Here is a 131,854-nt window from a genome sequence, read left to right on the forward strand (position 1 = left end):
TACAACAGTAAATTCCATATTTTTATAATTCATGAGGTTTTCAAAGCTGAAGTTACTTACTTAATGTTTATTGGTACTTTTTAAAATCTTCTAATTAATTTCAGAAAAATGAATTGTTCAAATCCAAAATTAAATTAAGACACATATACTGCTGACCTAATCTTCAGTGAGTGGATCAAATCTCCATATTAAAACTGGCTAGGTGGTTTTTTAGTTTGGAATCAGAAATATGGAACATGCACAAGCTGTTTTTCATCTTTATCATTCATGCCTAATTCATTCAAAACTTTTGATTATTAATTTTTAATAAAGTTTTTTCATTGGAACATTTAGTTGTGCTGTCTAGTTAAAAAGACTTAAATTATATTTTCAGGGTTTTCTGAGCACACTCTGATTTTATTCCTAGGGTTCCATATTAAGATGAGTAAGGTTGATATAACAGAAGTTTATAAACTCATTTAGAGGCCATTCTATTAAAAAATATATTTTTTTTTTTTCATTATTTTCTTATATGTTGCAAACTTCTGATGAAGAATGTTAGGTTGGTGACAAAGAAAATGTTCCATTTTTTTTTCCTCTAATCAATATTGTTCATAAATATGGAATCACCCAATGTTATATTTTTGTCCCATAGTCTCCATGGAGAAATGAACAAATGATGGTGCAAAAAAAAAAAAAAAAAAAAAAAAAAAAAAAAGTGTCTTATTCCTTTCTTTTTTGACGTAGCTATTATCCAACATAAATGGTACATTATTACACTGTCAGAGCTTAATGTAGACATGGTGATCTTCACTGACTTTTTTGTTAGTAACTGCAAAGATTTTGTGATGAAATTTAGTCTCCTGATTTAGGCTCTCAAATCATTACATTTACCCATAGGTGGGATTTCTGCATAGTTAAAATTATAATATAAAGTTTAAATATGTGGGTTGTTTTTGAAAGACAATTCAGAAATGATTATAATTTTCTATGTGTTACAAGATTTTTTCAGAAAATGAGTGTTGCTTTCTGTTTAGGTGTTAAAGTAAGAGGCTCATAATGAAATGCCGTTGGTATTATTTTGATTTGGTGACAGTAAAAACAAGGCATCTTGTTGCATAGTACAGGCAAAAGAGAATGCGTGCATGTTTTGGAGAAAAACTAGTTGGCGAAAAAAAAATATGAAAATGTTTCTATATGGAATCAAGACCCTTTTGTGAAAGCTAATTTTTTACTTCTGTATTTGAAAAACATATATGAAATACAGGAGGCACAGTTATGGGTTCTCCTTCAGCTCCAAGGGAAGTATGGTGTCCTAGTGTGCTGGTCCAGAGGCAACAAGGGCCAGCAACGTCTTCTAGCTTCAGAAAGTCTTCTAGCTGAATATTCCTCCCTTAAATGCAACTGCCAGTCTAAAAAAGGACCTGCTAATTCTGAAAAAACTTTGCTGACCCATCCTGGAAGCAGAGAGGAAGACGATGTTGTAACAAGTGTCTTGTTTTTCTTTCCATAGCATGAGTCCATCTGGGTTGTACTCTGCTCCCATAATTCCTACTCTGCACTGTAAGGAAGACAAAAGCAAATGTTCTGTTTGGGGTGCTTATCTTGTACATACAATGATTTTTATGTTAAGGTTGTCCCTGGGACAACATGATTTAAATTGTCTAACATTCAGACAGTGTTTGGGTTTGACTGAGCTGTTTGACAGATGAATACCACAGTGGATTAGTGCTGGACACAGTGCATGTGTGTTACGTATGTATATAATTTTTGTGAGGTTGGTTGAAACGCATGGCCTTGTGCCTGTAAAGGCATGTTCTCCTTGTGTTGTGTTCCTGTAGCAATATACTAGAGCAGCAATAGTATTACTACTGTACCAATGCTAACAAAGTTACTCCTGTAGAAATAATATGCTAGCAGAATTACTCCAGTAGAAACAGTATATATTCTTGAGCAAGAATACTTCTGGCAATATCTTTGTGAGAAATGGTCTTGCAGCTCTTGGGAAACAGCTTGTTGCTGAATTCAGCACCTATCCCACCCTCTGGCAGCAGCCCCATGCATGAGAAACACGCCAGCTTCTCCAGCTTTTCACAGTGGACACAATTTAGAGTTCAGAAACTTCCTCTGCAGTCCATCGCTTTCTTGATCTTTCCTGCTCTTGTGGATCTTTGCTCTTGTTTGTGGGTTTTTGTTTTGTTTTTTAATTTTTGGCTGTCTTGCTTTTTGCCACCCTTTCCCTCTCTGAGATTCTTCTTATAGACAGCCTTCTCCTCTTTTCTCCTTTTCTCCTTAGCCTTGCGATATCTTGTTATCTCATAACAGGTTTATGGACAGAGGAGATGAAGGCAGCCCTTGCACCTCATCTTGTTCTGCTAATAGGTTGTTGTGACAAGCCCACAGCCATGGTATTTGAGTACTTGCCTAACTGCATGTTAAACAGAATGATAGTGTTTGTCATGTAGGATCCTTCCCTTTTCTTTGTCCATCCCCTAGGGAAAACTTGATGCTGATTATACTGCTATACTTAATGAGTTTATTCGTGAAGCAAAAGTTGAGGAGTAGGAAAACAAACAGGAAAAAATTGGAGGACCAGATTTGTCAAGACTCTCAGGCACTGTAAAACTGTCTGAGGCAGAGCACAGCTCATCTCAGCAGGAGATGAAGCTCTCCCTGGGGATGGTGGAGTATGCTGTCTCTGGGTCTAAGGACCATCACAAACATTGTCACTGGATATGCAAGGGACAATGCATTTCCTAGTGTTTGTGTGTTCAGGCATGCTCTGTGTTTGGCTGAGTGCTCTCTTCTTCCATCATCAAAACTCACATCTTTCAAGACCTCTTTGTGCTTTATGTTCACTCCTGTTCTACATTTTTTTAGCTTTTCTCCTCTTGCACAGAGGTTGAATTTCTTGTGACAGGACAAAGACCTTTTACTGTTCATGAACTACATCAAAAACATTTTTTGCACTCTATGTTTAACTAAGAGTGACCCAGCAATCGGGAGAACACAAGAATTTCAACCAAGATTTTTTTTTCCCAGTGCTAGGAACAGTAAGGGGAAGACATACTCATTGCATCCTTGTCCAAGAAGCATCCTTGGTCCAGGATGAGTGAAAAAGCAAAGTTGTGATTGGATCCATCACTTGTATTCAGTGTTGCCTTCAGCTGTTCTGGATACCACTTTTAGTCCTACTACTCAAGCTGCAGAGTGAGGTTACTTGAGTAATTTTTACTGATATTCCCTTAATCCCCCTCTGAAGTATGTGGAGCATGTGCAGGTACCTAGAGCAGTCAACATATATTGATTGTGGCTGTATGGGGAGGATATTTGGACAGATATTATTCTTCAGAGCTGTTTGTCCAGCATGGCCATATCCAGCCTCCTTGAGCATGTTTGGTGTGTGAGCAAATAAGAGTTACATCTCTCTTTCTGCTCCAGACCTCAGAGAGGTCCAGACAAACTTGACTGACTGTTTAGATCCACTTTGGAAGCCTTTGTTTAGGTATCTGTGTCTTGGAGACACAGACTCTTAATGATGGAGGTGGTGTGTTTCCCTGCCTGCTCAGCACTGTTTGTTACAAGTATAAAAAAACAGGCTCTGTGCAACCGTAGGAGAACAGATTTCTTACCATCTTAAGACCAACGAAGATTTCTTAAGATTCAACGAAGATTTTATCAACGAGTTTGGCAGATTTTCCTACTATTTCTAACAAAAACTAAGGAGTGCCTGTTCCTACATTCCGAGTGCTCTGCCAGTGCTTTGAAAGTACAAGATCAAAATTTATGTTGGTCTAAATCTTAATATTGCAAAATACAGAATAGTGCCTCTAACATCCTTAAAGGGGCAAATGGACAGACATGTATGCCTGAAGGCTTTTCTCAAACAGGGTTTTGAATACCCTGCTACTCTACCTAAAACTATTGACCTGCCCACAGACCACAAAAATCTCTGATCTTCCATTTTGCAACATCCTTTTAGGGGGATGATCAGGTTTGGATTAAAATGTAACATACTTTAAAATAAAAACATTCAATACTTCAGTATTTCATGTTTGTGATGAGAGATTTAGATGTTATTGACTAAAATTTTTACAAAGGACTAAACTTTCTTTCTCATACATATTTTTATAGTACAGAGAAGAAAAAAAAAAAAAGGCACTGCAATTTGTGAATTTATTTCTGTTATAGCAAATATCCACAGAGGACAAAAAAAATGTTTGCTTAGCAGGAAATGCAAATTCTTTTATTAGAAAAAGATGGTAATTAAAAAAAAAAAAGACAAACACTTACTAGATCAATTTACAAATACGTGTAGTAAAGCATCCCTTTTTTCTAACTCTTCCTTGTAATGTTGTTACTATTTCATGACGTAATAAATGGCCAGCCTACTAACTACTTTAGGGAAAAATGTATTTTTACAGAAATTACATTGCACAGCAATCCTGGAGCTTATATTTATTGGATAATTAACATATAGCTCCAGTTGATATAAATCATTGTGTCTGATGTATAAGTATTAGATTAATTCAGTTGTCAACAGAGTATGTGGAAGGATACTCACTGAATGATCTACTGCAGGTTATGTTAAATGTATGATTACAAAAATGAAAGTATTGCAGAAAGCGTACGAAGCATTTTTATAGGGCACTTGGTTTTCAAATGACCTTGTAAAACTAATTGTTTGTGGAAAAGGAGTGGTTTTCTGTCTTTGAAAGACTGCTTAATATTATTTTGTTATTTTATCTCTTTAAAGACAAATTCAAAGGGAATCTGAAAGATTTTATTTATTTCTTCCATCTTAGTGTCTTACTGAGGATAGTATTTTAAAGCCAGGCTTTTGAAGGTAGTCTTTTAAATGCTGTCACTGAAAATATACAGTGAAATGGAAACATAGCACTATTGCAGAGTTGCAAAATTCTCCTGCAAATAATACTATTTGAATATTTGAATATTGAACAGTTTTCGTATAACATAATTCAGATTAAGGCTGTTCTACAAACATAAGCCTTAGTTAAACTCATTTGAAGCACACAGGTGTGTGTATTACCTTTTCTAAGCCAAGAGAAATTACATTTTTGAATCATCACAAAATGTAAAATGGGAGGGGACATCACCTGAAATCTAATTTTAAGGCCAGAATGGACTGCTATAGGCATGTAGCCTAACCTCTGCGTGCGCATGGTCTAGATGTTCATTCCATAATTCCCATATAAAGTCTTATCATTTCTAGCTGAACTAAAATGTGGATTTTAGGAAGACATCACAAGCTTGATTTTTAAAGACTTGAAAAGGCAGAACATCTGTCAGGTCCCCAGGTACATTGCCACAGTGGTTAGTCCTCCTCAGTATGAAATCTGCTCCCCATTGTGGCTTTAAATTCTTTCAAGCTTCTGCTTCCAGAAGCCAAACCTTGTTGTTCTTTTGTTTCCTAAATGAAAGCGGTGTCTACTGTCAGGAGCCACCTTTCTGCTGAGGTATTTGTATACAACATTATCAGCTCAGCTCCTGAGCTTCAAGCTGAGAGAGAGGTCGCTAGAGCTTGATGCCAGAAATTATATCGCCTGTTCCTAAATCACTGATGACCAGGATGTAAGTGGTCTTCAATATCTATGGATGTGTTAGGTTGAAGGTGTTGTCCCAAGCCCCGCTGTTACAGACCACCACACGGCTCTGGGGGATGTGATGACAGACCCTCTCTAACCAGCTACGTTTAGTGAATATGCAAAGCTTTGCCAACCAAGGTTTGAGAAACGTGTGTGGGAACTTTGTCCTTGAATTTCTTAAAGACTACATGCAGAGCAGAGTCCTAGGCCATGTTAGTAGTCCTAGGCACGGGGTGATAGCACTTAATTGCCAGTCTAAGTAATGCATTTGCGAACATCCGAGTCATGCTGTGCTGCTCAGGTTTGGGGGCTGCAGCAGCACCTTCTGGGGAGCAGAGCTGGGGTGGGTGGGCTGGCTCTTGGCTGAGGAGCTGAGGCTGGTCCCAGTGACCTGCGGCCAGGCAGGAGTTGCCAGAGGGAAAACCGACACCACGGCGTGCCCAGGGCACTGGGGAGAGGGCTGGAAGCAGGGTGCTGTGGGTCTCCTCTGCTTCAGCAAATCCTGACAATGACGGAAAGAAGATGCACATGATTCGGGGGAGCTGTGCAGCCATGCGTGTGCCTGGAAAATGTCATCAACATGGCTGAAGAGTCCATGTTAAGCAGAGCTTTGTTGTCTCCTCTCTTTGAAAACCAAGGGCAGTTTCCTCACTTAGAGGTGGCTGTGGCAGAGGAAAGCTGCCCTTTGCAGAAAAAAAAAAAGGTACTCCTCACAAAAGCAGTGGTTGGTGAGGTACAAATAATAATTTTTGTTTGCCTGTTACTAATACAACAAAAAAATAAACCTCAGACAAGTCTGTTTGAGGATAGTGTATATGTATATATGTACTCGGGCTTTTAAAAGGTCCAGTTTCACAAAGCTCATAATACTAATTAAGCTCTCAGGAAAAACTATTTTCACTGAGAGTGCATGATGTATTAAAGTTTAATTTCCAGGCATATTTTACTAAATCTTCGAGGATACTTATCCATCCACAGTCTGGTGCAGGGGGGAGAGAAGCAAAGTTAACAGGTAAATTAAAGTTTCCACATGCACATCAACAGGTCCATTTATATCTTTTTATTTATGTGTGTGTGGATGTAGAATCAGAGTCATGGAATATTTATGCTACAAGCCACCTCCAGAGGTCACCTAGTCCATTGTGTGTGTGTGTGTATATATGTACATGTATGTGTGTATGTATATGTGCACACATATATGATTATGAAATGAAAAATTAGCATGTTAATACAAATTCAATATTAGGAAGAGTAGTGGGTTGAAAAGAAAAGCAAGAGGACACAAATGAGAAGAAATCAATGCCCAGCAGAGGTAGAAACAACACAGAATGTTTTCAAGGCACAACAGGATGAAAAAGAAAACCTCTAACAAAGATATTTTTTCATTACTATGTAGAAAGGGTAGAAATTTGCCAATAGTCATACAGAAAAGTGCTCAACCCGGAGAAATATTCAGTAAATACTTTCTTCTGAACTCAAAACTGCCAGATGATACATGGGTATTATGAAACAACGAGAACTAAATATTTTCCTTTTCAACAGTAATTGGGGAGAATTTTAAGCTGTACCTGATGATAGTTTTATGATAGGGAACCAAGGAGTTGTGTAAGTTGCTATGGCTGAGCTGGAGTAAGCCTGAAAATGGGGATGTTTCAAGGACTCACCAATATTTCAAAGTGTTGGATGGGATCCTTCCCTAGGAAATGTTTGTTAACTGTGGCAGGACAGTTTTCCAAGCAGTGCACAGGCTGGAGGGGTGGTTGACTGGGGACACAGCTATGGCCAGTGCTGCCCAGGAGGGCAGCCTGACAGGTCCCATGTCTAGAAGATCTTCGTGCCTTTTGATCTAGGAGACAATGCAAGATAATCAATAATAACTTGAGCAGGGTTATTACATTGCAGATTTTTGTTTTATTGTCCCATATCTGTTAGTAGACTTCTAACAGGGTTTCCCCTTTGGGGGCAAATGGTAAGAAAGTGTCGGTTCCTGTTAGCTACAGGTTTCAAACTCATTTTGGTGACCTCTAAATCCTTTTCTGAGGCAGTTTTACCATGACAAAGCTCCTTGTTCTATACACACGAACAACATTTTTTTTCTTTTTCTTGCCATTGCCACAACTTGGTAATGTGGTATTAAAAGCCCTCTGGGAGTTCAAGCAAGCCTAAACTGCCAGGCAAAAAAGATCACTCTGCAGGTCAGCCTGTCTCCATCATCATTCACCCTTTCATCTGTTTTATGGCCTGTGAACTTTATTTGGATAAAGGCTATATTTTCTCTCAGACCATTGATAAAAGTGTTGAGTGGTGTCAGGCCGAGAATAGGTGTCTGAGCATCTAATCAAAAATGCCCTCATAGGAATCACAATCCCTGATTTACAATTACTGATGATTTATAAGTCAATAAGTGTCACAGATATCTATGTATGATATTTTTTAATAATTCTAAATGAAGTGTTTTGCAAAAGTCTATTTACCACCAGTTACCCTTCACAAAGAAACAGTAATCTCACCAGAGACTAGAATCAAGTTTGCTGTCTGTCATAAAACTGTTGATTTACACTAATAAAAATAAATTAAGAAACAAAGATGGCAGCATACTCATTTCATTGCCCATCTGCTGTTGTGTGATGTTATCCAGGATCAACATCAGCCTAACTTGAATTGTTAGGGAGGTGTGATGCGGTATTATTTGTATAAGGAGCTGCATCTATTATGCAGTCTCTCCTGAGAGTTTGTCCTGTCCTTAATTTCCATTCTGCCAGGGAGGAAAAGAGATTACTCTCCAGGGCTTTCCTGGCCTCAGCAAGGTGAGCCAGTCCTCCATGCTGAGGGAGGACCAGATCAGAGGCTGATGTGAATTTTCCCAGAATTAGAACAGGTTTTGTGAAACAACAGCAAAACTTGCTCAACCTGCTGGAAAGCAAATGGACCCAGCTTTGCACATCACTCACGTGTCAGTCAGCATCTCTACTGAAGGACCTAGTATGTGATGCAAAATACTCAAGGTGGTGATGGGGAAACCAAAGCCTTGCCATCAAGTGGTTCCAGCAGATGAAAAACAATATTTTCTTGATAATTCCTCTATACCATGACCAAGAAATTGACAATGCAGATATCATCAGTTTAAATGAGAAGGAGCGATAACAGACTGTTGAAGTGCACACAATAAGGCACAGCATGAAGTAACATAACTAACCAGATAAGTCTAGAAAATAGGGTGCAGCATGGATGCCTCCCCAGGCAGCAAGGAGAGAGACAGAAAAAACGTCTAACCTTTCTCTGCAATTGAAGTGACTAAATCTCCCAGCAAGGTCATATATCCCCTAAATTTTATGGGAAATGGTTTTCACCTGCTTCCACCAAACATCAACAACCTATCTGAATTTCTTCATGACCTGGTGTCATGGTCCACTCGGTTGACTCGTCGTGATGGTTTATTTGCTACGATCTTGAAAGTGCAAAATTAAGGTGACCAACACCAAAGGGGATAGAAGTAATCAAACAGTAAAACTTTATTGTGTTGCCCGTGAAGTGGCATGCAATAGTTAGAGATGGGTGAAAGAAAGGAGAATAGTAAAGTTTAGAGAGAGGAGGAAGAGAAGTTCTAGCTACCACTGCTGATCTCAAGATGTGCTAACTGTCCCAGGTCCAGCTGATGCTGTGTCCTCGATCATCATGATCCTTGGTGGGGAAGCTTCCAATTTTTGTTGTCCAGAAGTCATCTTTTATGCTTAGTAACACACCTTGCTCCACCTCTGCTTCAGGGGTCTCCACCCTTCTCAGTATTCAATGATCATATCTCTACCTTTCTCCAGCGAGGCCATCACACATGCACAGGGGGGAGTGTCCGAGGCGTGGTCAGTCTTGGAGGTAGACAGCCTTCCACCACGAGGTACGTTTTGGTATTATAATGAAGCAAAGTTCATCTAAAGTCCACGATTTCTTGATCGATGTTATGGCAACAGTTGCAATCCATCTTTTTTGAGAGTGGCTATGCGGTTATCTCTAACAGCTCTGGCTAGGCACAGGTACCGAAAAATAGCACAGCACTCTTTGTACTGCACAGCTCAGGCACTGCAGAACAGCCCAGCACTGCCTGCACCACACGGGTCAGTGCCCAGGAGAACAGCCCAGCACTCACCGTGCCACACAGTTCTGCATTCAGGAGCCTTTGCACCATATTCCACTCCAGGGATTGGCAGGTGTGTTCCAAACAGGCCGTTGTCGGGTACCTCACTGTCCATGTCCCTGATGACAATGCTGAGACAGTGCTGATCTTCTGACCAACTCTTACACCTGGAGACTTAGTAGTTGGGAACTACATGGACCTTGCACCTTAACTTCCACATTCACATTGAATAAGGTTGCATTTGTAGCTAGTCAGCAACTACCACCTTGTCAAGACTTCCAAAAACCAGCCCTCAGCAAAGGCTGGAAAGTGAAGTATATGGTCCCTATAAATGCAGACTAAACTAGCCAGAGACAGCCTCACCAAGTCCCTTTGAAATAAGCACAACACAGGCATTTTCTCCTCAGATGTTAGACCCATCTCAGTTGCTTCTTTTGCTTAAAAAGGAAACTATAGCTCTGTGATGCTGACATAGTTTGCGATAATGAGATGTTGAAAGTCTCAGCTTTTAAGTAAGTGATCAGACAAGATGGTGAGTAATGGCCAAGAGAAGCTTTGGTAACATAGATATCCAAAACCAAAAGCGGGGAACTTTAATTTATAGCTCCAAACCACATTTTATTAGTTTCACTGTAATGTGGAGAGCCTGCCTCAGTACTTTTTATAAGCTTAAGATTGGCAATAATGGATAATGCTGCTATTTTTCTTTGCCATCATCTTTCTTAATGAAACCTACTTTTCTCACCATTCTCACAGCAGCAGGAAACATGTACTGTTATTTCTGGAAACTGGAGAATGTCTGGAATTGGGGAACTGGGGAAATAGATTTTCCATCAGCTCCTGTCCTGGTAGATAGCAGTGGTATTAAATATCTCCAGGGCTGGAATATCACGTGAACTGTTACATTTGAAATTGGAGGGGAGAAGATTTGATTAAGCCCACTTGTTGGGAGAAATTTTTTACTGCAAATAGCAGCAAAGACAGCAAGTTTAAATAGGAACTTTTTTACTTTTTTTCTCTTTTTTTTTTTTTTGATACCAACTTATCTGGATAAGTCCTTTATCCCTAGTTCTTCTTTTCTAGGCCACATGAGTTGAGCATTGTTTGACAAGGATCTTTGTCCTCCTATCTTGCAAATCTAAGGAACCAGCGTGTTGTCCCTTTAAGAGAAGACTGGCTTTTGCTTCTCTAGCTTTCTTCCTTTAGCTTTGATGGTAAATAAATGAACTCCTTGGGGTCTTTTTAGAGCAATCTGAGACTTGTGATGCCAGAAAGTGTCTCTGAAAGGAATAAGACTGTGGAATGAGTGTTCTCCATTATACAACTGTCTTCCTCTAAGTGGTAATTATGATTCTTCTAAAAAAAAAAAAAAATTACAAAAGCCAGCTGAAAAGATGAACCAGATCAGCTCTTCCCTCTGTTCCACATAACAAAAATGTGACTATTAGCCTTGTTTGAGCCCCACTGTCCTCAGCCTTCTGTATCAATTTACCTTAGTATACCATACAGCACAGAGAAATTAGTCTTAAGTGAATATTTATATATTATGCAAGAATAAATGTCAGGAAAATAAGTTAATTATAAGTGCCTCCCCTGTATACAAGTTATAATTTAGGGGTTTTGTGCGTAAGTGGAATAACAGTAAAAAGAAAGACACTGCTCAAATTAGCATTTTAAATTCTACTTTAAAAATTGAACACTATTGTTTAAAAGGTTTTGTTCTCTCCTATGTTGTAACTATTCACCTTAGGTTTTTAAAAAAAAAAAAAGTTTAGTTGTGTGAGACAGGAGGGTATTTTCTTTAAAATTAACAGCTACTTTTAGGGAACTTTTAGTAAAGATGTTTAAAACTATCCATTCAATAAGCAGGCTATTCTGGGGAATTTTAATGTCAGGAAAAACTACATGAGAGCTTCCCAGGCACCTGGGAAGATGAGAAGAGTCATCTGTGAGTCTGAGGAGGGGAGAACCTGCCAGAATAGGTTCAGTTCCCAGCAGCGCCTCTACCTCACTGTGTGGCTCCCTCTGGCTTGATCTAACCTAGAATAATCCATCAAGATTTCTAATCGATACTTCTCAGCCAGTGCTTCTGCTGCAATTACTAATGTAGAAAATTCAGAGAGGCGTGTTCCAGGTTGCAGATGGCTGTTCCTGGTCATTGTTAGCAGAGTCAAAGACAAGATGTTACGGGTTGCAGCATGCCTCAAAGTCCTAGTCTGCACAGGCCATCTGCTATTTATATTACTTATCTAAAAATAGGCTTAATAATGCAGCTGACATCTTGAGAGGGAAATGTATACTTTTACGGGAACAAAGTTTTCAAGTAGGAGGCACAGCTCTTCCCATGTACGGATTTGATAAGAAATGGTGGGTGCTTATAGTGGTGGGTTTCTGTAGATGCTGCAGTTCTTCCAGCATAGGCAAGCCAATTGCCATGATGTTGGGAAAGATGAGTCCAACACATGGAAATGTATGAGGGGGCAAAATACAACCATGAAGTCCCTGATCAACATCTTCCCTTTTGTCCAGATCAACATGTATCAGGGAGGTTCAGGATGCTAGCATGTTATTTTATTTTCACTTAGTTATTATTTGCAGAATTGAGTGTCTTCTTGGGAAGGTGATGTGTGTGTGGCTCAAACAATGGAGCTACTATGAGAAAAAGGCCAGAGGGGATTGCCAGAGAAATTCAGTGTTCATTTAAGCAATTAACTTTCATTACACAAGAAAAGAGCATTCATAAAACTATTCTGTGAAATTGTAATCTAAAGTTCTTGGTTTTTACCAGTCAGTATTTAAAGACAAGCCTTTGAAGGTTAAATATCAACCTCGAAACAGCACTAAAATTCAAAAACTGTGTGAAGAAAAAGGCAGTTTTTAACGTGCTTTCCATATCTTCCTGAAGCTTCTGCTAACAAGTTTCTTTCTACCCCCATAGTTAGTTTCACTACATCTTAATCAAGTTACAAGTGTTTGAAATCTCTCCTACATGCTATCTGAGCTTTGTAGTGCCCTCCTGATCATGCTGCTGTGTACCCCACCTACACTAACCCTCAGCCAGAGGACCACCTCATACCTGTATCACTCACTGTCTTTATAAATAAAGTAACTAGGAGGTTGTGTGCAGAATCAGAATCTTACCATGGTTCTGGGAAGTTTTATCAATCCATATCCTTTGTAGGAAAAGGGTGCTAAGTGCGTGGGTACTAAATTTCAGGACAAGTGATACGCTTTTCATTGAAGACAATAGAAATGCAGTAAAAACAGACAGCACAACAATAAATGCTGAAAATAATGATAGCTTAAAATCAAGTTACTCGTCCACACCAACACTTAAAGGCATCCAAGGTGCTGTGATACTTTTATCTATTAAGGCAGGCTGTATCTATTCACTTAGCTGTAAACTTGCTTAAATGTTTGGTGTTTGGTTTTTTTTTTTTAAATGCAGCTTTATATTAAATCATGAAAAAACCTAAGGATGTAAAATGTAGACATTTATTTTGGCCTGGGAGAGTAAAACAAAATCATATAAAACCTCAACCTGTCACACATTTTAATGCTTGTGCTATTAAGGATCCTGCCCTTTGACACAGGGTCATGAAATACTGAGCAAATGACACATTTACACCCACCCCTTCCACCCTCTGGGAGGGGGAGGCAGTCGCTCTCCGACCTCCCACCAACCCAATTCCCTCTGTCTGACCACCACCACGCTTCTTTAGAAACCCCTCATCCCCTTCCCACCCGCCCTTCCTCACCTGGCCTTTCTGTGACCTCCCATCCATCAGAATCCCTGACACCGCTCTTCCAGCCCCATCCTTCCCCTCACTGCTCTCCTTAATTCACTTCTCTTTTTTTCTGCCCAGTCTGTCTTTAACCCTGGGCTACCATTTTCCTCTCTCAGCACTGCGTGTTCAAAGCATCCAACTCTGGCTCGTGCCTGGCATATACGTCAGCCACGTGCCTCCGCAGAATAAATGTCAGGACCATGCAGGGACCCATTGCTGAAAATATTTTCTTGCTTTTTCTGCTTTCTTCTGTCACAGCTTGTCTTTGCAAGCTCAGGTCCTGTGTCTGCATGCCTCTCTTCAGAGCAGGCACCAGTTCCTTCTGCCCTCAAAAAACCCCTTTCCCTCCCCACAAATAGTCCTATTCCGAGTCATTTTGGTCTCTTATACCCTGCTGGCTGCCTCACCTTTCCCCTCTTATTTTGTTCAAACATATCATTTTTCTGCATTCCTCTCTGTGAATTTCTCTCACTGAGGTTTCTAATGATCTGGACAAATAACCTGAACTAAGCTTTGGACCTGCCATCAGTTACTTCACTGTGGTAGCTTAGATTTCACTGTAACACACATCTCTGGTTAAAAAAATACATTTTCAGAGCATGGACCTTTCTCCCCTCCTCCCTTCTTTCTCTGCCCCCTCCCTCCCCCCTTTCTCTTCTGCTGTTTCTCTTCATGCAGTATATTTTGGTCAATTGTCCATCTATTCCCTTGCCTCCAGCCAGCTGTATATGAGCATTATATTTTGATGGACTCAGGATCAGACTCTCAGTTGCACACTATGCTTCCTCTCCACTCCATTTGCTTTCTTTCTCACCAAGTATCATTCCTCTTACCTGAATTTTATTTCTCATATAGTGTCTTTTCTCTGCTGTTCCTCAGCGCTTTCTGCTGATGCTCCTTCTTGAAATGACAGCAGCAGAGAGCAGGTGTGTATAGGGGAACAGTAAATGTTTTTGAATGGGCTTCTTGTGCATTCCCTGGGAGCTTTCATGGGCAGCCCGTCATAAGGAGATATCTAAGTCTATTCAGGCTTGCTGTGGGTGTGGGCTTCTCTTTGTTGTTATTATTTCTTAAGCACAATCCCTTCCTCAAACATAATTTCAGGCAGCACAATGAAGCTCCCTTTCTCTCTTCTGCTAGTGTTACATCTGGAGCTCTGCATCGTTACCATCACCTCTGTGGCCTGCACATTTAGGGTCTCTTTAAATCCTGATAATTACTCCTGAAAATCATTTACCCTGGCTGGCTTTTGTCCCTATTGCAACAGAAAAAAACAAGATCTATGTGTTGTCTTCCTGTTTTGCTTATTGTAATCTCTGCTGACACCTCCACCTCCTGCGTCAAGCCCTGTGAAAGGCAGTCATCAAAATCCCCTTTCTTGCCTGTCATGATGACCTTATTACCTCCCTCTGAATCCTTGTGCTGACACCTTTGGCTGCCTCTAGTTTAAATTTCTTGTTCTTTTGTCTGCAGGCCTCCCATAACTCTTCCCCTAGCCAAGCGTGTTCCCTTTCTTTTTATCCTACTTCCATCTCTTTCTGCTCAGACAGTGCTGCCACTCACACTCTTTCTCCTTCTCACCCAGCCGTCTCCCCTTGACGTAGGCTGCAAGGGCCTCAAATTTGTTGATTATATCCATTCCTAAGAAGCCTCATTGCTTTTTCGCACAGACAAAGGAAGAAAGACTTTTTTTTTTTCCCACGCTTGCTCCCATGTCCTGGCTAGAGACACCTCATGGGCTTTCCCTGGCCAGCTTGTCTGTTGTTCATCTGCCACTGCTTGTCAGCTCCTCATGGTCAAGGTGTGCTGGGAGCCTTGGGCAGGGGAGTCTTTTTTCCTCTGCACTTTGAGGCCTCTAAGAGGTGCTCAGGCAATGCAAAAGGAGTTTTAATAATTAATCATGGCAATTCAGGCATACAGATGTCAGGGTTTTTTCTGGCTTGAGAGTATTTGGTCATCTCTAGGACAAGGCTGATTTCCCCACTGTCTCCACAGAGTTCTGGCCCAGGACACCACTGTCAAGTCTGAGCTTTTCATTTCAGTGATGAATGGCTTCCTGTACACTTTGAAGTATGCTAATCATGATGTATGTTTTATAGTTTGTTCTATTTGCACTTACAAATCAGAGCTCAGTTACGGATGATCGTTATATTGAGATTAAGTACGTATTTTTATGTTCTTCTCTTTTATTAGGCTTTTTGGTCACATTCTCTTTCCTTATGCAGGCAGAATTCAGTGTCCTAACACCTTCAAGCAATTTCAAACATATTTGGTCTTTTTTGAATGAGTGAATGGAAGTCAGAGAGAAAGCTTCTGATTTTCCTGAGCTGCCCCATTATGCCTCTTCACTAAGAGTCTGCAGTAGTCATCTGCAATTTCAGTGTTTTGCTGGTAACTACTTGTATCTTTTGCTGCCTGAGAGGCATCATGTAAGGATATACTGAGCTTTTTTCTGCTTTGTATCTGCAAATCCTGCAGCATGTGTGAGGAGAAGGCTTGGCAGAGGTGCTGCAAGGTGGGCAGAGGGTGCCTGTGCCTTGTCACACCTGGCACATCCAGAGAGTCGGCTGCGGCTGTATGCAGGCGGCTTGGACAGTGTCTCCTCTGTCCACTGGATGGAGGAATCCCCTGCATGTTTTAGTTTGGCATAGCGTCTGGCTACCAAGTGGCAGACACAAAACATGGTCAAATCTCGGCTTTCAGATGTGGCATCATGCTTGCAGTCCAGGGGAGAGCATCGTCTGAGTTCACTGGGGCAGCTGAATCTTAAAACTATTAAAGTTTCACATTTCTAATATCATGTTATTGTGTCTGTGCTTTATCAAATGCAAAAATACTCATTTGGTTTAGTTTTGCTCTGTATTGAAAGGCCTGATACAAAGGACTTCAGTGATAGGTTCCACAGGACTCTTGTTAGAAATGGATTGTATTTTATAGTGGTAATGGAGTTTGTCTGAGATGAGATGACTTTCTTTATTACTTACTGGTGAGCTACTGTTTTTCTTGATTTATATGTATTTTTCATCGGTGGTTTTATGCTATGCCAAAGGGTTTAAACAAAACCAATATTCTCACTTCATGGATGCTGTCCAGTTTTGTAGACCTAAAAAAAGCCACTCATTCAGAAAGAGTTCCTTGATGAAATTACACTGTCACTGGCATTTTTTTACTTATGTTTTCTATGCACTTCTTTTTTTCATTTATTGGAAATAATCTACTAATTTCCTAATTGCCTGTACCTCTTGGAAAAATATTTTTCTATTAATGACTTGGGATTTTCAAGATAGCAATCATGCACTCAGCCACTTTATGACAATCTTTTGTATTGTTTCCCTCCTTATTTATTAACAGTCATAATTTCTCATTGGTATTTCTTCCCCCTTCACAGCCGCAGTATATTTATAAGAGCCCTTTTGTTCTCTGTAATCACTTTAGCTAGCATTAAATCATCTTTTCTGCTGCCCTTATCTTTTCTCAGCAAGGCTTAACCGACTGTAATTTTCTTTCATTTTTCCCTCCTTCTCAGCTTCCCTTTGCACTCAGCTCTGTGAGCAGTTCCTACTGAAACTGTATTAGTTACCTCCCACCCTTCTTTTTTGAAACTGTTGGGTTTTGCCCCGTAACTCAGGTTTGCACTGAGAATTTTCCAGCCTTCTTCCCTGGATTTGAGCACTCCTTGCCTCATAGTGATTTACAGCAACATTTACTATTTGAAAACTGATTTTCATCTGCAAAGTCCCTTGTAAAAAATAATTGATGAATAGTAAAGCATTCTCTGAAGGTGCTCTCTTATCAAATCCTGAGCACTCTGTGGGCCTGCTCATTGCTCTGGAGAGGTGAAGTAGCTCATGAATGTTGCCCTCAGTGCTTTCTGCACTGCACAGTCAGTGTGTTCTTAATCCTCAGGGAAGAGCTAGGTCTAACCTGAGTTCAGGGTGAGCAGCTGAACAAAAATTTAAGATAAATTTGGTCTTTTTCAGCAGAGCGTGTGCCTTCAAAGCTCAGTTTCAAAGTTGCTTCTGGAGCCAGAAATAACTGCAAATAACAAAATGAGATGGAGATAAATGTTCAAATAATTTACCTGCTTCTGTAGTTTTTGATTGAGCTTTGAAGTAAATGTCTTACTCATTGATTATTTGCTTTTTAACGATCTTATCAAGAATGTCTTTTAGAGATGAAATGCTTTTGAATGAGGATATGAATGGGCACAAATAGATCCTCTCAGTATGAATACCTGCCATTCAGATGGGATGAATTGCTTTTCAGATTTGTGCAGTTTCTCTGATCAGTTACTACAGTCGGGAGCAACTAAGAATACCAATAATAAAGCAGACTTTCTGGGAGCAAGTCAGCGGTACTCTGCTGTGGTTAACTTCCCAACTCTGCCCTTCAGAGGCACTGAGCAGCAGAAGGGTCTTCTGTGTCTCCTTCTGTGCCAGATTTATTTTGGACATTCTGAAGAGAAGGTCTTAAAATACCACAAAAATTGCCAACAACTTTGGAGAAGCAAAAGTGAGATCACTTGTTCTCACTGCAGAGATTTGGGTTTGTTGTTTTCTTCCTTGCTGTAGATTTGATATTTCTTGACAGCACAGGTTTTGGCTGAAAAATCATTTATTAACTGAATCAAAACTTTTCCACCAACGGTCCACCATTCTAAAGAAAGCTTCCATCTCCCCAGAGAGACAGCTCTCTAAAGACAGTGATGTTTCATCCAACCTTCAGAGAGAGAGAGAAACTCTCAGCCAAGGATGTCCCTCTGAAAGTTGGCATCCGAACTCAGAAGTGGGCTCCTGGTCCAAAGTGAATCCCTGAGTTGTCCCCACTTGCTGTGCTTTGATTTACATCACAGAGTGGTTTTGGTGAATAGGCACTGGATTTGTTTCGGAGAAAGCTGAACTAAAATGTGCAGTTAAAGATTGCACCTACCATGCTTCAGGTGCTAATGCACATCCAGTACCTGCGGCCAGCCCTAAGCTAGGTGCCTCCAGGGAACTTGTGGTGGAGCATCAAGTCCTCAAGACTTTTTTTGCAGATCCTTCTGTTGTGCCATTTAGGAAGACTGAAATTTAGGAGAGTCTTATCTAATAAAAAGGAGCTGGGTACTAGCCATGATTTCTAGACTTCTGAACTTGTAAAAGAGTATTTTGCTTCCAGTGTGCTTCACAGTCTGTCTTTGCCATGTCATGTGTTTGTGTTTTTGGAACAACAGGTTTAATATGAGGAAGGTTGCAGAAAGGTTTGACAGCCTGGACTTGGAAATAGCGCCATGTGTAGATATGACAATATTGTTTAGGGGTATTGGGCCAATCTCTAGGCTGCAGGTTTCTGATATTGTCACATTTCAGTTGAGGGCAGCAGCTCCTTTTCTCTGCAGTTTCTGGCCTGGAATGGATGGTTGGGGTCCTGGCAGGAGAGAGAGTGCATTTTGTATAGCAAATACTCTCTAAGTCATGGGATGACTATCACATCTTCTGTGTGAGATGATAACAAGTTCATTTTTCAGCATGAAGTACTTCCACCGTTACTGAGAGCAATTGTTTTTCACTGTCTCTCACTGTCACTGTGAGGGCTCTAACATATTTCAGGACCTCTTGAGTGTTTTTTTCACAATCCATTGCTAAAGCCTACTTACTGTTAGGTACTGAAAATTATGACAAGTACCTCACACACAGGGTACCTATTTTGGTAGTGGTTGTAACAACACCCCTGCTTGGTACTTAGCAGCAAATTTAGGCATCTTAGTATTACAGTGAATGCCTACTATTTTAACATATATGGTGCCATCTCAGGATGCCTACATGCCTTTACGGTGCTGCACCAAAAAGATGCAGTACTCCTGAGAATCCCATGCCTTGTCTTTCAGCCCCATGCAGGTCTCCCAGATACCTTATAGCATCTAAAATGTTGCTAGAAACCAGTGGTTAGGCAGCTAAACCTCTAGTCTAGCATTCTGTCATGGGAGCTGGTGATGAAAAGCACCTCCAGAAGCCCTCAGCCACGCTGGGAAAAGGGAGGTGTCACAGGGCAACACAGCGATTTACGAGATGAGCGTCAAGGTGACTGTATTACAGGAGAAAAGGAAAGAGTGATCTTTTTTCTTAGGACTGTTCCATATTAGATGAAACATTTGGCAAAGGTGTTGCATGAATCACCAGGGAGATGTTGTTTATCCTTGAATTGCCCAGGCATTACATAGTTTAGTCTCTTTCTAGCTCTGGCCCTTCATTGCACAGTTTGGTAGCAGCAGATCCCCTGTATATACTGTTAGTTTATACAGCATATCAAGACTTTAGGTGAAATTAAGTTTATGGCATCATAATAAGCTACAGTGTTTATTTGCTGAAAAAGCAGATGGTACTTTCTAAAAGGAAACAGAGCAGTAACTTCTGCTTGCAGAGACTCACTGCCTTTGCCTCTCGTAGCTCTGTTCAGATCGACAGGGAGGTTAGAGCTTAGTCTGGGAATGAAAAAAATTTCTTGGTGGGACTGTGAGAGAGGGAAGCAGTGTTAAAGACAGCAGCAGACGGAGCATGTATCTAAGCAAGCTCTTGGCACAGCCCAGTTCAGCTACCTATTTCAAGAGAGTGTCCTTGTATGCTTTGCAGGGTTCATGATGGGGATGATGATGCAGAGTATGCCTGTGCAAAGCTACCTGAGCATGTCCCCACTGGTTCTAGCAGGTGTAGCGAAGATTTTAAATTCATGTGCTCTTCTCCAGTAGGTGCAAATCAAACTCCTTTTGTTTCAATCATAATGGAAGTCTTGAAAAAGAACGTTTTACAGAAATTACTGATTTTGATCATCTTTATTGCTTGATGTGTCTTTTATAGTTTGATTGGGGAAGTGAAAGAAAGCTAGCTTTGCTTTATTGGAATACCACTGGGTTTTGATTATGTTTGCTCGAAATGAGGTGGGGGTCTAGATTTGCACTAGAAATTTCCACAGGTTTTGCTTGCAATTAAATGCACATAAAAGTTAATTTGAATTTTTACAAAGCAAGTTCCCAGACACTGTGTAAAGAGAGGGAGAGGGAGAGAAATAAAGACTTTTGTAATAAAGATCTATCTATCTATCTATCTATCTATCTATCTATCTATCTATCTATCTATCTATCTACCTATCTATCTATCATCTCACTTATTTTGATGGTGTTTTTCAAATTTGTCTTTCTCAGACCCCAAAAATGCATAATTAAGATCCTTGTATTTCTGCACAGCCAAAAAATTAGTCATTTTGCAGGGAACAGAATGCCTTAATGCATACAATTCACATTCAGCATCAGAAGTAACATTTTAAGTATCAGCCTACTGCCTCAAGGTGCTGCTTTTTTTTTTTTTTTTTTTTTTTTTCACTGTGTTTCTCTCCATGTGTACCTGTGAAAGCCAGCTCTGCCCTTTACAAAGTCATTTTATTGTGGCTTCCAGTTCATCAGCTACTGGGAATGTGCAGGCTAGCCAATATCCCTTTTGCTATACAAGTGGAAGAGAGAGCATACCAACTAATAAGGGCACAGTATCAGAGAATAAGGAGGCAAATGAAAAAGTAATGAGAAAAAAATATTCCTATCCCTTACAGAAAAAGCTCATGCAAATGTGATAAAGAAAGGAAAGGAAGAGGAAATAAACCAAAACGAACCTTAAAAAAAAGGAATTATGAAGATATGTATCTTGATTTTCACAAGTGTTATTAATTTTTTTAATTAAATTGGATCTTGTAAAATATGCAAGATTTATAGTTCTCTTATGAACCGCATGATCAAATGACGACAGTTCTTTCTCCACTTTATACTCTCAATAGAGCTCAGCAATAATGTATTTTCTCAATTTAAAAGCTTTCTTATGTCTTATCTCAAAGATCAGCTGTGGTCAGCTGGAAAAAATAATCAAAGAAAGCTTAAAATAAGGATGAAGTGATGTGCATTTACTTAAATTCTCTTGAGAGTGCTGCTTGCAAATACTGTTTCTCATGGTAATGATAATATATTCCTGAAAGAAAACATTTTACTGCTACAATGATATTAGTAATATCATCTGATGCCATATTGAGATAGCTAAAGACCACTAGTAATTTCACCCGGAATGTAAGATATGCTACTGGACTGTGAAAAGGAAGAAAACAAATCAAAACCAACTGAGATATTTCAAAGCTAAAAGCAACTTCTCACAAAGCTTTTTTATTTAATGGAAAGAAAGGGAAAATGTTGTTAAGTATATTTACATCATTAGGGGTAGCCTTGACTAAAATAAATGGTAAAGACTTATTTCTGACAATTCAGCAATCTTGCCCCAGTTCAGAAAATTACCAGAGATGGAATTTAACTTTTAAACACATTAGTATTTTGTACTAAAGTCCATCAACAGATTTATCTGCCTGTGCTGAGCCTGGAACAGCCTAAGGATTGAATCTTAATTCTTGGTATAGAGACATGGGACCTTTGAGTTACCAGAAGCAGAAACTGCGCTTAATCTAGATAAAGAAATTTGATAACTCTGAAAAAAAATACTAAGAAAGATAAAGGGAAAAAAAAGTGTTTAAGCCTTCCAGAAAAGTCATTATATGACTTTTATTGTTATTCCCAGCTGTAAGCAGGTGTTCTTAGTAGGTAGTCAAGCAGACTGAAACTTGTGAGCTGCTTGTTCCCAGATTTGACCAGCTGCTGACTGAGACCTGAATGTTTCAGGTTTGGGGTCTTTCACAGCCTGTCACCTGCAGTTTCACTGCAGCTGTCAAGGACATTGGATGAAAAAGAGTCACATAGCAGCTCCCATCCTCTTCTGTGGAGCTCAGAGGACTTGCTTCTGGCAGCCAAGCAGGGAGGGTGCTTGCTCTCTCTCTTCCATCACCTGTGAGTGGGATAGGCTAAAGCATGTTAGACTACACAGTCTTCTCAATCACAGTGGTTCATCCCCAGAGCAGATCGGGAGGACCATGACTGGAAACACCAGAGAGCTCAGAGCAGTTATTGGACATGTTGGGCACAATCTCAAGGCCACATGATGTACCAAAAACAGGGAGATGTCCCCACAGGCATAAAGACAACCACCAAACATGGTTCTTTCCTGTTTTAAAATATATTATTTATTGGGCATGAATAGAGCTAAGGAGTGATAAATGCACCTTAAAATACAAGATTTGAAAAGCACTGGTGGTATTCCCCTTATTTGAAACCATAAAGCATCATCTGTGGTTTGCTTCACTCCTCATCTTGCATCCCACAGCCTCATGGGATGCAGATAGGGTGGGTGAGGAGGTGGATCCGTTGTGGCAAGAAGGAGACTGAAGGCTTCGGGTAGTTCCCTGTTTTAACATCTGATACACAGCCACAATGCAAATGTGCTCTATTTGACAGAAATGGCCAGCTGGCAGAGTGTGTGTCTGTGTCTCTGATATTTTAAATTTAGGATGTCTACTGCTCCATCCGTATTCATGGACATGATGACAAGTTTTTCAGAGCCCCTGATTGTTTAATATAATCTGTTTACTACGAAACATCTGATAGCTATTATAGAAAATGTCAGATAATTTATGTCCCATTTTTCCATCCCGAGCAAAAAAATCCCACACCATTTTATATCAAGAAACATTTCAGTAGCTTATAGACAAATGGACAAAATGCACAAATGTTGGATGCACAGCCCTGAGCAATGGGGACCTGAGCTGAATAAAATTCTAGTTGCATTTACTAATGCCTGATAATTGACATGATAATAGAAGATTACAGATATGAGTATTGTTTGTATTCTAACCCTGTTTTCTGTGATTTTCAGACTGCAAAGGCTATTCCAGAAATTATATCCTTTTTGGTATTGAGATTAGTTTTATAAATAAGTTGAGATTTGGGAATGACACTTCAAATTAGCACTAAGGTAATGTTCGGGGGGAGCTGGATAAAATGGATACTGGAAAACCTATTGCATTTTCAATCCGATTATAGTAATTTAACCAAGATAAGAAAGAAGCATCTCTTTCACTTTTCTGTAATTATTACAGGGTAAATTTTGTATTGTAAAATAAAAAGATTTGTTTTCCAGTCTTATGATTATGGCAAAAATGTTTACTTGCTTTTAAAATCAAATAGTAAGCTCTAAGAATGCTTTTCTAATTAAGACACACAATATATAATAGCACAATACTTGAATGATAGAATTTTATATAAAAAGACATTACTGTCTATGAGTCTTTTTATTTACAGATAACCATGAACATGCCTGATGAATTTCACTGAGGATTTATAGACAAGTAGTTGTTTCAGTTTAACTCTTCCATTTGTATTTTCAGAGGAACAGAACACTAAAACCAAGCCAAAATATTAGTGCTTTGTATATTTGTGAAAGAAAATAAATTGTTATTTGAAGGCAGTTCTTTCAGAACAGTCAGATAAATGTGAATGGAAATGAAAAGCTACAATTTAAAAGCATTTTGTAAATTATACTTTTTGAAAAAGAAAACAGCCTGTGCCTTTGACAAGACAATTTGTAGGGAGACAGATTTTCCATAGCTTCAGTTATTGTACTCCAGAAGCAACAAAGAGGCAGCCGGTGTCCTCTTTGTCAGTTTAGGGGCTTCCAGTCTCTCTGTGTGTGGCAAAACACTATCAGCAGCACTCACAAATGCTTCATAAGCTAACAAAGATCAGCTGAGGTTCAAGTGAAAGGAATTTCTTCTTTTCAAAACCATTGACATCGTGCACAATCTATGTATGTTCAAGGCGGTGATTTATTTTTAGCAAAAACAATACTTTAACTCCCTTATTTGAGAGTCTTACTGCTTCACCCAGACCTGTATGTTTCTAAGAAAACATTACCTTTGCTATAAGTTTCTTGCTTTATAAACATAGAATGAGAAATTCTGCCCTGTTTTCACAATAGCTTTGTATACATCTTTGCCTCGCAGAGTCAAAAGAAGAGCTTCCCCGTAGCTTGTAGTCCTTTAGCTCTTTCTGGAGCCAATTGGTTACCACAGTTTTCTTCCACTGTCATCACTGAAATACTACACATAGAAACCTGCTTTATTGTTAAACAGTGGATTCAGTTCCCTTTGTCTAGATTTAAAGACAAGGATTCCCCTATTTTCTCTCTTTTCACACCCAACACAACTTATTTTGCATAATTAAGCAAAGGAAAAATGCTGGTTTAGAGAAGTCTTGCACACATCACAGTTGCAGTAAAGGCAACTTAAGTCTTCTCCTTCAAGTGGTGGGGTTTTTATCTTCCTTCATATTTTATTTATGGTGTTTTGGCTGGCCTACTTCTACTCCCATTGGAAATTCCCCAGAACATGCTTTGTAATGCTCTGCTGATGGGAGAACTGGCAAGTTCTCTTTCCATTAAATGTAGCCAACAGAATATTAGCATTCAGAATTTAAGTTTCTTTTGTAACAAGAACATTTTGAAAATTTTTGCTATTGCTCCTTAATCACAGGATTAGGCAGTATGAATGCTGCCTGTGCTTGTCCTGTGTGTTTTCAGAAGAAGCAGGACAGCAAACTGAGGCATCTACTCATTTAGTCCTTGTAGTTCCCTGCCCTGTGACTCTTTTCATGCAAATGGCAATTCTTGCCAGCTGCCTGGCTTTCACGTTTGTATCCTGTACCACCATGTTGCTGTCAGCCTTTTCTTCGGCAAGTCCTCTTCACTCCCCTTTTATGATGGTCTTTCCCCAGGCCTCTCTCCTTGCCCTTCCTCCCTCATGGGAAACACAGGGATACCTTCAACCCTGCCGCTTCTTTGGCTCAGCCTCAAAAGTGCTTTGTCTTTTAGTCTGTATATGACTTACTGCATGTTGAAACAGAGCCTTTGGGTGAAGCATTCCCGAGAGACCTGGCTTCTGTGCAAGCCTACAGACAGCAGTGTTGACTAATTATTGCTGATGATGGGGGCAGCAATGACTGATGATTTGTGTCTGTAGTTTGGGTGTAGGAATGGCTGATAGATTCTCATCTTTAAAGCTGGAAGAAAACTGAATTAATTACAGAGTGTGAGGGTACCTCGTGGCTTTATTTCTAGTGATGCTGCTCAAGCAAAGACAGATACTGATACTGCCATAGTAGCATTCTATTTTTAACATCTGGATACCTCAGAGTTAGCTAGGAGCTACCTTATTTGAATATCCACTTGTCAATTGCTCTGACAAAGCACTTGCCATTAGCACAGGGTCTGACTCCAAGACTAGGATTAGACCCTAATTCTGAGCCAGGAACTTCTGAAGAACATCATCGTTTCCTTTTAAATCTTTAGAGCTTTAGAGAAGCACCCCATTCTTCAGCCAAGTATCTCTGTTATTACTAGTCCTGAGCAAATGCTGCCATTTATACTGAACTGTATGCTATTAGCTTTCCAATTTCAGAAGTATACATTGCAGATACAGCACCTTGTAACAAAGGGCTAGATTTCACTGGAAGACTATAACCAGTCTATAACCAGAATATAACCATATATTTGGTGGGGAGAAAATGCTAAATGAAATTGTATTTTTTCCTGGAGAACAGGTTCAGCATTAATTAGTTTGGATTTAATGCATCTGCAATGGAAGACTGCTCTACATCAGACACAGTGAATACTGAATTATTTAGATGGGGTCAAATTATAAAGCATTGTGATAATTTGTAGTTCTTACTTTTAAATTAGTATACTTCTTAAGCTTTTCAAGTAGTGTGTAATCCACTTCAGCCTTTTAATAATCATGACCTGTGTTTCTTTAAACTCTTGGGCTTTTGAAAAGGACTTAGTTATTTCCCCCCGAATGTTACCGATGTGGTAAGAGAGTTTCTCAGATGAAATATGTTCTTGTTCTTTTTTGCTTTTTCCTCACTGTCTTTTCTCAGCTGTGATGTGGTAGGCATGAAAATGAGTGCAGACGCTTCCTCAGAGGTGGAATACTGGGTTTTTTCCTTTGGAGGGTGAGAGTGAGGGAAGGGGGAAGGGGAAAGGAGAGACATGCTTTCTTTTCACCTCTGTCTGTGAAGGCTTGCTTTTGTTTCCACATCTGGTCAGGTGAAGAAAGAAATGGAGTTCAAGGCCAAACATCTTAGAGCCTTTAAAACGGTGCTATTGATTTGTACTTTACTTGACTTACACGTAACAATACATGCAGGGCAAGCAGGGCACTCATCCTGCCTGAGACGGACCACAGCACTTTTAGGCTCTTTTTCTCGTTACTCTCAGTGGTATCCATCCATATGTTTTCATAAAGAAAATTCAGTCCAGCACCCACGCCAAACTGTTAAATACGGAAATAATTGTTACCAGGATGTCAAATGTATTCCTACTGTAAGTGAATGCAGCTTCCAAATTTGGCTCAATAACCTACTCCTTTAGTCAAGTTTACTTCTAGCATAGGATCTTCAAACATTATCATTGTTCTGTTTTTACTTGAAGTCAATAGGAGTAAATGGACCAAGGAAGGTTCTTGAAAATCCCACTGCAACCCAAAGACAGATTAATATTGAAGTTCTGCACCAACAGAAAAAATGCAAACAAAGGAATTTATTGTTGGGTACTTAAAATGTTCCCCAGCACTTCCTAACAGAAAGTGTGATAAACAATGCACTGTTCAAGGCATGAAAGTATCTACAGTGGGATCTTTTTAACACCAGAGTTACAGAATACAGTTAGACATGCAACTTCAGTTGAGTGACAGCAGTGTGATTGTGAACATTATCATTCGGGAGGGAAATATGTTCGGTTTATTTTGATTTTTTCACTTGTTTCTCCTATCTTGGGAATTACTAACACCACAAAAAAGTGACTTCTCAAGCAATCATTAATATAAAGAAAACAAGCCTGGCAAATTCTTCAATTTAAAAAAAAAAAAAAGAAACAAAGGGAATTTAATAATGAAAGAAAAATGTAAGAGGACACTGCAAGAAATCATGCCAGATGTAGCATTTCTCCAACAATTTGCTCAATCAAAAAGGCAAGCCATTATTTATTCAGTACTTTTCATTGAATCCAGTTGTTTCTAAGTTGACTTTACAGCACAGGTCCTGTAGCACTTTATTTTACCGTTGCTTCAGGATATCCAGGCAACACTTCTGCAGGAGTCTAGTTATTCTAAAAGGACTCTGCCCTCTGAGCAGGGGGAGCTGGGGGGCACTTTGGAGCCCAGGGGTTGTGAACAGCACTGAGCTGTGTTCCATTTGGTGCAAGTTGTCTGTCTGAGGTGGGACACTCTTCCTCACTCTTCCTCCTGTGAGAGTCTTTGCCTTAGGGCGACTAGGTAGTCACATCCCAGGCTTTCCTGGACCTCCCTTTTGTTTTTTCTATCCAGGTCCCATCTGCTTCAGCCTTAATGTGTCATGCAACCTTTTCCCCTTCCCCCAGGTTGCTTTAACAGGCTTCAACATTTGCTTCTGTGGAACCCAGTGAACTACCAGCCTGTTGCTCTCTTTGCTTTGTCCCTGTGCTGTGCCATAGAGTGTTCAGCATCCTATGGTACAGGTAGCAGTGCATCTTCTAGTGGTAGCAAGGAAGGTTAACCACTGCGATGCCCACAGAGGGGAAGCCCCTATTGAAAAAGGAGGTGAAAACATAAAGGAAGCATTTTTTTTTTTTAACTTGACAAACTGTTACATCATTTAATATCTTTCCCAGTATTCTACAGTTATGGTTGAGGGGACATTATTTTATTCCCTTTGTCTTCAGGTGCTTATGACTCTTCAGAATATTTACCTCTGGGCTAAAAAGTGTTTATAGCAAGGATCTCAAATGGCTTCATTTACGGTACCTTTTTATATCAAAAAAGTCTCATAGAACCACCTGTCCTACTGTATAATATTCTTTGACCCTTCTGTCTTAAATTTTAAATCATAGTATAGTAGCAATAGTAACTTAAATAGAAAAATGATGCTGGGAAAGTATTTCCATTGATTATGCAAAGTGGTTTAGTTTTAATCATTTGTAACATAATACTAATGACATTTTCTGATGGATCTTTATATATGGAACCTTTTGTGTGTAGTGCCTCAAATATCGAAATTCAGTATAGGCATTTGTAATCTTAAGGATACTAAACTTCAGACCTCTTGTCTGAATTTCAGGAAAACATGATCTGGGTCATATTTTCCACTCACTGTTACCTTTCATCTTTGTGTAGAATAGCTGCCCTCTTCTCCTATTCTTCCCATCAGTTTTATTCCATAGAAAATCCTTAGACAGCATATTCAGCTTAGAATTTAACATATGGCCCACAGATGGCACGGAGATAAGTCCCTGCCACTGAAGGTGGTGAACACTGAGTGAGCCCAGAAGGCTAAAGGGAAGTCCAGCTGAATTCCTTCTTCCCCATGTCAGAAGGGGAGGCAAGCCTTATTTACTATTGCCTGCATCATTATGATGCTGGAGGAATACTTTGATCATACTGTGTTTATCTATGGGTAAAGGGACGACTTCACTTTATTGTTCTTGTCATTTGGACTCCATTTTAGAGAGGTGAAAAATAGAGGAAACTTAACTTGCATTATATAAATGCACAGATGTTTCCTTTATCAGGAACTGTCAGTGCTAGGTGAACGGTTGGACTAGATGATCTTCAAGGTCCTTTCCAACCTAGATGATTCTGTGTGATTTCTGTGTGAAATACACCATCATCTGCTTCTAAAGAGTGTCCCTTCTTGGAATGGACTAAAGTAAAACTTCAAAGTATTATTCTAAAAGCTATTCAGACACATGTATCATAAAAGTGGTGATTTTGCCTTCTCAGGCAAAAGTTCAACACTTCTGAACCCACAGGAGCAGCGTGTCTCAGTGTTTTTGTGAAGTATAGCCACCGAGGTTGAGAAAATCTGTTGAAAGCTCAGGGCACCTGCAGGTCTGACTCTGGTAAGCCACAGCTGCTGTGAAGCAGAAGGAGCCATGGCTGCAGCTTCTGCTGTCTGGGAATTCTCTCCCTCTTCCCCTTTGAGTCCTCTGGTTTGCATTGCCTCCCTACAGAAGAGGCATGATGGAGGCTCAGTGTCAGCTTCAGAGGTCATGCTGACATACCTCAGTCAGCATAGCAAGGGAAGATTTGTCTGTCTGCTTTTTGTAATGCCCTATCAGTATAAGCAGTGTACTAGAAGGAGACTGCAAGTGTCTGTCCTGTTGCTAGTTATATCATGTAGCTAGGAACTCAGCCTGAGTTGGGGGAAACTGGTGGAGGCGGAAAACCAGGGAGGGTCGTGTCCTGGTGGGGAAGGCGTGGGAAGATAAGGGAGTATAACGTCTGCCTGGCAGGGATGTTGATCATATGTGTCTGATTCAAATGGTCAGTAGCTGAAGTAAAATGCACGTAGATCTGAGCTGCTGGACTGGGGATTTACACAGTAAAAGAAGCAGTGTATCTTGAATGTTGTTCAAGCAAGCAGTAGCTTGAATTTTGTGCTTCTCCAGGACCAAATTAACTACCTGAATTCCTCTTGGGAGGTAACCAAAATGCTGCCAAAATGGTGACAGTTGGAGACCACAAAGTAACAAGGATTATATCCCTAGAAATCAGTCCTTTTCCCCTTTAAATTTCCATGCCAAGAAAATGTTTTTCTCAGAGTTGTGCTGTGTGGTGGGGATGGACATGGCTAGGAGCTAGGACTACATTTAGTAGAACAAGAGTAGAATAGCAGTTTGGGGTTTTCTCTTTATCTCAGGAGGAAGCTAAACAGCCTTTTTAGGGAATGTGAGACTTTGAGCAGACAAACACAAATTGCATAGGATAATTTAGAAGATTGTGCGTTTAAATTTAGTTTGCAGCACAACACTCTAAGCCTTTGCAGTATTTTTCTAAAAAGTTTCTCCTCTTTCTCATTCAAGTATACTGGATAATAATGTTATTATCTACATGGTGATTTTCACCCAAATGTCTGTAATTGCTTTACAGCTGTAAACATCAGGAGTCTCATTGTACAGCAGCTGAAGAAAAACATGCTGAAGTTTGTTACGTATTTAGGAATAGCTTTGAGAAAGAAAAAAAATCTGTGTTTGGACTCCATTTTTGCTGCAGGAGAACCAGATTTGGTATTTTTCATATTCCTTTTGTCATCTCTGAACTTTTTTCCATTCTACTATGTCCTTTTTGTGATAATGGACCAGATGACACACATTATTCAAAAGGCAGGGTACACTCTATTATATGGTGACATAATAATGTTCTCTGGTTTATTCTTTGTTCTATTCCTACTAATTCATAACATTCAATTTGCTTTTTTTTTTTTTATCACTGTTAAGTACAGACTTGACATTTTTGTAAAACTGTCTATTATAATGCCAGCATTTTGTTCTTAAATGGTAATAATAATCCCAGGACCTATCACTGATATATATGTGTATAGATGGACTTTTCTCCATATGGGTTATTTTACATTTAGCTGCATTGAATTACATCAGCCATTTTATAACCCAGTCACTTAGTCTTGTAAGGTTTCTGCCACATTTCAGTTAGCCATATTTTTTAGCACCCTGAGTAACCTGATACTACCAGAAGTCTCTACACCTCACTTTTCATACCCTTTGCCTATTATTTATGAACAGACTGAAGAACAGGGCTGAACACAGACCCCTCCTGGACTCTACTGGGGACATCTCTCTGATCTGAAAAGTGACTGTCTGTGCCCTAATGATTCTTTTGGGCTAGCCAACCCTTTTTCCATGTGATTCATCCTTTGGTGCATTAGCTTATTTAGAGTTTTTGATGAAGGCTTTTATCAAGTGCATATTTAGGCATCTGAGGCTCTCCCTCGTGCACCTGCTTCTTTATTCCTTTAAAGGACTTCAGCAGGTTTCTGAGGCACAGATCCCTTTTGCAAAGTCACACTGGCTCTTCCATGGCATGCCATATTTATTTTGTGGGTCCTTTTCTGCCATAGTTTTGTTCTTCTGACTGCTTTTCTGCTAATTTGCCTGGGAACACTCTACAGGAACCCTTCACGAATTAGGAAACTGAAAGTTTACCGGTCAGCAAGTGCCAGGCTTTTGTGTATGAGGACGGAACCTGAACCTCTCCCCGTCTTCACAGTAAACACTGAGGCAAAGAAGCTGTTTAGTTCTTGTTGCATTTTCATCTTTTCTAAAGGCTCTTTCTTGTACAGACTGTCAGCCACTGTAATTGTGGACAATGCCTTCCACATGCTACTTCAGTTGTAGCTATATTAAATAATGTTTAAAAAAAAAAAATCTTAGTGCTTAGCTTGTGGTTTTCCCATTGCTTCTGTCATATACACTGTCCTGTGTTATGTACGACCTACAGGAGGAATCCTTGCCTAAAGGTTTTGGGATTTAAATAGGTTTGGATCTAAAATAATCCAAAATATAGCAACCAGGCTATTAATTTCCCTTTTCTCTTTCCATACCTTGTAAACATCCCAGGAGACTCTGCACCCAGACTAGGGGGCAGAAGCACTCATGACAACTTCTGCAGCCGTGGACCCCTGGTTATTCAGACTGTGGGGCTGGTTAGAGGGTAGAGAGACACTTTTGCTTCCTGTGCTCATATTTCCTTCTTAAGCAGTTGAGACGTGTCTGGCACACTCACTCAAATGCAGAAGCTGGAAAGTTTATATGAAGTTTAGCTCCTACTGACATATCAGAAAAACACACTATTTCATTGTTATCATAGAAGGTATTGATAGTTAGAAAACTATTGCAAAAAGATACTATTAATAAAGTAGTTTAAGCATAAATAAGAAAATTTTAAAATTGTACCACTGAGTGAGATTCAGTCAAAGAATCCCCCTCAAATGCCATTAAAAAAAAATAAGAGTACAAGACCTGAACTGTTAAGAGAAATTTGAAATGTCAGATACAGGAAGCATAAATACCATAATGATGAGGAAAGGGGTGTAAGAAATATGAAATACAGGCCTGAAAGGCAGAAAATACTCCCATGATGACCGAAGCAATGTTTTCATATCTGTGTTTTGTACTATATTGTACAGGTCTCTGCTTTCAGAGACCATTAAAGAGTTAGATCTCAAATGAAGATACAGGGCAGAGGAAGGGAAATGTTAAATTTATTTTTAATAAGTTATTTTAAATATTGTTTGAACCATATAAAATAGGTGAGGAAAAGGGCTCAAGAGACAGAATCAGAGAATGTCACCCGCTTACTGTTCAGATAAAGTAACTTTTGCTGGACCTGGACAAGAAAAGTTGTTTTCATTTCTATAATACCTATGAATCTTATCAATGCCAGCATAATTTTTACCCACTTATGAAGAAAATATAAGATGCTCTATTTGCAGTCAGTGTTTCCAAAGACAGATCTACTGACCCATCATTGCTTATAACTTTAAGGTTACATGAAGTAGACTCATGTTGTATAACTGTATTTTCATATGATTGCTCTTTTGCTTCAGATTTGCTCCTGTCTCTATTATCTACATTTGTTTACAATGAGAATTGTTCCCCTAGTTGGTTTAAAACTCTAGGGTAGTTATAAGAATAGCCTACAACAACCTATAATCCATTTTATATGGCTTCTTATTTCTTTCCTTTAAAATTGTTGTATTTACTTTTTACACGTTCTGAATGTGGATGGTGCTTTTTGCAATACTCACCCTGATGCAGTTTCTTCTCCAAAACGTAGGCTGCCCATGTGTCCCAAGCTAAATGTAAGTTCCATGTTGAAAGCTTGCTACCTAAGGTACCATGAAAATTAGAAAAGGAGATGGCAAGTCTAAGAAGAAAAAGGTAAGAAGTGGGCAAAGAAAGAATAAAATTGGCATTGCTCACAAATAAAATGGAATAAAATTTCCCTACTCACCATTGTAGGTTCTAAATCATTGATGGGGTCGACACTATGTTTCTCAAAGATGAACTTTTCAGCCCATTTTGTTTATATCTGACATTTTAATACTAGCATTGAATTATAGATCTTTTCAGTCACCTTAATTATGCAAGAGCATGGTTATTGATGAAAATGTGACTTTGTCAAAGGGTTTTTTCTGGTACATATAAAAAAGGGAATATGCACATAGCCTTACAGTAGAGTTGGAAACAGAGAGAGGAGGATGAGTGAAGTCTGAAGCTGATCACTAAGTCTTCCAGCTGCATTATTTTAAAGGTCCTTTCTGACCCCTGAGGGATGCTGTCCAGCTGAGCAATGCAGGATGACTAAGGTTAATATTCTACAGCGAGAAGGAAGAAATGAATAGGATGAGGAAAGAAAACATTGTTTTGGATCTCTCCAGGGCTTCATGCTTTCTGAGCTAGTTAGAAAGTGCTAAAGTTCAGTCCAGTGTTCCCTCTCCCCTGTGTGCTGAAGGAGTGATCCCAGGGCAGTTTCGGTTCATGTGCTCAGCATAGGAGCTGCTTATTGTTCTCAACACAAAACTGTAGCTCAGGCATGTACAGTGAGACAACCCTGGAAATCTGCAGTAGCGTTTTACATAAGCGTATCAATAAGTGTCATATGATGGCATTCGACACAAAGCATTTGGTTTTCATATTAATGTGTTGGTTAATGGTTGTTTCAAAAATCTGCATGAACTGGGAGGAAAGGCATGAAGTTCTAAATGCATGAAAAAGTGTAAAATTGCATAGCACCAGCAAAAGACATTATAAAAGACTCATGCTGTTCTAAACAGCGAGAGCTTCTAGCCCACTCTTTTCCCCCAAACCGTCTAAAAGCACCCAGCTGTGAGCCCTTTTAATGAAAGTCTGAAGTCTACATTTAAAATAAAGATGTTAAATTTATGTTTTGAAATGAATTTTTAAAAGATTACAAGGCCACTAGGCAATGCTGAAAACTCTTATTATGTGGGGCAGCTAAGAGTAGCTACTGAACCCCTCCCCAAAGTGTTTCTTCTTATTTATTGTTAAGGCCTGCCATCCTTTTTCTGACTCTTTGCACTGCTCTTCATTATCTATTCTTTTTTATATTTTGATCTAACTGAATAAATATACCTTGCTTCTGAAATTTCTGTTCATCTGTTTTAAAGATCCACAGACATCTTAGGTGTTACAGAGTACATATTAATAATATTTTTGGAAGTCCTGCAGTGGCACAATAACAGATTTATGTGTTTGATATCTTAATGTTTCAGACAGCCTCACGTAGACAGAATGTTTTTCCAGTCACAAAATCATCAAGAGACCAGCCCCAAATCAGTTTTGTGGGACACTGACAAAAATTTAACAGGAGTAGGAAACTGATAAAGTGACTGCATAATTACCCATCAGTATCAGGTATGGTCTGTTTATAAGAGCCAGGTACTAAAAATAAGACTTGGCCAAGTTTCCTTGGCATTTCTCTGTAGTAATCCTAAAAGGTCACTGATGTGGAAATGTGACTTCTCTGTCCCTCAACAATCTGGTCTGTTTATAACAGTTTTAGTGATTTTTTAAGTATTCTAAAGGCATGTCAGCTATGTCTTCACATTGCAAAGAGTACTTTGGAAAAGAATACTCCACCCAGTGGATGTTGCAACTGTCTGGTCAGTGCAAAAGGGGCCAAGGTAGGGTGCAGACTGGGTGTTTGGGACTTAAACACTTTTAGGGTGTCTGGTACCATTTCAGATTGGAGAAGGGAGTTCTTTCAGCCTGTTCATGAGCCTTTTGAGCCAGTCTGCTTTAAAGATGTGCGTTTAATGGACCCAGAGGCCCCAAATATATTTCATAGAGCCTTGATCAGACAAAAGCAAAGACTTGGAAACAAAGAGGTGGCCCATGGGCCTTGTGAATTTCTTGCAGAAAGTCTTGAGTCTTGAAACCACCTGCAGGTCTTTTATCTGTTGTGAGAAACTGTGAATTTTATTTTAATTTTTTTTTTTAAATTTTTCATATTGATAGTGCAAGTGACCTTTGAAGTAGCTACTGAGTCAATACATGGCTCTAGATATATTCACAGGTTTTCTTCTTTCCCCCACTTAGTATAGCAAAAATGGAAACAAAGTGATCATTTGAATAAAGCATGGTGGATTATAATGATATATACAACTAAAATTTATTAGTAGTATATACACTTAAACAGAATCCTTCTTTTAGTGGTCATCTCCACTACTGATTAAATGAGCTGCTGGCATGCACATCTGAGTGGCAGGACCTGCAATATTCATCTGTGTTCCAGTGCACTGTGTGTTTTCCCATCTATAAATGTATAATGTGATACCTTAGGTCCATTTCTGCCATTCGTGTAAGCTGTAATTTGGAATTATATAAAAGCAATATAGTCAATATTCATGTAAGCATTAATAAAATGTTTCCAGTTATGTATTTACTGAGAATTTTATAACACTCTTATATGAGGGATAAACATCAAAAATACTATTTTCCATTTGAAAAGAGCCCTCCTTCCATTTTTTTTTTCATACATCTTAAAGAAGCTGTTAAACAGTTTACCTTAATGTTTAAAGATATGCTAGCTATAACTGTTGTTTGAAGAGCTAGTTAGGATCAAGGTAATAAAAAATGTTATGTTCTTCTTGTTGAACCTGTTTCAAGTAACAAGTAAGTATACCTAAGCAGATTTTATTATAGGGAGAAACCCAAAATAGCTGGAAGTTTTTGCAAAGTACTACCTCGCTTTGTCACAGGCTGAGTAATAGCAGAGCATAATGCAACTTAACAATTAATTCCTGATTCTCTTCCATATTTAAGACATTCCAGTGCTTATCAGCTGAAAATAAGAAATCATTGGAAAGTGTATGGCATCTGTTGCGCACTGCATCATGCATTTCAGTACCAGGAAAATTACAAAACCAAGGGAGGAGCCTGTGTATGAAAACCATTTTTTCCCCACCTATAGCAGATGGTCAGATTTCCAATTTAAAATTTTCTTGGAGTTTTGGCATGGTGCCATCTGTCTCCACAGCTGCAACAGTGCAATAACTCTGTCACCTCTCTTAGAAAATGTTTCTTGAGAGTAAATTTAATGACTAGTGAAGTGTTGAATTTACAGCTGCTGGGAGCAGAATATAATATGTAAGAGATGGCCACAAGGCCCTTCTAATTTCCCTCACCTGGCTGTAAGTAAGGTTGTGTTTATATGAAACTGTTGTGAACAGCATTAGGCAGTTGGAGGGAAGATGTTTCCGCTTATTTATTTTCTCAGGCCCTTCAGTAATCCTGTGTACAAAGAATTGATCAGCAGTGTCAGTGGAGATCCTGCACGAAGAGTTTGGCTGAGATTATGAAAAATTCATAATCATTATCACTGCAAGAAGACTGTTTTCTGTAAGGTTTTTTTTTTTGGTCTCAGCTCTGTCAGTCTCTATTAACTTTGGAAATACTAGTGTAGACGGGTGGTTGTAATTTTAAATACCTTGCCAAGTGGTCAGCCTATCTATCTGTGTAGGTATGCAGTTGGAGATGGTGGCCCACCTTTGCAGAGCTGCCAAGATAGTTTTCTGAAGTAGCACCGAATGGGCATTTGTGGCATGGGAGATGCTTTTACCAATTTTCTCTGGTGAAGGCAAGTCAGACTCGTCCAGATGGAAGATGGGTATCAGGCACTACTAGATTGAATTTTATTTGAAATTTGGTTCTGGGATGAAGGTCTTTCTATCCCATGGCCACAATCTGAATTGCAAAGTCTGATCTGTAGTCTCCGTGTCTGCAATAGCATGGAGGTTATGCATATGTGAAATTTACTTTCTTTTACAAAGTCATGTGAGGTTTGGCTGGCTCTTCCACTTTTGTAAACTTAGAAATAAGATTAGTGACATACAGTTTCCAGATCTTGGGAGGCTTTCAAAACCTTTGTTACCCTTGTCACCTTCAGATGACAGGTGCTTTGCCAGCATTTTTGGAAAATGTCAGTTGGATACTCTGGATCCAGCAGGTTTCTCCACATGTTCAGTCAGCCTTGAGCTACACTCCCAGATGAGGCTTGCAGGAGTGGTTTCTTTTACGGTTTATCCAAGGAATGGATCAGTTCCTGGAAAACTCAGGTGACCGGAAAGAGAGAGCAGTGGAGATGAGGTGTCTCCATTAGAAAACTGGTGCTGGATGCACAGGGACAACTACTGCTCTGTCAGAGGAAACCGCATGGGCAAGAGCTGCTTGACAATGGAGGAAATCGCAGTGCAGAGATCCTTTTCTTCACACTCTCACAAAGAGTGTCCTTTCTGAAAAATTGCATCTATGTTTGATTCGACCCCAATTATCTCTTCTTTGTCTTCTCTGCCCCTCAGTCTCACTCTCTCTAGGGCAAAACACACCTCAAAAGTGTGTTCGGGCTCCTCCATCTTCCCACATGTTGCTGCTGCAGAGCCAACCCCATGCAAAATTGCATTTCTGAATAAACAAGGGTTCTTCCCAGTGGAGCTATGAGACATGTTTCTGGGTTTGCATGATACTGTCTGCATTAAGCTCTATCACAGTGGCACAGTTTGAATTCTGAACAGCCATTATCAGCTATTTGAATACAGCAAATGAGTCCTACATGCTGCATTAATATATCAATGTATCTCTTTAGGTAGCATTAGGAGCCTTAGTGTGGTAGTATTCATTTTTCTGTCACTTTTTAAATTGACCGACATGTATTCCTTAAATCTTTTGTGTCTGCTCTGGTTTTGGTGATCATAATGATTTTCTAGGTTTGGTATTGAAGGTATTTCTATTAAAGGGAAGGTGATGAAAGTGAAGAAAGATAACCTTGTAGCAAAACAATTGGACAGGAACAAGTTGTGTTGTGGCATCCTGCCTTGGCCTTGTGTTGTCACCCTGGATAAATCATTTTATCTCTCTCTACTGTTCTTCCTCATCCACTGAAATGGCCACGATAATATCTAATTTTTATCACAGTTTGTATGACTTATCTGCTTATGCTGTAAGTAATGGACTGGCTCTCATCTGTGTCTTTCAGAAGGGAGATCTGATCTTCACTGCAGCCTCTAGGTATTACAATATTTCACATAGCTGTTAATGATAATGACTGGAAGTGATGAGTAATGTTTAAAATCTAAGCTATTCAGAGGCCACATTTCAGATTTCTGCTATCAAATCATCTTGAAGACAGCAGCATTTTCCCCTTAGAGAGTGAATAATTAAGAGTAGATTAATACACTATCTGACAACTTTTTGTCAGATATTTTCTGCTGCTTTTAAGGGAAAGTTTCAAATCTGAAACATTTGTCTCCAATAGACAGAAGCCCTAGTCAAATTAATTATTATTTGCATAAAAATCAGGTCCTCAAAAATTGCTTGAGTCCTTGATCCTGCAAGCACTTAAAGGCGTTCTTAATCTTACACATGCTCAGTTCCATTTAGTTTATTTAGATCACACAGATGATCAAGGTTAAGTCTCTGCCCAGGCATTTATAGGATTGGAGCCTCAGATTATGTATGCTAAGTGGCAAAACACCATTTCAGATTCAAAACACCACCTCATCGAAAACCATTTTGTAGAAAATACTATTATTATAGAAAATTCACCAAAAGCCACCTGTTTTTCTTGGGTTTATAGCTGAGAAATGAAAGAACTTTGCATTCCAGATAGTTTTCTTTTTCATTTACTCTATTTTACCCTAATTTTAAAATGCAGGTATATGACAATCTCCTTCCTACAGGCTGGTTTGCAATCTACTCATTCAAATGATGAAGGCCAGAGGTACCTCCAAAAGCTTTTTCTGCCCTAGGTTTCATTTTACAAACAAGCCAAAAGACCAGGACAATCAGGCACTTTGAATAAAAAAGAGAGCCCCTTAACCAACTTCTCACCAGACTTTCTGTGCTTTTCTGCTAGATTGTGATGCTCAGAAATAATTTTTGCCCCTTCCAAAGCATGTTTTCTCAGCTCCTTTTGGGACATTTTTGTCAACACATGCATGCATATAACCTAACACAGAAAGAAAATAAAGCAGGACATACACCTACCTGCTTTCTGTTATTTTTCAGCTGCAATACTATTGAAATGCATCAGCTGGGTGCTACCCTTGTTGACTGTTTCCTAGAACTGACCTTATCTTTCTTTATAGATGGGAAAGGGCATGGAGAGAAATGCAGATTGTTTCCTTGAGCTCTTCCCAAGCAACTTCCATAACTTTTCTTAGAGGAAAGTGCATATCCATGTATGGACCCTGAGTCTTTCTTCACATTAGGACTTCCATAGCATTGTCAAGCATATGTGACATGATTTCAAGAGCAAGGAAAACGTTTGGGCTTTATGGTAGATGTACACACTTCTGATGTGCTCAAGCTTCTGCTGACATCAGGTCTTGTTTCAGCAATGACAGAAAAACCTCATGATCAGGCTTTTATTGCTTTTCTTACTATTGCTCACAGAGATGAAGGCTTCTTTTTCTGACTGCAGCACCAAGCTCTGAAGGCAGTGATCAGGGAAGGGAGATGACTGAAATGGTTATAGAAAGGCTACGCCTTATTTACATCAGAGCGATGTTCACATGAAAGCTCGTTTCTCTTCTGCTGCAGAAGAAATTGAAGTGAGGCGCAGAAAACAGAAGGAGCTGGGCTTTTAGCACCATGGCAAGGTAGATCCATTAGCCATCCATCCCCCACGTGTAAACAAATGCTGTAATTCTGGAGGCTCGATAAAACATGACACCTCTATTCCAGTGCTTAATCTGCCGAGCTGGTCCCTAGACTAAAGCAATGCCTTCAGGTTTTGTGCCAGGACAGAATTTGACCAAAACTATGTTGCGATTTAGAATCAACTTGAGTTAGGTGTGCCACCTTATGGAAGCTAATTGGTTGCTTCAGTGTCAGTTTTTACCACTCTTTTACTTTGTTTCAGCCTTCAGATTCTTCAGGAGTATAAATGAGAGCTCTGTTGCTTTGGAGTGTTTGAACAGCTTGTCATTCCTCTACAGGGTTAGGGCAGTAACTGACAGATTTACTTTATGAACAGGACTAAAGAGTTCACCTTGGTTTGTGATTGGCATAGAAAGATTTCTTCAGGATGAAGATTCATTAGCCAAAGCTGTAGCTTTCATGGGAGCAGCATGCTTGCCTCCTTTGTTCTTACATGGGCGATGATGCTAGGAAGCAAGTGAAACTCCCCAGTTTGGGGGCCAGGGAGAGGAGAGGTATAACACCTGTTGCAAGTCACTTGGAAATGTTTTGGATAGCTGACCATCTACTCTGCAGACTGAGAGACAGAGCAAGTAGGCCTTAAAGGAACAAGGACAAATAACATGCTGCACAACTGTCAGGAATTAACAGTGTAATTTATGCAAATGAAATTTTCACAGGAGTCCCACTAGTTGAAAAGGTCTGGTGAAGTGTTAAGAGCACTATTTTTAAAGTTGTCCTACCGGAATTCATCCATTTGATTAGGCATTAGCATTCAGCAGCACAGGTTATACAGTATCCTAAAAAGTCCATGTGTTTAGAAGTGTTTACATGATCCAAGCCTAAATTTCCAAGTCTCAGTGTGCAAGGACTGTAACAGTGCCATCAGTGGAAAACAGTCACCAACCACTTATTTGCATGTGTTTGTGAAAAGAAACACATTACATGTGTTTGTGATTTTGACAAGTGAGCTTTGTCCTGACATACGCTCCCTTAACCTCTACTATTAGCATGATGTTGGACCCTCTTCTCCAAGCAGCCACAGATTTTTCGTGAACTTGTAGGAAGCTTGTTGTCCCAGGCCTCTACTGCTGTTCTGGAATTGCCCAGTGAGTGCAAAAGTTATTGGAAAAAAACAATGGAGACACATTTGGAGAGTCACTGCTCTTGCACAGCCTTGGTTTCCTTAGGAACTAAAGATTGATAATACGTGTTGTAATCAATCTTGCTGTAAATATGAGCATGTTTCTTCTCTAATATTTTATTTTAATTTTATGTAAAAATATGCAATGACATACTAACTTCTTTATAACAGCCTTGCATAGTCACATTAAATAATTTTTTTGTAGTAAGAGAGATTCTGCTTTCTAAGCAAGTTTTGAAGTCAGTGTCCTGGATATCTGTTAGCAGAAAAGCACACCAGACCTGTGTCCTGGAGGCCATATTGCTCTACTGCCTAACCTTGATACAAAAGCCTTTATGAGAGAGAAAATAATTTCAAGCTCTCACTGCATCTTTCCCTGTCTACAACCAATTGCACAGCTAGTCAATTTGTACCATTTGCTGAAACATTCACCTACAGATTATACATAATTTCTGAAATATTGTCAAAGCTTTCAATATAACGAAAAAGTGCCTCAACTTTCTCTACAAATACTTTTTTTTTTTTTTTCCATGATGGAAACAGAAATGCACCATGGGCTGAATCCAATATTTTGACAGAACTGTCATCCAAACACTCATCACTATGACACTTTCCTTACTTTTTTCACACCGAATAGAGTTAGTCTGAGGCACACTCGTAATGTGAATAATTGCAGTGTGGGAGACTTTCAGGTTCAAAGCCAGTCTTGTTACCTTGCTGTGTGAGTGCTAGTTGTTAAAATTTGCTGTGGTTTCCTATTGTGTGCAAGAATACTAATTAGTTTAGCAGCACATATGCATTTTGTTTTTCTCTGTTTTAAAAGGCAACTACAGTGACTAGAAACGTAAAAGTATAATCATCCTAGGTAAATTGGACGGCACTTAAGCAATCAAATGCTAGTACAGTCTTGTAAAAGTAGTTTTAGGGGAATATTTCAAGCTTTATTCACTCAGATATCATTCTCAAGAGCCAAAGTACTGCTTTTTTTTTTTTTTTTTCTGCACAATTGAGTCTTAAATATTGCATCAAGACACAACAAAACAGGTTTTACTAGTCCTATAATACTTCTTAAGATTGCTTTCAAAACAGCGGATTTTCCAGCAGCCACTCAAGGCATCCATTAACTGACCAATTAAAAAAAAATTCTGGGAGATTCTTAATTCCATTAGACTACAGTTGTCTATGTTTTTTTAGGGTAAATTCATTTTAATGTTTTGTTTTTTTTTTTTTTCATATAACCTCTAGGCTGTTCCAATGAATTGTTTTCTTCTAATGTGCAAAAGAAAATGATACCATATCACAGAAAAGGCACTTAAATTTGAGTTTTAACTGGTTTAGTTATTTAAAACTTGCATTTATTTTAGATTGTCCTGTTACATATTTTCATCTTCCTCTTTTTCTTCTCTGCTTTTTATAAACAGCTCTTTTCCTCTTTCTTCTTTCAACTCTCCACACTCTCTACCTTCTTAATTTCTTATAAATTGTTTCTTGCTAAAATGTCACCTCAAATCAGTGACAACAGCCATCTTCAACAGGGATGTGCAGTGTCTGAATGGCATTCTCCTTATCTTTGAATCATTTCCCAATTGTTTGTCTTATTTTCTGTTGTCTGAAAAACATACTTTTTTCCTATGAACAAGAGAATATGATCCATTCTGTCTTACTTTGACTTGTCTGACATGAGCAAGTCATATTTATTTGGACAGGGGCTTTGTCTACTCTCTTTTTCCTCCCCCGTAACCTCAGACAATTTCTGAACGAAATTCAACAGACATAAACTCCACAATGCAAATTATCATGATTTTCATAATCCACAACCGCTGAAACAGATGGGGACAGCAAAATGATATGGATAACCTAATGTAGAAATTGTTTATTAATTACCAAATAAATGGTATTTTCAGGTTTTGTCAATGATACATTCTTGTTTTGGAAGGTTGTGGTTCTGAAGGGACCGTGTTTTAGTAATACATTGTGCTCTAACCAATGAAGCAAGAAACAACAACTCAGTCCTTTGGTTGAAGCACTAGAGCCAAGGATCCTCCTCGAGCAAAGGACAGGTGGCAGTGGCTGCTCACTCACTTTCTGTTAGGATGAGTTATGTTTCCTTGAAACAGTTTAGGAACATGAGGTGAAGAAAAAGCAGGAGTAAATACTAGGTGTTTTCTTCAAATGGCATTGGTGGCAGGTGTCAGAGAAGTTGGTTCAAAGCCTGGGGCTTTCTTTCCCCTAGAACTGTTTGAGTACATGTACAGTATGAGCAGTATGTGCTGGCTTGTTTTAAAATAAACCATCTTCACCACAGGCATAAAGCAGGTGGAACAACTTTTCACCTTCAGTATTTGGCATACATGAGGTCAGTTTAGCTCCTGGTTTTGCTTGCTTTTTTTTTTTTTTTTTTTTTTTTTTTTTTTTTTTTCTCTACAGAAACAGAGCACAGAGGTTGTGGTAAGAGATGTCAGTTTAGTTCTGGTGGATGTGTCTCACTGAAGCTGGTAGAAGAAAAAAATACCCTTCTGTGTCCACCACGCAAACAACCTTAGCTTCCCATCTCCTGCAAAGAATTGAAATGTGTCTGTGTATGTGTGTTGCCAAGTCCGTGTCCCTGTTTCACATTTCTACTGTGCAAACTAGAAGTCCAACATATGGTTTCACTATCTTAAAAGAAGCCACAGAGTCTCCAGAAAAAAAAAAAAAAATTCCTTAGCTAATCTCACTGTTGGGGTAATGTAATGCTGGTAAAGGGAACACTGCTTTTTTAGCATCATCTAGGGATTGGTCCTTGTTCCTTCAGTGGCTCTGCAAATGGACCCACCCACTTTCAGAGATTTTTTCCCTTACGTTTCTTAATTCAATCTTCAAAGCAGAAGCATATTTCTTGAATGCTGCTCTGATGTTTTGAAGGGGGCAGCAAAAGTGTAGTGGATCAGCTGTAAAGAAAGATTGACAATGGAGCTGGTGTAGTAAGTGTAGTAGGAACTGGTGGGGAATTGAAGACCTGCAATAAAATAAATAGAAACGAGTTCTGTTGTACATGACTGTAACTTGCATTTATCTGTGAGATTTGTACCCAGTGGCTGAAATGGGGAATAACTTATGCTGCCTCACTGCAAACACATATTGCCAGTGTCAGAACAACTAGATCACACACAGGGCCTCCCAAAATTATGCCTCCTGTCCACAGACTGTGTGCAACAGCTCTGTAAGCATTTGCATGATTTATTGCAGGAATGGCTGTACTGGATACACTTTGAAAGAGCAATGGGATGGGGCCAAGCTTGTAGATCAAGACACCTAAATGTAAATGTTTATGTATAGATGTGTACATGTGAGCTAAGTGTCTGAACCAATGTCAGAGCCACTGTAGGTGACAGAAACCTAAAGTGACTTAAGTTAGTACCAGCTGGGATGCTTGTATGTCTGCACGGGACTGATAGGATCTACAGGAGAGCTGTGCTGTTTTGTTCTGAGCTGGCAACTGGAGGTAGGCAGAGGTATCACAGGGGCATCCAAAATATTCCCTGCACAGTCTTTTTTTGCAGTGATTTTCTTTACCTGTGATGCCAGTAAAACTCACCTTCATGGTACAAGTGGACAGGCTGTACTTGGGAACAGCTGGGGCACAAGTCTCTGGGTATCATCTTTGTTGTGGGCAAAGGGTGTGACTGGCAGGTGAAGTTTTATTCGAGAGTTAGATTCAAGTTATTACTGTACTTGTCATGTGAGCACCTCAGCTTTATAATCCTTAAGGGAAGGATTTTCTTTTAAGTTTTTTACCCCATTAAGTTCTCCAGTCATTCCTAAATAATTTGCCCGAACCAGAACGGTTTGCCAAAACCAAAAGAAACCAATGATTTTCCAAAGCCAATACTGAGTTACAGGGCTGACTGCCAAAATCGAGGAGCTTAGAGGTTTTCTGCTTGTCAGATTTTGACTCTCTTTTGTGGTTCTGAGAGCTCATCCAGTCGTAATGCCACTATCTCCAGTATACTTTCTGGGCTCTGACATACCCTCACACAACATAATTTCTCCTCTGGGCCCTTTCCCAAGCCAACAGTGACCACTTCAGCTGTTCTTACAATTTTGAGGTTCTTTTAACCTGTAGAGTAAAATATCCTTCATGAAATTTCCCAGGTCTCTCTGTTTGTGTGTCTCTGTATATGACCTCCACAAGAGCATCCCTCAAGTGCCCCACACTGCATTGCCTTTTCCCTCTAGTGAGATTGGTGCAAGTTGCTCCCCCTCTTGTACCTTCCCTCATTGGGGTCTTACCCATAGGAAATAAAAAACAAAAATCAGGCAGGCATGAAGGCAGAGCGGGTTTTTCCTAGGCACAGCTGACATATTCAAGAAGGCCAAAGCTGGCAGCACTGCAACTAAACCCACCCACTCACTTCCACGTGGGAAAGGTGTTTTTTTGGTTCCTTGTATTCATTCACCATTATTATACACTATTGCAAACTCCAGGAGAAACATGAGTTTTGAAAAAACAAGTAGCTTACAAAGTTGCCAGATCCTCCCATCTTAGATTTTACTTTATTCTCAAGGTATCCAGATGGGAGCAACATGTTTGATGTACTTAAACCTACAAATTTGATTTCACCTTCAGATTCAGCATTTTGACTCACATAATTTAGCTTATAATGAGAAGTTCACACCTCAGAGCAATGCATTTTGAGGTCACAGGCAAAAAGCCAATCTCCAACTAACTACTTGTGTCAAGCTGTATTTCAAATTCTCCGAAAGGAGTCAAAATGGAGAAGGCTTTCCTCATTTTTACTGATGTATCAAATTATCACAAGGTGAATTCATTTCAAAAGAGGCAAAAAAAACCCTAAAAGACATTGATGTGGGTCTTTGCAGCCAAATTTCTGCAGGCTGCTCTGTGCTGGTCAGCCCTCACACCACCAGGAGTGTATTGGCTGAACAGATACTAGCAAATCATTTTTAATACCTCATTTCAGATCTTTGGAGATTAATTTTATCATAAATTTGGAAGCCTGATTTAATTGCGCTAATTATATTTTCTCCTGGGAGTTGATGGATTACTACTTACTATCTCCTTGCTGTATGTAATGAATCACACTGAGGCTTTCTCTTATTTATACCTGCTAAGAGTCTAGGAAATGAGTTGCGATAGGCATTAAAGAAAGGTGTAAGAAATTACCCTAAACCATTTGCTGCATGTTCTTATTCCTTTCATAGGTCTGTTCTCACATATGATGATAATGATTCTGTTCTTCTGGAAATAATTGCAGAAACACCATTTTAATTATTTCTCTATGGGGAATCCACTGAAGAGAGCATATTTCAGGCATGCGAGACGTCTATGGTTCCTCTTCACATCACCCTATCCATCCTTGTCTATTCATTTTTGAACTGAATGCCATAGATGTGGAAGTCATTATGGCCACCACACTCCCTGGTACTTGTGATTCCATCAGATATAATCATGCACACGTTGGAGGCTTGATTTCACTGATGCTAGAATTTGCTACTGAATGGAAGCAGGGAATAGGTGACATCCTGTCATAGAATAAAAGTTCATCTGTCACGTTCAAGTGCCAGTCACCAGGATATCTTGTCTTTTGTACAGCTTTGGAAAATCACATTGGCTTCTGATCTCTGAATGACCTTCTCAGCATTTATCTCATGCAAAAAAGCTTATAATCAGTATTTACAATATCATTTATGTGGAAAGAAAAACAATCCACTCCTAAAATTAAGTAACAATTAAAACAGTGTGCTTTCTGTCATCTTAATTCTCCTTTGGATTAAAAAAAAAAAAAAGAAGAAGTCTTGGTTTCTTGGGGTGAGGGTGTCTCACAATGACTGACTCCCAACCCCCATCTTCATGTTATAGTTCTGCTCTGAAACCTTTCCCTTTCTCACTGCCTTTTGCAGCCAGAGCAATAGCTAAGTTAGGAACAAGTACACCCCTGGTTCAGCCTTGATGCTGAACTGCTAGCTGGGGACTCTTTCTGACCCTGCCATCGGTCCCTCCCCCTTCCATGCAGAAAAGTGAGGTCCCTTGCCTGCCTCGTGATGAAGAGGCTCCTTCCTGGGTGGTCGTGTCCCCTCTTCACACTGGGGAACACAGAAGTCAGGGGAAAGTCTGTGCTACACTGCTTGGGCAGTTGGACATTATGTAGACCCTCGGGATTCCAACCACGAGTTGCAGCTGCCAAAAGGTTTCTTCTGCTGATTGGGGGTACCAGGTAGGATGCTGCAAAGCACTGAGTCCAGTGAGCTCAGCTGAGAGTTGAGAAGGGGGTAACCACATCTCTTTAGTTTCCTGAGCTGATGGAAACAGAATTTTGAAAGTTGTTCATACTGTAATTTGTCTGGTTACTCCCTTTCATAAACTGCATTTTCTCAAATGCGGTATCACCTAAAGGTGGATCCTTCTTTCACATATGGCAATCATTTCCCCTTAATTAATCTTGATAGTTTGTTCATCTCCGTGGAACAGATCTTCACGAGGAGAAAGAAAGGCACATTTCCCTCAGAAGCGAGTTATGAACACACTAAATTGAAAAGCTGTGATGTTCTGTCACATTAACTCGGTCCCTACAACGCAGCGGTTGCACTTGATAAATGGCAACATTAAGAATAACATTAGAGAACACGTGCACAGGGTTGTGATGGCAACCAGGATACCTAATTGCCTGGTGTTACACACATTGCCCTCCTCATTTATGCCTTCAGGAATGATGGACGTAGAGGGAGAAAAAAAAAATCAATATTTTTTTCAATTTTTTCTCACAGTTGACAAAATATGTAGATTATAACTGGACCTTCTGCTGAGCTGTAATCCTGTAGCTTTAGTGCTATGAAAAAATATGTAATTACATGTACATAATTAATATAGAAGCATATGACATAATTTATTTACAGAAATTATTATATCATTATATATTTATTTGTATAAACTATGTTTGTGGGTGTATAATGTTACGTAAACCCCCAGGAACAGTTTTCCAAGGTGTCTGTCACTGTCACACCGAAGTGCTGACACTGCTGTGAGCAGGAGACTGACTGCCTATTTAAGACTGTAAATGGCAGTGGGCATTATTTTCTTCTGGTTTTGACCTACCTTTCCCCATTTCTGAATGGCTGGTATTCAGTGCTTTCTTTAAGCCAGTTAGCCAGATAAGGCTTGCTTATTAAAAGTCACAAACAAAATTTTAAATCACACCACTGTCAATTCATCTCTTTAGCGGGTCATACTGCTATAGAGTCCTGGAGGTTTCTGACTCAAGCTGAAGCACAGACAGCTTTGAATGATATCCCCTGATATCAGTGCGGCCTTAAACAGTGGCAGGGGATTTTTCCAGAGCCCTTGATGTTATTTTCATCTTACATTGCAATCGATAGTAACGGCACCATTCCCACACGGCCTGGCGAGGTCATGTTTAGGCTAACGCTGACCACTTCCATTATCCCACCGGTGCCTTCTTTTGCACTCTCTCCTGTCTATAGTTCAAATCAAATACTTATTTGAAAAGGGTATATTTATTCTTCTTTAAAACTATCCTTGGATGTGATGCCCAAGAAATTTTTAAGCCATTTAAGCAATCTTTTTGCTGGAGCTAGTGCTTGTGCAGTCGATGTGCACAGTTCCTTGGTTTCCTTCTTGCCAGCTATAGCTCTGTTACAGGCTTACTGAGGCAGGAGCTGCATTTGTGCTCCACATTTTTATGCAGCAGCTAAGGCAGAGGGCTCTGGTCCATTCCCTGACTCCTACAGTGCAAGCAAATTATAATAGTTTAAACACACTTCAGTTTATTTTTAGTCTGAAGGATAAGAGTGTGGGCAAGCCAGAGACTGGACAACTGGGCAGAAAAATTGCATTTTAGCTTTTCTTCTTCAGGACCTTTGTGGCAAGTAAGGCGAAAAGAGGTAGCGGGTGAGAAACACGGGCTGGGGCTTGTGTAAAAGTCCTGACTACTGCTAGATGCAACTTCAGCAGAGAAAGCTTTTGTACTGGAGACATCCTTCACAGGGGGGACGTGGAAGGTAATTTGGGCAGTGTAAAAATGTGCCTGCTCTGTATCTGTTTGCATGGTGAAGCGGTGTTTAGCCACAGCCGCTGTGCCAACCAAATAAGACTACCTCTGGGGAGCAGAACCTACTCCTGGGGAGCAGGACAGAGCTGATGCAGGGCAGCCCGGGGAACAGATCTGTCATTTTCCCTTGGTTTCTGTATGAGGGGAAGGCAATGGGGGGGCTCAGTGGGTTTAAGGACAAGGCAGTCCCCAGAATTACTCATCTTACAACTTCTTTTCTGTCTCCTTTTTCTATCTTTTTTTTCAGAGTTAAATGTAAGGGAATCCGATGTAAGAGTGTGTGATGAATCATCATGTAAATACGGAGGAGTGTGCAAGGAAGAGGGTGATGGCTTGAAATGTGCATGTCAGTTCCAGGTAAGGGCTGCTCACCTGTTTTTATTTGCCATTTCTGACCCATCTTTCAGGTGTACTGAAGTATTTATAGAATCGCTGCTTTAAAAATTTCACTCATCGACAGGCTTATATAGTGTAACTATAGGCTCCTTTTGTGATGGCACTGATTGAGATGGTATGTGACAGAAATTCACTAGAGTGTGCTCAGGGACCAAGTGGAGAGTATGGCATCACGTTTGCTCCCTGAACCGTTTTGGTAATTAAGTCATCTGGCAGCTCAGAGCGATGTGAGGAAGAATGGAGGGCCACTGGTGTGCCAGGCACCCCACCCGCGACCGGCACAAGCAGAGTTGGGGAGCGCCGGCTGACACCCGCTTGCTGCTTCCCCACCTTGCCTCATTCTGTCCTGAGACCTGAGAGGGGAGGGGAGGTGACCCAGAGCAGGCTGTCCAAGCGTTGTCACAGATATCAGATGAAGCTTTTTAATTTAAATGCAGTACTTATGTATTGCTTACTCTACTTAGCAGTATTTGGAGGATTCTTCCCTGCTCTGCTGGCAGCCAAATCTGGTACATTAGATACAGGAAGATACTAAGGAATTTTGAAAATCATATAATAACAGGATCACCAATGATCATAAAATTTATGAATGGAAACAGTGAATTAGTCCCACTCAGGGGAAAAAAAAAAAAAAAGAAAAAAAGAAAATGAATTAAAAATATCCTATGAACTTTGAAAAAGTAACAAATAGCAAGTTCAGTTTGCTTCATTAGTTTTTGAGCCTTTAGTTTACATTTTTTTTACAGTAACTATCATGGCAGTCCTTCCTCCCCTTCTACCCCTGACTTTATTTAGAGAAAAGAGAAGAGTGAGGTTCTTTCTTCATAGAATTGATAGCTAGGATAAATGAAACAAATATTATGAGACTCCTGGTAAAACCGGAAGAGGTGGCAGTGTTATCAGCCAACCCTGGAGTGGGCTATCTTTCCATGTTTCAAAAATAATCGTATGTTCTCTTTCCAATAAATAATAAATCAAGGGGAGCCAGAATAGCAACAGTGTGTATGTGATCTTACACTGGTTTTGGATTCCAGTGTTTCAGAACTGGCTTTTGATGTGGTGTCGTTCAGGTGGGTACCTATGCTTGGGGCATCCTGCAGCTTACATCCCCTAAGAACAGTGGGATATGACTGCCTTTTAAAGGGAGAAAAAAAAGTCTTAGGAGAAGAGGGTTATTCATCAGCCTTCACTCTGTCTGTAACTTTTATTTATGAAAAACAATAAGATCAAAACCCAGTAATGATTAAAAATAACGAAAAGAAATTCAACCCTAGGCTAAGCAAAGGTTTCATTTATTTTCTGTAGGTGGTAAATTTTATGTCTTCCTAATATCCAGGTCATGAAGACTAAAATAAGAACTAGCCCATGTGATAAGCTGATACTTTGTCTTGAAGAGCCCATTTTTAAAACCATTATTATTTTTAAGCTACTTATAAGTTTACTTTTACTTCCTGAAAAATTTATCCATTACTCTAAGGAAAGAAGTCTAAGGATGAGAAGAAGGTATTGTATTTTTCAGACATAACAAGTTGAATTCTTCCTGGAACTCTCAACCTTAATTATGTGTCTGCAATGGGCAGCACCAAAATATCCCAGTCAACAAACATCCAGCCCAAACTGTTAGGTTCTCTACGTGCAAGACTATCTGATAGCTAGATAATTTTTTTTCTGACATTACATTGCTTTGAAAAGGAATTAACACACTTTAGTGGTTCAGCTGAAGACATGCTGAAAGAAAGAGCTGAGGATGTCAGACTGTTCTCCTATTCCCCGCAGCTAGGACAGAGCACGTAGATAAATGCACTACTGGTCTCATCCAGCAAGGCATTTCTTATGCTCTTAAAACTGCAGTTTTTAGAAGATGCACTCTAGCGAGAGAGTTGCCCAGTTAAAATGCTCTTGCGTCCGGGTGCTGGTCAGGTGAAGGATTTTTCTGCTGGAGAGGAACAGCTGCTGGGTGCGAAGCTACAGCCCTGGATGCCTGACAGCAGGGTGTTTTGGGGAACAGAGGGGCACAGCTATTTGTAGCCACCCCTGAACTAAGGCCAAGGCTGGCACAAACCATTCCTCAGTTCGCTTCCAGGCATTGCCATTCCTTCCTCCTCCTCCTCCTCATCTGCCACCATCCCCACCCTGGCAGCATTTCTTAACTGTCTGGTCTTCTGAAACTTTAAATATTATGGAGTTGTAGTTTTTCCTCCTAGGATCCCCTTTGGAGATGACTGGCTGCCAAATTTCAGAGTTATCACTGAGACAGCTATAATGTCATGGCAGCAAGAGCTTTGCAGGCTGCGACCTCTCTGAACACCTTGTAGGCGTTCTCTGTCTTGCCAAGTCACCTAACATAAAGTGAGATACTGAAGTTTGATTCCCCAGAGTCAAATATATAAACTGGACCCTAGGAGAGGTGCTGAAGGATTCAGCTGTGCTCTGCTTGCGGTGACCTTAATGATATCCCAACTTTCCACAGGCCTAGTCAGGTAAAAGGACAAGTCTCTTTTTATTATAATGGAGGTAGGGATAACACACGTTCACCAAACCTTTGGAAAGGTCTTTTGCTGTAATTTGGACGATGCTTTACAAATCCTAAATGACATACTGATCAACATCTAGTGAGAGTGTTAGAGGCTGATGGGAGAGGTGAGGTGAGAGAGAGAGAGAGACAGTGTGGGGCTCTTTTTCAATCTCAATAAGAAAGGCTTGATAACAAACTGTGTAATAGAGTAACTGCTTAAATAAGACAGAATAGGAAAAGGAATACAGATAGCAAGTAAACCTTACATCCCTTCAGATGCTGGGCATGCCACAATCATGCAGCATCGTGTGGAGCCCAGATGGATTTTCCCACAGGATGCCATGCAGAGCAGGTCCCATCCATGGTGAGATGCTCTCCATCTTGGTCATTCAAGCTATTAGAGGATTTCCTCACAAAAAAAACCAACTCTACTCCTAAAGGATGTTTGAATGAGAACTTTTAGCTGCACTGTAGCAAATCATTAAAGGCTTACTGAACTATTAAAAAAAAAAGAAATCACTTTGCCTCTCATTTTCTATCCTCAGGACAGAAACCTGCAACTTTAAATCATCACACAGCAACTTAAAGATTGAATAGAGAAGTATCTATTGTAACGTATTGTCCCTCTCAAGAGTCACCTGTTTAATTATACACTAGAAGTGACTATTGAGTATGAGATGTGATAGGACTGATGGCTGTGGCTGAATGTCTGAGACCTGGTCACTAAGGGAAAGTATTACAAAAATGTTAGAAATAATTTTCAGAGCTGGCAGCATGTCTTATTTCTGTCCATGCATGCTTAGTGCATTCTCACTGGTCATCTATGACAGGATGACAGAGGATAATTCCCTTCAAAATTATATTTTAAAAATTGAGTATTTTGAGGTCTGTGTCTTCCAAAGCATAAAGAAACTGTTGTGGCAGGGACTGTCATTTTAGATTTGGAGAAGAAATTCTTGTCCTTTTGAGGCAGCTTAGCTTAACTAATATTGCTATTTCTGTGTGAACTCTCACTGGTTGAACTATACCAGTTTAATCATACACTTCATATGGTTTAAAAATTTGGTGGCTAATCAGTGTATTTGTTCATTGCTTCTTGTTGTTTGTTTGTTTTTTGCCTTGGGGTTTTGAAGATGCAAAAGGTTATCTGAAATTAGAGTTACCATTGCAGTTCCAAACAGGGCAATGTCTCCTTTTCCACACGAAGTGGAGTTTGGATCTCCAGTTCATCAGGGAGCGGTGCAGCACTTGCAGGTATTAGGCAGATTGGTGGTCACAGTGTATTTCCCAGCTTTTTAATGTACATTATACGTACAAGAATGTAGGAAAATAGCAAAATACAGGCTGCTTCTGCAAAAGCCATTCTGAGTGATAAATTTTCCTTTCTTCCTTTAAATTAAATGTACCAATGCTACTGACTTCGAGCTTAAAGCTATTCACTATAGTAATATAAAAGCGTTATGACAGTTGTTGACCAAGTAAAACAGACTCATGATGCTCATGCATTTAATGGAGATGGTGATTGTTTTCCATCTCCCTTGAAAGATTATTCTATGACCAAAAAGATTAAAAAAATCTCCCCTTAAGCACTGTTCACCTTAACTTTTCCTTCACCCATTTTCATTCCCCTGTGCCTAGTCACACATTTTTGTATGATCTTGAAGAAGTTTTCTCCTTCTTCAGTGTTTATCCTTCAAATACTTCTAGATGCTTGTCATATTCCCTCTAGCCATTACTAAGTCCCACCATAGTTATTTTGTTCTTTTAATCTTTCCTACGGAATTTCTGCATTCAGCCCATACAGAGTTCAACTATTATTTCAGTGATCCGAAAGGAATACATACAACAGTGATACTGAGAAACTTAATATATTTAAAATCTTCCTTTAGTGAAGAGGGTTATAAATTACTGCTAGTAATTCATATTTACAACTATCTTACTGTATGTTAGTATGCAGTTGAGATTAATCACATGGTTTTTTTATGACTGAGTTACTTTATAATTTCTTTTTCAGTGTCACACAAACTATATTCCTGTTTGTGGATCAAATGGAGACACTTACCAAAATGAATGCTTCCTCAGGAGAGCTGCTTGCAAGCATCAGAAAGAGATAACAGTGGTATCAAGAGGACCTTGTTATTCTGGTATGTAAAACATAACTTTGTGTCACTAATGAATGATGTTATATGGTTAGCTCTTTAGTCTTGCCCTTAATTCCAGAGATTTCCATTTTCATGCTTTTCATACAATGAAATAATGTGGAAACCCCAAGTCCTCTTTAGCAATTAAATATTTTTATAGAGAAGAAATCTGGTATATCTTCTGATATGCTAACAGATTAATAAATAAACATCAAAAGTAGAAATACTTTTTCTGAGAAAATAGTTTGTGATTGCTTCTATTGTATGTATAGAGGAGCCTTGATATTTTTCAACAGGCTTACAACAATTTTGGAGCAGACTATAAATTAGTCATTTCTTTAGAACTAATCTTTTTGATGTAAGAATTAGTGTGACATCCAGCAAGTGACAGCAAGATCATACTGACTGTCACCCTACCTGTATCCAAGGCATCACTTTTGACTAATTTCACTTTGTGTCATTACAGTGAAGGTATGCATAACTCTTACAAAATCATTGTACCTCACATTTCTAATGAAATGACCTTTTCTGTCTTTCCACATATTTAAAACACAGATTTTCCACACACTCAAAATACATGGGACAAGTTTTCACTGTCTTGAATATTGCAGCATGCTCTTGGATACAGAAGCTTTAGCCACCAGAGGTCTTCTGAACCTCTGGACTTCAAGATTCAAAGTGGTGAGACCAGACACATGGCTGGCTTCCTCAGAACTAAATTAAATGACTCAGTAGCATCAACAACTGCATTCTTTGGTACATGATTAACCCACAAAAGAAGCTGGGGACATCCCTCATCTTTTGATACACAGTAGTTTCTGGGATTAACCTAAGCAAGGTTACATCTGTATGGCAGCCAAAAGCATGACTATGGGTCAGGAGCATACTCCTATGTAGCTTAATGTTGGCTATTCTAGTTATCGATGACAATTTAGAGGTAGCAGCCTGGAACTCACTGATAGCTGCAACATCCCATCTGGAAATTAGGCTGAATATATGAGCAATGTACATAGACCAAGTCCTTGCTGCTGTCCCTCCCAGAGCTACCTCATTTAAATGCAGTGTGGCTGTGTTTTACACGAGCTGTTCTAATGCCTTTGACTGCAGCACGAACCTGTGCTGAGATTTGGGTTGTTTACTAAGGGTCCAAAACATCTATGATGTTGGTCCTAATACTGAAGGAAACATGTTTTGTGCTTGGCTCAGCCGCATAATTTCAGAATACCTCAGGCAGTTGCCTGAATCTACCTTCTTTCCTGATCTCACACCTGTAAGTTATCTCCAGATGCTGCAGAAATAGGAAAAAAACGCATTACAATTTTGGAGCACTCACATAGTCCTATCACAACACCCAAGAAGTATGAAGGTTTGAACTGAGGATGTATAAGTATTTTATTTTTTTTTAATTTCATGCCCATATTATTTTAAGAAACAGAATCACATCATGAAAGTTTATTTCCCTCACTAAAACAAAATACTAGGATAATGTGGTGGGAACAACAAAGAAGAGCGTTTATTTTTATGTGTTCTACTCTACTAAGAAAAAGACATTTCAAAACAAGAAACTGATTCTTCTCAGCCTCAAGTTGCTGGCAGCTAATTACTACGTTACTCAGCTAGTCTGGGATACTTTCTTTAACCTTTCTTTCCTTTTCTTTAAGTCCTACATAAAACCAGGAAATGCAGCATAATTTTTAGCACTTAGTGTAACAGATCAAGACATGTGCTGAGAAACAATTGACCAGAAAGTACTGAAAACACATTTCTGAAACTGAGGATGAGATTCAGGCTGCAGACTGCATTTACACTTGTACAATTTAAAGTGCTTTGGCAGAGCTCTACCAAAATGTTACCCACTGCTCCCTGAGTGTCTGACGTGCTCCAGCTGGCATGAGGATATTGGATGATAAAAGCCCTCATCTGGATCATCTCCATGCTCTGCCTGGGATCGTGGGTCATCAAGAAGTTCATATACTTGTACTGTGGATCTGTAACACATGTCTGGGAAGCAGCAAATGCCCAACTTAAAAAATCCATTATACACCTCCATTAATTTTCACCCAGTGCCTCCAAATTTGCTATGAAAATGCTTTGTTCTGGGACATCATTGGGAGCTAAGTGCAGATTCACTGGTTTCCTATCAGTTTCTATTTTTCAAAGCACTGCTTCATCCTGGTGGGACGCACCCAAGACAATAGGATGAAATTCCCTCATGGTGTTGTAACAGCTATTTAATATTTAAAGTACTTCAGACTTCTGAATGTCAAACAAGAATGAAATGCTTCCCACTTGCTAGGGATTGATACCTTCTGAAGTTACAGCACTGGAACAGACTATACTGAGTGATTTAGTCAGACCTATTTCTTGGAAGAAAATTTTGATTAATTTTTTACAGTCATGGGTGATTTAGTAGCATATTTATATTCATTTCCTTTGTCCAAGCGCTCTCTGAGTTGCAAAATCCTAAAATAAGCAACGGTTAAAAAAAGAGTCAATCATAGGTGCTTTAGAAATGAACAAAATGCAAGTTTTGACATTAAAAATGGTTTAGAGAAATGTAAGAGAATGTATGGCTGAAGTTTTCAGGACTCATATACAGGTCTTAATACTGTCAAAGCCCATTTTTCAGTGTAGGCACATTGTGGGGTTTTTTTCAAATATCTGGGTTTACAGAGGTGTTTTTATGCCTAATTACCCCTGGCACAAGGTATGGGTGATGAGGGTCTGTGGGTTTTAGACAGTGCATGTTGCCCCATGTTGTAATGTACAGAAAAACTAGGAAAATGAGTGAAATGCAGCCTTGGCATTCTCTGCCTAGTCCTTAATACACCTTTGAGAAAGGATGTGTCAAATCAAACTATATACAGTTTGGCCTACATCTAACCTGGCCTTTTGCATTCATAAAGGAATCGTCCAGTCCAGTCCGTGACTGGATGGAGATGAACAGGGCTGTGAAGCCTGGTAGTACTTCCTGTCTTCCATACCTTATCCTACTTACTCTGTGGGATTATGCTGTGAACAAGTTCAAAGCACTGTCCCAGCCTTTTGTTTTGTTTTGGTTTGTTTGTTTGTTTGTTTAAATTTCTTACCCTCATCAGTTCTCTGTTTGCATTTGGTTGTGGGCTGAACTGCAGAGACAGGCAACAGGACAGTGGGAGATGGCAATACCTATACCAGGACTCCTGCCAAACTCGTATCATCAGCGGTCTTGCTGCTGACCTGAAGCCTTATTCAGTTCATAAAGGGTGACATTACATTATGCCATCCTCTACCAGACGTTATCTTGAACTGACTTGCTAAACAGATTTTAAGAAACCAGGAAGAGAGGGTGAAAAGGGTGCTCAGAGCATGGAGGAGTGTCACCAAGTTCCTTGATTTTTTTCTGCCTCCTTTCATTGGTGAATTTGTTGTACTTTATAAGTTTAAATAAAATAAATCAATTCAGTGAATTAAAAGTAGACGTTAACAATTAATTTCTAAGAATGTGTTCTCCTGTTAACTGCACACAGAACCACAGTTTTGACTGCTGCCAAATTTATATTATATACATATGAAGATGTAACCATACAATGATGTAATAGATGATATATTGTACTTACAGAATCTCAGTGTACTGTATATACTTTGAAGGCACAGTCCATCACTTTCTGTTGGGTTTTCTAAAGTAAAAAAAAAAAAAAAAAAGTTATTTGCAGAACTGGAAACAAACAGTGTATCTCTGTTAGATTTAAGGATTAATTCTCTTAGGAGTGGCTTTAGCTTAGTGTTCCTCAGTCCAAAGTAATCAAACTCTTATCCTGAATTTGAATGCACAGGTTTTTACAGCAAATGAAGCATAATTAGATGCACACTTTGTCCTGGAAAGAAATATAATAAGTTCACTTTAATCCTTTTGAGGGAGTTAAGAAAGAAATTCTAGGCAACTCACTTCTAGATTAAGAAAGTGTGAAAATAACTCTTTACGCTCATGCAAGAAAGCCATAAAAACCCTGTAAACCTGTTATAAAAACATTAATTCAGAGAGCTGACTGAGACCCTACCAGACTCAGTGCAGTACAGGAGTTTTCCTGTCCAGCTTGAAAGGAGGGTTTGCCACAGCACAGTGTCACCATTCTGTCATTAGGAAATGTTTTGGATGAAAAAAAATAGGCTTACCCAGACATATCTCATTGACGCATGCCAGGATTTAATATCCTGTGCCTTTTTTCTTTTTTTTTTCCCCCCTGGTATAATGAAGCCAGAAATGGTTACCAGGATCAAGTGATAGCAACCGCTTTTCTCCTGAAGGTGTCAAGGCAAATGAACATTCTCTATGCCCAGCCTGGCAATGTGGAGGTTAAAAGCCTATCTCCAGCAGCCAGAGGCCTTGCAGCTGCTGGCAATTAGGCTTGTCAGCATTCCTCCCCAAAAGCTCCTGCTGGCATATCAAAATCAAGAGTAATTGCTAGCAGGCAGCCCTGCTCCTGGAGGGTGGGGATACAAACCCAGCGGCAGCAGCAGGGCTAAGCTGTTGCTGCTGGGAGCGGAGCGTGGGGTGGCTGAGCTGTTGTGCTTCTTCACAAACCGCTTTTGTGCAGCGGCAGGAGCTCCGGTCTGTTGCCAGCAGCGGGAAGTTGGAGCTTGCTTTGGTCTTTGCTGTGGCTGGTGGCTTGAAATGGGCTGTGCTGATTTTGGATCTCTTCCAAAACACTGGTCCTTGCACCGCTGCTTTTGGGGCCTGTGCTGTTCCTGCAGGAGCTGATGGAGAATTGCACTGTGCTGAGGAAAGAGGGAAAATTAAAAGCTCTGACTGAGCAATGCCATGGTGCTCTCGTGGCCGTGTTTAGTGCCAGCTGTAGATCAGGATGGTCTTCTTTGGTAGCAAGTTCTTGATAATTTTATCTAATCTTTACTTGGATGCACTCTTGTGTACCTAGGGTTAAGCTGCAGCAAGCCTGTCCTGTCTCAGCATGGAGAGGACTGGTTCATTAGCTCTGTTAACCTGGAAGTTCAGGCTAGTGGGGAGCTAGGAGTTGAGAGCAACTTCCCTTTTCCTCTCTTCCAGTTCTGTCTCATAAGAGAGTAACTAAAAACAATTGAATAAAAGAGATAAAATACTATGCAGCGCTTGCTCAGCGAAATTCCTTGAGTACTGCTGTGGGAAGACCAATTTCTTCTTAATGCGAAGAAGTGGCACATACTGTATTTGTACTAAAAAACCCCCACAGCTGTATTCCAAAAGCTTTAGGGGAAAATCCAGGACTTGGGTATAAAGAGTATAATAACTCTAGGGTGCCAAAGTTCAGATGCTGGAAATCCCTTCTCAGCTGTAAACTAAGCCTTGCAGTACCTAAATTCTGCAAATACATCATTTTTTTCGCTTTGTTTCCTAGAGAATGGTGTACAGTTTTACCTTCGGTGTGACAAGGTGTTCTGTTCTGCCCACAACTAAATAGCTGCTGACCTGTTTCTTACACAAATCTAAAAAAGGTGCAGTGGTTTGGCATTTCTGTGCCTGCCTTTCTGTGAGCAGATTTTCTCTGGAAGATGCCCACTGGATCACCTGCCCCATGTGAATCAAGTGGAAGGGTCTGCTTGCTTAAAACTGGCCAGTGAACTGTTTGCCCTCCTCTTTGTACTTAGCAGTTTGGAGCTGTTGCCCTAAACGTGGAAGAGATGGATTTCATTTTTATGCTAGTTTGATTTAAAAGCCATCCTTCCTGAATGAGAGAGGCTGCAGGCGCTTTTGGGTTTGGAGTGTGTAGCTTCTGCACCAAAGCAAACCGATGGTACAGAAAGGGGTCCTGTTCAGAGAGAACCAAAAAAAAAGGGTTCTGACTGTAGCTTAGTGCTTACAGTCTTCCGATGCCATGTCTGATCCAAGTGCTTCTTTATGTATTTTTCCAGAAACTCCTTCATGGATAAAAGCAGCTCACAGTATAAGTGTGTCCATTTGTCTATAAGCATATTTTTATAAGTCTATTTGGAAAAGGGTGGCTTAAGTAAAGAGTGAGTTCAGTCACTCACTCTCTAATTACTGACCTGTGGCTGGGGGGGATGCTATTTCTGTCCAGCTTCTTCACTGGTTTGAGCATCTTCCTTGCCAAGTCATGGTGCATAGAGCCCGCTTTTGGAAATCCTGAATTGGTTAAGCGCCTGAAAAGAGCAGGGCTGCTTGTCCAAGTCAGCTTGCAAAAAAAATGCTACTTTTTTAACCAGCAGCTGCTTGGGAAAATCTAGCCAAGGCTCAGAAAAAAAGCAGGAACACCGGCTTAGTTTAGCATGGTTACCCTGGAGACAAGTCCTAGCACAGCTCCCAGCCTCAGAGGGGAGACACAAGCTCCCAGTGAAAAGTTGAAAATGATGCAATGTTATAGAGGATGACACTCTTTTTTTTAAATGATTTCTTGAGATCTGAAATCCCAGAGAAGTGGGAATGGATCTATCCCATTACTATGATGTCCTGCCAAGTGGAGACGGGGTGTGTATCAACCCAATGATCTATAGAAAGGGGTGGTCTGAGCATCAGCTTTATCATTTACATGTTTCTCTTGTTACAGCTCGTACTGTCTGTGTGATGGTACCTCCCCTTGACACGTAGTATGCACACCTCACATTGTACCTGAAGCCCCTCATGCTGGAGCTGAGCGATGTTTCTCACCTCAGGGCTGAATGTACAGGGGAAAGTGGTCAGAGTGAGAGTTAGAAATAAAAACATGGAACAAGTCAAGGTGCTTTGAGACATTTTAGCCTTTGCTTTCTATATGAATTACATATTGAACTTGCTCATGTTTGTATGTCAGCCTTCTCTCCCCCAGACCAGCTTATGAAACAATTTCACCACTACAAATAAGCCTATATACTTACCTCATATAAGTAAATTATACTCCTCTGAATTTCTTAATGAAGCCATACCACATCATAAGGCATATTTATCAGTAACCAACAGTGACATTTTATATGGGATTGTCTGCTTTGTCAGTAAAGTGGGTCACTATCGAAGGAACAAGAGCCCTTCTGTTTTTGGATTCATTTCTGTAAGGTAAATAAGCTCAGTCTATTAGACACGGAGTAGTGGTACAGGAGGAAAGAAAGGAAAATTCAGGCAGAGGGAAAAAAGCCTCACTATTCCTGATACTCCATGTGACAGGAGATTATTTTTAATGTGTGAAGTGACCCAGTAATGTGGAATTTCACACTTTCATCCACGCACTAGAGGGAATTATTCTTAGAAATACAGCTGCTTAAAGAAAAGCGGGGGAGGGAACTGAGCAAACGGAGGGTTTGGGTTTTCCTCTGATGTGAACAATGAGCTCATATGTGGAACTAAGAACACCAGTCCTCTCTCTGTCTTGTCTCCTTCTTCTTTCAGATTTGTGGAAATAAATTCAGCTGCCTTCTCCATTATCAAAGCAGGCATAAAAGGAGAGGTGTGGGACAAGCAGAGTGTGTGCTCTGCTCCTCTCCTCATCTTCCAGAGAAGCTGAGCTAGCAGGGATGGAGAGCAATTCACTGACTGGAGTTGCCATCCCATCCTCTTCTCTCCACCTCATTTGAGCAAGAAAAACTGAGGGAGAGTTGTGGCTGAGAACGTGTGTTTAAGGGCTTGTCTTTACTGCCGTGCCAGCTGAAGATGCTGTGCAGACCGTTGCCCAGCGGGATGCACATCTCCATACAAAATCCCTAGCCAGCTGCGTAATGCGCTGAAGTGGAGTTAGTTGGCCTGGGGTGGTAAGGAAACTCAAGTCCTGCTGGTGCTTGAACTACTAATGTAAAGGTGATGCAGCCACAATCTGTCACTCCTCAGATGCTAATCCAGTCAGTCTAATGTCAATGAAATAACTATGCTGTTAGAGCATCCTTATATGAAGTGATTGACTCAGTTGAGAGGACCTATTTTGTCATTAGATGACTGAAGTCTGCTTTGAGGACTAGTTGTTTTCTGGAGGTACTTCTGCAGTCAGGTGATTTATATATTACTCCTTCATGTACCTCTCCCAGAGCCAGAGGGTTAAAAAAAATAAACATTCTGAAAATCAGCCTCTGTACTCTTCATCTCTTTTGGGTTTAACAAATTTGTATCTCAAACAGTTGAAAAAAAGGTTAAAAAAGCAATTTAGTTTTCAAGTATTGAGTGATGCTCTTCCTTGAGTAAAAGTACCTTGACAGGAAAAAGAGAGAGTAGGGCACAGTAAGCATGGACAAATTGTATTAAAGGATGCCAGACTTTATGTGGGATGTTTGTTTTTACACCTAGCTCATGAAATGTAACACCTGTGTAATGTTTTATAGTGACAAGTTCGTGAACAAACAGCTGTTCCTGGAGCAGTATTTTCATTTTCTTTCTTTTTTTTTTCTCCCTCTGTTTCTTTTTCAGATAATGGCTCTGGGTCAGGAGAAGGAGGTGAGTACTACACCCCAGTTATATTTGCTTTTGGTCTTTCTTTTTTATTATATGTGTATCAGTTTTATGTGCATATTTGCTGTATACCACATGAATTAAGGAACAGTTGCAATGTTATCTGACTGTCTCAGAACAGTATTTGTACCGGAATAGATTGTAGTGTGCATTTGACCAATGTTACTCTTTTAGATTTGGCCTATATCATTTTTCATTTGTTGCCAGCAGTATAGTGTAATATTTAGATCCTTATTTCACCTGTATTTTGTTCCTGGAAATGTCTATTCACAATAAATTTTTTTTTTTTTTTTTTTTTTTTTTTTTCTTGCATTCATTTCCTTAGTGTCTACAGCATCTAGTTATTACTTTATCCTTGGTCAAACACGTTGCCTAAAATATATAATGATTGCATTATGAAATCTGTTTTTGTCAAATATTTTACTACTTGTTTCTGTTCAAAGCTGTATATTCAAAGAGGGGATGCAGCAGAGCTGGTACTAGTAGAAGTGTTCCTGTCTTTGAACACATCTTAACCTTCATCCAAGGATTTAAAAAAAAAAAAAAAAAAATCTTAATTCTATCTTTGATATTACTAGCAAGAATACATATAGAATGAAAAATGTGAGATATGTGAGATATAGAGACATATATAGACAGAGAAAAGCCATTTTGCTTTTAGATTTTGCTTGTGTTAAACGTTGCTGTTCATACTGATGGGACTGAGGTTTGAAATATCAGAAATCTTGTATAGCTGCTTGAAAATGTGCTTTTGTGGAAAAGGATCAATGGCATCACTGTGTAGCTAAACATAACAGTTAACTTTCCAAAAATCAGGAGCTATCTCCCTCTTTTTTCCTATAGCAAGGCATTTCCCTCCCTTTTAATAAGATGCTATCAGTAAATTCCTGGGCTGCTGCTAGCACACGGCCATTCTCATGTTTGTTTCCTTTTAGAGCACTGTCTGAAGGAAAAATTTTCTGCTCAAATACTGCCTCTTCTTACCTTCACTGGTGACTTTTTTCTGAAGCTTTTGTTTCTGAGATTGCATCACACTCTTTCCCCAGCTCTGTTTCCTTCTCCTTTCCCCTTCGTTACCCACCCTGTTATTCCACTACAGCTGCTCCCGGCAAGCCCAAGCATTGCTTGCCTTGGTACTTCTGTGCAATTCTTGTAGGAGACAGATGACAGTAATTTAGTCCATGTCTGAATTCTATTTTTGGAACAGTTTTAGAAATGTTTGAAAGCTGTTGGGATTTTGTGGTTTTTTTCAGTATTTCCCAATTGGATACAAATATCCCCATTGAAGTCCCTTGTAAATGTTACTGTGTTAGTCTGGAAGGGATTGAGAGCTGACTGACAGATGTGGGGATTCTTTGGGTAATTTTATGAACAGTTTAGAGAAAAGTAGGCCGGAACATGCTGTGTTTTGTTGGTTAGGCGGCTCACTGAAGAGGTGAAAGTTCCATGTTCAAATACACACATTGCTTGATTTGGAGCAGGAGACTGAACCCAGGTCCGCCATCTCTTGGTAAGAGAGGTCCAAAATGGGTCTGCCTTTGTTGTTGCTGTTGGTTTTGTTCTCACTTGAAATATTTATTGAGTCTGCAACAAAGGGAGTGGGAGGAAGGATGCACGCTATAGAAAGGCTTTGTTAGTTGGGATTTAGCGTGCCAATGAATTTTAATTATTTATGCAAAATATGATGGCATCGGTTGAGGAGATTTGGTAGTCCCTCCACACTACCTTGTAGCAGTGGTTAGTGCATTGTCTTGGGAGGTGGAATACGTAGGTTCAGTTCACAGTTCAGGCAGAAAGAATTGAGTCTTGGTCCCTTGGCCCCAGGTGAATGTCTGCACTGCCTGTGTATTGAATAAAGAAGGGATAACATACCCACTACCTCCTCCAGCAGTTTTGTGATGTTAGCCTTTCATTTATTTAGCTTTCTTCTGAGTGCCTTTGGGCCAACTGAAGGTTCCTGCTTCTGTTCCATATGAAAACAGTTGGGTTCCGTTCTTAATTTTAGATAGGAAAAAATATCTTAAAATAATTTTTTTTTTTTTTTTTTTTTTGATAAATCTAGGCTTTTTGTGCTACATTAAATTATCCCTGTCCTCATCCACCTTCCTCACTAAATCGGGTGTTGGGTAATACTTCTGCAGAACGGTTGGCTCGTCTTCAGCATGTTGAGTCATTTTCTGTGTCCAGAACCAATCCTTCAAAGGATGGAATCCACTGTTGCGTTGATCATTGAACTCTGGTCTGGCCAAAAGGGTATTTTTGGTAACCGTAAAAGTGTTACAAGGAGACATTAAAAACATTGAGGTCTTATTACAAGTTAAGGGTATTTAGAATTAAAACCAAATTTCTAAAAGAATGCTGAACCAATTGAGGATGGAGATGCATTGTTTGGGATCCAGACAAGAAAGGGCAGGAACCTGGGCAGAGGGTGACCTGCAAAGTAGAGATGCTCCCTGGTGCACACCACAGTCCTGCTTTCCTGGTTATTCCAGCTATGGGACTAACTGGAGCACAGCTCCTTCCTGGCCCAGTCTTCCCCCTTTTCTTTTGGAGGAAGCCAGGATATGCTGAGATATTATAATCACCCAGGCCTGATAGTTTAATATCATACTCTTGGCTCAGGGTGCACAAATGGGAACGAAATTGCATGGGAGTTTCTATGCCCTGTGGGTTAGGTACTATTTGTAACTACAAGGAATCAGCAATGGAATTGGAAAAATGCAAGGATAAGTAAGAGAAAGCCAGCAAGGGAGCAAACGTGCTAGCTTAGAGATTTGTGTTTTCTTCCTAGGATTTACATTTCCAGATGTTAATCACAGAATCAGTGTTTGCTATGTTTCTTAAACACACAATTAGTGTGATTGTGTATGCACCAGTGATGCTTGCACACACAAAATGGATGAGTGCAGCTGCTTGTATACGTTCAGGAAGCATTGCAATTGCTGTGCAGGAGACGTACTGTTTGCTGGTCGATTCACTTTAACTGTGAAGTACTGGGAAAGCATCTGAGCTGTGCTCTTCAGTTACTATATCTCTGCCTGTGACTGTCCCCACTGTTGAAATTAGCTGCTTGCCTCACATGCAGCTGAGATTTGTGCTAGTGGTTCACACTGTTCTCTTTCATTTTCCAGACTCAGAACAATCTCATTAATGATTCTGAAACTTGACTTGATGCAGATTTTCCCTCCTACTCCCAACCTGTAGGATGTTAAATGCATTCATTTTTATGTAAAAAAAAAAAATAAAATTTAGAACTGATTAAAAAACCTACAAAAGTTGTCGATGTGTTGCCTTAGAAGTTGTCATGTGGCACAAAACCACTAAAAACCATGGAACTACTGATCCAGGTTCCCCCAAATCATGTTTGCTGTTACAAAGATACTAGATTTTAGGAAAAGAAATGAGTGGGAGAATCTTTTCCAGATGCCTGAATGAGATGAAGAAATGTAATTTTTAAGGGTGACACAATTGTCTAGTTGCCCTCTGACATTCTGGATAAGCAATTTCCATTTTTTATGCTCTGATGACACAGTATTAATAAAGAGTTGTAATAAAATTACTCATTTTGCTCATTTCGGAAGTATGAACCTTCAATTAGCATAATAAAAATTACACTTATGAAACCAAGCTGTTGATCACTTGTGGCAATTGGTATCTTGAAGCCACTTCTGAGAAGAGTATGGATTGTTAATTTGGAAATAAGAAAAATTTCAAAAACCTCATTACTCTACCATTATGTTCCAGCCCCACAGAAAGCAATGTCAGAGAGTGGGGACTCAGACCTAGAAAAGTTGCTTAGTTGTGGTCACAGATGAAGATGTTGGGATCCTCTAGATTTGCATTTAAGACATGGGCTTCTCTCTGTAATCTCATATGAATCATTCTGCAGTTTCCCTGTTCTGAAGAATAGAGCCATAAAACTTGCTCCTGAACCACTTTGTTTACACAGTGATTGGTTAGAGTTTGAGGCAGAACCGGTGAAAGAGAAGTTACAGTCTCAGATCCTTGTTCATCTCTGACAGCTGTAAATTGCAACACTACTTGACCTTCTGGATGTTCTTCCACAATTGCTAGACTGGGGCATGAAAAATGATCCTTAGTCTGTCACATGTACATAAAGGAGATAGATTTATAGCTTGCACGAAACAGTTGTGTTTTTTTTATAACAAGAATTTTAAATTTTTATTTCTGATGGAACCTGCCATGTTGTCCCTGTAAAAAGAACTGTGCTGACCCAATAAAGTAGACCCAGCAGAAAGATTAACTTTGGTAGGTTTGTATGAATGTGACTAAGGATGAGCTTTTACAATTCTTTCTTCAAGGTGCTTTCCATGTGAAAATAGATTTTCTCTTTCTCAAGTTTACAACTTGATACTAGCCAAGAAAGTCTAAAAAGAAGCAGTCATAGTGATCTTCTTGCCCTCTCACTCTAAAAAGAGCTGTCACTCAGAACTCCTAGTGAAGTAGAAGTCCTGTCATTTAGCTGAAGTAGCCTTCATGTTCAAAAGACCTCAGTCTTATGTTAAAGCCATTGTCTGTGTCAATATTCTAAAAAAGATCCTAGCACAACATTGTCCAACTAGTATTGAGACAGCTGAAAGGGCAATTGGAGCCATTGGTCTCAATTCCGCTCAGATTTATAATTACATCCTACATTATTAGAAGAAATTCTGGCCCACTGCAGATGGGAACACTGATTCTTAAAGGAAAGCTTTTAGAAGGTGAAGCTGGTTCCTCTCTTTTGGTCAAAGGTATTGGTGATGAAGATAATTTGCTTTCATCTGGCAGTGGTCCTTCATAAGGCTTTTTTTTGGTAGTACTTTCCATCTGGCATCCAGACATAATGCAATAACTTTTGAAGGAGAACCTTATTTCTTCTGAGCTCTCAGGTACTGTCTTTGGTGAATGAGCACTTCTGAGCCATTCTTCCTGTGTCCCTCTAAGGTCTTTTTTCCTCTCGCTCCAGATAGTCCTTATTTTCGCTATTTGATACTGTCAGCAAATGGCAGCTGTGATGTTGACTTTGTGATATAGTTAGGCCTTTACAAGGATGTGTTGAAAACCATCATCGTGTGTTGTTATGTACACCATTAAAGAGTTAACAAATTGTAATGACTTTTCAAGCCAGCTTCTCAGAGACAAATCAGTGTTTTAGGAGAGGCAGGTTCTGTGCCATAGTAATCAACAAAAAAATAACATTAATTTTTTTTATTCATTTTGTTCAGCACTTATCTGTGTACCTAAGCAAAATGTACTTTTGATATTAAAAAAAGATGTAATGGTAGTTAGACAGATGGCACCCAATCCTTTCAGGCTTTTAAGCTAAGGAAATAACATGCTTGCAATACATATAGCTAAGTTAATTATTATTAAGATAATTTGTTTTGAATTTCTAATCCCTCTGAAATTTGATAGCTAAAGTATCTTGTGCTGAACGTCTAGCAGATTGCATTTAGTAATTAATAAATTGATATACAGTATGTGCTTTTTAGCAGGCTGCCATCTGTTCCTTCCCCTCACTGGGGACAACACTTATCCAGTAATTGTCACACAGTCAGGGTGGTATAAACAGACACAGTTTAGAACCTTGAATATTTTTTTTTAATTTGTAATAATGCTACTGATTTGTTTTCATGTATTTTAATATGACTGCAGAAACTTGATGGTGATTAACACCCTGGCTAGGAGGTAACATCCTGTCTTTCAGCATATTTCTATAATGGCGTGTGACTTAGAAAGATTTAAGTGCTGTATTCCACCACATGGCTTGTCACTGATTATCACTTTAGCTTCAAATAGCCCTATTTATTTCTGTTGAGATCCTACTCCCTGTAGGTAAAATTAACACTGAACTAAAACTTGCAAGAATTGCTGTGTTTTACCAAAGGTTCAGCAAGGCTGTAAAATACCTAACAAACACATAACAAGGAGAGTGGTGGTAGGGAGTCTTACAGTCCACGTCCTCAAGTCCTTTGCTTAAAAGTGCACATGCTATCATTATCCTAACCACTGGGCAAACATATCACCATGGCTGGGTTGAGATTAGGGTATCCAACTTGGAAGTACCCTCCTCCAGACACCTCAGTCATAAATAGACCAGGTATCCTTGTGTTAAACCTGTAATGCACCTTCTTGCAAAATCAAACTTCAAAGGGTGGTTTCTTTACTGGACCACGCTTACAGCTGCAGTGTGTAGTCTATATTGCACAGGGGAAAGTGTCTTTCAGCCAGGTATAGATCCAAACCAGGCTTTGCTTTGAAGTTGAGTAAGAGAACAGGACCTTCCACACTGGTAAATACTGCTTTTGCATATGACCCAGCAGCATGGTCAAGATAATTCAAGACGCTGATTGCCAAGAATTTGGGAGAGCTAAGAGTAGTTGTTGCACTCGCTTTAAATATGTACTTACAGGCAAAAGGGAAAGTTTTCAGCTTTCTTTTAAATTATAGGGACAATCTCCATTTTAACTGTACGTCTTTAAAGTTGCCCTAAAAATTAGTGGAAGAGCGGGTAAGTAACTAAACTGTTCCGTGAACAGCAGCCCATAATGTGTGATGCTGTGGGAGTGGTATTTTGAGAGGGATTTCCAGTGCTAGCTGTAACTGAGGGAATCACAGTCTGATCAGAGAGGGGTTCTTCTGTACTTTAGGGTGAAGAAGGGGAATTGCTGTGGCTGCTCCTATTATTCCAAAATCTCTTTGAGATTAATTGCTCCCATGGGATACAGCCAAAATCACTGTACTCACAAAACAGATAGGAACTGGTTTTCAGAGGGGCTTCCCCAGACAAGGGAATCTTTATTCCATCTGTACATGGCTACTGAGTTGTTGCAACTCTCCACAATCTCCCCCCGCTTTACTGCGAACAGGGATAAATACATACGTACAGTGGAGCGCCCTTTCCAGGCCATGCCTTGGGGCAGACCAGACTTCACCTTGACACAAGACTGATGCTTTTGCTTTAAGCCTGATTGAAAGCCCTCAGCAGAAATCCAGCCATATTACCATTGTAGGAAGACACAAATGAGTTGCTGAGGGAAGCAATTTACTGTTGGCCTCTAGAGCTACTGTCCATTTGCGGGCTCCTACCCTGCAGCTCCTAAGATATAGCCGGCCATCTTCTGTAGAGGAATAATAACTTGAGGAGAAGCGTTAGGGAGCACTGCAGCTTAGAAAGACAACTGGGAGTCACAGATCCCATCCTCGTGCCTCATTTATTTTGAAGGACAGAGCATTAATGAGGTGCTGCCCTGAAACATGAAAGGAAGCTGAAAAGAGAGGGAAAATGAGCTTTCACTCAACATGGAATTAAGATGTCAAAGAACAGAATTAATCAAGATACCAACGAAAGTGAGGAGAAAAAATTCAGTAATCATCTATACATCAACATTAAAAGCCTGCATAATAAACAAGAGGAGCTTGAATTGCTCATTTGGGAGCATATTTTGACCTAATTGATATTACTAAAACCTGCTGGGAAGATCTGATTGATTGTAATATTAAAATTAATGTCTATAACCTATTTAGGAACAATCAAATGTGCAGGAGAAAGGAGAAGGGAGGGGCAATCTGTCAAGGGATGCATTGCCTATTTGGAGACATTTGCACCAGAGAAACTTATGCTCTCACATATTAATGGGTTAACTTATTTTAACAGCACACAAGTGGGGTACTGAAAATGTCTGCTACCAATTTAGGCTGAAAAACAGTATTCATCTATTCTGTATTGGTGGGAAAAGCTCTATTTTCTTGGAGAACTTCAGTCTAAATTATATGCAGTGTCTCATGCTTCTAGTACTAAAACATCATGCAGCTGGTAATGAAAGAAGCTCCTAAAAATTATAGATGACTATTGCCTAACTTAGAAATGTTGCATCAGTATGCATTCATGACACCTCATTCTGACAGGTGTAAATTATTGGTACCTGAGGTGCAGGTGTTCTTGACTTGCTCATATCTATTATATGCAAAAAAAAGTACAGTACAGTTAAATAATTCTATATGCATGAGGTCCAGCAAGTTCCGATCAAGAAAAAAGGGCAACTTTTTCTAAAACGAACCTAATTTTAAAAGGTAGAGAAAGCAATTTTAGGGAGGGAGGAAAGGAGAGAGAGAGATGTTTACACTGAATATCATATAGAAACAATGAACAAGTAGTGGTAGACTACTCTTTATGAAAATGAAAAGGTGTTGAGGGGGGGCAGAAGTAAAGCTCATGAGGAAGGGTGTGCATGTGCACATGTGTGTGTATGCGTTGCTTCTTTTACTCCATTACAAAATGAAAATACGAATAGTGCAGTGAAATTGCTCTGTAGAGCATTCTCGTTGTATCTGTACTCAAGTCAGACAATATATATAGGATATGATGAAATATTTTCCATGCTAGCAGAAGGATATTAAGCACCAAATGTTGAGGACAGGTGTTTTGTAACAGCAGGTCTGTCTGGTTTGCACCTGAAAGCTTTAAAAATGGGTGGTAATGAATTCTCTTGGCTGATGATTACTTTTTTTAATCACTTTTTCAGTAGAACAATGAGAAATAATGTACAAATATTTTGAGAAAAGATAAATGTGATGATCTGGGGGTCTACAGCCTCTTATTCTGGCATCCATCAGAAGCAAAGCAGTGGAATAGAAGATGGAAGAATCAGCTGAGGACAGAATTAAGGGAGGGGAAAATATTTAATGCCAGTCGTCATGGGTTCATGGAAAACCTTTACTAAGAAATTTACCTTTTTATAAACTTACTTTTCCAAGAAAGAGGTTGATACAACAGAATATTTTGTGTAAGCATACCACCTCAAAACCGTAACTTTTCTCAGTCAAAGGCGATCTCTTATACAAATGTAAGTAACCAGAGGGCACGACATCCACACAGTGCACATCTAATGTGCAAAAGTATTGCCAATCAATGGATCATTAAATGTTAAGGAATTGTTATAAAATGAGTGTTTCTACAGACTGTTCTTAGCTTCATGACCTCTTCCACTGGTGACCTGGGAGCAAATCCATCAGTTCTGATTTGGTCTGGATGACAGGGGACAGGTCACTGAGCTAACGGTATGCACAAGCAGGCGGGATTTTAATGTCTGAGGACAGAGTTATATGTAGCAAGTCCAGGATCTAGGCAATTTTTCCTTGATGTCAGCCTCTCTCCTACAGACTGATGACCCTGAAAAGGACTGATTGGGGAATAAGGAGGATAATAAAGTGAGTGTGAATAATGATGGTCAGTACAGAAAAATGGTCCAAAATTAATATGATTGTTGAATGTTCTGACTGAAGAGTATCCTAGATGGTATTCGGCTTTGATGAGAACTCATCTGGAGCAGCGTGTCCAGCTCTTGTACCTGTAACTTTGGAGGGTGTTAACATCCTGGGGAAGGGCGTCAAGGGTCATATGAACAGCAAAAGAAGTGGAAATACCACGAATGAAAGCCATGAGCAGTGCCATTTGTTTAACTTATTCAAACTGTAGGGGATCATTTATTGGCATGGAAAGGTGAAATCTGACACTAAAGGACACTTTAGGATGCCAAATACAGGCATAGGAATGTGGTACTAGAAAGAAGGAAAAATCAAAGATGTACATTTGTAAAGATAAAAGCAAATGACCTCTACTGCAATTCAATAAGAGTGGTGATAGAATTTCTGCAGTGGGAATTTTCTAATAAAGTTTGATATGTGTTAATCTTTGAAAAATGCACAGCATGCTTTAGACCGAAGTTAATTTGAGAGGTTCACCTGCACGATTCTTCACGTAAGGACAGCCCCACAAGTAGGAGGGAGAGATTCCCTTCAGCCAAGATCCAGGAAAATTAGGAAGGACTGTTGTGGATTTCTTTATCCTGTTTACATTTAAAGAATGTAAATTCAGCTGTTTGATTTGCTGTTGCTACAGCATATAAAGCTGCTATAAAGAAATAAATCACTTTGATCTGTCCACCCAACAGCCTTGTGTATTCAGCCAGACACCACCATGATACTGTGATACATTAAATGGTTCTTGACTCCATCTGCAGATTTCTGTGGTTCTGTTCCTTCTTTTCAAGTATCTAGCTCTCCTTTATCACTTTGTTAAAATCAAAAATAGGAGTGACTAATGATAGTGAAACGGTAAGAGTATAATTTATATTTATTTTACTTGGTGAAGAGTTATGATGTCCTTATGTCAGCAGTAATATTGGTGCAGATGTTTTTAGAATCAGAATATTTGAGATTTTAATTTTACTTTTTAGGGTACATAGCATTTCTCCCAGTTTTTTTTTTTTTTTTTTTTTTTTTAGTCTTGTACAATTAAACAGCATAAGCTGGAAAATATACCACAGCATATATGAGATATGAGCACAGTCTAATCCTATTGTCAGGAATCAAAAAGGGGAAAAAATGCAAGCAGAAACCTTGTATGAGGGTATTGGTAATTAAAGACTGTCAAAGAAAATAACATTCAAATCCGCACTATCTAATATTCAGGGACATTAAAAGGCACAGGATTTGTACATTATCAGTGCCAATTAAGAGTAAATGTGCCTGGGACACATGTCAATGTCGGTTGTGTGTCTGGTGGGGTGAGAATAAATACAAATCACTGAAATAAGAATAAAGGAAGAGTCAATCAATGAAGCATTAGTGTTTTCAGAGATGCTTTCTTGTCACTGGTACAGTTTTACTAACCTCCAATTGCCTGATTTTCAAAAAGGGAGCACTAGTAAGGTTAATAGCTTCAGTATATTATAACTTCATGTTGACAATATACCTGAAGGCAAATGGATTTAGGTAAGCAAAATCAGAGCTTAATATGAGTGATGCTTTCTGTTAACAGTACCTTATTTTTTTTAGAGTATGAAGGATCTGGGACAGAAGTTCAGAGAAAACACTCAAAATGTGGAGTTTGCAAATATAGGGCTGAGTGTGATGAAGATGCAGAAAATGTTGGGTAAGTAGTAAGTTTTCCTTAACAATATCACTGAACAAAAGGGGGAAAAATGTTAAAAAAAAAAAAAAAAAGGAAGTACATGATCATCTGCTTGACTACATTTGTTCTTACTAATTGAAGCTTTAATGCTGTCTGATAATAATATGTTTAATATGTGTCTGTAAAGAGCAAACCATCTGCCGTTGCAAGGTAAAGGGAGAAAACAACAAAGAGGTATATTGGAGAATCTTTATCAAATATTTTTCAAACAAAGGACCTTATTTTGTTTTATCGTGGCAACAAAAAAAAAAAACAACAGACCAAACAGGAATGCAAAATAAATACAATTCATCTCTCAGATATTTTTTTCTCTATGTTCTGCTTGTTCATAAAGAATTACAAGCAGTTGTTTCTATCAGTGCAAAGCTTGGACCTAAACATATTAAGCTGAACTGGTGCCACAAGCCAGTTGCTTCTTCAAAACTCACTGTGCCACTTGATCTCTCAGATGCACCCAGGGGAAAGCTGATGAAAAATGTCAGTGATTTGTCAGAGCTCAAAACGAATGATCAAGAAACAAGAAGATTTGAAAGACATTCCATAATGCAGAAGCACACGCACCAAATTTTACTACTCAAGGTGCTTGATGGTTATAGTATACCCTGGCTGTCAGAAGGGGCAGAGACATCATGGAGGAAAGACCTCCTTTAGACAGGTTCCGTGAAGCATTAAGGTTTTTTGGGAGGTTGTTTCCTACAACCGTTGTCCTGGCAGTGGCCACCAGTATGGAAGAGAAGCTTAATTAGGGTCTGGGCTGATGGCAGGTACTGGTGTTGCAGCTGAAGAGGCAGCATGTGAAGGTGCTCAAGAGATATGCAAATGGTAGGGGTTTGTGTACATGGAGGGAACAGCATCTCAGAATAACAGTGCCTGAACATCGCTAATCAGGGGAAGAGCATCACTAATCGAGGGAAGCATCGCTCTCACTTCTCCTGTCTTCCAGCTGGAATCCATTTCATGTTGAAATATGTCTTAATTGCACAAGAATTTATTATGGGATATTAGCATGAAGACATCTCAGTAAAGCAGCTTAGCACTAATATTCAAGATGTGTATTCAAGATTAAATCATAGCATACAAGGGAAACCAAAATGGTAATACTACTCATGAATACTAGCATGATACTTCACATTTCATAAAATGTCATAGCACCAAAGTAGACTTGCTCTTTTCTGGAGAGACAAATGAGCTGTAGCTGCTTTTTATAATACTAATAATTTTCTGTAATATTGCCTTGGTCTGTTTCATTTATGACTGGCAAGATGGGTATAGATTTGTTTGTTATATGCACTGAGATGTGCTCTTGGCTTTGGAAAATTAATCCTGAAGCATTCAACTTCAGTAAAAGCTTGCCTATTTATTATATACTTGTAAATTGGCGTTCCTGCAGCTATGTAGCATCTATAACAAAGTTAAGGTAAAGTTGAGGAGAGTGGAAGATTTATTCTCCAAGTCCTACTCATAAAATGGAGCCACGGTCCCTTCTCTTGACAACAGGAGGAGAGAACTCTTTTGCCTCAAGTTTTCTTTAATTAGTCCTCATTAAAGAAAAAAGTGGAAACAAAATTTTTATCTAGAAAATATTCAAAAATTAGAAAATATTCACGAGAGTTGGTCACAATCTGTCAGATAATTTTTTCAGTTTTGTCAGTTTTCCAACCCTTTTTTTTTTTTTTTTTTTCTTTTCCCAGTACTTTTGACCATTATAATAGGCTTTAGTCATATTCACTGTCTGTTGAGACTTGGATTAAATTGGGCTCTGTTAACATAGATTGTCTTCACAAGGTTAATTTTGACAGGTCACATAGAAAGTCACAGACTTGTTCAAGTAGAAGTTAGGAGTTGGATTCTTTTTTCCTAGAATCAAAACAGTTCTTTTCCTGGCAGAAATAAGATGAGATTTAAATCTGTTTGGGAGATTCTATTAGAGCACCCCTTAAGAATCCTTTTTACATGTTATTTTTACTCCCTTTCCTGTTGCGTTTCAACATGGTTTTTTAACCTCATAAAATTCTATCATGATATATGAATTTATTGGCAGCACAAGTACCTTTCATCAGACTTGTGTAAACACTGCTTGGTTTATATTGTTATTTAATTTTTGCACCATATTATAACCACTCTCACCCCCAGTTCTAGCAAATCACACAAACACCCTAATTTCATAAAAATATTCTGTCTTGATTTTCCTTTGGGAAAGGCCACTGTAAATTTTCTGGATAGTGGAGTGATGTCTACTGAACCACAAACAAAAAATACATTTAGTTCCATTCAAGTAGACTTCTCAGGCCGGGAAAAGCCCTTGCTTGCACTTTCTGAGGTTAAAACAATAAAGTGATCCACATGATTACAGAAGGCATTTTAAGAAGATTTTGCTTCGTGATAGTAACTTGAATGAGTTAGTTGAACTGTCTCCTAATGTTCAGTAGATAATCTCAAGCCATATTCATGAGATGCTAATACATTAAATATACAATTATGCATTTTTTTCATCCTCTTTTCCAAGCTGTGCAATCTGAGACCTTACCAACATCAGCTCCTTCTGCTCCGGGTGCTCTTAAGAAGCAAAACGGTATCTGTACTCCTGTTTTATGAATAGAGAAACTAAATTATGGATAAAATGATAAGTGAATTGGTGGGAGACATCCATGCTACAAAGTATTGAGTGGTTTGAGGAAAATGAGCTGTCATTAATGAGAAATCTCAGGACCTGCTAGCAGGCCAGCCACAACAGCCTGGAGTGCAGAACAGGCAAATTTTCCCCCTGATAATGAAAAGATTCTGCTAAAGACAGTTTTATTCCATATGGACTGCGGTTTGTCTTTTGGGCCTGGAAAGTTATGGGAGTCCTATGGAAAAAATTGTAACACCTGATACTTTCAGTGAAAAACGTAGGATGATCCTTGCAACAAAGAAGTAGGAGCAAGACCACTTGGCATTTCCTCATTTTTAGGGTTGGATGATCGCTGATGTCTAAGCAAGTCCTTCCACAGGGGCAGTGGCACTTGTTGGAGCATGGGAAATTGTGATCTGACATAATAGAAAATGTTTCTGCCGTGAGGGTGGTTGGACACTGAAACAAGTTGTCTGGTGCAGCAGCGGCATTTCCATCCATGGAGATGGTCTGAACTTGATCAGACACTGCTGTGGGCCAGCTTTGAGCAGGGATTTGAACTAGATGACCCCTACACATCCCTTCAAGCCGAAATTATTCTGTGACTCTGTGTAGGTACCAAATCTTGGTGCTTTTTAAAAGCAAATTTAAACAGGTTCAGTTGTACACAGCTGAGATGCACTCCATATTATAAGTTAGTGATGTTAATTTTTTGTTGCTCTTAAATTGTAATTTCCCCTTTGAAAAAAGTTAGGAATTTTTAGTTTTCATGCTTGGCATTAAAATATTATGGCTGTCTCTGATCAGAGTTGCTACATATGCTTTTGTTACACAAGATCACACATAGTCTGAAGAAATCAGGCTCTGCACACAGTTTTAGATTTGTATCTTCATTTCATTTGATTTCTCAGAAACATTATCTATCTAAACCAGAAGTGGTTACAATGCCCAATAAATAGAATGCAAAAATATAAACAACTTTATAATTTCCACTGCCTTTGCAAAAATTTCCAATGTTGATTTCAAGTGGACTGATTGTGACAAAGAAATACAGTCTGAGGAGATGGTTGTCATAAACGGCATGCCGTACTTAAAAAATTCATGTTCAACTATATGCAAATCAGTACATTATTTCTTTGTATAAATGCAAAAAGGAATCATATTGAGGAAACATCACAGAAATTCTTTTTTTTTTTTTTTTTTTTTTTTCTTTTCTCATACCACTTATAAGTATTTTAAAGAGTTGTTAGTTTATGGGCAGGCTTTACAAGAGCACAGAAAATCACTGGTGAATCTACTAGTCTTAAGTTGCATAAACATGTACTATGCCATAGTATCCATACAATGGTTTTCTGTTGGTTTGTGGTAACAGGATGCAGACAACAGGTTTCACATGGATTGGCCATGATTTTTTTTCCCCTTTAATAACAAAACTGAAACATAGGTTGTATATGTCATGGGAAAAGCTGTTGCCTGAGACCAATCAGTCAGTACTTCCCTTTCTACCCTGACCATCAAAATGTCTCTCTGGCCAGAACCTTCCTCCACTGTGTTGAAAAGGCAACTTGTTATGTGTAATGGTGCAAAATGAGTGGCAGTGGAATGAAAAAGTACATGAGAGGTTGGTAGATTTAAACTTTTGAGTGGAAAACTGGCCAGAAGCCTAAAGATATAGGCAGTATGAGGGTGGTGGTGTGTTTTCTGCTGGAATTTTGAGTTGGAAATTCAGTCAGGTTGAGAAGTGGAGATGCAGGTGACAGCACAAAGCATGGGGCCACATAGAGCTGATGGGGTAATCCTGTAAGGCACCAACCCAAACGCATATAGTCTGCTGTTGATATACTCTGGGGTATCCAGGTTGCAGTTTTTACTTGGAATATTTAAGTTCTACTCATTGGTTGTGTGATAGAGAGAAAGAGAGTCCATCCTACCCATACACAGTCAGAAGATAGTATACCAATGATATTGAAACACTTAAAAAAACACAGCACGAATGCAAAGCAAATAAAAATAGATGTGGTTGTAAAATCATTTTAATCTGTGTAGCACTTAAATCAACTCTTTCTTCAATGAAAGCAATGTATATAAATATTTGTAATATGATTGTGGCTGTTAAGGACGCCAAGTGAATTTTTTAAAAACTCAGATAAGTAACGTTCAGTTTAATTTTTATAAACCTTCTAAACAACATGATGCCTCAGTTTACTGCATATGACTGACTCAAATTATTATTTACAGTCTTTTGAGAGCTGAATAACTTTTCTCTCTCTTTTTTTTTTTTATATATATTTTTACAATAGCCACCTGCAACAGTGGCAAAGAAACTGATAATATAAACTTACTTGTGGGTTTGGGTTTTTTTATATTGTGATTAGAAAGGTAGGCTCTTAAGTATATATATTTCTTCATAAGACTTCAAGTTTCAAATGGTCCTGATTTCCATATGTTTTTCAAGGCTTCTTACTATTACCTGGTCATTTTTTCCACACATTTCTTCTTACACATACCAAAATTCATGCTTAGAGTAAGGGAGAACATTTTAATTCATATCTATTAAATATAAAGTCTATATCATATTTATAGTAAATATAAATAATATATATTTATACTATTTTAATATTAAGACTTAAAATATTCTGAATCAATTGAAGAATAGGGGTTTCATCTCACTTTTTTTTTTTCAAATGTGAAGTATCTTCCCAACATAAAAAGTAATATTACTTATGAGGAGTTATATCCTCTGCTCTTGCACTGTTTTGTGTGGTGGTCTCTTTGCTCTTGCATTCCAAAGTGTTGCTAGATGCTGAATAAAACAACATGCCAACATCTAGTAAGTGTCAGAAGGAAAGTTGCTTTAAAAGGCATTTTAAACTATGTTGTAATTTCAGGAAAATAATATCCAGAATGAAACTGTGGACTGTAGAATAATTTAGGTTTGACTGGATGTCTAGGGGGTCATCTGGTCCAAACTCCCTCCCTGTGCTGCAGCCAGGGATAGTTCATTCATGTTGCTCAGGGGTTTCTCCAGCAGAGCTCTGACCACCTCCCTGAAGGGAGATTTGACATCTGGACATCTGTTCAAGGGCTGAGCTGCTCTCACTTTGAGGAATAATTTCCTTCTGTTCAATCAGAATTTCTCTTGCTGTAACTTGCAACTGTTGTCTTTTGCCTTTCTGCTCTGCACCTCTGAAAAGAGCCTCCCTCTGTCTTCTTGATAACCTCTCTTAGGATGTTTGTGACAGCAATCAGTCACCGCCTTAGACTCCTCTTCTCCAGCCTAAACAAGCACAGTGCCCCCAGCCATTCTTTATCCAGCACACACTCCAGCCATCTGCTCATTGCAGTGACTTGCCACTGGACCCTCTCCAGGTTCTCAAAGTATTTGATGTTACTGGTGTTTACAGTTTTGAGAGGTCCCAAAAATGGACAGAGTCCTCCAGGTGGGACCTCGTGAGTGCTGAGTGGAGGACAATAGTTATCTCCCTTCCTCTGCTGGCAACCCTCCTGTGATGCAGCCGCCCAACCTGCTGCTCCCCCAGACCCTCAAATCCTTTTCTGCAGAGCTGCTCCCTGACCAGTCCAACCCCAGTCTGCCCTGTGGCTTTCCCTTCATCTTCAGTCTTCAAAAGGTTCCTTCACCTTGTCAAGGCCCCAGTCGAGTCATCTTGTCCTCCATCTTATGCTCAATAATAACCTTCCTTTCCTTTGATCTCTAAAAGGCTGGAACAAATTTCATTAATTTTAGTTTAAAATATAATTTTTCTTCTTTTTTTAAAAAAATCTTTTATAAGAAAATACTTAACTTTAAAATAACCTCATTATAAAAGTTCTGATGCGTCATGTTCTCAGTTTTACCTATATTTTTGGTTTTTAACAGTTGAAATATGGAAACGGGATTCTGAGCATATTCAGTCTTTTTTTAATAAGTGTACTATGCTGTCAGAGATCTGTTTTGACTCATAATGTAGATTTTCAAGAAGGATTGACAACTGATCCCTAAGTAGACCTTTTGAGATGAACATTTTATGAGATTTACTTTGGAAATAAAATGTGTCTGAGCAACATATAGATTCAACTGGCCTATAATCTTCATACTGTCTGTTTTCACAATGGCCAAACCAGAAATTCAGAAGTGTAGGTATTAACACTTAGAAATACCAGTATGGACATTTTAAAGTCCCAGTTGGTGCCTTGTCTATCTAATTTGTCTTCCAGGGAAAGATTTGGTCTGTTTGAAGTATGTATAAACATGCTAGTTTATACTTGCCTCTTTTGATTACTTTTCCATTCATTTACTGAAGCCAACTTTTAATTTTTTTTGACCTTTTTAGAGTATGATATTGTATGTAAGTATGTATGTATGTAAGTACATACATATATATGTATGTAAGTACATACATAAGGAAGGGTATCTTAATCCTGTGTAATTCCCATTCACATCTTTCTAGTCCAGCAGAAAAAAATCAAACACACAAACAATACAAGAAATCAACCTAAACAAGGGTTTTATGGTTGTGTCATGGGATTACTGAATTATGTAAAATTGGGCTACAGGAAATCCTGATATGAAAGGAATAGTATAATGGTCTTTTCATTATATTATTAAGAAATCGAATAGATCCTAGATGGATAATAATCCAGGCCTGTTTTTTAATTATATTTTTAATGATCTTTGCATCAGTGTGTGCCAAGACTTTGAGGTTTCTGTTATTCAAGGGTGGAGGGTGGGTTAAGTCACTCTTGTGAGAGTGAGCATCAGTTCACCACATATGCTGTTAGAAGCTCACTGCAGGTAAGGACTAAATTTCTACAGTGGTCAGAGAGAGCCATGCCATGAAATTAAAAAAGGGAGTGAAGGAATGGCTGGAAAAAAGCTGAAGCTTATGGTATTTAAAGGGTGTTCTTCATTGCTGAGCAGAAGTAAAGACCGAGGGGGTGTTCAAGGAGGGCACAGAGAACCTTGTAGAATTGAAACCTACTTTTGTTGTGCTATAAAGGGATTTTCAAAAAAGACGCCAAAAAATCTAATGAAGATTCAGCTCTAGTTGAATAGGTAGAGAAATCACTTTGAAATACAGATTTTCTTAGCTCAGGCTTCATCTGGGAAGAACTGTGCACAAGGGAAGAAACATCAAGTGAACGGTAATCCTTCATTTGACATGGTTATCTTTTTAACTACAATTGCAACACCCCTGCTATTTCAATTCACCTAAATTTATTACATCAAACATGCCCTTATCCATCTGTGTGCATTTGTTTTATTCTAGTGTCTCCATTTTACATTTGTAAGCAGATGTGCCAATAAATAGGCGAGTACCTGGGAAAGCTTACTGTTGCTGTCGGCTACTGGGAAGGGGTAGCAAGCAGCACTCTCTGTGAGGCCAGGCCAGAAAAAATATGTTTGTGAGCAAATCCCAGATGGGCACAAATGCAGCAACCTGATCTGTTGGTTGGAAATACCAGCTCCTCTCAGTAGCCAAGCCCACTCCATAAATCTGTAATGCTTTTTCTTTCCTTTTTTCCTCTCTTTTCTTTGAATCTACTGTGCTTTATAAGCACGCAGAACTTCCAAAAAACCACATACACCTTGAAGCCTGAAAACAAAAAGGAGCATTGAAATGTGTTCTGATCTCTGGGGATCTAATTAATTTACTGATAGCAGCAAGTGCTCTTGCAGCCTGAGCTCGTTTCAAACGTGTCACATCATTTTCCTAAACACGTTTTCTTTGTTACGCCTAGTAGCCCTTAATAAGAGTTGCACTTTCTCATTTCTTATTTATTAAAACCACCTAAAATTTTCTTTGGTTTAATTATAGCACTTTGTACTTTCTTGAAATTCAAATGCTTTTCTCTTTAACTAATGGTGTTAATGAACGATATGCGTACAACTCCTAAAGGCACATTGTCAGAGCAAGCTGGTGCCTTTTTTCTTAGGATGTCAACTCTCTGAGTTGACAGATGATGAGTGGAAAAATTAAAGGTTTTTTCTGTATACACTAGTACATCAGGAAAACACCTGAATACATCCTGTTGACTTCAGGGCTAAGTGAGAGAAAAGATCTGTTGAGGACATTGAGCAGCAGCCCTCTTCATCAAGAGGTCATCTTGGAGATTTAACTACCTGTCACAATCTTTTTGGTTAAAACCAATAGGAAGGCTATTGTGAAAAAAAACTCTGACTCCTTTTATTCCAGTGTGACTTTTATGACAAGCTATAATATTGTATTACAGCAAAAACTTGAAGCACTCATTCACTTCTTCCTGGTAGGAAGCATCAAGCACTTTCAAGATGTCCTTAGTACACAATTCTGTTAAGTGACTTTTACTTAAGTGACTAATTCTTTTCTTCTGAAGGTTGTGCTGAGCAGCCACACATCAGGCTGAAGGTGCCAGCTGGTAGTTTTATTTTCATGGGGCACCAAGCAGGATTGTGTTTGTCAACACATACCAAACCCAACAGCAGAGCAGAGGTGGGGCTCAAGCTGTGGAGTCCTTGCTCAGCTCCAGACAATGGTAGAAAAACACCCAGTGTCAGTTGTAAAGCTAAGATTTTGCCATAGTCTTGACTTGTATTGGGATGTGATGATTGGTTTTCCCAACATGCAGGCTTTGGAGAGCCTGAGGGAAAACTCGCACTTTGAAAAAGCAACTGGGGAAACAGAGAAGCCTTTCATTGTAGGGTTTTGGGGGTTTTTTTGATGCAGACTTTGCTGTGCTTATCCTCACTTCTAGCAACTCAAGATCAGATTCACACAACAATTTATGCTTGCACCACTGCTGAACTTGAAGCAACTGTTCCTCAAAGTTACTCCAAATAGCAGGAGAAAGATACTATGATGTTTAAAAGTACTCTGGCATTTTTGTTTTTCAAGCTTTCAAAAGAATTACTTTTCTCTTTGTGAAAATATACATGATTCTGGCTTTTCTTTCCCAAGATCCCAATTCCTTTGTGGAGTCACTCCCAAGGAATAAACATACCAGTCAGAGCAGGCACAAGCTTCTGTGCTGCCTACCCAGGAGACTTCTCACGTGTGACCCCAGGAGTCAGGTGGGCTGCTCACCTCAGCTGTGGTTGTCACATATTCACCTTCCTGGTCTGCTTGCAATGTGGAAGCAACTCAGAACTGGGTTTGAAACTCAGGTTTCCACACTAGAAGCTTAAATACAGGATTTTGTTCTGCAGTTATTTATGACATCATCTCATGCTATCATCTCCTTGGATTGTGCCAGACAACCAAGCTCAGACCAGCCTTTAACATTTGTGAAAATATACCAAGGGGTCAAAGCAGCAGTCTTTAAGAGGTTCTAGATAATTTATTTCTCACAGAAGAAATTAAGTTTCTATATCTGAGTAGTTGTGTGGGAGGTACTTTTCTCTATTCTATTTGCTTTTTGTTGTTGGTTGTTTTGGTGTTTTTTTTAACTGCAAACCAACCATTTTGGTACACTGTAATTTCAGTGTGCACCTACCTGTTCACACCAGAAAGCATATACTTACAGCACACCTAATTGTTATTTCTACTGGTAATTAGTAATGAAAATACATCTTGCTTTTGTTTTTTTCTATAAGGAATAGGCAAAAAGTTACCTAAATATCAGTGTTAAAAATATTTAAAGTTAGACTCAAAGCTGTGATGTTGTCTCAACAAATGCAGGATAGTGTTTTAATACATCTTTAAAGTGAGTAGAAGTAAGGTGAAAAATTCTGTTCAAAATACCTTATTTATATGGATTAAAATTCTAATTTAAATCTTGCTGATATAAGTTTTCCAGTACTTCCTGGTTTATAAAATTGTCTTCTGTTGCATATTATTATATCTCTAATTGTATAGCCTAATATTTTTATGCTGGGTATGTGAATTTAGAAATATGATCAAAACCTTTGCATCCCTTTGCAAAGGGGTAGTGCCCTTAGCTGGCTGGTGGCCGGAGGCGTCCAGGCTCCCAGCAGGACTGCCATGCATCAGTCATTCAGCCCAAGTCATGCTGGAAAGTGTCTGTAGCTGCACAGCCAAGCTCGGGGAGCTGTGTGTGGCACTGCTCTCACGGGCCGCTGGTACATGGATGCAGTGCTGCTGGTGGGAGATAAGGCAGAAGTGAGAATAACTGCTTAAAAGGTGGTATATTAAGAATTTTACAGTTAGGGTCTACTGTCTCTCCTCCTGGGTACCCCTCTTGTGCTCCTCTCACATATCACCACTCCCCCTTTATGATCCTGAGTGTTCCTGCCCTCCTTTCCTGAGCAGCTCTCAGTGTTGTCTCTGCTCTCTCCACGCTTGTCAGGGAGCTTGTCAGGTAAGAGATTACAATACGGGACTTCAATTCTGTGTCCAGCTTCAGTCTTCAGCTGTGAAAAAAACCCAAGTCCACAGTCCATGGTGACTCACTCCAGTTCTCCTGCCTGCAAAAGCCCCTAATAAGATTTATGCCCTCTGAGGCCACACTTTTAGCTCATTAACACTGTCTGCTACGTCTTCTCCCGTACTTCATATGCTGCTTGTGTAGTCTGTGGGATGGTTCAGTCCCATGGGCTGTGGTTGGTAGTCTTGGGCTTTGACTTCTGCCTGGCTTTAGGACTTACACCGGCTGGTGGGGGCAGTTGGTTCCCCTCAGGAGGTTGGATTTTCTGTCATCTCTTCAGTATCAGGTCTGGCCTCTGTAGCTCTCTGACTTCAGGGTGTAACATATTTTCAGTATTTCATAATGAATTCATTTGGGGTTCTCCCAATACTTCCCTGAGCTGCTTTTTTGTTTCAGTCCATGGTGATGATCCTGTCCTTTTGCAGGGCCTCAGCTGCCAGTTTCAATTTGTTTGATGTGCAGCATCAGAGAAGCAACATTCTCTCGCATGGTTTTACCTTCCTTCACAAACACCGAGCAGTTAAAACCAACTTTTGTTTCATGTGTTTTATCAAAAACAGCACTCCCCGGATTTCGCTTCCCCCATCTCATAGTTTGGTGCTTCCATCAGGCCTGGCTGTATTTTGGGTCTAGGGCCAACTGGCTATGAGCAAAGACAACTTCACAAGGACTCTCTGACGGGTACAGGTTTCTAACGTGTGCTCCTGGCTCCCTCTCTGCCACTCTACTGCATCCACAGAGGCCTTGCTCCATTTAGAGCATCACGCCCCAGCCATGTCCTCACCTTAACTTGTTCCCTTTCAGCCCTCTGCAAGGCTTCAGGATTTTATGTTGGAATAATGAAACATAATAGTCTTATCAGTCCAGTTCATTATCCTGCAATATACTTAAACCACCTCCTTTTATATGCCAGACAGCTCTGTTGAAGCATCTACACCGGTTACTAGATGGCCAGGTGAAGGCCAGTCATACCATTTGGCGTCATGGTCGTAGGCAAAGAAGTAGCTAAAGGCATCAGGCAGATAATTGGATGCATGTGACGGGGTGAACTTCTGAAATTTGACTTTTGAACTCCTGAGCTACAACCAGCATGAACCAGTTGTAAACTCTGGTTAATGCCCAGGCTAAATAAAAGTGCCACATCAAATCTTCAGTTAAGAAAGAGCCATGAGACAGAGTCAGCAGTTGAGATGCCGGTCGTGCAGTGCAGTTCTGCAGATAAACTGCTTAGACCACGAAGCCAAGGGCCTGGGCTCTGGGGAGATGTCCCAAAAGACAGTGCCCTTGGACAGATGAAGAAGGGTGCCTGGAAGGAGGACAGTGTGGATCCTGGAAGAGGGGACAGATCCTGGAGATCAGGGACACAAGCACCAGGGGATGCCCTGGAAGCCCAGTCGGTTTTGCCAGGCACCGTGGCCAGCAATGGCTGGTAACAGCAAGCCACAGCGGAACAGAAACCACCACAACTGTCCACCCCATCTCCCTGAGGGGAAGGGCAGTCAGGCCCTACCCAAGGCTGCAGTGTGTGAGCAGCACAGGTAACTAACTGATGGGCAGCAGACATGTGTCCCACCAGTTAGCCAGGGCTGTCCGTCTGGAGATTTGGTGTGCCTGCAGCCCTCATGCCTGCAGGTGGAGGCACACACGTGTGTCTGCCAGCTGGTTGGGGTCTGTTGTGCCACCAGGGCCCCACTGGGGGTTTAGTGTGCTTGCAAGCCTCCAGCAAATCCCAGCATCCAGACTGGCAGCAAGCTGGCATTTCCCTTGCTCCCACCCCCGGCAGTCACCAGCTCTGTCCTGCTCCAACCACGCAAAGCAGCTGCGAGCCTATGGCAGCTGGTCAGTGGGCTTCAGCTGCTTCACACTGACCCAGCACTTACGAATGTGTCACAAGCTCTCCTCTTGTAGGGTTTTGTTTTTTCAATTTTTCTACTTTTAGATTAAATTTTAAATTATAAAAAGCAAATTTTAATACTTTGAAGAGATGGTTAGAGCTAAGACTGAGAGAGTTTATCAGAACAACAGGGTCAGGAATTCACAACTACCCCCAAAAAAAGCATTTGGCAAGGCTAAGAAAGTAAGCATTTAATATTAGATGTTAAATCTAAACACAGCAAAGCATTAAAACATAAGCAGTTTCCAAGCAGTTTCAACTCTAGCCTGTAATGTCACCATGAGGAAGAAAAAATTATTTTCAAAACTCACCTTATTTGTCACCAGGAATGACAAAACCCAACAGTAATTATGATGCTATGAACCTTGGATGGTGACTACAGGCAGATTTAGAGGTGTTTGGAAACAGAAATACAGATGGAGTTGGTCTGGTGATACATATCAAATGTGCCTAAACGTGACAAGGATGGGTGCACACAGGCAGTGTTTGTTACTGAGTGCTGAGGCTGAGCAAATGTATCTGTAAGCACATAGCCAGTGTCATACAAATTATGACTAGCTCTCTGCTCGTTTGTGTCAATAAATGTGCACAACTGCTGAGCTGTGAGCCTTTTATTTGCATATAGTAAATCCTAATAAACCCCTTATTAGGCTTGTTAGACTTAAAATCATGTGGGAGTATGTAAACAAAATAGTACTTCCTTTCCTGGGTCCAAGGTTTACAACCATTACTATTTCTAGTAAGAAAAATTATCATATAGTTTTGATATTGATATTTAGCTGCTTTGTAAGTATTATGAGGTAGATCCCTAAGATGTGTAGAAACTCATTACAGGGGCAGTTTTTCACTGTCAGTAGGTTCACTTAAAAACCTGTTTGCACTAGAGATATTCTTTTGTATAACAACAATCTGAAGTTCACAGGCATGAAATGTTACTGGCAAAGTTAGCATCTTTAAATTTAGGCAACAAAAGGTGCTCATGGAAAAAGAGGGAGAAAAAGGTACACTGGCCATCTTCAGCATGGAATTGGGTTCCCTTGTGAGATTTGTTACGGACTTCAGGCACACGTACATGTATTTAATCATTTAATTGCATCTGAAACATCTGGAAAGAGCATAAAAAACCTGGCAAGTTGGTAACTTGGCTTTTTTTTTTCCCCACCCTGTGTCTTACAAGAGTGAATCAAGATGAAGCTAGCAGCAGCTCCTAGGAGTCAGACCATGTGTCCCTTGCGTAGAGCTTTCTGGCAAGGAGAGGATTCCGTGCCCACTGCCACCTCCTCAGAAGATGCAGAGCAGCAATTCCTGCTCTCACAGCATCAGAATGAGTTCAATCGAGAGCTGGATCTGGTGCCCACCTCATCCCCTGGTCTGCAGCTACACTTCTTACTTTTCCCAGTCCAGAGCTTGCAGAGCAAACGGAAACACACAGAGAAACTTTCATTCAAAAATAGAGGTTGTTAAAAAGTAGAATATTGATTAAAATAAACAAGAGGGGTGGGGCTTGGAAAGCTGGGAAGTTTTCCTGTGCCATTCACACATGTAAAATTTCAGTACTTTTTGTTGGGGCAACAAAACTATCTAAGCAAAACCAGGTAAGTCATAGCCCTATCTAAGTCTTTGGCTGTGCTGCGTTTGCACGGTTAAGAACCAGCTGCGTGCTAGGTCTTCATTTTTCCTGCTTTCATTTTAAAATCCCTAGTTGCAAATTATATGGGAAATGCTGTGTCTAAAACATCCAAAGTGTTGATATGAAATCATTCAGATCGCATAATCCTGTTATAACTACAACATAATAAACCCACTGTTAACTTTCAAAGTTATGAATGAATGTCTTGCTGAAATGACACAGTTAACCAAGCATACTGACTCTGTACAGCCTCTGAAATAGAAAAACTCCTTTTACTGCTTTAACAGAAATGGAAGTCCTTTCCTTTTTGTTTCCCTCTCAGGGATCCTGACACCCTTCAAGAAGCAGAATATTCATCTGGTTTTGTTCACACTTGGGAACAGACACCACAACTGTTATATAGCATAGTAAATCTTCCTAGCAATGTGTTAGCAATTTTCAGGTGTTAATCAGAGAAATTGATATCTTAGTAAAACTACAAGAAATATCAATACGTTATTAAAAAACACACTGAAGCACCTATTCATAATTTTGTACATTCTGCTTGGAAGTGTGAGACGTCAATGACTTCTTCAACATCTTAATGATGTTGAGAGAGCTCTTCTCTCCTGGTATTAGTGTATGAGCTAGTGTTGTTTACTCAGGACTCAACATGACTTAATTTTTGTTTGCTGGATGTCAATTTTTTTTTGCTGTATGTTTCAATTAACAGGTGTGTATGTAATATAGACTGCAGTGGATACAGCTTTAATCCTGTGTGTGCTTCTGATGGAAGTTCCTATAACAATCCGTGCTTTGTTAGAGAAGCATCATGTCTAAGGCAAGAGCAGATCGACATCAGGCATCTTGGACACTGCTCAGGTAGGCATAAGTTTGGTTTTCTGGTAAATGTAAATTCTGACATAAGTGGGCTTGATAGAGGTTTCCCTTTTCCATTTTTGATCAGAAGTCACTGATCCAGTTATCAGTGAACTCCCTGCCTGTATTTTAGAGTTTCCCATACAGAGGTATGTTTACGATACATACATACCTGCTGTGTTTACATTACCTTTCTTTGGCTGCTATTATCTGGAAGATAGCAAAAGCTCTTAGGAGAATCTAAGCAATAGCCCAATGGGTCTTACATGTGAGGGTGGTAAGAAGTAGGAGAGCAAAAGGAATACCAGTGTTTGGGAAACATTCCCTCTTTCTGCTGTGGGCTATAGAATGTGCTTCCAAGGTGAGTCAAGTTGGGCACTGATGGCACAAATATTTAGGCATTTCCTTTTCCAATGTTGGGATGGTCCACTGAAACACTCTCTCTACTGCCTTGTTAATCATGTGCGTGACTCTTCAGTTTTGGGTTCTTGCAGTTAGGAATTTCTCATGGGAATACAGCTTTCCACCATCTCTTTGCCAGTTACACACCCTAGGCCCATACCATAGAAAAATTTTTAGTTCAGAACCAACAGCTTGAGGTGTGTCATGTGTTGGTCTGAACACTGGGGTTACTGACTGCTACTGACCAGGTGTGCTACCTGCCTGGTTGTGTGGGAGGACAATGGGGAAATACGTCCAGTTTTACTGCAATTAAAATACTTCTTTGAATATTATTCTGGCTTCTCAATGACATACATGTAGTGGTCTGGAAATAAGCCTTTTTTAATAGCTATCCATGCATGTATTTATCATCTAGAAACAGATGACACAAACGCAGTTGGAAAGAAAGATGATGGCATGCAGTATCGGCCAGAGGTGAAAGGTACCGTGCTGACTTTTGCTGTTTGGTTATGGTTTCACGAGATGAGAAAATACAGCATGCAGGTCCCTTCTTGTCTGCCTTACAGCTTTGATTTCTGTATCCGAGACAGACCTCTGAACAGCCTCTTTCTTACAGCACATTGCAAGGCTGGCAAGAAGGAGATGTGCGTGCTTTGTGAGTTTTGCCCGCTGTATTCCTATGCACCAGTCACAGGATTAGATTCTTCCCCAAGTGCTGTGAAACTGACTTTACTGGAAGACACCAAGCTGTGACATTCCTCATGAAATGACACAAACCTCCCTTCCATGACCCCATCTTTTCTGTTAACGTCTGAAAAAAAGGCAGATTGTGTGTTTGTTAGTATGTTTTAAAATGTTTTCAGTAAACTAATAAGCTGAATCACATTGGTTGAAAATGTTTTACCTGTATGAACTTTACCTTACCTTTAATAACCTTGGTAGAAATTATTTAAAGCAGAGTTTCACTTTCTGCTCAGTTATTTTGTGTGGTAGTAGCCAGTGTGTGTTAGGTACATTCTCAGAACAAATATGCTTCTGTATTTCATAGCTCTTGCTCAAGGTGTTGCTGTCCAGGACAAAACACCTCTGTCTTTCTCAAGTTAGTGGGAAATAGAAGATCTGCATAGGTGTCAACCTTTCCTCTTTTCTCACAAATAATAACACTGTTTAGACTAGACTAGACTAGACTAGACTAGACTAGACTAGAATAGAATAGGGAAGAATAGACTATTTCAATTATAAGGAACCTACAGTGATCATCTAGTCCAATAACCAGGCCTGACCACTTCAGGGCTGACAAAGCTGAGGCATGTTCTTAAGGGCATTTCTTGTCAAAATGCCTCTTAAACACTGACAGGCTTGAGCCATCAACCACCTCTCTAGAAAGCCTGTTTCTGAATTTGACCACCCTCTTGATAATGAAATGCTTCCTAATGTCCAGTCTAAACCTCCCCTGATGCAGCTTTGATCCATTCCCGTGTGTCCTGTCACTGGATCCCAGGGAGAAGAGCTCAGCGCCTCCCTCTCCACATCCCCTCAGGAAGCTGTAGGGAGCAGTGAGGTGGCCCCTCAGTCTCTTTTGCTCCAAACTAGACAAGGCCAAAGTCCTCAGCCACTCCTCATAGGACATTCCTTCCAGCACTTTCACCAGCTTTGTTACCCTCATCTAGATGCATTCAAGGACCTTCACATCCTTAAACTGTGGGGCCCACAGCTGCACACAGTACTTCAGGTGAGGCTGCACCAGCACTGAATACCGTGGGATAATCGCCTCTTTTGACCAGCTGGTTATGTTGTGTTGGATGCAGTTTGCCCTCTCGGCTGCCAGGGCACACACTGCTGGCTCATACTGAGCCTGTTGTCACCAGCACTCCCAGAACCCTTTCTGCAGGGCTGCCCTCCCAGCCACTCCCCTCCCAATTTATACTTATGCCTGGAGTTACTCCATCCTAGGTGCAGAATCTGGCATTTGAACTTGTTAAATTTCATCCTGTTAATCATTGCCCAATGCTCCAATCTATCTAGATCCCTCTGCAAGGCCTCCTGTCCCTCAACAGGGTCAACAGCACCTCCCAGTGCATTCAACTTCTGCATTCAGATCATTGATAAACATATTGAACAGAACTGGGCCTAAAATTGAACCCCGAGGAACACCACTGGTGACTGTTTGCCAGCCAAATGTAGCCCCATTCAATACAACCCTTTGAGCTCTGCCCTTCAGTCAGTTCTTCACCCAGTGCACCGGGAACCTGCTCATCCCACAGCTGGGCAACTTGTTTAGGATTCTGTGAAGGGAAGTATCAAAAGCCTTACTAAAATCCAGAAAAAGTACATCTACCCACCTTCGTCCACTAAGCAGGTGTACTGGGTTTACATGGCAAGGTTTTGATAGCAGGGGGACTACAGAGGTGGCTTCTGTGAGAAGCTGCTAGAAGCTTCCCCTATGTCCGACAGACCCAGTGCCAGCTGGCTGCAAAACAGACCTGCCACTGGCCAAGGCTGAGCCCATCAGCAACGGTGGTAGCACCTCTATTTAAGAAGGGAAGAAAAAAGCTGAGCAACCCCATGGGGAGCCTGTGCTGGACCAGACTCCTGGCAGGACCTGTGGAGAGAGGAGCCCACGCTGGAGCAGGTTTGGTGTCAGGACTTGTGACCCCGTGGAAGGGACCCACACTGGAGCAGTTCATGAAGATCTGCAGCCCCTGGGAAGGACTCACATTGGAGAAGTTCTTGCAGAACTGTCTCCCATGGCAGGGATCCACACTGGAGCAGGGGAAGAGTGTGAGGAGTCCTTCCCTGAGGGAAGGATTGGTAGAGACAACATGTGATGTCCTGTGACACTGGAGGGGAGGTAGTAGACTCTTGGGAGTAAGGTTAAGCCCAGGAAGAAGGGAGCAGTGGGGGGAAAGTTTTTAAGATTTGGTTTTACTTATCATTATCCTACTCTGATTTGATTGGTAATAAATTAAATTAATTTTCCCCAGGTTGAGTCTGTTTTCCCCATGATGGTAACTGCTGAGTCATCTCTCCCTGTCCTTATGTTGACCCACAAGCCTCTCATTATATTTGCTCTCCCCTGTCCACTTGAGGATGGAGAGTAACAGAGCAGCTTTGGTGGGCATCTGGTGTCAAGCCAGGGTCAACCTACCACTGCAGGTGACCTTATCACAGAAGAATATCTAATTAGTTAAACAGGACTTTCCCTTTTTGAACCCATGTTGACTCTGCCTGATGACTGCACTATTCAAATGCCTTTCAATTGTACCCAGTATAATCTTCTCCATAATCTTTCCCAGGAAGTTATCCTAACAGGTCTGTAGTATTGGAATAACTGCTCACTTCCAGTGAGCAGGGACCTTCCCAGACTCCCAAGACCTTTGGTGGATAATGGAGAGGGGTCCTGCCATAACATTCACTCTCTTCACCAGTACTCTGGGAGGAATCCCAGCAGGCCCCATGGACTTGGGAACATTCAGCTGATACATCTGGTCCCTTACGATTTCAGTGTCCACAAATGGAAACTTGTGGTCCTCCAACTCAGGGGACTAAGCAGTCCAAGGTGTATCATTAAAGTATTAAAAAATATCATTATCAGTATTATTAAAGAGTGAGGTAAAAAAATCATTGAAAGCCTAAATTTTTTCTTCATCACTGTTAGACAGATGACCATCCACAAGTATCAGTCCAGTGTTTTATTTAGACCTCCTCTTGCTATTAATGTACTTCATATTATCTGACACAACACTGCCCAGAGACAACTCTAATTGTGCTTTAGCTTTTTGTGTCTTCTGCCTGCATATATGAACCACAGCTCTGTAATCTCCCTGCAAAGCCTGACCTTGCTTCCAGAGTTCCTACAATTTCCTTCTGCTCTTGAGCTCCACCAGGAGTTCCTTGTTCAGCCAAGCTGGTCTTCTGCAACACTTGTTTGACTTACGACTCAGTGGAATTGCCTGCTCTTGTGCTTCTAAAAGATGCTGCTTAAAAACTGATCGGCACTCGTGGACTCCTAAACCCTCAAAAGCAGATTCCCAGGGTACTCTGCTAAATAGCTCCCTGAATAGCTTAAAGGTTTTTCTTCTGAAGTCCAGGGTAGCAACTCTGCTGTCCTTTTTTCACACTACACTGAAAATTTTAAATTCAACCATTTCTTGATCACTGTGGCCAAGACAGTCACCTACCAGCACATCCCCCACAAGTTCTTTATTCACAAATGGCAAGTCTAAAGGGCAACTTTCCTAGTTGGCTCACTGAGTACTTGTGACAAGAAGTTAACTTCTATAAACCTCAATTATTTCCAAGACCTGCTGGTCACAGCAAGACATTCCCAGTTGATGTCTGTGAAGTTGAAATCTCCCATATGGACAAGGACTACCCATATAGATTACCAGTGCCTGTAAAATATCTCATCGGTGATTACATTCTGGCTGTGTGATCAGTAGTAGACACCCACTACAGTATCTCCTTGATTTCCATCCCCCTAACCCTCACCCAGAGGCTCTCAACTGCATCATCACTAACTGTGAGGGCTGTACAATCAAACCTCTCCTTTACATAGAGGATGACACCTCCACCTTGCCTGCCCTGCCTGTCCCTCCTGAATAGCCTGCAGCCCTTCATCCCAGCACTCCAATCATGGGACTTATTCCACCAAGTCTCACTAATACCAATGACATCGTAGTTCTGGGAGATGACCAATGCTGCCAGTTTGTCCTGTTTGTTTCTCTTACTGCGTGTGTTGCTGTGCAAGCATTTCAGATATACTTCTGAGCCCTCTGTTCTCCCAGGGGCAGTGCAAATGTTCCCCCTGGCATTGCCACCCTCAGGCAATGCCATGCCAACCCTTGGCTCACCTATTGCAATTTTATTGGTATCCCCTTCCCCCATTGATTCTAGTATAAAGGTCTATCATCAGTCCACCAGCTTATGTCCAAAGATGCATTTTTCCCTGCAGGCCCATCAGGCCCCAGCATACGTTGTGTCTCAAAGGCTTTTCCATAGTTTAAAAACTCAAAGTTCTGGGGGAAGCACCAGTCCCAGAGCCAGGTATTGATATCCTGGGTTTGCCTGTTTCTTCCAGAGTCTTCCCCCATTATTGGGAGGATTGATGAAAACACTACCTGTGCTCCCAAATATTTTAGCATACTTATCAGGGCTCTGAAATGTCTTGATTGACCTCAGACTTTTTGTTGCTCCATCATTAGTACTCATGTGAAACAGCAGGAATGGTTAGTAGTCTGAAGATTGTACTAAGCTCTTCAGTCTTGTGGCGACATCCCTAATTCGGGCCCCAGGGAGGCAGTAAACTTCCCTGAAAAGAGGGTCTGGTCTGCAAGTAGGTGCTTCCTTTCTGCACAGGAGGTAATCACTAAGGACCATAACTCGCTGTTGTTTCTTCTCGGTGCTGGTCTTAATTCAGGTTTTGTTGCGAGGGGTTGGTATCTTCTCTGTTAGCTCTGATCTTCAGGGTTTTTTTGACAAAAAAAATTATTTTTTAACAAATTCTCTTCTTTTCACTCCATATGGAATGATTTAATGTCAATTTTCACTTACATTATGAAGGCATAAAAAGCACCAAATGGAATATACATCTTATTATGTGATATAATGAAACACCACTTTTGGTTTCTATTCAGAAGAAGGTACAGCCTTTTATTCATTGCATATAAATTGCCCTTGAAATCTAGTTAGTGGAAAAAACATTGCATATAATAATTATTATTATTAACATGTATAGCTTCAGCAATCTCAAATTCAGCAAATGATGTGCACAGAGGGATTATGCCTTGTGCAAAATAATTGTTTTGAAATTTTTTTATGCAGTAGTCAGGTCTTTTTAGATAGTGAGAGCCTGAAGTGAACTACTTTGAACGACTTTTTCTTCCAGGATAAGAGAACAGTACACACTTCTATCTGTTTGCTTTTGCTTTAAATTCCTGTGAGATACTCTTGTTAAACTCTGTTCTCTGAATGTATAATACCTTCTAGTCTCTAGAACCACAGCCATGACAGTTTCCTTCTCCTGCAGTGCAAGTGGTTACCTAAAGTTACATCAGAAAGTTCTTTCTTCCCAGATTCAACTGCCTTGCTGGTTTTATTGTACCAAGATGAGCATCAGGGTTTCAGTTTTTGTGCCTGCCTCTTCCTTCTGTTGAAGTATCTGAACTCTTATATCCAGTCACTCTTTCAAGGCTCCTACACCAGTTGAATCTTTCACTTTGAAGCTCTGAAGTAGTCTAGCAGGCCTCTCAGATTAAGAATAGATTCTCATCCATAGGTGCGCAAATGTCTGTTTTTTACACTGAAAATCACCTCCTGCATTTAACAATGTCTCTTTGCTTAATACAAGTTTTGCCTCTGGCTTGGGTGGCCATGACTACACAGCCACCTTTCAGGAGATGCATCTTTCACTAAGCCTCACATTTTGTATTAGTATATATATTAAAACCAGACATGGTGCAGCTATCTGAACAGACTAATATTATTAATAAATAATATCATTAATAAATAGCTTATTACTAGCCTTTGATTGGGACCAGATGTGACAGTAATTAACTGCTTGGAGAAGGAGGGAGGCAACAGTTTTGGGATGAGACATACCCATTGTTTTCTTAGACATGCCATAGTCTATTCCATCAGGGCAGTGGTGGACATATTGTCAGTATTAAGCAATGTTCTTTCTTTGTATCAAGTCTTCTGTATCTTTGAAGCATAGCCTGAACCAACAGACTTCCTTATATCTAAAACCTCTAATAGTTATTTGTTTTATTTCTCCTGGAACAAAATAGAAAACATTCCCGAAAATGTTCAGGGAAAACCTAAAACAGCAGTATGCCTTTTTAAAAATTTTTTTTTCTTGTATAAAGACATTCTCTTTCTTGTTGGTGTTATTTCAAATATCTGCAGTTGTATAGGAGATTTCTTCCTTGCAGTCCTTTTTTGCTTTGCACCTGTAGTTCATTATAATCTTGTATTTGTGACGCTATAGTCTGTTGCCATGGAAATGAACATAATTCCACAATTATGCTCACATCTTTAGATCCCTGCTATTTAGAGTTTATTATGAAATAACAACTTCTGTGTTTAGGACTTTTTTACAGAAAAATTTTGGGGAAAGAATGGTTAAAAATGTACACAGCTTTAGTCTTAGTAACATGATAGAAGCACGAAAGATGTTTGGGCAGAAGGGACTGCCTTCCTGTGCTGGGCTGATCAGGCCAATGATTAACCACCCACCACAGCCGCTTGCTCACCTTCACCTTCCCCTCAGGAAGATGGAGGAAAGAATCAGAAGAGCAAGCACAAGAAAAAATCATTGGTCGAGATAAAAGCAGTTTAAGAAGTGAAGGGAAGAAAAGAGAAAAATCCCAAGCAATGCATAAGCCATCACTCACAATTACCCACCAGCACACTGATGCCCAGATGGTCTCTGAGCAACTGGCACCTTGGAAAGGCCAAACCCCCAGTTTTTATTGCTGAGCATGATGTCATATGGCAGGGTCATATCCCTTTGGTCAATTGGAGTCAGCTGTCCTCGCTGTGTCTCCTTCAAGGCTCTTGCTCACCCCCAGCCCACTCACTGAGAGAAGCAGCAGAGTGAAAAGCAGAATAAGCCTTGAGGCTGTGCAAGCACCCTTCAGCAACAGCCTTCAGCAACTGGTGTGTTATCAGTGCTGTTTCAACCAGAAATCTAAAACACAGCACCTTACAGGTTGTTATGAAGAAAGTTAACTCCATCCCAGCCAAAGCCAGTACACTTCCCAAAGGAATGGGTATTTTAAGCTCATTTCAATATTTTGAAGTTCCCTCTCCATAAAAGCATTTCTCTGATGAAGACCACTGTTGTAGAGTGTTTGATTTCAGCTATAATGACTGGCAGTACCAGTCAGATCTGGGCTTTATTGAGTTGTTTTCTACCCAGTAATCATAAAATATCATTCGGCTTCTTTCTAACCCTTCAGGTATTTTTCCTCTGCTTAGACATGGGAGAGAGCTCTCTGTATATATATATTAACTCTTTGCCCCAATGACGTCTGCTGGTCTTCATGCGTTGGTTGGTTTTGTGTCATGAATACGTTTCTCCTTTTGAGAAACCTGACATAAGAAGCATATTTAGATGTCTCTGAGAATCATTTTTCAGTGCAGTACATCTCTGTAGGTGCCTCTGAAACTTTACTCTTAAGCCTTTGCTTTATTATTCTGTATTCCTTTATTCACAAGTTTTTCAGGATACGCTATTCTTAGTTGAGATTTTTTAATGAATATCATACAGCCATTTATAATGGTTTATGTCTATTTCTTCTTAAGATGCCAGTGATCAAAGAGAAGACATTTACATTGGAAACCACATACCTTGTTCAGAAAGCTTCAACGGCTACTGTATACATGGAAAATGTGAATTCATTTATTCCACTCAGAAGGCTTCCTGCCGGTAAGTCCTGCGTGTCTCCAAAATGTGCTTGAAGTTGCTGTAAAGCTTAATCAGAATGCTCTCTAGATATACTTAAAGCATGTATCAGTTTGCAGTTACCTAAGCAGTGGCACAGGAACCATATCCCTGTGCTGTGGGCAACACCCAGTTGCTCCAGTCAAGTGGGAGATAGTGCTCAGAGGAAAGGCTTGGTCAGTCAGGTTGCTATGAAGCTGAATTTTCTGAGAAGTCTGGTCTCAGTGTTGGTTTCTTATTTTCAGCTGCTAAGTCCTACCTAGAGAAAAAAAAAAATTCCTTTACCTTACATGGCTTCTCTATATGACTGTGCTTTCCCCATTGACCTCTTAGTCTGCTTTTATACTGTCTGTAAATTTATTGCTCTTGTCATAAACTCTCTCTAGAGTATCAATATCTTATTTTTAACATTTATTGCCCTTCTTCACAATAATAGGCTTCATCTAGAGAGTATAAAATTGCTAAATATTCTTTAGGCCACACTTTTTGTCTACAGCATAATCTAGCAGTTCAGTACACTCAGTATTAAGCCACACAGTGTTTCCCAGAATTTCTGGGTGTTCCAGTTTATTTCCTTAGCTCCCAGATAATATTTTTCTTTACATTTCATCAACTAAATTTGGCATCTTTGTTTTCCTAAAAAAAAAAAAAAGAAGAAGTTAATTTTAAAAGTTTTTTTTGTAGAAAAAGGCCACTTCTTAATAACATGTAGTGCCCTACTTATTAGGAAGTTTTACTCCTGAAACTTTTATCTTGCAAGCTTGTACTTTCAGATTAATGTGTCTGAAGATGCTATAACTCTTTGCTTTCCTTTGCTTTGGAAACTTCAGCTGTAAATCCATTAGATACTATCACATTTTCTCCCTTGATCTTTATCTATTGAAGATATTTAGGGGTTTTTGCACTGTCAAGATTTAAGGGTTTCCAGACTTATCAGAGAGCAGGAAGCCCAAAACACAGATCCAGTATGGTTGTCAGGCATTTGAAAGCTTCTATTATTCCTTTGCCCATCCAAGACCCTTTCTTGTTTATTTCCACCTTTCCAATAGAACTTATTTGTTTTTCTCTTTTCTTTGGCAGAACCAAGAGAGCTCAACATGGCTTTGCTTCTCTTGGGAAACTGGGTGCATCCCCAATGTCATCTCGATTGGCATTAGGCAGCACTCTTTGATTATAGTATTCTTTTAATCTAGAGCTGTGTTTAACACAATTTCTGATGGATTTGTCCTCAAAATATTCAAAGTAGAGCTATTTCAAGGAAAACATTCCTGGTTGAATGAACTGATTTTTTTATTTCTCAGGATTTTTTTCTGGATGGTGCTAATCATATAATGATTTATTCATTTATGATTCAATTACTATTCAATTATTTAAATATTATTACTCTAATAATTACTGATAGGCAATGTTTTGATGAATTTAATTAATCTGCTGTCCCTCTAAATTCTGTTTTATAATTACATTTACTATTTCTACCTTTAATTACTTATTTAAACAGCCTGAACTGTATCTCAGCACTGGACCTAGCACAACAAACCTCACGTGGTTCCAGTCAAGAATTTCTGACTATCAGTTCTTAACTCTAAGTATCAGATCTCCTTTGGACTTTACTTTGCTATTTAAATGCTGATGGTCTCATACTTTATGCATGTTTCCTATTGGAGCAGACTTATTAAGAAAAAAAATTATATCAGAATGCAATCCACTGTAGTAATCATGTACTTCTATCAAAGAAAATTTTTCTCTCATTCTCTGGCAAGGAAAATATAATGCTGAACGCTAGGGACAGTTTCAAATGCTTTGCGTTCTCATACACATGCAGCATATACGTTGTTTATTTTGGTCCTCATTTCCTGGTAGTGATATGTGTGAGGTATCAGACGACCTACGAAGCTGCAGCGAATGCCTGTGCAGAGCAAATTATGACTTTCGCTTTCACTGGGGGCACTGAATCTCCTTGCTTATTGTACAACAACCCTCCAGGACTGCCATCAGGCAGGTGGGAGGAAGGTTTTGTAGTAGTCCATATTATATTTAGTTTAGCTGCCTTTGCTGTGGTCTGTCTCCTGCTGCCAGCCCTGTGCAGTGCAGTTCTACCCTCTCCTTATGGCAGGCTGCATCAAGGAGGCACAGTTCAACCCTTTGCAAAGAAATCTAAACTTCTTTACGCTAACTCAATTAATTGGCTGATGAGCATATTTTGATAAATCCATACTGACCTCTACGTTGCTATTATATTAATGCTATATTATCTTGCTATATATTAATGCAGCAGAATGCTTTAAAGGTATTTAAAAGTACATTTAAGGTAACTTAAACTAGTGCCTAGTACTTCATCCCACCACCAATATAGTTCTTAACACAAGCACTTCTCCTTTGCAGCATTCAATACTCCTGAATCTCCATTTGATATTTCTTGGAAATAATTTCCTGTCACTTCAGTGTTTCTGAGGAAACATCTTTAAATTACTTGTGTCTCCTCTGATTTGTTTTGCCTCCTTTGCTTTAAAGAAGTTCTCACACTGATCACACTTTGACTGTTACCTTCTTTAAGAAACCAAAAGCAAAATATCAAGTCCTCTTCACTAGCAAGGAGTCCTCTTCTTTATGTTTGGTGGGGGTTTTTTTGGGGTTTTTTTTTGCATGATTGCCAACATGTTCCACATCTTTTTCCTTCTTGTATGCTAATACATGTTTCTCTGGATTGCCTTCCCAGACATTACTGAGCTTACTTACAGTACATTGGGGTTTTTCTTTAATAACTCTACTCTTACTGGAACTTGTTTCATGCCTGAGCTCCTTACATAGCAGCTCATGGCTGGAGAAAGTAGAGTCACAAGATTATGAACATGTAAACCCCAACTGTTATCCCTGCATACAAAGAGGGATTAGGAGTTGCATTAGCAGTTTGTAGGAAGGTCTGTGGAGTAATTATTTCATTCCTCCAACAGAATTAATTCCTACCCTAGTACAAAGATTTTGGGTGGATGAGACTGATTTTCTGTTTCATTTGGGTTTATCTGATTCAGTTTACAAAAGGAGTGTTTCTCTGCCTGCATGTGATGTTTCTTGTCCAGCTTTCGACTATAGAGCTAGAGGCCAATTGTATGATTCAGTTGCCCTTAATGATGCATTCCAATCAGTCAGTTTTACAGGATGGCTCTACTCAAAACTTGCTCAGGGATGTAAGTGGTGGGCCTTGATTCTGCAGACTCCAGCAAAATGTCTTGGGTGTCTCTTGCTTTCCTTGTTGTCCTTCTGCCTCTTTTGCCTTGCGACATGAATTCCTCTAGAGAGTGTTTCTACTGCCACCTTCACCACTGGCACATCTCATTCCCTGAACACATGTCGCTGATCAGGAACAGCCTCTACTAAGTTTCTCACTGAGCTAACTGCTGCTTTGCTCATGCAAGGTACCATTTAAAGCAGCTGCTTCTCTTCTGTCTGCAGCCATTTCTCTCCCACCCCTGGCCAATTTTTATGGATTTTTCCATGACTCACACTTGAACAATTGTGGCCATTGGTTTTTTAACCCGACCTCCATCAAATTTTGGTTTGGTGACAGGGCATGAGGGGGTTTGATGCTGCTCTTGTCCAGTAGGTTTTGCAGGATTCCACTTCCATAGGCTGCAGCTTGAAAAGGGGTCTTCCTTTTCCCCCATTTTTCAAGGGTTCTCTTCCTCTTTGTTACTTCTCTCCCATATTAACCTTGAAGTTGAATGAGCATGCTCACATTGTGTTCCATGAGCATGCTTCTTTGTGTTTCATTTATCCCTACTTGTTTCACCCAATTGCTTTATTTTTTCCTAAATATTGCCCCAATTTAATAATGACCCCACATACTTCTTTTGTCAAATCAGGGCCTTCACCATGTGTTTTCAGAGAGCCACTAGTAACCTTATCCAGGAAAGCAGAGCACATCTGCTCTGTCTCTTCTCTTGACACAGAAATCCAAACCATTCCCCAACCCAAGAATTACCATACCTCCACCTTCTCACCAGCTTTTTCTCAGCTGGTGTCACCTTGGACTCCTTATTTCATCTGCAAAATGATTGGACTGTTGTCAGATTACAGATTCCATGAAATATGCCTTTTCTTTTTCAGGTGTGAATCAGGATATACTGGACAGCACTGTGAAAAGACAGACTTTAGTATTCTTTATGTTGTCCCAAGTAGACAAAAGCTTACGCATGTCCTTATTGCAGCAATAATTGGAGCTGTACAGATTGCCATTATAGTTGCAATTGTCATGTGCATAACAAGGTAGGTAAAGACAAAAACAGTGAAAAAATGCACATCATATGTATTTTTGTATTTAGATATTTGACTCCCCAAATTTTATGTACTTTCACATATATCCTAAAATACCCACATGAAAAATATCTAATGATTGAAGTGGAAGCATTATGTAACATCCTGTCACTTTTTTTTTTTTTTCTGGTCGCAAAACACACATTTGTTCAAATTCACAAATCACCGGTAACCACTCTGAATCCCCAGACCAAATACACAGCAGAGCAGATCAGCCTTGAAACACACCCACAAAGTCAGCTACTGTGTTAGACCTTTACTAGTGTTATTCAGGCATTGCTGATTATCTTATAGAAGCTGTGATCCCCTCCTTCCACCCAGTGAAACCAGAGAGGTTGACGAGATGCTGTTCCTTGCAGCTCCACTGTAAATGGTGTTACACAGGGAGAGAAGTATCCCTCACACCATGCATGCTTTCTCAAAATTAACGTGCAGCTAGTCCCATTTTTAGGCACTCTCCATGGAAGCCTATTTTATGAATGTAAAGATGCATAAGCACAGAGTTCAAGTTTCTGGGTTGTCTCAGACTCTTCCCCTGTATGAAAACAGAGATGAGAGCCATAGATTCTTTTTGATGACAAGAGATTCAGTTTGCTCATCAAGGACTTGAACCCAGTGAGGCCTGAGGGCTCTGGGATAGATTAAGGATGACTGAATTACCTTAGAGGTGCATGAAGCATTTAAGTCCTACACTTGCCACATCTTGCCTTTCCTCTTTAACTTGTCCTTCACTTTTTCAGCTCCAGTTACATTGGGCCATAAAACTTTCTGCTACTGTTTTAGTGCATAGCTTCTCAAATTCAGTGATGCAGAGTGACACCCCTATGAACGAACAATATAGACCCCCCCTTCCCTATCTCTCTTGTAAGGTTCAACGTGGCAGGTGGAAGTACACATATCTAAGACCTCCTGCACATGTAAAAGAGTTATTTGGCTCATGCAATTGATGTCATCCCTTTTTTTTTCTCCACACCCTACTGGCTAAATCAGTGGTGTGGAAGGCTGTGTTTCAGCAGCCCTCCTCTTTCAGACTCCCTATGACTGTTCCCCAGCTCACAGCCTCTCAGGGACAGTCTGTCTTGCTGTGTCCCAGCAGGACTGCTCCATCATGCACTGTCTACTGTTTGACAGGCTGAGCAAGTCCTGTCCTGTCCAGAATTGCTAGCTTTTGTCAATCCTTTCTTAGTTGTGTGTCCATCTGCAAGAAGAGGATCTCTTAGTCACCCCACAGAGAGTCCTGGGTGGGCTCTGTCTCAGGGGGCTGCCATGAGCAACAGGGCACCTGGAGGTTCAGCATTTCAAAAGACTGATTGGCCCAGTCTTACCATCCACTGCATTTTAAGTATGAAATACATATAAAGTAAAGCAAATGCAATTATTCACTGTGGTACGTGTTTTGTTGGATCAAGGCTGAAGGATCTAACACCTTGCTGGTTTCAGTCTCAAGTCCAAGCAGAACTCCCTTCTGTGTGATCTGGGGTCCCACAGACATCCTCAGGTGACAGTCCAGTACTGAACAGCAGGAGCGTCCCCCCAGTCAGCTCAGTTCATAGACTCCTTGCTATTGTTCAGAAAATTAAGTCAATGTATTATTGTTAGGCTTAATTTTATGTGTCATATATAAAATCAGCCTGTCTGGGTTTTTTTCTCTTTTTAACAGAAAATGCCCCAAAAACAATAGAGGACGACGGCAGAAGCAAAACCTAGGCCATTTTACTTCAGATACATCATCCAGAATGGTTTAACTTAGTGATTTTTATACCTACATTGACCATGTGATGTACATTTTTATTATATCTTTTTTTAAAGAATGGAAATATTTATTTCAGAGGCCTTATTTTTGAACATTTTTAGTGTAACAATGTTGGTCTGTATTCTGAAAGCATCAGCTCTAACAGCTATGGACTGTTTTAGTATCTTTACTTTTCTGTTTTTGAATACAGTAGTTCATTTTCTGTATCTGTATCACATGGTTATATAATAGACTTGTGCTTTATCCATGGAATGTAATATTTTTGGGAACACAGATTTATTCCACCAATGGTTGTAGATTAAAAAACCCCAACAAACCAACAAAAAAGTCCACATTACCTAGCAAACAAGGCATGAACTAAAGGTAAAAATGTTTACAGCTTACTTTTCTTATGAGAAACTAGAAAACACTGTGTTTAAATACCGTAGATATTTAAATGTTTTTGGAAGTTAGTAACTGATTTTTTAGACACTGCCTATCGCATGAACTGTGAAGCTGTGTGCTGTGTGTAGTTGTAACATATTTATAAAATGTGTGGGCTGGGTCTAAGCACTGCCATCTTCATAAATAATTCCAACAATTTATTTTTAAAGAGGAAAATTATAAATTTCGTAATTTGGGAAGTTACCTGGTAGAGCAGATGGCACAGGTCCAAAAGGAGTAGGTCTTAGTAGATTTAGGTATTGTAAAAATTGGTGTTGAATAATTGAACACAAATAATTGGAATAAAGCCTACTTTATCACTGTTAAAGCTGTTTTAATACTTCTTAAACTTTTTTAAAGAAAATACATGTTTTAACACCTACAATACAGATTGTATAGTGTTTGTGATTAAAATAAAAAAATAATAAAAGTGAATGAATCACTAGTGCTCTTGTATAGAGTATTTTCAAGAGCTAAAGTCCATCCAAATTAGTCTGCTTGTCATAGTTATATTAATAGACTGTTAGTTGTCGTTTGAAAGATCCCAAGATAAAGTGTGAATAGGATGTGTTCAGCTGTTTTAACATGTAGTTTAGGCTTTCAAAATTTTGCATGTAGGATTTAATAATTTGCTCAATAAAAAAAAAAAATGCTTTCAACATTTTGAACTGGAAAAGCATGTCACAATACAACATTTTCACTATATTGCCTCTGGTTTAGTGTGTTTATTTGTTACCCCATGTGGTAATTGCAGCAAGCTGAAGACCTGAAGTTGTTTTGCTGGAAAAAAACAACCATATTAATTTTCCTGACCGCTCTTTGAATTCCCTCAGAGGAAATCACTCCGGTAACACAAAACCAAAAGTAGATCTTTAAAAATATGCAAGTTTGCTTTCCTGCTTAATTAGTAAGTTACTTAACTTTCCTGGATTAACACTAATAACTTCATCAGTACAGAAGCGTGACCCTTTAAATATATGTTCCTTTCCAGACATTGCTTCCTAATTTTAGGGGTTTCATGTTGCTGAAAGTATCTGAACAATCATGTGTGGATATTTTGTAGTCACAAGTATTTGACCATGCTCCAGGAGTGGCGTTTCACGCCCTACTTTGAGCATCGCTGGAGCCAGCTGTCACCCTGGCTCCCTGCAGCAGCGCCAGAATCCTTCTGGCAGGATCACCGAAACTTCGCCTCCCGCCGACCCAGACGAAGGCAGGCAAAATGGATCGCCATGAAATCACACCAGAGACTGACAAAACCCACCAAAATCGTCTCTCCAGCGTCACCGAGGAGGAAGAAGAACAAGATGCAGCTTACACAATTGTGACAGTCCTGGACAAAGTGGCCAACATTGTGGACAGCGTGCAGGCGAGCCAGAAAAGAATAGAGGAGAGGCACAGGGAGATGGAAAACGCCATCAAGACCATACAGATTGACATTTTAAAGCTTTCCCAGGCTCACGGCAATACAGGCTACACAGTGAACAAGTTACTGGAGAAAACCCACAAAGTCAGCTCCACTGTGAAGGAGGTGCGGGCACGTGTGGAGAGGCAGAGCACCAGCGTGCGGAAGGTGGAAGCCAAACAAGAGGAGATGCTGAGGAAAAACAAATTCCGTGTCGTAATCTATCAGGTAACCACACGCCTAATTTCTTGTAGTGCTGTCATTGTGCTACCTCCTTGGTAGCCTCTGGTAGGCATCGGTTAATGAACCAAATGACGTCGTCTGTCCAACATGAGAGTTATTTTATGCTTTCTTTAACATTGAGTTGTGCTCCTCAGTGCCTTTCAGCACGAACCTACTGACGGCAGCACACGCAGTCTATTATTAGTGTTGGTAGGTTTCAGAGCCAGTCGTGTAAGATTAACTGCAGATCAGCAAGAACTATTTGCTGCCTCTCTGAAAGGTAATATGAGGCAGGCCCTGTAAATCTTATCATACAAACCATGCCTGACATTCATCCCTGTTATTTTTTTTTCACTGTATTAAGTAGAAGTTCAAATAGCAAAAGTGTTTTCAGGCTCCCTGGAACACAGACTTTCTTCTAACACTGATTTCAGAACATACAGTTTGTTTAACTTGCAGCATTGCCCAGACTTTTGTACTGCTGACAAATTGGGGCTTTTTTCATTGTCTCAGTCTATAGCAGTATCTACACAAACTAAAGCTCAGACCCACAAACCCTTCATGACAGCAAATAGTCCCCTGCATGCTCTACTTTGGAAATTGGAACTCAACATTGTTCTTCCAATCATACTGGGCAAGCAAATCATATATTTTTGTTCACTGATGTTCTAGGATGTTCATTGTTCTGTTAAATAATTGTGTTTGAAGAGAAGTTTCATGAAACAGCATGGTCTTGCCTACATCCGTGTAAATAGACAGCGTAGACAAGTTTATGGGGTCTGTCAGTTGTTAGTGACTGCTGTGAAACCCATTTTTTTAATAACTCGGTCCTGTATTTGCTGAAACTTCCCAGTTTCCCAAGTCAATAAGAACTGTTTAATCTTTTGCCAGAAGCATAGTGGCTCCTTCATACCATCGAGTGCCCATAGCTTCTTTCAAATTACTCTATTCATCATTAGGTGTTCTTGAAAATACCAGCCCTCATGAGTAACACAGTGTGCCCACATTGCCCAGCCTTACACCCTGGTCTTGCATCTGTTTGTACATAAATAACATTACTTGCAGTGAATGGAGCCGTGTGTTTGACTGAGTATATTCACCACTGTGTACAGCTGACAAATTCTTCTGCATGATCTAGCTTTCTTAACTACTTCATTTTCCACTGCTGGGAAAAAAATAGATTTTAAAAAAAAAAAAAAGAGAGTAAAAGCTGAAGGTAGGAAATGTTACCTCTTTAATATTATGTTAGTAAAATATGCAGCCAAATTGTTCCTCACATTTTCTGACAGTGACATACTGAGGATATTCAGGAGAAAGCATGGGCACAATTTGGCCTATTATTACAATTATTGCAAGCTGCACTATCAGGATGGAATAGAAAACAGGCATTTTCACTTTTTCCTTGCAGATCATTTCCCAGCTAAAAGTAATAAATAGCTCTGACTCTCCTTGTTAATGGCCATTTCATTGATGGGCCTTTACCATAAATGGTTGCAGTGGAATCAATACTTTGAAAATATTTGTTCTTAAAACACTATTCATTACATAATGCAAATTTTTCTCCTTTCAAGACATGAGTTGTTGCTTATTTAAAAATGCAGTAAAATATGGTGCAAATTGATTTACACACGGTTATAAAGAACAGCTGTTGCTATTTTCAGGTATTTCATACAAAGGTGTCTCTCACAAAGCATACTTTCTCTAAGAAACACCTTCAATAGGAGTTTCTGAACTTCCTGCTCATTTTGCTAGACAAGAATGACCTGCACCCTGTTCATATGTTTAATTCTTAGGTGGTACTTTTCAGGAAGGGAAACAGCATTTTTTATGGCTATTTTTCTGTCTTCCTATTGTAGTTGGGAACTGCCAGTGAGAATACGAATGACTTAATCTTTAACTTCCATCCCTTTTGTAGGCCAGATTGAAGAACCTTTTCCCTCATGCATGGAAGAGAAGCAGATATGCTGATCTTCTAGGATCTGGCATGTAACACTTTCTGGAGGAGAACTGCATTGCTCTACAAAAAGTGGAACATGCGAGGTAGCCAAGAGTGTGCTGAAGCTGTAAGGCAGAGGTACACTTGTGAAAGTCTCTTTCACACAAGTGCAGTGATTTTCACATTGTTGATTTACACCAGTATAGGCGTACTGCTGGAGTGCCAAGACCTGAATGACTGATGCTTGGCTATGAGTGGGAGTCTGTTACTAGCTACAGAATCAGCGTACTCCCTTCACTGCATTTTACAATGAGTATAACCAAGTGGTTTACTTTGTGGTTGTGAGTGACAGCTCATCTGTAGTGTGATTCCTTTTTCTGATGAACCATTAGGGACATTGTGATGGACCAATGACCTCTGTGTGTAGCCAGCGCTGAATGTCTATGTGAGTGAGTGCACATGAGTTTTAGTTTTAACTTTTGCCAGAACATTGTCATATGAGGAAAAGGGAAACATCAATTAAATCCTAAAGATTTTCTTTCAAGTGGATAGCTTTGATCTTATCATTGATAGAAGGAGCAGGCAGGTTGAAAAGGATCATTGGCTGGAGGAGATTGTCCCAAGAGACCTCAGCCATGATGAAAAGGGTTGGCAATATCCTCGCATTGAAAGGAGACAAAATGATCATCCATGAACATAATGATTAGGGAAATTGAGAGCATTCATTTTTAAAAGGCCATGTGGTTGAGGAAGAGATTTGGTAGCAGGCAGCTCTCCTCCCCAGGCTGGTTGCATGATTAAAAATGCTAGGTTACTTCAGGGTGTCTAGTGAGGTGTAGTGGAGTACTATGTGCCCTAAAGGGTATAGTAGGGAATGCAAAGTACATTATAGGTTGTGCAGGTCACTGTTCACTTCTGTTCAAGTTAGTCTGAATAACCAGCTGTGAGACCTATCAATTCTCTGCAGTCAAAGAGCATCCAACAATTAAACTCATTCTGGCTAAATTGTTCAGAAATTAATGGGCATTTCTTTTTTTTCCCATCCTGAAAGAACTTGTTTCGTTTGCTTTTCTGCATGTTCTGCAAGTTCCTCTTGGAATGTGAGAATACAAGGACCAGAAAGTCCATGTTATAGTTACTGGTCTTTTCTCTATTGTTACTTTACATAAGCACCATAAACGAATAACAACTTCCTGTGAAGGGATGCATGCATTTGTTTCACTCCCTGCTGTCTGACGTTTAAAATTAGTGGATAGTCATGGTGGACATGTCAGAAACCAAGGTCATGGCTTAACTAGCCTACACAGCCATGTTACAACCAATTTGTTTGCCCTGTGATTGCTCCACAGCGCATACAAGGAGAGGCTAGCAGGAGCAACCTTCCATATGCCACTCATATTATGCATAAATAAATTAAAATATAAGTGGCTTTTTCTGGCCACCATCCCTCTGCAGCATAATGACTTGGACTGTAAAAAGGGTGAGACCAAGATGGAGACAATAATCTGAAAATCTGAAGTGGAAGCACTTCCATCTGAAGTGGCTGTAAAAGTCAGGGTGTCATGAGATGAGGTTGCAAACACAGACTCTGAAAGACCTGGTGCACGAACTTACTGTCTATCAACATGCAGTTTTAATACAACTATTCTGAGAAAAACCTGAGAGTAACCGTGACATGAAAGACAGCAAATATAACACTTCTATTTAAATGAAGACAAAGAGAATGATCTGAACCATTGCCATTCATCTGATGGCATAAGAATGGCAGACTCAAAAGGGCTTTGCAGAACAGAATCATTAGTACCATGGAATTAAATAGCTCACCAAGAGCAGATTGTACTAGGTAACTCATATTTGATAATATTTCTATTTCACAGAAACATGAGAGGTCTTATCATTTCTCATTTCTGTGTACCTGGTATCTTGCCTTATAATGGATAATCTGGAAAAACAACAGATGATAGTGGATTGTGTTGAAATGGGAAGTAAGGCTTGTAATGTGTTTCTAAAAGTGTTTGCTTCTAAGACCTTCTTTGTCAACTGTGTAATATTTTCATTAAAGATCTTGGCACAGAAAAGGCTTGAGTACTAATAAAATATTCTCAAAATGAGGAGCTGTCAGTCAAGAGAAAGAAGTATAGACAAGAAACCAAATTCTCTTTAGAGCTGGAGTAATGCTAATTTAAGTGTACACAGTATTAATTCCTGTACTTTTAGCAGAAGCCCTTATTATTAGTTTGTCTTCTGAGGCCCCATGGTTTGGAAAGGACAGAAAATAGCATGTTAATTGCTCACAAGATGACTGAGAGCCCACTTGATGTTGTGGTTCTTTAAAATGTTCAATGCAGGCATGAAAGGCTTCAGGCATGATATTTCCAGAAGTGATAGAGACACCCAGTGCCCTTGCCCAAAACCCAGAGCCCACCTGGACTACCACAGACAGCTCTGATCACTCCTGTTGAAGTAAGTTGTGTTCAAACTGAAGAGGTTCGGAAAACAGCTACCAGGCTGATCAGAGGAATGGGAATCCCTGGTATGTGACAGGAGACCATGAGGTCCTAGCTTGGTTTCCAGCAAGAAAAGAAGCTAAGAGAGGTTGTGGCTGTCATTTATACATAGAGTGGGGCACAGATGAGGAGTCCGGTAAAGACCATCAGCAAAATTATGAAGTAGGTGTAAACTGTCCATGAGTCATCTCAGGTCAGAAACCAGAAATGGATTCTTAGTCCTAGAGACATGAGGGTCCGGACAGAGCCTTCTGCTAGAACACATAGGGAGAGAAGAAAACCTAAATTGCTGCTAAAGTAGAGTCTGAAAGCATAATGAAAAAAAAAAAAAAAAAGGCATAGGTTGACTACCTGTGACAGCAGAGCACTGGCCTCAGACACAGGGGCCTCAGCAGCCCAGTGGCACATGGGCTTTGTTGGAGTCTTGTGGCATAAACCTTATAAATATTTTTACAGCTGGGACAGGTAATTGCCTTCGTGAAGATTACTGTGAATAAAAGTAACCCAACAGTTGTGTCAGAGTGTAGCAAGGGTCCTTTGTTTGAAGTGTCAAGCCTGGTCCTTCAGTTCAAAGCACGGAGCTGGCCTCGTGCTGTGCAGCCAGCCACTGGCGGCGTGGCAGAGCCAGCACTCAAGTACCGCAGGCAGCCAAGAAGATCAGAAATTATCCGTGAGTTTTAGAAAAAAAACCAACCACTTTCAACCTGCTAAAGAAAAACTGTATTTCTAGTGACATGTTCACAAGAAGGGAAAGGGAAATTTTAAAAATATTGAAAAGCAGCTGTTGGGCCATTTCTGTGTTCCTAAAATGAAATATTGTTGCATATTTCATGGGATTGCATTCACAGCAGAGTATAAACTTGACTCTACACCATTTGATCCTCTGTAACTGGAGTCCCCAGACCTGTTCCTTTGTGATGATCCTCACAAGGGACAGGCTGTCATCATCTCAGGGCTGTCATTGATTTTCTCCACTTATTAACATTGAGTGGTGGAAACAATTGATCTTAATTTATATTTACACTGGATGCGGTTGTTCAGGACTTTGCAGTTGTTGGCCTGCAAGCCAGCAGAAAAGCATAGCTACACCATGAGCCTTCTTTGTCATGCCTCTAGCACCACCCTAGAGGCTGCCTGGAATGATTTATTGACAGGAGTTGTGGCAGGCTGCTGTGGGCACACACGTATCTTCAGCAATACCCTTCATGCCCAGGGCCCAGATTCAGGAATGGACTTGTCTGGGGACATGCAGTTGGGATTTATATTCTACTGAAGATAGCTGAACCTTGCAATTATTCCTTTAGCACGGGAATAAAGTTGGACAAAACAGTGCAGGCACAGATGTGAGGAATATGTGAAGTAATACTAGACATCAGTTACGCAGACATTTGTACTTTTGGCCTGTATACTCCCTTCAAGCGAGCAGAGAGAAATGTATCGAGCCTCATTCACTCAACCTATTGTAGACATCTACTTCTGGACACAGTTTCTTCTTTATAAGTACCTGTTCTCTCCACTTAGTTGAAAGGGTGCCCAGAAGTGAGTTCGTATGGAGACATGGTTGCTTGGACAAGATGAGTTCAGTAGCTGCTGATGGCTGGCTGGGTTTCACTTGAGAGCACTCCCCTGTTTTAGCTAGCTTGCAAGAGCAGTCATCTTGTGATGAATGAATGAATCAAAACGTTACCAAACATATTTTTTTGTCTTACCACACCTTGTGATCGCTCTTTGTCCTCCCGTGACAAAGGGTTGGTATCTACAGGTAAATTGGAAGTGAGAAATTTCACCAGTTTGATTGCAAAACTATGGACTGATGTGCAGAGCTATTCCCTAGGCTAGCTCCATAATACAGTAGCAAATGAAAGAGAGGGTGAAGCTTTAATTTTCCCCTGGAGCTTCAGTAGTCCTTTTTATACAGCATGTGGTGGCCTGGAGCCAAGGGCTTCTCTGAGTGATGTGGTTTAACTGGGACCGCTTGCTCATTGTCTGTAGCTTGCTGCAGTCAGATAATGAGAGAATGAGCTGGGTTTCTTTATAGCCATTGGATGCTCCTGGTTGAATTAATGAATTTCTGTCAGAATTTAAAGAAAAGGGTTGTGTATTAGGCTTCACAAAAGAGAAATGAGGGGGGTTGACCATTCTGGCCTGGTTGCCTTTTCATTACATTAAAATAATTCTAAATACAAGCAACAGCACTTGGCCACAAAATGTTACGTGCTAAAGTGTTTGTTTTCTATCTACTTTACTTGATAAAATCCCTTAGGTCTCTTTTAAAAATAATCCTATTTCTCTTTCATCTGACCAGCTTTCCGGCCCAATGGCAGAGATTTTGAAAGGGAATATTTGCAGAAAAAAACGAAGAGATTGCTTGAGATTTATAAGACTTCACTCTTATCTGTTAGAATATGAGTAAAAGTACTGAATGATTTGTAATTGGTAATTCATCAGCGGTTTCGTATTGATTTAGAGAGCAATTTCAAGGAGATGTTTTAGCGATTTACCTCAGCTGCCAGTTTGAATAACAAATCATTCATTTAACATGCAAATTTCTATGATTTTTTTTTAAACATTGTGGCGATGCAGTTTCCTGCCCATACGCTGCCAGTCATTTGCATCACCAGTTGTCATAGACACGGCAGCAGCACCAGACCAGGCACTGGGTGGCCTTCGACCATTTTGCTGCTTCACGCTCTTGCTTCAGAATTGTCAGGTGATCACCAGTCCCATCTGTGCTTATGTTAATCATCATCTGCACCTTTCCTGCCGCACGTCCCGAGGCTGAAAGATCATTTGCCATGACCTTTTCCCTGTGCAATACAATGACTCCAAGATATGGAGATTCATCTGTCTTTCCTCCCTATTTATGCTGTGAGCAGTTTCTTCAGGAGCACTTTGAGTCCTGATTTTACATATCTATACACAATATATAATTTCACATACATAATATTTTATATATATATTATATAATCTAATTATTATTTATTTTTATTATATATATTATTTATTATATATATTATTTATTATATATTATATATAATCTAATTATTTATTTATACTATATATATAATCTAATTATTTATTTGGTCATTCTGTTTTTCTCTGCTAATGTTTTTTGTATAAAGTTTTGTTCTGCTAAAATTTTAATTGAACTTACATAATAGTTGAGAGCTGTTAACATTTGCCTTTATTAAAGCTTGTTAGTTACACTCTGAAGCTGTGTGAAAAGAGAAAGAAAACTGGTTTATAGTGTTTCTAGCATATATTTACACGTAAGACAATTTATTAACTTTTTTTCTCCTTGCCAACTCTAGAAGCCCAGTCTGGGCTTTGAAATACAAACCCAGAACATGTGTGCCAAAAAACATAAAAGGAGAAGGGGAGTAAAGCTCATGAACTGGCCACATCTATTAAAATGCCCTCATGGCTCATTATTTTTTATTTTTAAATGGTGTTATAATAAAATTATTACTGAGATTATCATTAAAAGTGTTAATGTACTTAAAGCTTAAGTATTGTTCAGTGACACTATGTCACTGCTTCATCTAGCAAATCCTGTGAACTCTAAATTATCAACATAACTTTTCTTAATGAAAATACTACAACTGCTGCTATTAATTATTGATCCCAGCTGTGCTTACAAAGATAAAGAGTGGAGATTTAGCTAATAAGTTTGTGAGGGAATTTTTTTTTAATAACCTTTTTTCTTTGCCAAACCTCACTGACCACGCTGAAGGCATGACATTCCTCTTCCAGCAGCCCCCTTGGCTTATTTGCTCCTTAGTTCGGCAGTAAGTGAAAGGTGCTATTAGAGCCGACTTGATCTTTGCCAGGACACCACTGCAGCAAAATACCTGAGACATTACTAAACAATTTGATCTGCCATTTCCCTCCTTTCCCTGCCCAGAGATGAGAAGAGCCTGACTGTGCAGGCAGGGTTATCAAGTAGGCACGTTTTGAGGAAGTCTCCTTTCCCCTGCAGTTTTCAATCATCTGAGCATCGCCACCTCAAGAGTCTCATAACATTAATTAGGGGTATTGCCACATTTAAGATTATTTACCTACTGTCTTTTAAGATTTCTGTGAGGTGAAAAAGAGTCAGTACCTTATGCTTTGCGTAGTATAAGGAGCAAGTGCATTGTTAGACTTCCTTCATAAATGCCTTGTTATATCCTATGGGGAGAAAACTGCTACTGCTGTAATCCCTTCCTTCAGATCAGGAGATGCCGGCAGTGCCTGCAAACTGGCCAGCACCCTTGCACGTGGGTCAGGGCAGCCAGAATTTTGGCAGCAGCAGAAAAGTTTGCAGAGTGAAAGGAGTGTGTGAAGGACACAGACCATGTCCCTCTGAAAATTTTGTAATTGTGCATTGAAGTGAAATGGGATGGCAATGATGGAGTCAGACTTTCTTGGCAAGCCAGTATTAGAAACATCTGGGTTTCAATATTCACTGTCCCCGGAGCTATCCATTCAAATCAATGCCACGCTAGCCACCTTCACCAAAGCTGAGGTTTACTCGTGTTTACTTTGTATTCAGCCAGGGTCTTAAAAACTCAAACTTCCTTGGATAGGTGTATTTGAGAAGTTAAATACTCAAAAACTAGGAAAAGACGAAGTTCAGGTTTAAAGTGCTTTCTTAGCAAGCTTACTGTGCCAGGGGCATCACCAGCCACTCCTGAATTGTACAATCGTTCTATTATGATGTTATACCTTTGTTTCTTAATGTTGTTTCTTAAGCAGTAGATCTAACTAACCTTACAGCTTTGTAGTCTCTGTATTTCTCTTCCTGCCTGGCTGAACTGCAAAGGTCTCCAGGCTTTTCCTTTATTATTCGAGCAATGCCTTCAGTCCTTCCTCTGCTCCCACAGAACCTGAAGTTTTTCTTCTTACAGACTTCATTTCCTTCCACACACATTATTTTTTTCCAAAATATTTCCATTTTCAACAACACACTATCTAATCTGACTCCCTTCTCCCCTCTGCCTTCCTACCCCCATTCATAAGACACACCCCTTCTTCTCAGCATCCCCATCACCTGCTGAAAACGTCGAGTCCAAGTCTACAAGCAAGGTACCTGAGCCATGGTGTGTTTGCTCAGGACAGACATCAGCTGGGAGGACAGACAAGATGACTCACAACACAGCCAGGTCCTCAGCAGAGAGCTTATTTCTTTGTGTCTGAGCTCAGCTCCATTCTCAAATTGGTGGAAAATGCCCAAATGTTTAGGTGTTAGTGGAGAGGCTGTGTAAGGGTGAGAAGATGGGAATTGCATAATGTAAGCATATATGCTACACTTTTTGTACAAAAACAAGACAACTTCCAAATAGACTGCTTATATGACTGATTTCCTGACTTTTTCTTGGAGAAGGAAACAAAATTTCTGTTTTCAAAGGTCCAGGTGTATTTCCAGTGTGTTGAGTGGTGGACTAACTTGTCAGGAGATTATGGCCAACAAGCATACCAGGACCAGTGTGACCACCCCCTGCAGGGTGCACCCTCTCCAAGTGTTCCATCTAGGAAGAGTGATGAAAGGGAATGGGAACGATCAGCTTCCACAGATTTGTTTCTTGGTTTCTGGTTCTGGTATGTGCATGTCATTGTTTTTTGCCAGTAGGCAGGGCAAGCAGAGTACATGTCCTTTGTATTAACCAATCTACAGGCCGTATCATTGCATTCCTTTTTCCTCAAGAACGTGTGTTAAAAATACCTGACTGTTTGGTACCAGCTTTTACTGTGAAATAATCTCCTGTCCTCATTTTATTTGAGCACTTACAAATTTAGCTTAAAGATCCTCCCTTACATCCCGTGAGGTGGGGGTGGCAGATCAGAGTCCTTCCTGGCAAGAAAGCTCTCCTACTGAGCCTAAATCCCTGTATTTTTATTATGAAACCTCCCTAACACACTAGCCAGTTTCACTAATGCTTTCCACTTTGGTAACACCTTCCATCCAGCAATCTTGAGAGGAGATAGAAACTCACACTAATTTTTAACCTTGCAACATCTGATTCTGCAAGGTGCATGCAGAAACCAAGGAAAAGGAGAAAAATCTGAGATTTGGCAAAGATCGTTCTCAGAGTCTGTAGCAGAATGAAAAATCTTCCTAATGATCTACAGCTCTAGTTTCTGTGTCTCACCCACAAGGCCTTCATCTCACATGTTACTGTTCATAAGTCTTAATGCTAACACATGTATGACAGTTAAAGTGCTCTCTTCTTTAGCTAATAGACTCTAAAGCTAAATACAATAAAAATGTGGTAAACATTTGACAAAAAGTACAGAAAAAATCGTTCTTCTTTTGTAGGAAGACAGCTTAAATATTGCAGAGAAAATAGTCTCTCTGTCTTCTCTCTTTTTAAAAAGTAATCTTCATATGAACAGCATACCCTATTCACCATATTGTATTCATTTCTGTTACGTACTGAAATTTCAGAATAGTCATTCTGGAAACATTTTTGTTACCATTTCAGCTGAAGGAATAGGCTATAATTTACAAACTTTGAGGAATTATTATCCAGCTGTGTTTTAGTTCATTTTCAGAAAAGAAGGGATTATGTTTATATATAGAAGTCTTTATATAATTAATGTTAATTTGCACATGTTAATGAAGATGATTATTAGCAAAGCATTGTAGTTTTGTTCCTGCTGATTTTGACAGATGAGTTGAATAACATTCTGCTGTAATCAATGCAACATAGCTCATCCCTATTTTTTCTAAGCATTAACAACTATTTTACTACAGGGTTTTTAAATGAAGCCAAGGCACGATGACAGACTCTTAAGTGGGTTTTATCTGCCAAATAGCTTAATGTAATTTATTTTATGTATTGCTAGTACTCTGTAAAATAACATTAAACATGACTTGCTACTAATGAGTCACTGTGAAAAATGATAGACGTCTTTTTGGCCGGAAACCAGTTCACAGCATAATATTCAGTAAATTGGACCCATTCTTCACGGGTTCACAACTTCTAATATCTCGCTATTGTCTGCATGAAGATAATAATACTAAGGGTAGAGCCCAGACACTATCATGCTTCAGGAATCAGCTGAAGTAGTTAGTACTAATGGGAAATAGCTTGGAGGAGTTTTATATAGCTGTTGTACCTGTCCGCACCCTAAAGGGTTGCTCCTCCTGGGAGAAGACCACATGCACATAAATAGCTAGTAGGAAAAAATGGGCTGGCACTGTCCATCTCAGACACCTCCCACAAGTTATGAGTTTTCTACTCTGCATACACTAGTACTTGTAGATACAAGTGACTCACTGACACCAAGCCACAAATTTGTAATGTCCATGCAGACAGCGGTCTTCAGATCAGGTGATCAGCTCTCTTAGGAGATTCTCCCTGTTCTGATAAATCCTTCCACTACTGCAAGCTTTTTTTTCCTTTTTTTGCATGTCCTTAACCACTAAGTGATTCTTGGTAAATTATTTGTTTACAGAATCACAGAATCATCTAGGTTGGAAAAGACCTTGAAGATCATCCAGTCCAACCATTAACCTAACACTGACAGTTCCCAACTACACCATATCCCTCAGTACTACTATGTCAAATAGCACTTTACTGTGGACAGCTTTCGGAAATCTTCTGTGCCTTTGAGTTTCGAGCCTCTAGCAGTCTGTCCTTGGAGAGGCTGTATAAATTCCTAGTGCTAAGATATCTAGGATAGTCACCACTTCCAAGCATGAAGCTAATACATATCATATGTAAAATATAAATATGCAATACTGCGCGCTCATACAGGCCATCAAACTCACCACAGGAGACAGAGGTGCTTGCTCAGAGTCATTCATATGTTTCCAGATGGAACAAGTCAAGTTCACCTCAGCAATGCTGCAGGTACTGAGTGAATTGTATGGAACTGGATTTACTGAATAACATCTCATTCCTTTACTGACTTTTTCCACTTATGGAGCCAGCACATGTAAGTGAGTATGTTGGGGTTCATCCCCTTCTGTGCTGCAACAGAAATATTTGTTAAGTTCCAGTTAGTCAAAAATGTGCAATTGTCTTGGTGACAGTAAGGACTGAAGCTATGGGTATCATTCGGGCACTGATTTGGAAAGTGTACAGCTGACACAAGCACAAAAGCCTCTTGTAGACATCATTTACAGGCTGTCTACTTTTATTGGTGAGGAATAAGGGATCTAGGTCCAATTTCAGAGAAGCAGAAAAGCTTAAAAAAAAAAAAAAAATTAACTAGATAAGTGTACTCTGAAAACCATTAGAGATCAGCATACATAGGACCATGGCATTCATTACCTTCAGGTAGAACCACACTGAAAAGAAATCTTTAATCAGGTGTAATGACTTTACAGAACTTGGCAAAGGTTTCTTCTGCTGTTTGTATTCTGTATAGATGACATACAATGGTACAAGCCTATGTTACTTTGTTAAAATATATTTCAGTTAGCATGAACTAACTACAAGGCAACAAACAAAATGCTTGAATCACCATGCTTTTAAAAAACACTTGCTGGAAGATGATTCTCTGCTTTCATTCACAGGAGGAAACCGAGTGTCCTTCATCTCTCTCTGTTATCAAAGAGAGGACAGCAGGTGAAACTCTAGAGGATGATTTCTTCTCACCTGATGATCTGTCTTCTGATGAAGAATATTATATCGAAGAAAGCAAAGCAACTCAGTTCAAAAAATCAGGCATGAGGCGCATAGATGATATCAAAAAGGCATTTACAAGGGAAAATATCCAAAAGACAAGACAAAATTTTGGCAAAAAGGTGAACAGGCTTCGAACTAGAATAGTGACCCCTGAGAGGAGAGAGAGGATCAGGCAGTCAGGAGAAAGACTGAAGCAGTCTGGGATAAGGATCAAGAAGACCATTTCACAAGCTGCCCCAACGAAGGAGACTTTCAAGATCCATAAAAAAAATAAAGAACGAACAGGAGCTGAAGGTCAGGAAGGGATCCAGGAAGCCGGCATGCACATCACCTCTGAGCTCGCAGCAGCAGAGCCCTTCACTGAAGAAATCTCTTACACAGAAGTGATCACTAAGGTAAAGAAAGACAAGAATAGCGCAACAAAAGGTGCTTCCCAGGCAACTGAAAAAGCAGTTACAATCCCAGAAGCCATTCTTAAGCAGGAAGGAAAAGAAGGAGGAGGTGACGATGTCCCTTTGCTAGACTTAAAGCAATCGGTATAAGGAATCAATTAGCAAACACACCATACTATCCTTACTGAATAAGAGATAGCACAGTAGATATTTACTCAGCTTTAGAATAATGTGTGAGTTTGTGTTATATCACAAAACATGTGTTGGTGGTGTTCTATCATTTACACGGGTGTCTGTAGTGTTGTCTTCCTGACAAAAGCCAAGCCATGCAAACTGAATGACGGGGCTCCCCCTCTGTCTTGCGGTGTGACAATAGCTATCACTAACCCCAATGGAACTCACATGTCAAAGGGAGGTGGAAACCTGCTGTATTTTCAAAGACTGATTTAGCAGTCACTTTACAGCCTAATCACTCTCTTTAGTTGTATGTACAACAGTATAGAAACATTTTCCATTATCTTATGCCAACTCTTCTAATCAGAAAACAATAACAAAGCTATTACTTCATATTAGGAAGAGAAGGAACTATGAAAAATGTCCATTCAGCAATACAAATCTTTTCATTCAAGGGCCCTCACTGAAACAGCAGAAGGAGGAAATTCCTGCTTTAGCCAGGGTGTAACAAAATGTGGCAGGAATAATAGGGTTTTGAGTAAATTGTGCTCTCAGTGGAAAAAAAGGAGGTCCTGAAATGACCAAAGATTATTTCCAGAGTTCTGGAAGAGGAAGGTTTAATGTATGTAGACAATACATTTTCTGCACTTATGGAGTAAGAATAAAAAAGCAGATGACACATTAAATATGGAATAGCAGGAGGAGAAGAGAATGAGGTGTTGTATTCATGTTATGGAAAGACAATTGTGAAAAAGGCAAGGGTATGAAGCAGTAAAAGAGGAATAAAATTAATGCATAGGTTCTGGATAAATAGAGAAAAATATTAGAAAATTGTAACTGAAGTTTCATCAAGATCCTTTAAAGAATTGTTACTCTATCCAGAGGATCATAGGGCTCATGAACATAACTGACCAGACAAGGGAATTGTTTTCTTTTCCATTCTCTGTGCTTTTCCTGAGCTTCACTGCGATTAGAATCTATTCTGCAAAGCTGCTGAAGTACAGGCCAATCCATAACCCAATTCTTTGTTTCCTATCATCATCGTTATCGACCAGCCACAGCCTCAGGGATTATGAGACAGACACCCTTTGGAGTATGGAATGCTGTTACAGGAGCCAGTGCCCTGACATCAGCTATGTTTGTAAACACGGCCGCTATGCTGACACGGGGTGCAGGACTGTATTGCTCTCTTCATTCTTAATCAGAGTTGCCTTCAAAGCACTTACCTAAAGCAATGTTAGCCATTAATATCTGTGTGAAACTTGTACAATATTGTCAAAAGCTGTATGATTGTATTTAATATCTCAGATTCGTTCTAACAGCAGAGCATAACTTGGTTATCTATATACATTGTTTGAGGACTCCCAGCTAATTGTTAATCTATAATTTAAATATAATGACTTTGATTTCAAATATTCTGCCTGCCAGTTCTTTCATTTAGTCTGGTGTACATCACATTTGAAGTGAAATATCTTTAGCAATAGTAACTAGGGAACACTGCTTGGGAAAGGTCAATGTTATACTATGTCAATGACATTTCAAATCAAATTAATGTTGTCAGATTGAAAGCAGCAACTCCACTGAATGGAAGGGCAGGATAGGGCAACAGAGGGAGACAGGGAGGGGAAGACATTTCTTTCAACAATAAATTGTACATCTCTGCTGTACTGTAATTACATGCAAAAAGAAAAAAAAAAAAAGGTTTGCTTATAGTACAGAACAGAGGGTTTGCTTGGTTGGATTTTTACTAGTTATAGGAAGACTTTCCTGGAACCAGGCAACTGTATGTTCTTCTTCCAGTTCTGTGTAAAACTCTAGCTATCTTCAGTGAAACACGGTGATTTGTCAGGTTCTTCTGTAATATGACCTGCATTCTGTTCTGCAAGATTTTACATTTTCCTAAACTAACAAACAGGGGTTTAGTTATTGAAATGAAAATGTCAAAGTTCAAAGAAGCTATTTCTTTGCAGAACACTAAGTGCTAGACCATAATTGCCTATAGATTTTCTTTATATTGCATTTAATTTTCTCATTTTACTTGACAAAGAAAGGAAGCGATACAGTTTCCATGGAGGTTATCATGTAGCACCACACCTCTATCAGATATGTATTTTTAGTTTATTTCTAACTTCAACTGTTCAGACGATGATTTGTTTTCATAGCAAGTAGTGAGTTCTTTAGGTGTGCAAAGTATTTCAACACACACTCTTCATTTTAAGTTATTACTGATGTTACTGACTTGAATTTTACATGTACCAAGAAATCAAAGTTAATTTACTCCACATCTCATACAAGTAGAGGATGGGGAGAACGCTGTGGGTTACAACTTCAATTTCCATACAACAGCACAGCCTTTTCCTGCTTGAAGTCCTCCTTATCTTTTTCATAATTTCCAAAAGCAATGATTTTGAAGCCCAATCCTTCACCCTTCTTTGAAACAAAATTCTCAATGAAATCGGTTGATGTACAGCTGTACTGCAGCGAGGCCTGGTGTATATTTTTTGAACAGGTGGCTTCACTCGGTAAGATAATCTTGCCCGCACTTCATGTGAAACAAGTGGCTCCTCCTGGCTCAGAGGGAGAAAGGGATCCTGTCCCTGTCTCCTCTATCTTCCAAGAACAAATCTGGCACTTTCTGCTAGGTTGTGGGTGGGAGTGTGAATATCAAACTTCCTCACAGAAAGAGACCTGCAATTGCTAACTGCAGAGTAAAACTGGTTATGAAAAAGGATTAACTACTTTCTTAGACACCCGCTGCATAGAAATTGAAGCGTTTATACAAAAATTGGAAGTGTTTACAAGGAGAAAAAAAGTGATTAACAAAGCACTCACTGCAAGTCCTTCTTTCATAACAACCAACTGATTTCTTTTGCTTTGAATTCGTGGTAGTGAAAAAAGCCAAATACATTTTCTGCCAATAGCTGCCTATTAAAAGAGAAGTAGCAGTTGCCCTTCAATTACAGGGTAGATAGCAATGGTAGTAACAAACAAAAATTACTTCAACCATTTCAGGTGGATTTACTCCCAGAAATGGCCTACACTGTATCTTCTACCTTTTTTTTTTTTCTTTTTTTTTTTTTACCTAAACTGATGCAAAATACAGAATAAAAAGCAGTTTAAAGGTTTGAGTTTACAGGATTCAGGCACTAATGCCAATGGAGCAAATACTAATAGACCCAAACTGGTGCTCAGATGTGTTTATGCTGAGAAGAGTTCCAAAACATTTTTCTCACTAATAATGTGGTGTGTGCACATCTTCCTTATAGTGGGATATAGGTTTAGAAATCAGTACCTATGTGCAAAGGCCACTAATTGTGCAAAGATAAACTTCTATGTTTATTAGCATGAACAAGTTTCTATTCAAGGAAATTATAACATCCATTTGTAAAACCACCCAGTAAGTTTACAAATGCAAAATCCAAGGAACTGTGTATTGGAATACATGAAGACAAATATGAAGTTTTACCATACATTTAATTCACTTGTCATTACAGCTTTGCTAATGCTATGGATGATAAGTTTTTAATTACCAAGTTGAATTTTAAAAGGATTATATCATCTTATGAAGAAGTCTTGTATTAAGAAGAAAAGAGAACATCTACAAAGGAACACCATGAATGTTAGAGCAGTTGTCACTATCATAAGCATTTTTTTCCTAGTGTTTCCATTATGAGCAAGCTAGTTGATTATATTCTCTCTTGCTTTATAACAGTTGCCAAATTTTACACCTGCAACTGTTTTACCTCTGATATTGCAAGGTTAAATATATTTAGCATTTTTGCTGTGAACAAAGTAAATGGATCTGTGTGCAATTAACACAATCTCTATACGTCTCTTACTAACTCCTATAACCTATGAGGAAGTAACCACCACTTTGTCACCAACAGAAGTCCTACGGGCTGCTGATTAATCTTCCTAGGTGGTTCTTTCTTTATAGGTATCTCTTGGTCCTTATTTTGAATTGCAGAGCAGTGCAACGCCCCGTAAAGTCCAATGATCAGGGTTCTGCACTGTTTTCAGATACAAAGAGAAAATGTATGTCAGGTCTGTTCTCCGAGGCTTTTTGTAGACAGGGCAGGAGTACACACTTCCTTGTTGCTTCTTTGGGTCATGTAGTGCTGTTGTGCTAACAGCATACACATGGACTACAGGAAGACTTGTGAACAGCACCTGAGAATGTTAAAAAGAGACATGGGGCTCCGCATTAGAGAAGTAGGATAGGGTGTCTGAACTCCAAATGCTAAAACTAGATTCCATTATAGCCTTCAGCAAAAGCACCACCACCTCAGCAGGGGTATACACAAGAACACAAGCCCTGTGCTCACTACTACATTGACCCTAACTTTAAGTCAGTGACAGCTCAGGGACAACAGACATCAGGAAGCCTGGAATGAAAAGAAAGCAGCAAAAACCTGGAAAACTGCATGCCGTGGAAGTAGATGGAAAAAGAACAGGGTGGTTCTAAGAGGGAGAGAGATCGCTGTCTTTTTTCCCATCCTTTGCCCCTTTGGCTAGTGTTCACCATTCTTTCCCCACCTCCTGTTCCCTGAATAGCAGGACTGGAGCTACGAAGGCCAAGCAGCATTTATCAAGCCCCCTTGTTATCTCTGCATTGATGGCAGTGGAATTTCAAAAGATCCAAAGTGCCTCTTGGGTGTTTGAACAGACTAGGTCCCCTCAGGTCTTTCAGCAATATATTCACTGGCAGGTGGAAAAAAAGACCCGAACCCAAGAGCAACATGAAAGCTTGCTGAACACTCCAGAGCACTTGAGTGAACTCCATGTTTGAAGGTGTCTTTTGACAAACCAGGCAACAGAAGCTACAGTTGGCAAGGTCTTGGTTTGGAAAAGTTTGCTCGCAGCCAGGCACAGAAGTGTTTTATACCTCAACTCCATTTCCAGGATGCTTATCACTGGTTTGGAAAAATATTACCAGTGCAGACAATGACAGCTTTTCCCAGGCAGTGACCACAGCATGCAATCACTACTTCACAGCTAGATTTTAAATCTGCTTAGTCACATCAGCAAAATGTAACTCCATGCACAGACAACTGAGCATAAGCCCAGAACTAATATTCTTCCTCCTATTCAAAAACAAATGCCAGGGATTTCTAGCCGTGCAAACACTGACTCCCACAGCAGCTGTCATCAAACACAGTCCTGGGCTTTGGAAGTTGTGATAGGGTCCCACTCAGTCAAAAGAAGGCTGAATATGGGTTGCACTATTTTATTCAAACATGCTTTGCTTCTAGGGCCCCTGAAGGCAAAGAGTTTGTCATCTGGTCTGCTCTAGTGCAGCGCATCCTAAATTCACTTTCTAACAGAAGTCTTTTGTTTGGTTCTGGTGGGTAAACACTCTGTCCTCTTCCCAGCCCTGCTAGTGTTTTCTCCTCTTAAAACCTGTTCTGAAACCACTGCTGCAGGCACTCAAAATACTTTCTGGTGTTCTCTGAGCATAGCATATTATGCCACAGTCAGTCATGCTCACTTGATCCTTACCTTTGGTGCCGACTCAACCAGCTTACTGTTTCTGCGGTCCCAACCTGCCCCTTCAAGGAAAAGGCCATATATGTAAACCCCACCAATGTCAGCAGGAGGAGGGCCAACAACGTCTTCTTTCATCATCTTGGTCACTTCATTGTGTAAAACAACACTGTCGAGTGCCCACCCTTTTGCTAAATTCATGTGAGTTGTCTCTTGCCTCATAGCAGTTAGGAATCCCTAAGGAGATTGAATATGACATAGGGTATTTTAAAATCCTTGAACTCACCCATTCCAAACTTTTTCCCCCCCATATAATAGTGATATCAGCAGTATAAAACCTCATCCCACAGAATTTTATCTGCATACAAAACTGAATTCAGTTGAGTAAATCCAGTACTTTCCTACATTTTCCTAGCACTATGCATTCTTATATACCTGGTGTGCATGTGTTGGTGCTAAGAAGCCACCAGACTGGCTTCTTTAACATATCAGAAGCTGCATGTATAACTCACCTCCCCTCACATGTCTACTTTGAAACCAGCCAGATGGAGAGAGGTTTATAAGGCTGCCAGTGGTTTTTGAGGTTCCAAATAAAGGTAATTGCTAAGCCACAAACAACAATGGTATTTTGTGTGCTATATTATTCACCTTTTCTTATGCCAGCATTGTAAAATTGCTTTTCAGTTAACAAATCATGAAGCATTTTACAGAATACAAAGGAAGTACAAACTGGAATAATGTAATTAAATAGTGAAATGCCTCTGTCACTTTGCTCAGTGCAAAGCCTTAATATACAACAATAACATACTATTGTAGGCACCAGTCAGATAAACTTAAAGCACTTCAGCAGCACAGAATGAAACTCAATCTCCTGAAGAGCTACAATCTCATGTTATAGTTAACAAGCTCTCACAAGACAAGCCAGGCTGAAGATACTGGTTAGCTTCTCTTGTATACTGCAGTAAATGGGAAGTACCTTAGTCCTAAGAGACAGGAGGGTACAGACTGCACTTCCAGGGGACGTGCTGTGGATGTATACCTTATTCTACCATTTGGAAATTGATTTGTATAGCCATGAGATGAATGAACAAAACACAAAAATTGAAGACGCAAGAGCAAAAAGGACTTACTGAGAAGGACAACTAAGAAGGAAGAAGTTTCAGGACAGATTTCAGTGCAGAAAAAGAAGATATCAGGAGACAAAGATGGGAGAATACAGAGCCACATGGGAAACACAAAAAGGTGGGTATTAGAGATCAGCACAGCTAGGAAGAAATCAGGAGCAATGAGGGAATTGAACAAGCTTTTTATTCTTCAGTATTCACAGTGCAGGATGCTCTGTTGAGCTACTCTTAGGGACAAATAAATGGAAAAATGTCATAGGCGGAAATATGACATATGAGCACATTGGTCTACTCAGTGCAAGGACCAATCTCAGGCTGCTGGGGCTGGATTGCTTGTTGCACATGCTAAGCATTTCGTAGCTACGCAACACCCTTCAAGTTATGAGAACATCAGATGACATTCATGAACTCAGATGTTTCGGTTATCTAACACTGGTTGTTTCTCATTAATGTAATTCCAGAGACATCAGGACAAGTGTTTTAAAGAGGTTTTGTGATAGCACAGATAATTGTAATTGCGTTTGAAGTAGTTGAGAACTCTAGCATATAGCTAAAGGAGACAGGATTAAAGGCCAAGTCCTTCTATCAGAAATGCCATGAATTGAAAGCAGAATCTTTGTAGTTAATTTGTGGAATTTTAATTTGTAGAAACATGCTAGTACTACTAGTTTAAAATATACACAGTGCTCACTGCCAAAAGGCCCCAGAGGGCTACTGGATCCCAGATAAACTGAAATATTAAAGAAAGAAGAGCCTGAAGAGGACAAGACAGAGTAATGACTGTATTAAGGGAACCAGTTCAAAGGCACTGTGGAAACACTAGAATATAAGTAAGCTTGGAGCTGTGAGTTGTCTTCAGGGATAAGATTTAGACTGCAGACTATCCTTACAGAGATGGCAGGACCTACACGCTGTCTGCAGTGGGACTTGTAACACTTATCTGCTCATTTGAAAGAATCCTAGACGATGTTTAAAGACTACAGCTGTGAGCTAGAGGCCCAGCTGGCTATCACAGAAGTGGGTGAACAGCACAAGAAAGAACCAAGTGGCTCAAGGTGCCACTGTGTGGCTGAGGGCTTGGCTCCCCCCAAAACTCTCTGTCAGGGACGTATTGGATGATTTGCCATGACATTTGTTTTGATTTCTGGTAATCTTTGCCCTGGTTTTGTTTGTTTGTTTGTGTGGTTTGTTTTTTCTTTTTTTGGGGGGGAGGCATGTTGAGATTTCAGAAATGGAAAATTATTTCTTCTTTCTTCACCCTCCTTTTCCTGAACTTCTCCCTGGCCTCCTCATTGAGGGCTGCTAAAGCTTTGTCCCGTTGCATTCTAACAATCCCTGCAAAGTAACTCTGAACCTTCAGTGAGGGAGAAGCAGGCATCCATGGAAGCTATGATGAGAAATATGGAAATCAGTGAAGTCTATTGCTTTCACAATCACATTCTCTCCTTTACCTTGGTTAGGAGGTTCCTTGTTTGTCACTTATTTTGCAGTTTCTACAGCAAGAAAATTATGGCAGGTTTACTAGAATTAAGTGGGGACTGAGGAATGAAGGCATTGTACTTCATATTCTTACTGGTATTCACATTGCTTTGGCATATAAGGGTCTTAGAAACAGGCTGAGGTTTCATTATGCTAAGTATTATGCAACAAGATAGACAGTTTGGCCTCACAGGGCTTAAAATCGATATATAGGACAAGTGACAACAACTGGAAACAAAGATGCAAACAAGGAAACAATAAAGCAGTATCAGCCACAATATGGAAATTGGGAGGTAGAAATGAGATGTTCATAGTGTCAAGTTTTTTGAGGAAGAAATCCAGTAACATCAGATTAACTTCCAGGAGGGAAGAAAATTCCTGGCACTTCTTGTTTAGTTCATCCCAGTTATCTTGGCCCAATATAGACATGCACAAGGAATCAGGTTTCTTTTACATAGAAGCCTGAGCCTGCTCTCATTTGTATCACTATAAATAAAGTTTAACGTCTGTGAAATTACTGAATTTATTCTAGTGTATAAACAGTCCAAAAGAAGGCAGAGTCAGGTCCTATATTATATTTTATTGCCAGAATGCCTCATTCTCCCAGTGCTATAAATCTACTTTATTGTCTTGTGTTATCCATGGCATTTATCCATTGACTATAAAGCAAACAGTGAGATCTATACAAGTAGGCAAATTACAAATTACTTAGGAACTGCATTTCATATCACAAATGAAAGGATTTTTCTGACAATTTGTCAGGTATTACAAAAAAAAACATTAGAACTGCAGCACTAATACTTCATCACCTCAACTTGCTTGATAAGATGAAAATCAATTTTCTTAACATATGAAATACTGAGTTTAAACACAGCAGTATGACTATTAACAAAATAACAGTTGATTAAATAGAAAAGGATTCTTTGCTCAGATGACTTTCTTGTAGAATGAGCCACTCCCACAGCCTGGGTTACAGAAAATGGAGATTATAGCAATAACCACCCGATTCTTAAGCCTGTGATTGTCAGCAAAAATAGATTTTTAAATCAGGTAAGCACACCTCATTCTTTGATTTTCTTCTCTCTGCACACTATGTATTTAGGGACTTCTAAAACTATGTGTTATGAAGTGTTTAATTTTTGTATTTCTGGAGGCTTTCTCACTTACTATGGTCACAGCTTTTTTGAGGACATTTTACTCTGGTTATAACTGGCAGCTTTTTTTGAGAAATCCAGATGTATGTATCCAAAAAAATGTATGATGCCCAATTTGATCTGGCAAAATTTCAGAACTGACACAACCCCAAAGCACAAAAAAAGCCAGCTAAAATGGCCAGTACAAAATCTGTAACAACTCTTGTTCCTCTGTAGTGCAAAATCAAACACCAGCAAAACCAAAAGCCTATTAGGGTTGCCTTGAGCCTGATCATTTCAAAAGTTCCTTGGGAATATTTTTGAGTGCCACTATCAGTGTGTTGCTAATAAACCAAGTATGGAAACATAATCATATTATTAAAACTCCTACCCCTCTCCCTCATAATTTTGCTTGGGAACTCTTTGCTCAGGGATTCTGTGAGCACACTTCCATGCTATAAAGTGGTATCAGCAGACAGCTGACACAGACATGATAGATGATAGATGGATATTTCCCAGCAGCACTCCTAGAGAATATTTGCCACTGTTGCTTTCTCTATTCTAGGCAGCTGTTTCAGCTAGCTTTTGCATTGCTAACAAGGACTGAGATTAAAATAGATCTTTAAAATAGCTTTTTGCTAAGGCTTCACAGAAACCTGTTGGCTGGATGCTCTCACAGTGACTCACTTCCACAACTCCTAATTCCCCCAAACATCTGTGGATCATAAAAAGCTTTAATGAATGTGGATAACTGTGCAAAGAAACTACACATCATCCAGGTATGTATACTTCACTTCTTTTAACTCTGTTCTCAGCTGTTCCCTTTTTTCTGTTTCATTTTGTGCCAGGATTTTATTTTAGATGGTGCAAGCGAGAGGCTGTATTTTTTATATGTCTCTGCAGACCAAGTCTGGCACAATTCTGGAGCTGTATAAATAACAAACCTTCCATTTCAAGGAAGTCAAAGCCAAGGCCAAATCTCTTCTTCCTGTGTCGAAGTATTGAAACTTACCTTGTTTTGTACTCAAAAGGATTTTCATACAATAAATGAAAAACAGGTTACTGTAGCAGAGGGGGGAAAAGGAGGATAAAATTGAAATGTGAAAAGATGTATTTACCCAATTCCCATGCTATAATTAAAGCAACCATAAGATGCATTTCATTATTTCAGTAATGTTATTTGACTCTGGCGAAAATGTCTTCAATAGATGTTGAAGTTAATTTATCCTACATTTATGCTAAAAATTGAATTTAGATTACACTTCATATAGTCATGATTGAGTCAGCCTGAAGTTCTCTCAAGGTCTAATTTAACTGTTACACGGGAGTTAGAAAGATCAGTCTGGCAGTCTTACCTGTGGATTAAAGAACCCTGTCATCCAGAACAGATTTGGTCGGCCATCCTGCAGCCAGCTGCTGAACTGCTGGTTTCTTTCAAGAAGCTCAGTAAACCAAAATCCTAAAGTAGCCGACTCCCAGGAAATCCTAAACCACAGTTTTGGAATTCTAGCATCATACATATTATCTAAAGCATCTTGCAGTTCTTCTGACATAATTATGGTTCCTGGAAGATAAGTAAAACATTGAGAATGAACTTTCCCCTAGCTTGCAAAGGCAATTAAAACTTCCAAATGACATTCTGAGTCTAATAAACCCTCTTTTGTTGTGCCTTAATTGCACACCTGTTGCACTAAAGTCCTATCAATTTGCAGTTAATTTGCTCAAACTTATAAGACTTGATTCACTGTTAAGGGTGACAAGATAAATGATATTTCTTCTGCTATTTTGATCAGAAATAAAGATTTTTTCTAAACTACTCTTCCCTCACACATAATATTTATATTCATTATATTCACACTGTGTTTGGAATGTGATTAATAATTTTAAATTTTGTTATATATTTTAATGGTTCCCACATACATGATCAATGATAGAGATATACTGTGTAACTAACTCATCTATATCCTAAGCATGTGCTGACAGTGATTATATTCATGAAATTCACTGTTATTAATGATAGCTTTGTACATTTCCATTATCAAGATTCCCAGCGGGAAAGCAGTATGTAGAATAAACCTAGAGGCAAGATTTTTTATATTTTTTTTTTTTTGGCAGTTGCAACGCATACTCACATATTCCATACGTAGTACTGTTGCCTCCTTTAAAATATTGACATTTACTAACACAAAGATTTTTCAGTGGCACTCACCATTCCATGTGCCAGAAGTTCCTACATCTTACCAGTTTGTACTTTCAATAGTATTGAGAGCTGGCACATGGCCATGCCTCAGGTTGTCTCGTCTATTACAGCTAAAATATTTTAAATTGTAGAAACTGGACTGGTAGCCTCTGTTCTGATTAAATGTTCATGTAATATCAATGTTCAATGCACCATCATGCAAACAAGTGCTGTAATTGCCACAAGGGTTACATGAGATACCAAACAGAATTAGGTGGCTTCTACCACACAATATGTAAAGGAAAGAGAGGTGCTCTGGATGACTGCAAACAAGGGCTGTGGCCCTTCCAAACATATCTGTATGAAAATGTGGCCTGTAATAAGTAAGCATTTCAAATCACTTCCTTCCATTGAGGTTGGCAGGTCCGTAGTTCAGGGGAAGGAGAAGAACATCCAGAAACTTTCTAGCCATTTAGAAGAATGCAGTGGCTACCCTAAACACTTGTATAACAGTGTGTGCAAATCTGGTACCTTCTACTATACCTCAACGGCAAACAGGCTTCATTTTCTTCTAGCAGGTAACAACCTGCTCTCATTTATACACATCTCTTTTTGTGCAAGAAATGCATCAACTTTTACAAAACTGCAAATACTAAAAAATACTGCCTATCTTGCAGTGGTGGGTTGGCCATGGCTGGATGCCAGGTACCCACCAAAGCTTCTCTATCACTCCCCTCCTCAGCTGGACAGGAGAGAGAAAATATAACAAAAGGCTTGTGAGTTGAAATAAGGACAGGGAGATCATTCACCAGTTACCATCATGGGCAAAAAAGACTCAACTTGGGGAAAATTAATTTAATTTATTACCAATTAAATCAGAGTAGGCTAATGAGAAATAAACCCAAATCTTAAAAACGCTTCCCCCCCCCCC

At 39.7% G+C, this 131,854-nt stretch overlaps 3 protein-coding genes across 3 annotated transcripts in view; 2 read left to right on the forward strand and 1 right to left on the reverse strand.

The window, feature by feature from the left end:
• The first annotated feature begins 19,549 nt into the window (after window positions 1–19,549).
• TMEFF1 (transmembrane protein with EGF like and two follistatin like domains 1) lies at window positions 19,550–104,975 on the forward strand. Its single transcript, XM_026841408.1, has 12 exons — window positions 19,550–19,561; window positions 26,403–26,434; window positions 29,087–29,096; window positions 49,397–49,510; window positions 54,079–54,208; window positions 62,562–62,588; window positions 73,443–73,539; window positions 88,790–88,938; window positions 89,753–89,818; window positions 97,645–97,768; window positions 101,888–102,046; window positions 103,755–104,975. Exons 1-12 carry the CDS (start codon window positions 19,550–19,552, stop codon window positions 103,837–103,839), a joined length of 1,005 nt encoding a protein of 334 aa, XP_026697209.1. The 3' UTR covers window positions 103,840–104,975.
• Window positions 104,976–105,148: 173 nt separating this feature from the next.
• On the forward strand, window positions 105,149–120,937 carry CAVIN4 (caveolae associated protein 4). Its single transcript, XM_026843025.1, has 2 exons — window positions 105,149–105,903; window positions 118,847–120,937. Exons 1-2 carry the CDS (start codon window positions 105,493–105,495, stop codon window positions 119,498–119,500), a joined length of 1,065 nt encoding a protein of 354 aa, XP_026698826.1. The 5' UTR covers window positions 105,149–105,492; the 3' UTR covers window positions 119,501–120,937.
• Window positions 120,938–122,971: 2,034 nt separating this feature from the next.
• The window catches only part of LOC113476231 (dynein heavy chain 5, axonemal-like), a 170,286-nt gene continuing 161,403 nt past the window's right edge, over window positions 122,972–131,854 (reverse strand). Inside the window, exons 74-76 of the mRNA XM_026841585.1 lie at window positions 130,100–130,308; window positions 125,024–125,245; window positions 122,972–123,694 (exon numbers count right to left, since the gene is read on the reverse strand). Of these exons, the coding sequence (XP_026697386.1) occupies window positions 123,476–123,694; window positions 125,024–125,245; window positions 130,100–130,308 (650 nt within the window). The 3' untranslated portion in view covers window positions 122,972–123,475. The remainder of the gene's footprint in view (window positions 123,695–125,023; window positions 125,246–130,099; window positions 130,309–131,854) is intronic.

Source organism: Athene cunicularia, assembly GCF_003259725.1.
Source record: "Athene cunicularia isolate RWA chromosome 2 unlocalized genomic scaffold, athCun1 chr2_part1, whole genome shotgun sequence".
Lineage (NCBI taxonomy): Eukaryota > Metazoa > Chordata > Aves > Strigiformes > Strigidae > Athene > Athene cunicularia.

Coding starts and splice junctions, on each gene's coding strand:
- TMEFF1 (XM_026841408.1), top strand. Junction 62,589..73,442: donor CTCTGGGTCAGGAGAAGGAG/GTGAGTACTACA, acceptor TATTTTTTTTAG/AGTATGAAGGATCTGGGACA. Junction 88,939..89,752: donor GCATCTTGGACACTGCTCAG/GTAGGCATAAGT, acceptor TTTATCATCTAG/AAACAGATGACACAAACGCA.
- CAVIN4 (XM_026843025.1), top strand. CDS start 105,493: ATGGATCGCCATGAAATCACACCAGAGACTGACAAAACCCACCAAAAT. Junction 105,904..118,846: donor TCCGTGTCGTAATCTATCAG/GTAACCACACGC, acceptor TTTCATTCACAG/GAGGAAACCGAGTGTCCTTC.